The 144,179-nt window shown below is 44.4% G+C and overlaps 1 protein-coding gene and 1 long non-coding RNA gene across 7 annotated transcripts; one reads left to right on the top strand and one right to left on the bottom strand.

Annotated features, from left to right (window-relative positions):
• Positions 1-55,560: 55,560 nt before the first annotated feature.
• LOC102402992 lies at positions 55,561-94,660 on the bottom strand. 5 transcript variants are annotated; one of them, XR_006545047.2, is made up of 6 exons: positions 93,737-94,660; positions 90,772-90,811; positions 61,170-61,273; positions 57,014-57,078; positions 56,273-56,379; positions 55,561-56,177 (listed from the first exon to the last, which is right to left on the bottom strand). It is a non-coding gene; the product is annotated as an uncharacterized LOC102402992 (long non-coding RNA). The 5 variants fall into 5 exon arrangements; XR_006545046.2 differs by having other exon boundaries at positions 55,561-56,379; XR_328945.4 differs by lacking the exons at positions 55,561-56,177; positions 56,273-56,379; positions 57,014-57,078 and adding an exon at positions 57,112-59,802.
• A 279-nt stretch (positions 94,661-94,939) lies between these two features.
• On the top strand, positions 94,940-100,287 carry MYC (MYC proto-oncogene, bHLH transcription factor). Of its 2 annotated transcripts, XM_006074649.4 has the most exons (3): positions 94,940-95,505; positions 97,221-97,986; positions 99,249-100,287. In XM_006074649.4, exons 2-3 carry the CDS (start codon positions 97,230-97,232, stop codon positions 99,809-99,811), a joined length of 1,320 nt encoding a protein of 439 aa, XP_006074711.1. In that variant the 5' UTR covers positions 94,940-95,505; positions 97,221-97,229; the 3' UTR covers positions 99,812-100,287.
• Positions 100,288-144,179: the final 43,892 nt, after the last annotated feature.

Below are 144,179 nucleotides of genomic sequence, written 5' to 3' on the forward strand. Positions count from 1 at the left end.
GCAAACAAACCTTAATCAAACAAGTCTCACATCTCTCTGCCTTTGACCGTGCCATTCCCTCTGCATGGACTGCAAAACCCATCTGATCAAAAGTCCACCTAAAGCCACCTCGTCTCCGAAGCTTTCCCTGACCCTATGTTGCAGACCAAGCTTACTCCCCTTCGCCCTCCTGCAGCACCTGCTTTGCACCCGCATTCAGGTGTGTATCACACTGTGCTGGCATCAATTACTGCTTTGCTACTTTTGCAACCAGGCTGTGAGCTCTTGGTGGATAGAAGGGCTCCACATGTTCCTCACTTTTGCATCATCTTGCACGTATTAGAGATAGTGGTTCAGTTGTGTCTGACTTTGCAACCCATGGACTGTAGCCTGACGAGCTCCTCTGTCCATGGAATTCTCCAGGCCAGAATACTGGAGTGGGTAGCCTTGCCCTTCTCCAGAGAATCTTCCCAACCCAGGGATCAAACACAGGTCTCCTGCATTGCAGGCAGATTCCTTACCGTCTGAGCCCATGGAAACCCTGGATGTATTAGAGAGCTTCCAATTATAATAGCCAGTGCAACTAAGTGGTGGAACAATAAAGACATTTCACAAAATAAGAAGCCTTGCAATAAGAGACAGCTTAATTCAAACTCTCAATGAACCCTTTAGGATCTTCTCCAAAGACCCTCTCTGTCTTCCCTGTCAGAAATAGATCTCCTTATCATTACAGGATGGTGGTCATAGCTTTGGCATCACACAAGAACACAGCAATGCCTGCAAGGGAAAATGTGGAGAAAGGGAAATACCACCCCCACACACCGATGTCTCTAAGACTGATAACTCTTTCTCAGTTATCCAAGCAAATTTCCCCTTATTTATAGGCCATAAATATGTTACATATCCATATCAAAACCAGTCTCTGGTCAGAACAAGACCACTCTGATGGCTGAAATAATTTTTTTCTCTCCTTCTGAAAGGTGAGTGAACAAGATTAGGGCTCTGCTAATAGGGAAGAAGGGATGGGAATGGATTAAGTTGACACACCAGTATGTGTCTGAAACACCCTTTATGACTTTTTACTATACAGATTCACTATTCTTTTAAATAACTCAGGTATGCTGGCTACAATGAAACTCTTGCTTATGGTGGCATTCATTTAGTCATGAAGTCGTGTCTGACTCTTTGCAACCCCATGGACTGCAGCCCACCAGGCTCCTCTGTCCATGGGATTTCCCAGGCAAGAATATTGGAGTGGGTTGCCATTTCCTTCTCCAGGGGATCTTCCTGACCCAGGGATGGAGCCTGCATCTACTGCACTGGCAGGAAGATTCTGAGCCATTAGGGAAGCCCATTTGCCTATGGTAGACCTAGGTAAGAACTGGCTGGTTTATTGGAGAAAGTTACCCAGTCCCTTCTAGCTAGCCTCCTGTATGCAGGCCCAACTCCATCTAGGTCCTATGGCTTGCTCTGGATTTGTGCTGTGAACTTATTTGTTTGTTAACAGAACTGTGTTGAGTTCCATCCTTGCTCATGAACAAGGTGTTGGGGACTCAGGAAATAAAGTCACAGACTTGTCCTCAAGTAGCTCTGTCTATTGCTCAGTCTCATTTGATTTTCCCTCCAAATTATGAGATAGGCAGTGGAGAAGGAAATGGCAACCCACACCAGTATTCTTAAGGGCAGGGAGTAATTGTGGCTGACAAGACGATGACTCGGAGAAGAGAATAACAGCAGTGTGTAGGGTTATAAGAATGGGCTCGGAAGCCAGATCAACCTGAATTTGAGTTCAGCTCTGCCAGTGATTAGCAGGGTGATCTTGGGGGTGTTAGATAAACTCTAATCCTCAGTCCTTTAATCTGTAAAATGGGAATAATGGTGTCTACCTCATCAGGTTCTGGCAAAGATTTAATGAGATAACTCTTAGATTCTTAGGACAATACTTGATATAGTCAAATCCACAGTGAATTGCACATATAATCACGCCAGAGTTTACTTTGCAAACTAAATCTCATGAGTGCTTCTGATTCTTACCCCTCCTCACACCATTCTGACCTTCTTTGGCAAGTCTGCATCTCCTGGCGTAAAAGAGGCCACTGGGTCCTCGGTGAAGTGAAGGAAGAAAAACAAAGGAAAAGATAACAAGCGACAGGTGTGACAAGCTGTTTCTTTGGGAGCTGCTTAATCATAGACAGGTCAACCCTAGTGACATATGCAAATGACATGCCCAGGACAAGTAAATATACCTTGGCCTCCTGGTATCCAAATCTGGCTTTGGAAGGAGAAAAAAATTCTTTCAGGATTCAAAAAAAAAAAAAAAAAATGAGGAAGTGAAGGCTTGCAAGGGGAAGGTTAGTATGGAAGCCTCCATATTCTCTGCTACCAGCCTAGGTTATGGGGAGGACAGGCCATTCTCACCCTCTCTACTCAAGGAGGAAAAGCAGCCTTGTTATCACAGTTCTAATTGTTAGGGGCCCCGGCTGTGTGCTTCTCCTTCCTCTTTGATGAGGGGGGCTGGTTTCAGCAACGTGAAGTCATGCACTTGCAAACCACATCAAGGTCATTAGCAATGGAGAGGTTGTCTCACCATATTCAGTGATGACCCATTGAATCTTTGGGGTAAGAAGCCATGTAAGAAGCATCTTAGGGAGCCCTGGGACTCAGAGAGAAAGAGCAGGAGGTTCAGAGGAGGGGCTCTGCTTCTCTTGAGAGTGTCTGCATGAGGTTCTGAGCATCAGGAGTCACTGAAGCCTCTGCAGAGCTATTTTTCTTTCTGTGCCCTGCTGCTATGTGTGTGCTCAGTCATGGCTGACCCTTTGAGACCCCATAGACTGTAGCCCACCAGGCTCTTCTGTCTAGGGGATTTTTCAGGCAAGAATACTTGAGTGGGTAGCCATTCCCTTCTTCGGGGGATCCTCCTGACCCAGGAATTGAACACTTGCCTCCTGTGTCTCCTACATTGCAGGTGGATTCTTTATTCACTGAGCCATCAAGGAAGACCCATATCCTGCTTCTGCTGCTGCTGCTGCTAAGTCACTTCAGTCATGTCCGACTCTGTGCAACCCCAGAGACAGCAGCCCGCCAGGCTCCCCTGCCCCTGGGATTCTCCAGGCAAGAACACTGGAGTGGGTTGCCATTTCCTTCTCTAATGCATGCAAGTGAAAAGTGAAAGTGAAGTCACTCAGTCGTGTCCGACCCTCAGCAACCCCATGGACCGCAGCTTTCCAGGCTCCCCCGTCCATGGGATTTTCCAGGCCTGCTTCTAATTCTGTCCAAATCCAGAAGACAAGTAATCTCTGCAACAGAGGCATTGCTTAAATGCTTACTGTGTGCAGAGCCCTGGGCTAAATCCTTAAAGTCTACTGTCTACCTGCAACCCCATGAGATGGCTGCTGCTATTGCTCCCATTTTCCAAATAAGGAATTGAGGTTTCAAGAGTTGAAATAATTTGCTCTAGAATGTATGTGTAGTGAGTATCAAAGCTATGATTCAAAGCCAGTCCATTTGACTCTTGCCTGGTGACTCAGACTGTAAAGAATCTGCCTGCAGTGTGGGACACCCGGGTTCAATCCCCGGGTCAGGAAGATCCCCTGGAGAAGGAAATGCAACCCACTCCAGTATTCTTGCCTGGAGAATCCCATGGACATAGGAGCCTGGGGGGTACAGTCCCTGGGGTTGCAAAGAGTTGGACGCGACTGAGCAACTAACACACATACTTGTTGCACTATAAGGACTTGTGTTGTGGAGCCAAGGAGAGCACCAGCTGTGAAACCTGAGAAACTGTAGGAAATGCATCTCTTTCCCTGGGACCAGATAAGTCCGCAATCTGAAGGTAGCCCATCAAGTCACATGGCTCATATGAAGAGACCCAAATCACCAGCAAGAGGAACAGATGGATGAGAAGCAGCATCCTCCCAAGTCGTCCTCATCCCTGCTCTATTTGCCATCTTCTGCAGTATCACCTCTGTCCCTCGCCAGCAGCTACAGTTGATACCATAGCCGCAATAGCATCCATCAAGATCACTTAGGCAGGCCCCACCAGGACTGACCCAGATCATAAGAAATACAGAATCTCAGGTTCTAGAAGAGGCAGGAGGGGTGGAATATAGGCAAACAAACACAGAGATGCTCAAAAGACAAAAGATAACCCTCTGGTTGCCATTCATCCCAATCTCTGTTCTTAACATGTGAACTTTCATCTGTATGAGATGTTCTTTTCACCTCCCCTTTATTACACTATACCTCTATCTCCCCCATTGGACTGAAAAAGTGTGTATTACAGGGAGTATGTTTTATTCATCTTCAGGTGCCTTGAACCCAACCCATTGTAGTACCTAGTGAGTGCTCTGAAACTACACAAATGAATACTATTGTTCAACAGAGTCCTGGAACTTCATATTTCTACAGCACTTTCCTGATGCAAAATGCATCTTTGTGCTTCTCAATAACTCTGCAAGTCAAGCAAGGCAGGTTGTATTCCGCTTTTTCAGAGGAGAAATCAAGCCTCCAAGATGTCAAGTGACTCGGCCAAGATCACCAGTCAGCAAGGTGTACAGCTGAAAACCAGGTCTTGTTAAACACACAGCAGGAGCATAATAAATACTTATTGGGGAGATAAGGAAGAGAAGAGGAAAAATCAACAGAAAGAGGAAACACAGGGGTGATTTGGATCCAACTCCAGTGCAATAGTCTGACCATCTGCCCATGATAATCTGGCAATATCCATGTTGAGAGACTGAATCAATGATTGTTTTTATAGCCGGAGATAAGTGGACACATTTTCACTTTGATGGATTATCAAACGGCAATTTTAGTAATGTCGTTAGACTGCAGTAGAGATAGAATGCAATTTAGATATGCATATCCTCTTTCTAATCATCATTTATCCATCAGCCTTGGAGGTCAAGTTGAGTTTAATCTTCCTCAATGGCCGTACTTTCGGTTTCCGTCTCCCCATAGTCACAGAACCTCCTGTAACTTCCATTCCAGCACATAATGGGAAAGGCATGTGTCCAGAGTCTAGGAAGGTAGAATGATTCTTTAAAAAAAAAAAAAAAGGACAAGGAAGGGTTGTTTGTAACACTGGTTTTCCTCAGATACCCAGCCTTGTCCACACCTCCATAGATCTACCCACTTGAATCTACCACTGTATATTTTAGGAAACTCCTAATGGTTCTGCAAAAGGAGATGGCTGTTTGCATGGAGGTTTTCAGCAGCCTTGACAAGCGTGATGTTGGGAATCTTTGGAATCATCTATTTTTTATGTGTAAATAAAGAGTGGGAGGAAAGGAGAGGCATCCATACAATTTTAATGAACAAGATTCTCATTGGTCATCAAAAGAAAACAAAAGACAGCTTAATGGGCACAAGGAAGCTATTTTTCTCGTAATTTTGCTGCTCAACTCTCCTGGGATGAGGAGTGGCTTCTAAACTAAAAAGAAAAAAGAATATATTTTTTTTCTGTCATTTCATTGTCTTTGATCTTGCATTTCCTAAGAAAGAGGCACTTAACCTCAAGTGTCAGATCAATGCCGGAAATGCATGCTTTATTTTAAGATCCTCTTCTAGTGCCTAGAGACTCTGTGAATTAGGCCAAATCTGTATCTTCACCTATGAGCTTAAACAAATTCAACAGTGGGTGGCATTCAAACAATCAGTATGCTTCAATCTATTGGCTGAATTCAGGCATATAGCTGGATTTTCCATCCACTCAATGAATTATTTTTCAGATAGTAACTATCTTTCAATAGGATGTATTTAACTAAATTTAACCAGTCAGAATGCTTTAAAACCAGTTCACATGTGAACACAAACCAAGTGGACTCTCTCTTCACCAAAATAGCAGATTCTCCACCGATTTCTCCTGAAGGGAGTGAAAGCCCCCTCCAGTTCCAGCAGTCTATCATGGATCTGTTTGAATTCCCTTTCCAAGTGAATGAAGTGTATTATGTTGCCAGAAGGATACTCCATCATCTATAATAAATATTCATCTGCATGTATCATGCACTTGAGCTGCATGACTGATGAACTCCAGCTCCGGAAATGAATGGGAAACTCACTAAGACAAATGTCACCTTTCAGTACTGTTCTTACAGATAAATTGCAGTTAGATTTAAACAAAGTCAGTAATTTCATGCTTTCCAACTGGTACCTGATTCAGTTCAGGCAGCCCCCAACGTGCTGTATAATGATGCTAACACCCAATTTGATCTGTTGGGTTCTGGCAAGCTCTCCAGGGAATGGCCAACAATTTCTTCTCAGTGGTCTTATTATTGAAATACAATTATGTTAAGTACCCCTGTCCATGTATTTGTGCAATTTGGCTAGTCTAAAATTTGGGCAGTTTTCATTTATGGCTGGAAGGCAATGGCACCCCACTCCTGTACTCTTGCCTGGAAAATCCCATGGATGGAGGAGCCTGGTGGGCTACAGTCCATGGCGTCGCTAAGAGTCAGACATGACTGAGCGACTTCACTTTCACTTTTCACTTTCATGCACTGGAGAAGGAAATGGCAACCCACTCCAGTATTCTTGCCTGGAGAATCCCAGGGACAAGGAAGCCGCCTGGTGGGCTGCCGAATGGGGTCGCACAGAGTCGGACATGACTGAAGCAACTTAGCAGCAGCAGCAGCAGCAAGAGTATACAGATGTACAGCTCTCTTGGAAAGAAATTTGGTCACCATGCCATAAAATTACATTCACCCTTTGACTCAGGAATCCCCCATGGGATTAAATCAAAGTATTTCTAATGGGGTCCACTTACCTCCCAGCCCTCTGGGTTCTTTTTATGGAAAGAAATTCTTACCCTAGAAGAATCAGCATCCTCTCCTTTCTCGTGCTCTTCTTCATGGAAGGAGAAGACTCAGTTGATGGGTGCATTTGGGAGGGCGGGTCCAATGAGACCCTTCTCACAAGTCACACTCCCTTTCTCCAGGCTGCCTTTCAGGAGGTTTGATTCATTCTATGCTGAGCAAGAATCTCGAGATGCGAAGTTCAACTCAGTGGGGAATGTCTTAGGAAATCCACATAGCTGATGTTTCTTCTTCTCTATTCTTCTAACTCTAGCATCTCTCTCTCCTTGTGTTGAATCTTATGAAAGGAAGAGAAAAGTTTCACATATTAGTCTTCATCAAACACCAACAAGCATTAAACTCAAAGACATTCACTGTGGAGTTGTTTATTAACTAACAATGGAAAAAATGTAGGAGCATGATCCACTCCATGTAATGCACAATGTTAGGCAGCCATTGCAAATAATGTAAATACAATGTTTACAATTTGCTTTAAAATAATAAAGCAAAAATTGGAAGGATGGATAAAACAATACTGGCAAAACATCAGTAATTGTTAAAGCCATGCGATGAAAATGTTAGTGCTATCCTACTCCCTTCTAAAAATAATCAGTATACAAATGAGACAAGCATCATACTCATTTAACTTCTATGAAAACTATTTGAATATCTATTTTTAAATGAATTTTGGTTCATTTTTTATATACAGTAATAAGTGGTGTTCTTTACCTGAAGAGAAAGTTTTATAACTTGTAGTAGGGCAGAATGGGCAAAGTTCACTGATGTGATTTAGTTCAAAACAGTGTGTACTGAACCATTTAGATGTGGAGAGTGCTATGGAGTGTACGTGCCAAGGTGTTCACTTTATTTACTGTTTCAAGGAAGTAGGAATTGATACCTTCACCTCCAGGCACCTCCCATCCTGCCCCCATTGAAATGTTTCAGGTGTAATTGTCCTTCTATAAGTTTGTAGAGAACCCTTAAAAATAATGTGTATCTCAATTTAAGTTAACAAATATAAAAGCAAAAGCTTACACGCAATTTAACAGTTGTGTTCCTTGTTATCTACCCAAGTTAGTTGACAATTTATTGCTCATAAAAGCTTGCTTGCAAATATTTATAAGCTGTATTCCAGCATGGAAGCAAACAAGATGTCCTTCAATAGATGAGTGGATAAATACACTGTGATACATTCAGACAGTGGACTATTATTCAGTGATAAAAATAACTGAGCTACCTACCTATGAAAAGACATAGATGAACCTTAAATATATATTGCTAAGTGAAAAAAGCCAATCTGAAAAGGCTATGTATCATTTTATTCCAACTATATGACATCCTGGAAAAGGCAAAACTGTGGAGAAGTGAAAAATCAGTGGTGTGGCCAGGGCCTCAGAGGGAGGGAGGAAGGGATGATTACAGGACCACACAGGATTTTTCAGGCAGTGAAATTATCCTGTTTAATACTGTAATAGTGGGTACGTGTCATCTGTTTGTCAAAACCTAAAATGTACAACACTAAGAGTGAACACTAATGTAGACTGTGAACTTCAGTTTATAATAACATACCAATATCCGTTCATCATCTGTAACAAATATACCATACAAAAGCAAGAAGTTAATAATACACTATGAGTGGAAGTAGGGAGAAATAAGGAACTCTCTACTTTCTGCTCATTTCCATAGACCTAAACATGTACTTGAAAACGGTTTAGTAATTTTTTTAAGTGATAATTCTACCATGATGGCTGTGGTATCAACTCTGCAACCAAACACAGAGAGGTGACATCAAGTAGTTAAGAGGATGATGGAGTCAACCAGCGTGACTGTCAGAGCATTGCTTCTCTGATACATCCCTTTCATGGCCAAGGCCAAAAGAAGTCCTCAGTGATAGCTGAGATTTTGCCTCCTTGGATTCTGCCACCTCCTCCAGTTCCTTGAACTCTGGGGAAAACGTACACATTTGGGAAGAAGTCACAGTGCAAAGCATTCGAAAGACGTAAAACCAGACAACTCAGATTCAACAATAACATCTAATCGATGATACCAATATTACCTAGTAAGAATAAGCAGCGACATCAAACTGCTTACATAGTACTGAATTCATAAAGGGAAACACAAGGACAGAAAATCTTGTGGGCATGAAAAAATGATGAGAGTGTGTTCTGAATTGAGTGTTACAATTAATATCTTATTCAGGACACCTGTGGTCCTAAAAAAATCATTATGTGTGCAATTTAATGGCAATTACAGTTAAAACTGCACTGGAAAATGTAACAGGGGAAAAAAAAGAAGACAGGAAGAAAAATTCAAAATGAGGGTTGTGTTGTCAAGATGCTGGGCTGAGTGTGATGGCAGCCTGTCAAGACCTGGTTTGATCCCTGGTTGGGAAGATCCCCTGGAGAAGGGAAAGGCTCCCCACTCCAGTATTCTGGCCTGGAGAATTCCAGGGACTGTATAGTTCATGGGGTCGTAGAGTTGGACACGACTGAGCGACCTTCATTTTCACTTTCATACAACTTGGACTATTTAAGTGTATTTTGGGGGGAAGTTGATCATCAGTCATTTGACTGTTAAACAATGATTCTATATAGGCACTATGCAGTCTTAAGAATTGAATCCTTTGTATGGCAAACATCTTCTATGTTTCAGGCTTAAATGTCCCATGAGGAAATTAAGCCCAGAAGTTTGCTGAAGTCCTGTTGTTTGTAGAACCGGTACTAAACTGTAAAGCTCAGTTCTTAATGCTTTTCTTGGGAAAACATTTTTATGGACTGCGCTAGTCCTCGTGGAAACTCTTGTCTACAGACCCCACTAGATCGTTAGTCATGTTCTTCTGATTCATTTCTATGTCATAGTTCTTAACATGGTCCCTGATATATAACAGTTGCCCAGTAAATGAACAAATGATTTCTATTAGTAATACCCCTGTTTTGTCTTTGAGTCGATTCCTCACCAAGAACTGCCAATTCTTTGACATCTGGAATGATCTCATCTTATATTTTTCAGCATCTTCCCAAAAAACAAATACAAGCCAAGTAAACTGTCAATGAATTGGTTGGTGCTTGAAGAGAACTTTTAAAGCTGACCAACTTACCAATTCATTTGGCCTCATTGTCAATCACTGCCCTTGAACATTTTAAACCCTACAGAGTTATAATAATGCTTCACACTACTATGCTCCAGACTGGGGCATTTTATGTACAATTTCTTAATCATCACAGTCCCATGCAGTAAGTATCACTCATGCCTCTATTTCCTAGTTGAGTAAAATGAGGCACAAAAGAGCTAAATCCAAAGTTCACAGGAGCTAAGGTGTAAAAAAGCAATTCAAACACAGACCCCAGGGTCCAAGTTCATAGACATCCCTTTAGTCATACCTGCTCCTTACAAGTAAGATCTTGGGAGACACCCTGATGCTAGGAAAGATTGAAGGCACAAGGAGAAGAGGGCAGCAGAAGATGCGATGGTTAGATGGAGTCACTGACTCAATGGACATGAATTTGAGCAAACAGTGGGAGATAGTGGAGGACAGAGGAGCCTGGTGTGCTAAGGTCCAAGAGGTCTTAAAGTGTCTAGCGATTGAATAACCACACCAAGATCTTCCCTCTTGTAGAATTTTCAGGACAGGAGTAAGAATTTTATCCACAAAAGATCCTGGTATGTTTCTGTGATTACCAGATAAATTTAACTGGCATTCTAGTATATTTCATCCTGGTTTCCATACAGCATGAAATCTGCCAACGTGCTGCCATACTATTTGACTTAACATTGACACGGAGAGATGAGAAGTCAGATCACAGAGGTAACAGTCTTGATTTCCAGACAGATGAAGTCTGGCAAACAATATATTTTTCCACTCAACACTGACGCCAACTCCAAAAATTTCTGAAGCTGGCAGGAAAATGGCAAAACAAAATGTAAACATTGTCAGTGCTTTTAATAAATGATAGTTCATAAAACCTGAAAAGATTATAGCTCAGAAACTTAACCTCCTGTGTTTCCTATTATTTAATAATTTATTGTATGGAATCCATTGACCTTTCAGTGGGCTTTTTTTTTTAGAGGAAGCTGGAGCGTTAATTATGGTTTAGCTACTTTATCGAGCAACATTAGCATACAAATAGGACATCAATAACCAATTACAATCTCCATCTTGGCAAAGTAGGTCTCTTCCAGAGCCTCTGTGACTGCTAAGTCAGCCACTTAAAGGTCTCAGAGCTTAATGATAGTGGTGTTCAGGGCGCTTCTCAATCGACCCCCAGGGACTGTCTCCAACCTGATGTCTATAACATCCTGTTCCTCCCTCTGGCCAAACAGGTCCACCTGCTACAACCAAACAGAGTCTGTGCTCACCAGCCAGTTCCTTATCTCATGCTAACCCAGTTCATGCCATCTCTAACCCTTTGATTTTTTTGGCTCCATGCACCTCCTCTCCCATTCTTCATTCATTCAACAGATGTTTATTGGATCTTGGCTAATACCAGTCACTGGGTGACTTTGGGGAAACACCAGAAATGAAGTAGACATGAGCCCTCTCCCCACCCCAGGGCTACAGGTTCAGTGAAATTTCTCTCTAAAGGACTAGGTAGTGAATATTGCAGCCTCTGCAAGGCCATACAGGGTCTACCCCAACTACTCAGCTACGCTGTTGCAGTGAGGAAGTGACCGCTGACAACGCATAAATGAATGACTGCAGCTGTGTTCCAGTGAATCTTTAATCACAGACAACAGGTAGGATGCTGGACTTGGCCTCGAGGACACAGGTTGCTAGCCTCTGCCTTAAAGCCTGGACTCTTGAGTCAGAGAGAGCTGGGTTAGAAGTCCAGCCACACTGCCCACCACTGTGTGACCTTCTACAAGCTGCTCTGTTTCTCTGCGTCTCAGTGTTCTCATCTGTGAAATGGGAATAATGAAACAATCCATCGCAAGGGCCTGGAACAATGTCTTTCACCTGTGTCTCTTAACCTGTTCATAACCAGTCTTCCGTCCCTGACTCTGTTTCTACCATGCTGATCTGCTTTCCCAGCCCAGGGCCATCCTGATGTGGTCCCCAATGCCCAGGATTCTCTCCTCCCTACTTAGCGCATGCTCAGCTCCCACCCACCAGAGTCCAATTCCCAGTTTCCTCTAAGGGGCCTGCTATGCCATCCCATCTAAAAGTCCCTCATGCACACAGGAAAATATGCCACCAGTCATCTGCTGTCTCTGCCCCTCATTTCTCTCTTTTGGAGCACTTAACACAACTTGTGTTTGCTTAATTCTTCATTTTATGTCCGCCCACTAAAGTGTCAGTACTTTGAGCACAGAGGCTTCACCACTGTGTCTCCAGCATCTAACCCAGGGAATACCATGAATCACCAATCAAATAAATATGTGTGTCACTAATAAATAAATCAATAAACATCAGTGGGTAAATGCATCTCGGTCAAGGAAGTGGCCTGGTGTTCTCCCTTTCCCACTGTGACATCAAGCATGGTAGACCACAACTCATGTTTCTTGAAAAACTCTATCTCCTTTAATATTGATTCTACCTTATTGCATGGCTATATTTTGATTTCTGGAATGATTAAATTACTGACTTGCAGCATTTAATTTGAGTGTGCCCTCAACATCCCATGCTGAGTTACCTCTAGTGTTCCTAGGGCTATCTACTTATTTATTTCTGGTGAGATTCAAGGACCAGAAGGATCAAGGCAAGAAAAGTGGAGAGCCCTAGGTTCTGCTACCAGCTCTCTCCAATTAGTTGCATGACCTTGGACAATTCAAGTTACCTCTCTGAGCTCTGCTTCTTCTACTCCAAAGGAAAACCATGGACAGTTTTAGCAACAACAGTCTAATACTCTGAAGCATCCTTGAGCTGTAGAGCCACTGGTGTGGGCAGATAAAAGTAAATAAGAAGAATATTTGAACACCCCTGCTTCATAGGAACAAACTGATTCAAAACACTTATGCCAATGCTATTCACTCTTGTAGAGTTCTCAGCCAGAATGGACTTTCCGAGGCCAAGCCAGTCTCTGAAATGATTAATTATTGTAACAGCAGAAAGGTAGTTGAAGAAGCGACAGATGGCCTGCGTGAAATCGTCTAGAATCACCTGCTATGAAATTAATTCCACGTCTTGGAGGCTTGGGGCTCAGAACACTGTGCAAAAAACTGTGACTGTTGATAAATCGTGTGTGTTTGCGTGTCAGCCTCTCTGCAAACACCTAAATAATATATGTTGCGTCATGTTTCTTTCCCCCATCTCGTTTTAATACATTATCACTTATAGAAAACTGTGGGGAACTGTGGAACATCAATCAAGCCATTAATTCCTGAGATTATGCTAATGAGATGCCTGGAGTGTTTGTTTCCGAGAATAGCTGCTCCCCTGGGGGAAGGATGCTCTCCGCGTTTCCCAGCTCAAGCCTTCCTGCTTCGATCAGGAGCCTGAACCGGCGCCGTGGTGTTCTTCTTAAAAGGGCACCCAGCACGTCGGCGCTGGCATGGGAAGGGTTTACCCAGCCAGACAACAAAAGCCAACAGCTTCCCTGGCAAACTGCAGATGAAATGGGAACATTGGAAACACGAAGGGGAGAAAGATGTGAGAAACCAGCTAATGAGCTTAGAAAACCTCTGCCAGTTTTGCTGGGGAGCAGAGTGGAGGAGGAAGACAGAAATGAAAGAAAGCCTCCCCAGAGAGATGCTCCGTCAGCTGGGATGGCAAGAGGGGACCACAACAGCCGTGAATTCTATCCATGCAGAAGTGAGAGGGATGAGACTGAAGCCAAAGGAGAAAATCTCAATTATATTGATAGTAACTGCCACTCACTAGGCACTGATTGGCCGCTATACCACAAGGCTGCACGTCTCTGCAAGTGCATCACCCCTGCTTCTATCAATAGGGATTGCAGGGTAATACAAGGTTGCCCAGCTGTGAGGAGCTATGCTGTTCCTCAAACTCAGGGATGCTGGAGTCCAGAGTTTATGCTCATTCTGTTTTGTGTATCATATACATATTACAGATGTGAGAGATGGACCATAGAAAAGGTTGAGCACTGAAGAATTGATGCTTTTGACTTGTGGTGCTGGAGAAGATTCTTGAAAGTCCCTTCGACAGCAAGGAGATCAAGGCAGTCAATCCGAAAGGGAATCTACCCTAAATATCCATTGGAAAGACTGGTGCTGAAGGTGAACCTCCAGTACTTCAGCCACCATGAAGAGCTGACTCATTGGAAAAGACCCTGATGCTGGGAAAGATTGAGGGCAAAAGGAGAAGTGGGCGACAGAGGGTGAGATGGGTGGATGGCATCACTGACTCAACGGACGTGAGTTTGAGCAAGCTCTGGGAGATAATGGAGGACAGAGGAGCCTCGTGTGCTGCAGTTCATGGAGTCACAAAGAGTTGGATATGGCTTAAAAACTGATCAAGAACAAGAGAAACAGAAAATGGATTTAATGATCAGCATCTTTAAAATGCTTCAAAAGGAAAATCACAGACTAGCTAAGAGTAGCAAAAGGGACCAATGTGGTGATGGGGCAGTTCTGTATCTTGACTGTGGTGGTGATAAATGAATGGAATCTACATATGTGATACAATTGCTCAGAACTGCAGACACACGTATACACTCAGGAAGGCAAGTAAAATGGGTGAAGTGCAAATAAACTGCAGATTGAACCAATGTCAACTTCCTGGCTTTAATATGGTATCTTAGCTGTGCAAAATGTTACCGTCGGGGGAAACTGGGTGTTGGGTATAGGAAATCTCATTTGTTACAGACTGAATGTTTGTATTCCTCAAAATTCATATGCTGAAACCTTCAGCCCCAATTCAATAGCACCTGGAGGTGAGACCACTGAGACTTGATTGTGTTTTGATTAGGTCAGGAGGGTGGGGCCCTTGTGATGTGATTGGTGTCTTTATTAAAAGAGGAAGACACACCAGAGCTTCCTCTCTCTTTCTTTCTCCCTCCCCACTTCGTTCTTTCTCTCCCTGCTCCCCACACCTCCCACTATGTGAAGACACAGTGAGAAGGCAGCCACCTATAAGCCAGGAACCAAATTTCTCAGCCCCTTGATCTTGGGCTTCCAGAACTGTGAGAAATAAATGTTAAGTTTTCCTTTGCTTCAGCCTCCACTTGTTCCTGTCCCCACTACTGCCTTTGCTTCCCTCTTCTTATCGGTATATAGATCAGCAGTAAGAATCACAAGAAATTTAATCTATAAACGCAAAGATGGGAAATTTGACTCCATAAAATATATTTTTTTACACAGACACCATAACCTATATGAAAAGATAATGCATACAGTAGAAGAAAAAGTTGCAATACATATAAACAGAACAAATAATCCAGAATGTATAATCATATATAGAAGACATGTGTATATCCAGAATATATGAGATACTCCTAGGTAATCAACAGGAAAATAATACACAACCCAATCAAAACTGAGCAAAGAATAAGAAAAGTCAATGGAAACACAATTGGTCAATAAACACAAATAAAGATGTTCACCCTGACTAACAATCTGTGAAATATGATATTTTTTATTCAACTATAGTTGATTTACAATATTATATCAATTTCAGGTGTACAATATAATGATTCAATATTTTTATAGATTATATTCCATCTAAAGTTATTACAAAACAAAGGCTGTATTTCCCTGTGCTATATAATATATCATTTTAACTTATTTATTTTATACAGAGATTATAACTCTTAATTCCCTACTCCTATCTCATGCCTCCCTCCATCCTTCCCTCCAGTGGTAATTTCCCTCTAGTTTTTTGGTTATTATGTCACTTCCCTGATAGCTCAGTTGGTAAAGAATCCGCCTGCATTGCAGGAGACCCCAGCTCGATCCCTGGGTTGGGAAGATCCCCTGGAGAAGGGAAAGACTACCCTACTCCAGTATTCTGGCCCAGAGAAATCCATGGACTGTATAGTCTATGGGGTCACAAAGAGTCAGACATGACTGAGCTGTTTTCACTTCACTTCACAGTCAATTAACATAGGGATATCAGACAGAAAAATGCCAGGGGCAAAAGCATCCCACAATTGTCAGGCTCAAACATATGCAATGTTTCATTTGACCTTGACTGTAACCATAACCAGTGAAGGTCATTGTTAGACCCACTGTACAGAAGGGGAAAAAGTAAGATAGCCAGAGGAATAGTCACATGACAAGATACAGACCCATGAAAGGGAAGAAGTGGAACATAAACTCAAGGCTACTGACTCCAAAACAAGAGTCATTTCTTAAGCCTTATTACAGCAACTTCGTTTCCAAAAGCACCTCTCCTTTCTGATCAATGTCTCTTCCACTTTTTATAATTCAAACAGTTGATTCACTAGTAAGTTTCAACTTTTCCCCGAACCCAAGCAATGACTTTTCTCCTTCTTGACAGCAGCGTTCAGCCTAGCCCCCTCTGGCAAGCAAGATGCTTCTTTCTCCAGATCAATAGCACAAACACACCAGTTAGGAGGCAGGTACTGTAGACTCCAGTCAGAGTTCTCTTATTAATCTGCTGGATGGCTCATTTCATTCCGCCTTAGTTTCATCAGGAATCATCTTCAAACGGGAACTCCAGCCCTTAACCATCTCATCGGGTTGTTGTGAAGACAAACTGAGATAACATATGCAAAGCATTTTGTAAACATTACAAGCACTATACAAATTTAGGCGTCATTATTACAAAAGCAATAAAAGGATTGATCTGATAAATGGTGAGCATGTTTTCGTGCCTGCGTAGTTTCCAAGAATGGCAGTAATTGCACTTGGCAGACAAATCCGCGGCAGTTAACCAAAGCTGAGAGTATTGGAGAAAGGCACAAGTTGGCCAAATCCAAATGATTTTAAAAGACTCTATAAAAATAAACACGTATTCCAATATAATTAATTCCAGTTCCGTCAATTCTGCCTGCTACTTGCAGCAATGTAGCTTGTTATGAAGCAATTATCCTTTGAATCCTTTTAATCCCTTCTGACCATTTTCAGCTTTAATTGTCTTGCTGGGTTTGAACATTGTTATAGTTCAAATACAGCCGATTAGCACAGGCCTGGCCATCTCGTGATGATTCTCGTGCAAAGAACACTTCTTGAAATCCCTGGTGGACTTCGCTCCAGATTTATCCGAGTAGCCAGAGTTTACACTCTCAGGTGCTATTTGGGGAGGAGGGGCCAGTACAGACTCGAGAAAGCACCAGGAGCAGCGGGCCATGTTCACTGGGGCTCAACAGAAGTGCACAAAATTCCTATCATGCCAGTGTCCCAGGGTATCTGGGCAGGATGCAGGCCCTTGTCACTGGAGATGTTTAAGCAGATGACAGGGGAAGGATCTGAGCATCTAGTTTGGGGTGTGGAGAAGCAGGGAGGTGCCCCTAATGATCACAAACATTTCTCCCTTCCCTTAGGGTCTATGATCCAATGTGATTTGGTGAGACAACAAATATAGTGGAGAAAAATGGTGGAGAGCTTAATAAGAGTCTCGGCGTCAGATCTGCCATCTACTAACTGAAAACGTAAGATTCGGAGCAAGAGGGTACATCTCTTCAAGGCTTGTTCCATTATGATAGGAACAGTTGGTATTTAACCTCTTCGTGCCTCAATTTCCTCATCTGGAAAGTGATAATAGTAGTATTCACGTCGTAAAGTGGACCTGAATATTGAATGAGTGAGAATATGTAATACATTTAGCACAGTATCTAGCTCCTAAGTGCCCAGTCCTGAAAGCATCTCATCGCCATCAATCTATTCTCTCTTTCAGTGGCATTATAATTGCTGGTCCTACTTCCTGCCCAGCCCCTGGCCCCCTGCCTCTGTCCTCCACATTGTGCTGGATGCTCTAAGTACAAGTCCAATCCTCTTCTTCAGTTGAATAAAGCCCTTCTGTGGTTCCCCAGCACCTTCAGGATAAAGCCCATGTTCCTGCTGCTGTGGCTCATTTGCTGAATAGTTGTCCGACTCTTCAAGAACCCATGGACTGCAGCATGCCGGGCTTCCCTGTCCTTTACTATTTCTGGGAATTTGCTCATGTCCATTGAGTCAGTGATGCCATCCATGTTCCTGAGCCCAGTGGATAATGCTCTTGAGTAATGCCCCTCTCTCATCATCATCATTCCTTCCCTCCTTCCTCCCACCTCCCTTGCAGTGTTTTTTCCCAACCACTCATTGCTCTCCAAGTCTCCAGTGCCTGCCACACAGTAAGTGCTTAATGCATGCTAGCTGTCTGGTTTTTAAGTCAATAATCTTGGCACATCATTGGGATACTTACAGAAGGAGTTTAAGTATTAGGAAAAGTATGAGTCTAAATCTCAGTTCTTCTGGGTGGCACTGGAAAAGTGTCTTAACCATTTTGAGCTTTCATTTCTTCATTAGGAAGAGATGGGAATGATAATTCCTTTGTCGTAGACTAATGATGAAGAATATGTGGGATAACCTGTGTGTCGGTTCTACTGTGATGCCTGGCACACAATGGGAGCCCTGGAACTGCTGGCTTCCCTCCTTCCATCCAAGTCTTCCCTGGAGCCAATAAGCAGAGCATCACCAGGAAAGACCTAAATACCCAGAGCAGCTTCACTTGGCAACAGACTTGGCTGTAGAAATACTCAGTGGTCAATGACCGATAACAGGCACTGATGCAGATGAGGAGCACGGACGGGGCTCCCGTTTGGGGGCAGTTTAGTTGCACTTGAAAGACCTCGAGCCAGACCTGAAGCAGGTTATAAGGGAGTGCTACTCACTGGCAGGCTCTCTGAGGGCATGAGTTTGGAAATCTAATCCTTCCCCAAATTGGGGAGAATTACGCAAGCTTGCCATTTCCCTCACTAAAAGGCCATCAGGAATGAGCGAATGGAGATTTCCCTGGTGGGCTAGTGGCTAAGACTCCTCACTCCCAATGCAGGGGGCCTGTGTTCAATCCCTGGTTGGGGAACTAGATTCTACATGCTGGCACAGCCAAATAAATAAACATAAACAAACATTTTAAAAAAGAATGAGGGAATGATGTCAGTGACTCCTTCAGGGACTTCCTGATGAATGAAGAAATTCAGACCACATTGACGAAGGGCATACTCTAAGACACCACCCTACATGCCACCCTAGCCAGCTATCTTATTCAAATCTGGAATAAAGAGCAAATTATAAAAAGACTAATGCTAATGCTAAGTTACTTCAGTCATATCCACTCTTTGCAACCCTGTAGCCCGCCAGGCTCCTCTTTCCATTCGATTTTCCAGGGAAGAACACTGGAGTGGGTTGCCACGCCCTCCTCCAGCAGATCTTCCAGTCTCATGGATCAAACCTGAGTCTCCTGCATTGGTGCTAACCACTAGCACCACCTGGGAAGGTGATTATGCTACTTTAAGGCACCACCCTACATGCCACCCTACACAGCTATATTATTATTCAAATCTGGAATAAATAACAAATTATAAAAAGACTACTTGCCTCATACCTTTGGGATCACTCCAGGTTGGTGGAATCCAAGGGTGCTATGTGTTCTAAATCCATCGTCAGCCACAAACCCACCCTTACCATTGGGTGCACCCACTGCCCCACCCTCTTCCAGATCCTTCCCTCCCACTGTATGTATGTTGGATAGACTCCTTTTCCCTTCAAGGCTGATTTTGACATAGATTTTAATTTTATTTCACCTGGTCATAAGTATTATATGGGAAAGCATGAAGCTTGACTTACTTGTCTATATCACAATACTCCTGGGGGCTTATGTGGTACCTGAACTCCCATACCCTTTCCTGGGAAAAGCCTGGGATTTGGGGAAATGGAAGAGAGAATGGGTGAGAGTGTTAAGAAGAAAGGAAGAAATGAAAAGGACAAAGCAGGGAGGGAAGAAAGGGGAGGAGGGAAGGAAAAAGGGGAGGAAGTTCATCGAATTTTGACTCTGAGGCAAAGAGTACCACATGCACGTAAGTCATTGGAAGCTCTTTGCAATGGAAATTCTAATATTATTTGACTTTCATAAACAATGGCATATATTAATTGAACTAAACTAATATACGGTTTTAAGTGTCCAGACATGACCGTGCACCCATATACAGATGCAGACACTGAGACAAAGATGCAGTAACTTTCCTAACACTCCACCACTGGGTGGAGAAGCAGGGAATCTAACCCAAGTCTTCTGAGATCAGGATTTTAGCTCTTCCCTCACCTAGAAGAGGGTATTTGTGTGACTTCTTATTTGATCCGCTGCCTTGCTCCCAGAAGGATTTAATGCCCCTTCTATAACTTTTTCTCAGTCTCAGAATCCCAGATTTTCCCATTGCATCATCCCTGCAAGGAAGAGCATATGATTGCACTCAAGGTCAGACCACTTGATCCCTGTGTAGAAGGAGCACCCCCTGCTGAGGTCAAGGTTGCCGCCCTCAGACACTGAGTGGGGCCTGTGTCAATGTGACCATGAACATCAGAGTCTGGGGCAGAATTTCCTGAGTCCCTTTCTGAGCTATTTCCTCCCTGATTCTCCACCTGGACTCACCCAGAAGGTTTCCTCTCTGGAAATTAAGACTAAAATTTGGAAGAAAAAAAGATAGAGATTATCAGGAAGATCCACTGGCATAGAAAATAACACCTGCTCCAGTATTCTTGCCTGAGAAATCTCAAGGACTGAAGACCCTGATGGATCACAGTCCAGGGAGTCAAAAAGAGTTGGACATGACTGAGCGACTAAAATAACAACAACAGCAATTCAAAAATCTACACTGGTATTTCTGAAACACAAATATCCATACAAATACCTGACATCTTGATAAAATATAGGTTCTCATCCAGCCAATCTGGGATAAAGCCTGAGATTTTGCATTTCTAATAAGGCTTCTAGAGCTTGGATACTGAGCTGTGAGCCAAAATTTGAAAAGCAAAAGTCTACACAACTCATGATTATTTCAATTCAAAGATGCCCAGTAGACTTCCGTTTCTGGCCAGGGACCAGATTTACCTTCCAAATGTAAGTTAAAAGAAAATAGGCAAAGCAATAATTTTCAAAATATTGGCTATCAGGCAGTGAAGGTCAGTGATTCCTGGGAGGTGCAAAATCAACAAGGTGAGCCCTTGTATTTGCCCCAGCTTATTGCCTGGAGAGAGCTTTCAGGTCCTAGTGCATGGAGGGACAAGCCAGGTGGAGCCTGGTGCCCCTCCAGAGTTGAAGAGATGGAGCCAAGAATCCAGAGAGAACAGGGTGGCTAGACTTTGTACGACTGAGGACCAGGGAGGAAAGATCTACACAGAATAAGAAACCCAAAGGACTGTACAGAATTCCCTGTGAATATTCAGCAAAATACAATTCAGCTCTTGTTTGAGGAGACTGCCCAAGTCCAGGGGAAGAACCACCTGCAAAGACTGGTGGGAACAACCCACAGCACACAGCACTCTTACAGAATCAGAAAAAGTGCCCATTGGCACCAGCCAGACTAGAAAACTCCGTAACTCATGGGACATTGCGTGGAATACTCAGAAAGGTTTTGCTTCACTAGGGGAACATTAGCCCTTCACTAAATACAGCTCTAGTCCCACCTAAAAACTCTTAAAAGCTAGACCTAAAAGAATCAAATTATTTCCAAGGAGCTTAACTGCACCCCAGGACCACACTCAAGAGTATTTATAGTAAAACAAAACTATCCAACACAGAACAAGGTAATACTACATTCACTATGTCTGGCATGCGATCAAATATTATCAAAAATTACCAGTCAGACAAAGAAGCAGGAAAATATGACCTCTACTGAGGAGAGAAAGCATTAAGTTGAAGCAGACCCCAGGGACTTCCCTGATGGTCCGCCTACCAATGCAGGGAAAATGGGTTCAATCCCTGGTCGGGGAGGATCCCGCATGCCATGGAACAACTAACCCAGCTGTGCACTGCAATTGCACAGAAGCCTGGCTGCCCCAGGGCCCATGCTCCACAGCAAGAGAAGCCACCACAATGAGAACCGCCCACAGTGCAATTAGAGAGCAGTTCCCCTTTACCACAACTAGAGAAAGTCTGCATGCAACAACAAAGACCCAGCACAGACAAAATGATTAGTAAATAAAGAGTTTTTAAAAAGCAGACCCCAAACTGACACAGATACTAGAATTAGCAAACAAGAATATGAAGGATTTCAGTAACTGCACTCCCCTTTATGTAAATTTTTAGAAAATGCAAACTAACACCAAGTAGAGCAGAGAGCAAAGAGAAGAGAGATTCCAAGGAGACAGAATATCTGGGGGAGTGATGGATATGTTCATTATCATAGCTGTGATGATGGTTTCATGGACGTATACATAAGTGAAAATGTAACAAACGTATAATCTAACTGGGCCGATGTATTGTGTATCAGTTATACCTCAATAGAGCTGATTGAAAAAGAAAAGATGCCTGACACACTGGAAATAGTGTCAGATGAGAAAAGAAACAAAAGCAAAGAGATACGTAAGATCGTGTAGGGGGAAACCTGAATCTTGGGTGCAGAATCCTGCTCCCCATACCCTTTAGCCTTTATTGCCAGAATCAGACTTTGATCTGCCAGAGTTCAGCAGAGACAAAGCAGACTGAGAAAATGCTGAGAACAGATCAATGTGCTGTAGCCTCAGGTAAAATCCAAAGTATCCGGGCAGAGCTGGTCTCCTCAGAGACGTGTATGACCAAAAAATTTGGATGACTTATTTAGAAGAAATACATACACACACCATACACACACACACACACACACACACACACACACACACACGAGCTTAAAACAGTGCCAGCAACCAGTGTGAGAAGATGAGAATACATTTAAAACCAACCAATCATTCTGTGCCTCTGATCCTACTGATATGACAGCCAGTGGCAGCTGGAAGATAGAAATGTGGGTTGAGAAACCAAAGAGGTCTCAGTGAGTCAAAGGGTTGGACCAGAAAAAAGACAGAAGAGGAGGCTGAGCAGGGTAACAGCAAGGGAAAGACCGAGCAGACCTGAGTTCATTTCACTGCCCAGAGGTGCTGCTGAAATGACCAATGGACGAGCATCAGAGGACTTCCCTGGTTGCCCAGTGGTCAAGGTTCTACCCTTCCGCTGCAGGTAGGGCAGGTTCAATCCCTGATTAGGGAACAAAGATTCCACATGCCTCCCAGCCAAATGAAACAGAAGAAGAAGAAGGGTATAATTTGCAAAGCATTTTCACATCCATGGTGTCATTTGATTTTCATCTTTTGCCATGCTTAGTCATGTCCAACTCTTTGTGACCCCATGGACTGTGGCCTACCAGGCTCCTCTGTCCATGGGGATTCTCCAGGCAAGAATACTGGAGTCGGTTGCCATGCCCTCCTCCAGGGGATATTCCCAACCAAGGGATCGAACCTAGGTCTCCCATATTGCAGGCAGATTCGTTGCCGTCTGAGACAGCAGGGAAATCCAAAAATACTGGAGTGGGTAGCTTATCCCTTCTCCAGGGGCTCTTCCTGACTCAGGAATTGAACTAGGGTCTCCTGCATTGCAGACGGATTCTTTACCAGCTGAGCTACCAGAAAACCCCTTGGTAAAATGGTAGAAAACAAAGAAGAACTAAAGAGCCTCTTGATGAAAGTGAAAGAGGAGAGTGAATAAGTTGGCTTAAAACTCAACATTCAGAAAACTAAGATCATGGCATCTGGTCCCATCACTTCATGGCAAATAGATGTGGAAACAGTGACAGACTTTACTTTTGGGGGCTCCAAAATCACTGCAGATGGTGACTGCAACCATGAAATTAAAAGACACTTGCTCCTTGGAAGAAAAGCTATGACCAACCTAGACAGCATATTAAAAAGCAGAGACATTACTTTGCCAACAAAGGTCCGTCTAGTCCAAGCTACAGTTTTTCCAGTAGCCATGTATGGATGTGAGAGTTGAACTATAAACAAATCTGAGTGCCAAATAATTGATGCTTTTGAACTGTGGTGTTGGAGAAGACTCTTGACAGTCCCTTGGACTGCAAGGAGATCCAACCAGTCCATCCGAAAGGAAATCAGTCCTGAATATTCATTGGAAGGACTTATGCTGAAGCCGAAACTCCAATACTTTGGCCACATGATGCGAAGAACTGACTCATTTGAAAAGACCCTGATGCTGGGCAAGATTGAAGCTGGGAGGAGAAGGGACATCAGAGGATGAGATTGTTGGATGGCATCACCGACTCAATGGACATGAGTTTGAGCAGGCTCTGGGAGTTGATGATGGACAGGGAAGCCTGGCATGCTATAGTCCATGGAGTCTCAAAGAGTTGGACATGACTGAGTGACTGAACTAAACTGAGAGGAAAAAAACACAGTCTTCTGGAAAAATGAAGCATGACCTTCATGTTAACATGCTTCATTTTTCTCAGAACTCTATGCTTTTTTCTCTACCATTTTACTAAGGTATATATTTCACAGGTAAGGAAAAAGAGGCACCGAAAGCTTTTGAGGTGTCTTAACCCAGGTCACTGGAAAAGGAAACAGCAACACACTCTAGGATTCTTGTTTGGGAAATCCCATGGACAGAGGAGCCTGGTGGGCTACAGTCCATGGGGTCACAAAGTGTCAGACGCGACTGAGCAACTGAACAACAGCAAGCCCAGTTCGGATGCCTAGTTAGCCACAGACCCAGGACTTGTGCCCCATTTTCCTGGGACAGCTCTTCCTTGCTTTCACTTATGTACAACCCTGTCTTCCTACCCACTGCCTTCACAGAAAGCTGAACTGCAGTTGTTTGCCACTTTACTAAGGTTGGTGAATACTGGAGCAATTGCCCAACTTAAAATAATCCCTATAACTATTTCCACCCCCTCCCATCCAAACAAAGGGTTCCCACCAACCATACTTGATGATATAATCCCTTGCCCCTGCCTTGGTGAATTGAACCGGCTATGTACTTCTGGCTCAAGCTGAGCTGATCAGATTCTCTGCCTTAATAATTTGGAGTTACACTGTGAGAACATCTTTCCTCCGTGTGGCCAGGGCTGTCACATGTCTACTTGGAAGCTTCGTCGTAGGTAATAATAATGTGGAAATCGTCACAGTGATGCTTGCCAAGTATTTCCAGCTCCCTGATTTTGGGGCAGGAGGCAGGATTGCGTTTTCTAGGCCCCTTGTGATTGGGTGGTTCCCTGTGCCTGGTGCTGCCGATGAGTCGTGAGTGGATTTGCCGCTTGTACTCCTGGGCAGGCTCATTTAATCACTGCTTCGGGACCTTCCAAATTTCTCTTTCCCTCTCCCTCAGAGGCCAGAAATATTTGGCTGCTTTTCCAGCCTGTGTTCCAAAGTGAGGAATTATGGGGTGGAGCTCCCAGCCAACTCACAGTGGATATGCAGTGTGAGCAAGTACAAAACCCTTCTACGGATAAATCACTAAAGTTTTGGAGCTGTTTGTTAATGCAGCATAACCTAGCCCATTGTGGTGGATAATTATAGAAATAAGAGTAACCCTCATAAACCAATAAGCTTTGGGGGTTGAAACTGCAGCATAACCTAGACCAAGGAATGGCAAAGTATAGCTTGCGGGTTGTAGTTTTAGAAATAAAGTTTATTGCAACCCAGCCATGCTGATTTATTTACATATTATCTATGACTTCCTTCTGGAGAAGGCAATGACCACCCACTCCAGTACTCGCCTGGAAAATCCCATGGACAGAGGAGCCTGGTAGGCTGCAGTCCATGGGGTTGCAAAGAGTCGGACACAACTGAGCGACTTCACTTTCACTTTTCCCTTTCATGCATTGGAGAAGGAAATGGCAACCTACTCCAGTGTTCTTGCCTGGAGAATCCCAGGGATGGTGGAACTTGGTGGGCTGCTGTCTATGGGGTCACACAGAGTGGGACACAACTGAAGTGACTTAGCAGCAGCAGCAGCATGGCTTCCTTCATGACATAACAAAAGAACAGAGGAATTGCAAAGTAGGCCTAATGGCATGGAAAGCCTAACAAATTTCCTACCTGGTTCTATCTAGAAAAAGTTGACTGACCTTTGACCTAGACCATCCTGATGACAACAATTTGCATGTGCTCAGTCACGTTCGACTCTTGGATCCCATGGACTGTAACCCGCCAGGCTCCTCTGTCTATGAAATTTCCCAGCCAAGAATACTGGAGAGGTTTGCCATTTCCTCTTCCAGGAGATCTTCCTGACCCAGGGATCAAATCTGTGTCTCCTGCATCTCCTGTGTTGGCGTGCGTGCTTAGTCACTCAGTCATGTCTGACTCTTCATGACCCCAAGGGCTGTAGTCTGCTAGACTCCTCTGTCCATGGGGATTGTCCAGGCAAGAGTACTGGAGTAGGTTGCCATGCTCTCCTCCAGGGGATCTTCCCAACTCTGAGATCGAACAGAGGTCTCCCACATTGCAGGCTGATTCTTTACAGTCTGAGCCACCAGGGAAGTCCCTACAACAACAATAGCAAATAGTTTATATGTGCTGTGACTATGACAGGTGCTCTTGTATGCATCTGACATGAATTAACTCATTCAATCCACACACTTACCCTGGCTTCCCTGCCCCCAGGCTTCCCTTCCTTGGCCTTCTAACATCCATTTATGGAAATCAAATCATGTGGCTTTAAATTCACTCAAGATCACCACCTTCTACCTGCTATTTAAAAAAAAAAGAAATCCTAACTCCTTCCGTTGCATACAAGAGCCTCCATAATCTGAGCCTCTTTTCTCTCTCCTGCTTCATTTTTACCACTCTTGTCATGAATTTTATCCTCAATACTTTATGTCCATTCTGTGGATTCTTCCCAGAGCATCTTTCCTTCCCCTCCTTCTTGGCATAATTAACTCCTCAAGTCTTGGATCAGATTCTACCTTCTACCTTAAAATCTTCCACACTGACCCCTCCAAGACTGGTCATGTGCCCACACTCCGGGCCCACATTGTTCTGTTTATCTTCATCTTGAACACTTAAAACATTCTTTTTAAAAAACTAGTTCTTTACCTAGCAACCACTTGGTGGACTGTGAGCCCCCTGAGGGCCAGCTGTGTCTTGTTCACATTTGTAACCTAGATCAGGCACAGGTTCTAGCTGGAAGTAAGTACCTACTGAAATAATATCCATTTTCTTAGAATCCATTTTGATATTTATTTCTATGATTATTGACTTGAGGAGGAGAGAGAGGCATTTCCTTTCCTAAGTTTAGAACCAATGGAGAAATAAGACATAGAAAACCCTGATGCAGATCAAACCATCTTCCAGATGGAGATGTGTTACCGATAAATCAAGTAGGAGATAAATTAAGCTTTGGAGCTATAGTGTTACAAGCCAGTGTGCCGCTTTAGTGCCCCGAGTTAGGCAGACTTACCACCCGTCCTGGCTGAGTTGGAAAGTTTGAGGTGTCCCTAGAGCAGGCAGAGTGTGCCCCAGTGAGCTTACAGAGTGGAGGACGGAGAAGGTGGGTGTCCTAGGTGGGCTGCCCCCAACAAGGCAGAAAGGTGCTAAGACAATGCTGCTCAGAACTTCTTCCAAACTGCCCTCTTTAGTGAGTGTGAGAGAGGTGTGTCCATGGAATTCCCTCGTCATGCAAACAGGAAGCCTGGGAAATGGGGATCCCCAGTGTTATTATTTGCATCTACAGAGAAATTTGCAAGTAATGCAGTGCTATGAAATACACGATCTCTTCTGCTCACAAACAGTATAAACTGGGGTGTGCCTGTAAGTGGATCCAACATAATTCTTCTTCCAACCATAGATGGGCTAGCTGAGGGGTGGCTCTGGCTCCTATGTGGCCTCCTGGCATGGATTTAGTAGACTTTTCCAAAGGTGGCGATGATGTCAGCTGGCATTCTAGCCTTCAGCATGACCAGGGGTAGATAGAGCAGGCAGGGGCCTTTGCAACCCTCCCTGTTCCCTGCTACCATGAGATCTGGACAAGATCTTCAAAGGCTGAGGAGCTGAGGGGTGGGATTTGGGAACACGAGAGAACCAAGATTAAATCATGGCACTACCTTTACTGGCAGTGTGTGCCTGGGCAATTGACATGCTCTCTCTGAGTCTGTTTTATTTTTAGCCAAACCATTTCACGGGCTACTATGATTGTTTCAGGCCAGAATAGTGGGAGTCAGAACTAGGACTGTGATAGAGAAGAGGGAAAAAGTTCAAAAAATACTTCAAAGTAAATTCCACAAGATTTTGGTGGTTATGGTGAAGGTGAGAGAAGAGAGAAGAGTCCAGACTTCAAATTGGGGGGATTGGACGGATGTGACTCTGTGCTTAATTAAGATCAGCAGACAAATTCAAACTGAGGTATAAAAAACGATTTGTTGTTGTTCAGTCAATAAGTTGTATCCAAGTCTTTGTGACCCCGTGGACTGCAGCACATCAGGCTCCTCTGTCCTCCACTGTCTCCCAGAGTTTGTGAAAATTCCTATCCATTGAGTCGGTGATGCTATTCAACCATCTTATCCTCTGTCGGCCCCTTCTATGAAGATTATTAATTCGGCTTGGAGCATGCAGAGTTTAAGGTGCCTGAGGACATCCAAGTAAAGGTGTCCAACAGACAGATGACCCTAAGGCTTAGGGAAAGAGGACTAGGCTGGATATGGGGGAAGGCGTCATCATCCCCATGTGGGATTTACAACAATAAGTTAAGTTTCGATAAAATATTTTAATACAGTCATCCCTCCCCCAGATCCCATTTTATTGTCTTCATAGCATTTTTTATCACTGATAGACTATATATTTTATTTGAGTGATATTATTTGTCATCCTCCACTATAGAATGGTTCAGACGGTAAAGTATCTGCCTGCAATGTGGGCAATCTGGGTTCTATCCCTGGCTCAGGAAGATCCCCTGGAGAAGGAAATTGCAACCCACTCCAGCACTCTTGCCTGGAAGATTCCATGGACAGAGGAGCCTTGTAGGCTACAGTCCATGGGGTCACAAAGAGTCAGACACGACTGAGAGACTTCACTTCACTTCACTATAGAATGCGACCTTCAATGGAGTGAAGATTTTTGCCCAAATTGTTCACTGCTACCTCCTAGTATCTGGAGAGTTACCTGGCACAGAGTAGATGCTCAAGACTTTGGGGTTTTTTAAGATTTTTTTTTTATGTGGACCATTTTTAAAGTCTTTATTGATATTGCTTCGGTTTTATGTTTTGGTTTTATGGCTCTGAGAAATGTGGGGTCTTAACTCCCTAACTAAGGACTGAACCCACACCCCCTGCATTGGAAGGCAAAGTCTTAACCACTGGACCATCAGGGAAGTCCCTCAAGACTTTGCTGAATGTATATATAAATGATCCTACCATGGAAGTTCACCACTGTGTTAGTTCAGGAATGTAACAATGTAGCTGCTGTAGTAATTCTCAAAGTCTCAGTGATCCTATTGACATTTCTGTCCATATGCTATTTTGGTTGCGGGGTGTATAGCTGTATCCCTAGCCTCTACATACTGGATGCCAGTAATACGTCCCGTCTCCCATTTGTGGCTCCAAAACGTCTCCAGACATTACCAAGTGACACAGTTTATTTTTCAGTCACACTTCAGTTCATTGTGTATGGTCCAGTAGACTCCAGGGTACCTATTTCAAGGACTAAGTCTCCTTCCATCCTGAGGCTCCACCATTCCCTAGGGCCTCACTCTTCCTTGTGGGATGCTCAACATTCAGCCAGAGAGGCGTAGAGGATTATGTGAAAGCTACGCCTAGAAGCAGCATCCGTCATACCACCCACACGCCCCACCTACCTGCAAAGAAGGCTGGGAAATGTGGTCTATCTCTGTCTGTAACGGAAAGCAAACAAACTTGACCAAAGAACACTTGTACGTTGTTAGTGGAAGTGTAAATATGTACAGTCACTATGGAGAACAATAAGGGGATTTCTCAGAAAATTAGCAATAAAGTTACAATATGATCTAGCCATTCCATTTCTGTGTATTCATCCAAAGAATGCAAAAACACTAATTCAAAAATTATAGATACACCCCTATGTTCATTGCAGCATTTTTTACAATAGCCACAACATGGAAACAACTTGTGTCCATCAATGGATGACTGGATGAAGATGTGTTATACACATATACATATATATACACACACAATGGAATACTACTCAGCCATAAAAAATGCAGTCTTGCCACTTGTGACAACATGGATGGGCCCTTGAAGATTTTATGCTAAGTGAAATAAGTCAGAAAAACACAAATGCCGTATAATTTTGGTCGTTTCACTCATGTGTGGAATATAAAAACAAATAAACAATAAATGAATCAAACAAAAATAAAAACACAGATGACAGAGACTTGAGTAGTGGTTACCAGAGGAGATGGGCGAGTGGACACAATGGGTAAAAGGCGTCAAAGGATGGTGACGGATGGAAACTAGTGTTTTGTGGTGGGCACACTGCAGTGTATACAGAAGTAGAAACAGAATGTTATTACACACGAAACTCATATAATGTTATAAACCAGTGTTAGCTCAATCAACTAGGAGAAGGCGATGGCACCCCACTCCAGTACTCCTGCCTGGAAAATCCCATGGATGGAGGAGCCTGGTAGGCTGCAATCCATGGGGTTGCTAAAAGTCAGACTCAACTGAGCAACTTCACTTTCACTTTTCACTTTCATGCATTGGAGAAGGAAACGGCAACCCACTCCAGTGTTCTTGCCTGGAGAATCCCAGGGACGGGGGAGCCTGGTGGGTTGCCGTCTATGGAGTCGCACAGAGTCGGACTCGACTGAAGCGACTTAGCAGCAGCAGCAGCAGCTCAATCAATTAATCTATCTACCTATCTACAGTCCATGGAATCACAAGAGTCAGACGTGACTTAGAGACTAAACCACCACCAACCGTCTATCTATCCAGCTTTGAAATACTTGTTGCTGAAGAACTCAGCAAACACAAATCAAAGGATTCCTGAAGCCAGCCACTGTGTAAGGCATGGAGACCTTTCTGTCTCTAGAAGTATTCATTCTCCCTAGGTCCACTGCAGGCTGTTTTTAAATTAAGGTGGATCATACACATACAAGACCTACCTCAAAGTTCATTATTGGATTACCGCCCTTGGCATCAAGGGACGAACCACACTGGTTAAAATGATCTGGTTTGCTCCACCTAAGAATCTCCAGGGTTTTATAGTTGACCTCCAGGTACTATCTGACTTATCTTTAGAACCCTAGTGCTTCCTTCCCTAAATCCCTTTACATTTAACAAGTAAAAAAATACATACTGGTACAACATGCCAGTACATAGTAGGGCCTCAATAGATATTTATTAAATAAATGAATGTTTATTATTTTCATGCCTAATTCTGACTTCTGAAGACAGTGCTAGGTGTATGTCCTACTTCAGTCCATAAAGACATATTGAACATCTCCATTTGCTTCCCTAACCACATGAATGCCATCAAGCAATTCCCTCTGAAGCTGTTTCCACTGCTAGGATGCTATGAAAAGGCTTGTTCGGCTCACTATGTGGTGGCTGCTGTGTCATTTTTAAGCAACATATATTCTGAATTTCAAAGGAAACGTGTTATATAAAAAGGAACATTGGGTCGTGAATTTCTTCCAACACTATCTTATTTACCTTTAAACTGGGCTTATGTGTTTAAACTTGTCTCTGGAGTCTTAGTCACTCAAAACACCAACACATACTTTGCAGAGAGAGTTTGCCACTCATAAGATCCACAGGCATTTGATGATTTTTTTCTTTTTTTTTTTTAACATGCACTTTCCTCTTCTGTCACTCTGAGCTTAGTTTAGTTGTACCTACACTCCCTTTTGAAATGCTATCTCCATGAATCTCATCCTGCTCATTCTTTCAAGCTGCTGTCTTTCAAGAAGCATCTCAAGGGAAATACACCCTGAACAGCCTCATCAGGCCTCAGCGATGTCTTCTGATTACATTTGATCAGTACGGACTCCATTTCTCTCTTCTGCTTTCCTCATCACAACAATTACAGTCTCTCCCAGATAGCATCAACACACCAGCCTCATAGGGCCGTAACGAGGAGTCCTTTCAGGAGATTAGACCAAGCATCTCTAGTTGGTCTGAATTTCATGACAAGAAGCAGAGGAGAGAAGAGGAGAGAGGGTAGGAGGCTGAAAGCACCCAGGACTCCTTTGAACACCAGCCTGGGGCATCACTAGGAACAGGACATGGTTGGCTAGAGAGCATGGGGTCCATCCCCAAAACACAATCTCTGTTATTGTCACTTGTAACCCATTTTGATGTATGTTCATTCCCACAAAACAACAGAAGCAGATGAAGTCTGAGGCTCAGAGGAACAGTAAGATAAGGGAAAGTCTAACTAGAAATGCAAAGGCAGACTTAGGGAGGCCAGTGGGAGCTGGTGAACACAAGTCATCAGGCCACAGAGAGCAGCAATATTACACAAGGCTCTGGAGTAGGGAGGGGGGGGACAAAGTGAACAAGGATACCCAAGGGAACTTTGTGGTTTTGTAAAGATTTTTTGATGTCGATCATTTTTTTTTAAGTCTTCACTGAATTTATTACAATATTGCTTTGTGTTTTAAGATTTGGTTATTTGACTGCAAGTCATGTGGGATTTTAGTTCCCAGACCGGGAATCAAACCAGCACCCCCTACATTGAAACGCAAAGTCTTAACCACTGGACCACCAGGGAAGTGTCCCCCTTCGCCCCTCCCCCCTTCCCCCCACTCCATGAGAACTTGTAAATCATGCAGAAATGTATATTGCTGGCCTGGGACACTTACGCAGTTTTAGCCTTCTCAAAGACAGTGCCCATATGTCACAGGCATGAACAAGGATTCATTTGCCAAACTGGGAGAGAGCAGGAGCTGCTTCATCTAGGCAGTTGGGAGGCAGGGTCTTAGGATGAACATCCTGATATGAGTGGTAGAGAGATGAAGGACTCTTACCCATCTGGATTACAGTACACTGAAGGGACATCGAGGGCTTCCTTTGGGCCTCCATGCAGTAATTGTGTTCAGACCTTGCAGCGACCAGCTGAGGTTGGTGTCTTTATCCCCACTTGATAGATAGGAAGACTGACACTCAGCCAGGTTAAGTAGTGGCTGGAAGACCACCTAGCTAGTGAGTGGTTGCCTGTTCTCTCTTGCCCTGTGTCCTCCTCGGCTGCCTGTGACGCATGATGCGTAAGAAAACATTTTGATATGTGTTTCTTCTTCTTCAGTCCCTAAGTCATGTCTGACTTTTTGTAACCTCATGGACTGCAGCACGCCAGGTTCCCCTGTCCTTTACTATCTCCCAGAGTTTGCTCAAACTCATGTCCATTGAGTCAGAGATTGCATCCAACCATCTCATCCTCTGTCATTCCCTTCTCCTCCTGCCCTCAATCTTTCCCAGCATCACTGATATTTATTTAATGCCTTACAGGTGGAAACACAAGGATCAGTATTCAGAACTCCAATGTCCAGAGGGGTCCACAGTGAAAACGGCTGCCTCCAAAAGTTGCCTATTTGCCCGCCCCTCACTGACAGGTCACAATACGGAATATGACCTCCGGAGGTGGAGCAGGTACCTTCATAAACCCACCTCACTCCCCTGTTCCATCCAGAATGATTTGGCTTCACCTGTGGTTCCTTGCTCCTCACCTCCCCCCCCACCCACCCACCATGCCAAGTCTCACGTATCTCTTCCTTCTCTCTTCTTAGCCCCTCCACTTTCAATCACTCTGCCTGGAGTCTCCCCACTCACTCCTACTCTGGGCAACCTCCACGTATCCTTCTGGACTCAACTCAGAAGCCCAAAAACTCACCATGGCTTCCAACGGCAGTGTCACGCCCCCTCTACCCCTCTACCCGTATGTTGGCATCTCTCTCTCCCCGCCACTGGGCAGTGACTGGGGAAGCTGGGACCGCATCTCACAGGTGTATGCCCTAGTGTCCAGCACAGAGCCGGCCTCGTCAAGACTGACATGCTGATTTTACACTGAATGCACAATTACAGACAGAACTCAGGCAGTCCGTGCTCGCTCTGATGTCTCTTCTCCTCTCTCAACTCCACAATTCTACACCCAGACGTATTGATAAAGATGATGCCAACAGCAAACTGCAGATCTCTTCTCCTCGTCTGCCACTCTTCCAGAAAAGTTCACCCTCTGCAAAGTCCAACTTGCAGAGTGGTAGAAACAGGGAGATTCACAGCCAGTTCCTAGCTTTGGAAGGATCTGATGGAGCCTGAGGAGACGGTTGGGCTCTTTTTTCTTCCTTAAATAGAATTTTTTTTGTCTGAGGCCAGAAGTCTCCAGCTGGGCCCTGGTTTAGTCAGGCATCTCCCAGATTTCCTCTTGTCCCAGGGCCCTTTTGAGATTTCACATGCAGTCTGCATATACAGTCCTGGAGAACTTCAGTCGAAATGAAGCAAGCTGGAGAGTCCTTCCAAGGTGGTGGTGGTTTAGTCTCTCAGTCATGTCCTACTCTTTGCAACCCCATAGACTGTAGCCTGCCAGGTTCCTCTGTCCATGGGATTTCCCAAGCAAGAATACTGGAGTGGGCTGCCATTTCCTTCTCCAGGGGGTCCTTCCTACCCAGGGATTGAATCCACATCTCCTGCATTTCAGGGGGATTCTTTACCAACTGAGCCACCAGGGAAGCCTGTTCTTCCAGTTGGCTTAGCCAAATGATTAGAAAGGTTGGTCTGGAAACACTTTGAACATTCTGACCTTTATGTTATTGGAACAAGCAAGAAGGATCCAGACTTCTAAACCTGGAGTACCAGAGAAGGACATTCCCAAAAATGGAACATGAGCTATAGGTTCAGTATTCTACCTGGGAACAGAGACACAAGGAAAACCACAAGTATATTCCACATTTGTAAAGTGAGATGAGAGGCTTGGGCTGGCGTTGGAAGGCAGAGAAGTAAGAAACTGTCCTTTCCCTGGAGGAATTCATAGTAATTTTAAAAGAGGAAAGTCAGAAGAATTACATAACTTAACATCCTAACTCCAGGCCCAATAGACTTTCTCCAGCTTACATACTTATCAGATGTTCATTCACCCAGGGCCTTCCACATTTTCCACACTGTGGACCACTTCATAAAGGGCAAAGACCATGAACCCCATCAACAGAGCTATAGGAGAAAAAATTACTAAGAGGGCTGGGATAAACTTACTTGCAATGTTAGTGAATGCTTTCTTCTTTCTGTTCATGTTACAGTTGAATTAATTGTTCACACTCAAAGCCAGTATGACAAGAGGCCAACCCAGAGATCACCAAAAAGACTACAGTTGGAAAGCATTCATTTCCATTTATCCTTCCAGACTCATGGAGATTTCACTTCTTCCAGGAAGCCTTCCTTGATTCTCTGCTTTATTCAACAGAATGAATTCCTCCTTACCCTTTGACCATGCTGCACCATCATTTCTCTTTGTTTATTTGTGTGTAAGTCCAGCCTTGAACCGTGAGCTAACTTCCCAAGGGCAGGACTGTCTGCCCTTACCACATCCCCAGGATTTATCACTCTGACTAATGGCATCCATGAGGCCTAGTAATGCTCTGTTGAATCAAACTGACATGTGTATAGGAGAGAAACCCAGTTTACAGGTTGTCAGGTCTTACATATGAACCATTTGAATGCCTTACCTTCTTCCTCAGCACAAGTCAAGGTGCCTTGGAAAATCCATTAACCTGGAAAACATAGGCCACTTAGAGGGATATGTTGCCTTGCTGAGCCACCAGCTGAAATGCCACCCAGCCTTCACCCCTTTGAAATCACCTACCTGCGTGAAATTAAATTTTCCACTTTGTTGCTGTTGTTTAGTTGCTAAATCGTGTCTGACTCTTTTGTGACCCATAGACTACAGCTCTCCAGGCTCCTCAGTCCATGGGATTTCCCAGGCAAGAATACTGGGATGGGTTGCCATTTCCCCCAATCCAGGGATCAAACTTGCATCTCCTACACTGGCAGGTGGATTCTTTACCACTGCACCACCAGGGAAGCCCAAACTCTTCACGAAGAGCATGGAAATGTCTGCTGAGTCATTCTTGGCCAAAATGTGGTTTCCAGTAACCTAAACTTCTGCCACAAAGAGATGATCCATCACATACGCAGGTTCCTAATTCTCTCATGGGGAGTGTAAGAGATTGGCTATTGACCAGAGAAATCATCCAATTAACCCTCCCGCTCAGACCTGATTCATGCCCCATGACACCTGCCAGCGGGTCCCCTGACCTGGTTCCCAGGGGAGGACAGGGCAGCCTAAAAGAGCGAGGCAGGGAGGCAGGGCGGGGGCACCACTTGCCAGCGGGGAGGGAGGCTTCCCTTGAAGAGGGACATAAACCCGGCTCCTGGCACACACAGAGCCTGTGTACCTGGGAGCCTGACACTCTGTGTTGAAAGAGTTCCTCCACCAACAGATTGCAGCCTGCAGATTACTCAGCAGCAGCGTGGGGGAGCCTGAGGGGAAGCAACAGCCTTCACAAGGAAACCAGCCCACGCCCAGGTTGCACCTTTTACCCGGGGAACTTGCCCAGGGCCAGTTCCTATGCCCGCTGCCAAGACAGCCAGGTTGGCCTGTATGCGGAGAGGCGGGGCTGGCTGGCAGAGCTTCTGCAGGTTGGTGATTTATGGCTCATCCCTTCTCCATTCTCCCTCCACCAACTTCTCCTACGTATTCCTAAGGTCTCCCCTACTGAGAGCCCGGGATGAACCAACAGAGACAAGAATGGAGGTCCCCACATGGAACTGCTCAATGTTATGTGGTGGCCTGGATGGGAGGGGAGAATGGGAGGAGAATGGACACGTGTCTTTTGTTGTTGTTCAGTCACCAAGTCGAGTCCGACTCTTCTTGACCTCGTGGACTGCAGCATTCCAGGCTTCCCTGTACCTCACCATCTCCCAGAGTTTGCCCAAGTTCACGTCCATTGAATTGGTGATGATACGTGTATAGGTATGACTGAATCCTTTTGCTGCCTACCTGAAACTATCGCAACACTGTTAATTGGCTCTGTTAACATTGTTAATACAAAATAAAAAGTTTCAAAACAGGAAAGTGAAAGTGAAAGTTGCTCAGGTGTATCCAACTCTGGGACCCCATGGACTATACAGTCCATGGAATTCTCTAGGCCAGAATGCTGGAGTGGGTAGCCTTTCCCTTCTCCAGGGGATCTTCTCAACCTAGGGATCGAACCCAGGTCTCCTGCATTGCAGGCGATTCTTTACCAGCTGGGCTATCAGGGAAGCCCTCAAAACAGGAAAGGTGGTCCCAAAGAATGTTTCCCCAGGGAAGATCACAGCAGATGCTTGCAGCAGCCTTGACTGCCCTTGCCCTCAACCCCCATCTTGCATCATCCACTCCATCTTCCTCAAAGCTCCAGAGTGAATTCTCTAGAAGGCTCATTAGAACCTCTGGCTCATCTTCAAGGACAGCTTCAAAAGCTCCTTGTTTGCTCTCATCAGAACTCATTAGCAAGACAGACACCGCCTCATCTGCCTTCAGTCTCCCCAGATTTGTCTCCAAGTTCAAAGGAAGCCCCGAGGAGCGAGAGGGAGCTGTGATCCCGGCGCTTCCATTAGTGGCACCCTATGTATGCATGTTTGGTCTTTCTCTAATCTCACGTAGAGGGCTGTGCCCACACAACTTCATGGTCCTCTCAGCTACCCCACAAAGCCCCTCAATACAGAGAATTTGGACCCCTAAAATGCCTCATCGCATTTTAGGCTCCAGTTAACAGTGACTCAGTCATGTCTGACTCTTTGTGACCCCGTAGACTATAATCCACCAGGCTGTTTTGTCCATGGGATTCTCCAGGCAAGAATACTGGAGTGTGTTGCCATTTCTTTCCCCAGGGGATCTTCCTAACCCAGGAATCGAACCTACATTTCCTGTGTCTTCTACACTGGCAGGCGAATTCTTTACCACTGAGCCATCAGGGAAGCCCTTCAGGCTCCAGAGTATAAACCAATTTACAGTTTCCCAAACATACCATGCTGATTTTTAGCCATCAAATAGCAGTGTTTCTGGAGCGAGGCACTGGCAATACCATCAGGAACCACAAGCAGACCTGGTGTTCTCAGATTCTCCAGAAGGGAAGATGATGCTGAACAAGCAGCTATACCTTTGCCCTACCCTCTGGCTGGGGTGCCCTTTCTCCTCTGCTTCCTGGCCAGGTCACAAACTCCCACTCCTTCTTCAAGAGAGTCTAGAGACTTCCCTGGTGGTCCAATGGCTAAGGTTCTGGGTTCCCAATGCAGGGTTCGATCCCTGGTCAGGGAACTATTAATAAATTCCCACAAGCTACAATGGAGAGTTCACACGGCACAACTAAAGATCCTGAATACTGCAACCAAGACTGAAGATCCTGCATGCTTGCAGACCAGTCGCAGGCAAATAAGGGCTTCCCGGGTGTCGCCAGTGGTAAAGAACCCACCTGCCAATGCAGGGGGTGTAAGACACATGGGTTTGATCCCTGGGTCAGTCCATGGGGTCAAAAAAGTCAGAAACCCTGGGTCAGTCTGTGGGCTCGAAAAAGTCAGACACACTTCACTGACTGAACACTCAGGCATGCACAGCCAAATGAATAAATATTAAAAAAGAAAGGAAGACTCAGCCTAAATGCCCTTCGGTGTAGGTCATTCTTAGCCTTCTGCCTTCAAGATTCTCATCCTATCTTGGTCCACTTTGCTGCGTGTCTCTCCCTGTTAAGAAGAATGCAACCTCCTTGGTGATAGAACCCACATGACCTCGTTTCTGCCTTCTCATGATACGTGCCCAAAAAATACTGGTGGGTTGACAGAGCACCATCTTGTAGCCCCCTGGATTATCTTCAAAATAAAACCCCGATCTGACCAGCTCACCCCTCCACCCCTCCTGCTAGTGTCCAAGGCCCCCTGGACCTCCTCAGCCACCACCTCCTGGTGTCTCTGCTTCCAGTCTTGATCCCTACAGATTCCCCATACAGAGGCCAGTTCAACCCCTTGCAGTATAAATCCCATCACATGGTTCCCAGTTCGAACTCCCCCACACTTAGTCTTACCCTGGTCGCCACCACCGTCCGCAAGACCCCACGTGAACAGGGCCCCGGGTTATTCAGGTACCTCCTCTCATGTTGCCCCCACTTCCTGTACCTTGTGGCAGCCACCCTGACCTGCTTCTGAAACCCCCCAAACCTGCCCCACCTCCCTGCCTTTGCCCTGCCATCTCCACTGCCCAGATACATTTCCTTTGACACCCTCACACCCTGCTATTTCCTTTCCCCAGTTCTCAGCAGGCTTCCCTGGCTTTGTATCTGAATCATCCCATCAGATGATGAGTGTCTCCATCATCCCACCACCCCGTCCCCTGCTTCACTGCTGTGTTTCTAGCACATCTCATCCTCATCACTAGCGCCAGCCTTGCTGCATGTGCTCATTGACTTGCTCTTGGCTGTTTCCCACACTCCATGCCCTTGGAGGCCTGAGGTTTGCCCCAGGTTATTCCTGCAGCAACACTCTGCTACATCCAATCACTGGACTCCCTCAGTTCCTCCCCCTGGGGGCAGACACTAGGGGATCTGAGGTGGGTGAGACCACCTTTTCCTTCTTCCCCGTTCTGAAGCCACGATCATGGAGCAGCAGAAAGGCTGGAGGAGGCCACCTGCAGCTTGCCGCTAGCCCTCTCTCACCCGGCAGGCCCACTCGGGAAGGGGGAGTGTAACCCAGATACCATCGGGCTTTCACAAAATCACACTCCTCAAACCATTTCCTGGCAGAATATGGGGCAACTTGAAAGGTAAGGACTACACAGATTCACCAGTGTCTACACAGCAGCCAGGGCCAGAATCTGGTCACCATCTTCCTCTGCTTGACAGCCCCAAAGAACCCCCACCTTTGCTTCTTTTCTGGGGCTTCCTGGAGCTGACAAGACTTTCCAGATATGGCTCCTGACTTTCCACGCCCAGCTGTCCGCACACTCAGCAACTCTCCCCAGTTCTGACATTCACCCCTCCATGCTGTTTACTCCAGTTCTCCTAAGAACTACGGTTCCCTGAGGTTCCAAGCTCTCTCAAGCCTCCACACCTCGGCTTAAGCTGGTCCCACTGCCTGGATCACCCTTTCCTCTGTCTTTAGTGAATATGACCCATTCATCTTTCAAGCCTCAGCCCAAAGACCACCTCTATGAAGTGTGCTGATACCTCCTCCGAGTGTGCCCCGACCAGGCACAAATGCTGTCCTGGGTGCCTTCCTGGAGCTCCAGGAGAGCAAGATCAAGCAAGCAAATACAGTGCAACCAAAGTAGGCTTCACTGGGACTTCCCTGGTGGTGGAGTGGTAATGCATCTGCCTCCCAATGCAGGTATATGGGTTCAATTCCTGGTCGGGGAACTGAGTTTCCACATGCCACCAGGCAACTAAGTCCATGCACCACAGCTAAAGAGCCCTGGCACCGCAGCAAAGACCCAGCACAACCAAAAAAACAAACAAACAAAAAAACCTTAGGCATCATTGGCAACTGCCCCACAGCTAAAGACTGAAATGCTGTGGGTTTTTTATAAGCAGATTCAATTTAGTTCAACAGGCATTTATTGTATAACTGCTTAAGCCAAACACATTCACAAATAACTACTGCATTATAACTGGTCCCTATACTTATTACCTGGATAACCAAAAATTGGCTGCTTTTAAAGTTCAAGACATTTTTTAAAAATATTCTTCAGCTTCTATCATCTTTAGCCATGTTGCTGGAGTCTCATTGTCAGAACCTTTTGATGGAAGGAAGGCTAACAGACTTTTCTGGAGTCAAAGCACAGATGAGCTAATTTACATACTGCTTGAATATAGTTAGTGTTGGATGCAGGGCTGTAACTTTAAGCTCATAAGAAGATGGAAAGAAATTAAGTGAGAATCCACCCAATGCTATGGTGGACACAGCCACTGACACTTTAAGAAAGTGTGGGTTTTCATAATTGAAGAAGACACATGTACCCCAATGTCCATTGCAGCACTGCTTACAATAGCTAGGTCATGGAAGCAACCTAGACATCCATCAACAGATGAATGGATAAGGAAGTTGTGGTACATATACACAATGGAATATTACTCAGCTATAAAAAGTAATGCATTTGAGTCAATTCTAACCAGGTGAATGAACCTAGAGCCTATTATACAGAGTTAAGTTCGTAAGAAAAAGACAAGTATCGTATATCAGTGCATATATATGGAATCTAGAAAGACGGTACTGATGATTCTAATGTGCGGCGGGAAAGGAAACACAGACATAAAAAACAAACTTTTGGACATGTTAGGGAAAGGAAAGGGTGGGATGATTTGCGAGAACAGTATTGAAACATACATATTACCATATGTAGAAGAGATTGCCAGTGGGAATTTGCCAAATGATGCAGGGATCCCAAAGCTGGTGTTCTGTGACCACCTAGAGGGGTGGGAGGGGCAGGAAGGTGGGAGAGGGATAAAAGAGGGAGGGAACATATGTATACCTACAGCCAATTTCATGCTGATGTATGCAAAAACCATCACAATATTTTAAAATAATTATCCTACAATTAAATTTTTTAAAAGGTGGGTTTTGACTGAGCTTACTGTGTACATTTGAGAGAGCATATGTTTATGGCTACCAACCTTCCAAGTAGAACCAAAACCCAAGGAGGGGAGTGACTTCCTTTGTGTTGTTCACTGTATCATCTCCAGTAACAAAAATAGTGCTGGACATGTGCTAGATGCTCAAGAGATATTTGTTAAACTGTTGAATTCATGATGACCCACTGGAAACCTGCTTAGGTCAAGTGAAAATCCTCATTTTCCTGCAGGAAATACCGCAGGCCCCTAGCTATTAGTATCAGAGCCCCGGTAAGGAACCTCTCACTTCATCATGAATAACCCAGTCCTTTTTCTTCTTATATGATGAGGGCCAGAGACGGGAAGCATAGTATCTAACATCACGCAGCTCCCCGGCAGCAGAGCTGAGAGGGGAGGGAACCAGTCAGGTTAGGCGTAATCTTCAGCGTACCACTTGTAAGCTTTCTGACTTCTAAATAACCAGTGCAAATTTCTTAACATTTCTGAGTGTTTTTTCATCTGTAAAAAGAAGATGGTATGGCTATTTCAACAAATTTAGGTGGTTATATAAAATAACAAGTAGAAAGAAGTTCGGCAGATAGTATTCAATAGGAGCTCATCAAATCTCAGGAAACACTAAGAGACGCTCAGAAAAGATAACCTGCTGACAATAATCACAGTCACATTTTGTTGAGACTGACAATGTCCCAGGCACGATGGTGGGAGATTTCACCTGCAGGAGTTCATTTAATCCTTACAACACCCACTGAGGTTGGTACTGATGCTGTTCCACTTGACAGCTGAAGAAACTGAGGCTCAGAGTGGTTTCCTAGCTCACCCAAGATCACAAACTTGACCTCCCATTGGTCTGACCCTGGACTCTGGGCTCCCAACCATGAGGCCACATTGCTTGAAGAGCATGACCAGTGTGTCCTTGGAGCTCGCTTTAACATCAAAGATTTGTGAAGTAGAGAGGATGCAGGACCAGGCTAAAGGCATTTCCCAAGTCTGAGAATCGCTAACCCTCTGAAATCTCTGTGGAGATCTTTCAGCTGCATTAACTATATATTCCTGGACCTCCCAGTTTGAAAATAGGGAATAAAATTTGCTATCATTTAAGCCCATCTTTCAGGCTTCCCAGGTGGCTCAGTGGTAAAGAATCCACCTGCCAATGCAGGAGACACAAGAGATGTGGGCTCGATCCCTGGGTCAGAAAGATCCCCTGGAGGAGGACGTGGCTACCCACTCCATTGTTCTTGCCTGGAAAATGCCATGAGCAGAAGAGCCTGGCAGGCTGCAGTCCATGGGGTCACAAAAGAGTCAGACACGACTTAGCAAATAAACAATTACCCTAGATGGGAAAATTTTCTTCAGAAAATAAAGTCTCTGTCTGATCTGTCTTTCCCTCTGTCTCTGTCTCTCTCACAGACACACCTATATGCTTATCTCTCCCTCACCTTACTGCACTAATCTCTGTAGCCCAGTAATTCTCAAAGTATAGTCCGTGGACCCATAGCAACAGCATCATCTGGGAATTCACTGGATGCATGGATTGTCAGACCTACAGAGTCAGGCGCTCTGGTCTCGCTGTTCCAACGAGCCCTCCAGAGGATCTACACACACTAGAGCCTGAGCACTGCCATGTTTGCCGAGGAAAATCAAACCTCTCCATCCTCCCCGCCCCTCTTCTCTGAACCGAGCTGGAGAGTAAATCACGGCTCTTCTTGGCCTTTAAATGTCAAGGATCCTGAGCTCGGAGAACAAGGACTCAAAAAGGCCAAACCAAAGCCCTGGTCTGGGAGGGCCAGGCCTCGGGCTCAGCCAGGGCCCACTCCAGAGTCACAGCTTCTCCAAAGGCGCCTTCCTCTCCCTGAGAAAGACAATAAAATCCGCAGTTGGAAGGACAGTGTACAAAAACGGACCTGGGAGGGAGGCAGCAGCTGGCTGCAGGGAGGGGAGGGGTGGCTGAGATGAAGGGCCCCCGGGGGCCTGGCGGCCTCGCAGAGTTACCCGTAAACCTCCCTTCCCTCAGCCACCAAGATGGCCTCATTCCGCGCCGCTCGCCCACTTCAGTCACATAAAGAGCGATAAAGGAAGACAAGGGCGGAATAACCTCTAAATAAAAGATGAGGTAATTTTGAAGGCACATTAGGGTTTTATGTGTATTATGGCTTGTGGTTTTTTATTCAAACCCGGGGAGGGCCGGCCACTCCACCCCGCGCAGGGCAGTCACCCTCATAAAGCACCACGGCTGGGCCCGCAAATGGCCCAGAGCTGGGCTATGCGGCTCCAATGGCTTGGGGAAGGATGGGGGGAAAGGCGGAGAAGGCGTAGAAGGCATTTTTCATCGCCTTAGCCTGAGTGTTATTGCAGCAGGCAATGCCGCTAGAATTAAAATGAAACCATTCTGGGCTCTGCCCCTCCTCTCGGGTTTGTCTCCCAAAAGGGAGAGTCCTAGGGAACCCTCCATAGTACAAGAGAGGCCAGTCCTGAAATGACTGGCTGGCTAACGGTGGCCTGGTGCAGCTTGCAAGTTCCAACAAAGGATAAAGAAAGGTACTACTTGACAATTCAGAGAGCATTGCATTTGTAGAATCAAAATGTTCAAATGCCCGGAGACCTGGAAGCGGACAAGAAACACCTTTTCCTCGGGGCCAAGAAGGTTCTGGGTAGGAAAGCTTGGGAGGGCAAGGTGGATGCCCTGATACAGGGTCTTTGTGCCTGCATGCATGCTAAGTCACTTCAGTTGTGTCTGACTCTTTTCAACCCCATGGACTGTAGCCTGCCAGGCTCCTCTGTCCATGGGATTCTCCAGGCAAGAACACTGGAGTGAGTTGCTATGCCCTCCTCCAGGGGATCTTCCTGACCCGGGGATCGAACTCATATATCTTATGTCTCCTGCATTGATAGGCACTCCACCAGTGCCACCTGGGAAGCCCACGGGGTTATTCACCATTTATTGTCAGGCTCCTCAATACAATTAGACTATAGCCAGAGGACAGTAGCCCTAAAACTAACCTCAGGCTTCTTTGGTCCCTGTTTAATCACATATGAAACGGACTGGGCCACAGACTCACAGCTTAATCATCATCCCCATGGGCCTCGTCAAGACCAAGGGTGTTCCCCGAGCACTTCTATGTGTCTGCCCAAAACTAAGGGCCTTACAGGCATATCTTCAGCATCCCATGGAGTAGAAACTTTATCCCCACTGTACAGATGTAGAAATCAAGGCTTACAGAGATGCAGTAAATCACCCAAGACACAGCAGAAGAACTAGAACTCAAATCAGGGCCTCCTTGACCCCTAATATATGCAGCAAATGATTTGAAGATACTAACTTAATAATATTAAGGATAGTTAACACTAGCAGAAGACTTACCAAGTGCCAAGTATGCTTCTAAATTCTATATGACCTCACTTAATTCTCATAACAGTAGGAATTGAGGCCCAGAGAGGCAGATTGAATAGTGGCATCCTCCCAACAAAAACACGGAGCATCCCGCCCATGAACCACAAGGGAATGTACACGAGAGTCACATGATGGTCATCACTTTTCACTTTATTAATGTGTTTACAGCACCTCCTATATACTGAGTGCCATGGGTAAGATGAGTAAGACCTGGTCCCTGCCTTCAGAGCAGCTTCTAATCTAGTGAAGGGGAAACAGAGACATGCCAACAGGGAATGAAAGGGGCAGTTTCTACTCCCGTCTTCTGTGAACCTGAGGTCTTCTGTTGACAGTGAGGTCTCCTACACCTGGCCTTCTAGAAGGCTTTGCTGGATTTGTTCCCATAGATACACGCAGATACAAGCAAGCTTAGAAAGTCCCCAATGTCAGCCAGCCTAATTCCCTGAGTCAGCAGCAGCAAAATACAGAGGCTTCCTGAATCTTTTCAAGGACAAGTCAGCCCAGTATTTTCCAAACCCAGGAGAGGGTATCCAGGTCTCCAGTCCCACCCTGAAGATGCAATAACTACTGCTTCAAGGTTGTCTTGGGCTTCCCTGGTGGCTCACATGCTAAAGAATCTGCCTGCAAATGCTGGAGACCTATGTTCAGTCCCTGTGTTGGGAAGATCCCCTGGAGGAGGCCATGACAACCCACTCCAGTATTCTTACCTGGAGAATCCGATGGACAGAGGAGTCTGGGGGGCTACAGTCTGTGCGGTCATAATGTCGGACACGACTGAGCAACTAACCCTTTCTGTTCCCTCAGGAGACATGAGTTCAATCCCTGATCAGGAAGATCCCACACGCAGTGGGGCAATTGAGCCCATGTGCCACACTATTGAGCCTGTGCTCTGGAGCCCAGGAGCCGCAGCTACTGAGCTCATGCCCCCTAGAGCCTGGGCTACAAAACAAGAGAAACCATGGCAAAGAGAAGCCCAAGCTCTGCAACAAAGACTGGCTCCTGCTCTCTGCAACTAGAGAAAAGCCCGCATAGCAATGAAGACCCAGCACAGCCAGCAGTAAATAAAAAAATAAAACCTAAAAAAAATCATCCTACTCCCTCATAGGGTGTGAGGAATAAATGAGTTAATGCATGGTAAGCTCTTAAATGAGGGCCTACCATCTGGAAAGCACTCCACAGGCATCGCTCATTGCTATTCCATTTACAAACATCTATTGAGGACCAGCTAGGATTGGGATGACTGCTGTGCACACGATCCATACAAAGCACAAGCCACACACGTTCCAGGGATGCAGCAGTTCTGGGATGAGGAATCTCAGGATCTTCGCAGGAGAGAGTCCCAGCATGAAGAGGCCAGCACTTTCTCAGTGAAGCTCAGTTGTCCACGAGCACCAGACTGCCTAGGGTCACATCTTGATTCCTACCTACCAGCTCCGAGATCTTGGATGAACTAGTTTTCTGTTTCTTCATCCATAAAGGGAGGGATAATGACAGGACTGTCTCCTGGGGTATGTTTCACAGAAATGATCCATGAACAGTATATAGTACAGGACACAGAGCAAATGTTCAAACATAGGAGCTATTATCATTATATTATTGTTATCTGACCCATCTTTTCCAAGCCACCTTAAATGGCACCTCTTACAGGCAGCCTTCCAAACCTTCTCCTGTTAAAAGTTTTAATTCCTTCTGTCAATCTCCACCCCTCTCTAAGAGAATGTAAGACTTTTTATTTGACTTAAATTTTTATCTTTCTACTTTATCCACCCCACAGGACTATGGACTTCTTTTTTTTTTAAGATAATTGTTTTTGATTTTCTAAGTTTTCTAAGTTTTCACTCATGCAACATAGTAAAGGCAGATTAATGATATCACATTTAAAAAAAATATATTCCCCCAACGTCTGGGCAGTAGTATATAAATATTTGCAGTGAAAAAATAGGCAAGGAAAAAGTCAATCTTCATTATTCAAGACAGTTCTTTCCAAAGCTTATCAGAATCCTGAAAATAAAATACTTCATTAGCTTTCGAGGCATCTGTAATTACACAGTGATTCAGGGGGATGGTTCAAGAAATCTAGGCATAAGGATGCTTTGTTCTACATCATTCCTGCTCTTAGGACTGTGGGCTTCTTGAGGGCAGAGACTTTGTTGATTTGTTACAATATACTCTGACCAGTTTTTGGCAAATGTTTTTCAATCACTAAGTCATATCTGACTCTTTGTGACCCATGATGGACTATAGCCCACCAGGTTCCTCTGTCCATGGGGTTCTACAGACAAGAATACTGGAATGGGTTGCCATTTCCTTCTCCAGGGGATCTTCCCACACCAGGGATCAAATCTGTGTCTCCTGCATTGGCAGGTGGAGTCTTTACCGCTGAGCCATCAGGGAAACCCTATCTCTCCTTCTAGACATAGCCTAATCACCTCTGTCATGGAATTATCTCTTCATTCATTTATTCAGCAAAACTTATTGGGTATCTGCTGCTTGCCAGAAGGGCTTCCCTTTTGGTTCAGTGGTAAAGAGTCTTCCTGCCAATGCAGGAGACATGGGTTCTATCCCTGGTCCGGGAAGATCCTCTGGACAGGGAAATGGCAACCCAGTCCACTATTCTTGCCTGGAGAATACCATGGACAGAGGGGCTTGGAGAGCTACAGTCCATGGGGTCGCAAAGAGTCAGATGCAACTTAGCGACTGAAAAACAACAGCAAAGAAGGAGAGGTAGAGTCATGGCAGGTCTGAACTGCGATAAGAATAAAGGTTTACAGACACGCAGGACATGTGGGGAAAGGCCCCAGGCAGATTTTTGTGTTTTACTTTGAACAGACATGTTGTGCCAGAAACTTGCCTAAGGTCTTTACCTGTATTAAGCCACTTCCCCCTCTCAGAAAACTGGTGAGCTGATTTCAGTTACCATCCTCGTTTTGCAGATGAGGAAACTGAGAAAGAAAGAATAATTTACCATCGCTACACAGCCAGCAGGAGACAGAGATTGGATTTGAACCCAAGCATTTGGGCTACGGGTACCATTCAGGTTGACCGTCATAAGACACAACAGCCTGTGAAATAAGCTGCTCAAGACCCCCCAGAGAGGGTGGCAGCCCCTCACTGCAACTCTAGCTCCCTCCTTCTCTGGCTCCTGGGGACCCAGCCCTTCCTGTTGCCACCTCCTCCTCCAGTGACAGAGTCAAGAGCCCTCATCAAAGGTCTCCCTGAAACAAGCCCCATCCAGGGCCAACCGCTCAGCAGGTATAGCCCTGCAGCAAATTTAGCAAACCCATCCAGAGTGGAAAAAGTGAGGAAAGAGCCAGCTTGGGGTTGCCAGACGAGTGAGTGTGGCGGGAACACCCTTTGTGCCGGCTGGGTTGAGCTCTGCACACCTGGTCGTTGGCAGCTCCGGCACTTGTCACTGTGACAGCTGGAATCCTGGGAACGCGGTCTCTGCTCAGTCCAGGGCTCCCAGGCAGCTCAGGGGTAAAGAATCTGCCTCCGATGCAGGAGATGCAAGAGACACAGGTTTGATCCCTGGGTCAGGAAGATCCCCTGGAGGAGGGCATGGCAACCCACTCCAGTGTCTTGCCAGGAGAATCCTCTGAGCTTGGTGGGCTACAGTCCATGGGGTCACAAAGAGCTGGACGTGACTTAGCGACTGAGCACACTCAGTCCAGACAGAAACTCCTATTCCTTATTTGGTATCTCTACTTAGCTGTTGCAGACCTGCCTCTGGGTATGGCAGAGGGATGGAGGGTGGAGCCAGGGCAAAGCCACCACACCTACCTGGGGAGCTCCTGGGTGAAGGGGCATTTCATTTCTTCCTCTGAGCCAGACCTTCCGGGTGGATGTCCCATTCAAGCACCTTCTCTCCATCTAGCCCCAAATCTGTGAGCTCCTCTCCAGCCTCTGCCTGCACCCTACTACTCACCCAGGGAGCCCAGGTTCTCATCAGAGGCTGTCCATTTCCTTGAACCTCAAGCCAATCAGCCAGCCAGGAAATGTGCAGTGAAGATTCCCACCAGCCAGGGCCTCTGCTAGACACTGAGGGCCAGCCCCCAACTTCTGGCCCAACAAGCATTAAACCAGGGTTCCCAAATAGTTAACAACTATGTGATGAGCGTTGCAAGACACCAGACACAAAGGGAGAGTGGAGGGGGAAAGGCATTTGAAAGTGGAGGGCCGGCAGGGAATCATTAGCCGAAAGCTTCTAAGTTCTGGGAGGGACTGGTTTCCATCATTTTAAAAGGTTTGCCTGGTGGTGTATGTGGACAAAACACCCCGTGTGACCCACGTGTTGTGGAAGGCAGAGGAGATAAGGCCTCTGCCTCCAGGAACATAGCCTTTGATTACTCATTAACCAATATGAAGATGGTCAATGAAAGCTATCAGGAGGTTCATGTCCGCTTATCTGGGGGAGTTAGTCAATACTCACCTAGTGCTTCCGGAAAGGAGCCAGGATGCTTCGGCTCCAGCAGCCCAACACTTGGGAACAGAGGTGTCCGGTGCATGATTGACCAATAACTGAATAAGTACATGATTCAGAAGAAAGTGAGGACAGACAAAGAATCTGAATCCAATTAGGGAAAAGGATGGCTCGTGGGTAGGATGACGACACATCCCAGTCGGCCAGGGACAGTCCCAGCACATACCTGTCATCCTAATGTCATTATGAATCACACCCTTTTCACTCTCAAAAGGGTCCCAGGTTACATGATTGAGTAGATGGTCACCCAGTTTAAAGTATGCTTTGCAAAGAAATGCAGCTTTGCTCTTTTTTGATAGTAACTGTGGGTGCAAATAAACATTACCTTCTACAGGTGAGCTGCAAAGACAGGTCGGCCAGTGGCGGCTTGTGCCGAGGGCCTGGGGTGTGCACCACAGTCTAATCTCCAGCAGGGAACTTTGAAAAACTCTAAGCAGGATAGAGACTTGGGTAAAAACAACCCACAAGAAGCAAATTCTAAATGGATGGACCCAAGAGTGAGGTCTATTAATGTATCATCAACAATGGGCATTATGTCTCACAAAAAGCAAATCGTTCACTTATTTATTTTTCTTGAGCTTCAAGTTTGTGATCTTTAAATATGAGTGACGCTATAGTTGCTGTCCCACCTCCTTGCAGAGCTGTTGTGACTATCCAGGGAGTTCATGCACATATTTTCTAAAGCTTGTAGTGCTAAACCAGCAAAAGGTGTTATTAGTTATCATTAGATATCATTATTAAGGCTGAACTATTCAATTACATCAGGGCTCCCCCCCATGGCTCAGCAGTGAAGACGCCACCCGCAGTATAGGAAACGTGGGTCCCATCCTGACATGGGTTTAATCCCTGGGTCAGGAAAAGCCCCTGGAAGAGGAGCAATCCCCTGGCAACCCACTCCAGTATTCTTGCCTGGAAAATCCCATGGACAGAGGAACCTGGTAGGCTACAGTACATGGGGTTGGACAGAGTCGTCCATAACTGAAGTGACTTAGTACACACACATTCAATTACACGGGGCCGTCGCTGATGGCTCAGTGGTGGAGTCCACCTTCAAGGCAGGAAATGTAGGTTGGATCCCTGGGTCGGGAAGATCTCCTGGAGAAGGACATGGCAATCCACTCCAGTATTTTTGCCTGGGGAATCCATGGACAGAAGAGCCTGATGGACCAAAGTCCGGGAGGTCACAGGAGTTGGACACAACTTAGTGACTAAACCACCAGCACCATATAAATACACACACACACACACACACTCATTTAATCCTCCCAACACACACACACACACACACACACAGGCACACACATATATATATAAGACAACACACTGAAGAAAGATTTCTATTTTATAGATAAGAAATATGATCCAGAGTTCTTATATCTGACATATCAGAGAAACTCTTAGCAGAACAATTTTCTCTACCACATTGCCCACAAGTTCTTAAAAACTATGAAGAGACACATACACTTGAGAGTGCATTAAAAAAAACTGTAAGAAATAATATTTTATGATGATGAGTCTTACTTTTCTGTCCTACTTTTGTTTCTTATCCATATGAGGGTGCAGGAGGGAGAAAGCAAAGGGATCTGGTTTTGTTTTCCTGCTTTCTCCTAAAACTGTGTTCTGACTCTGGCTTGAAAGTCCAGAGGCAGGATGGGAAGGTACCCACCCAGGCACCACCCTGGGCAAATCATTTCTCTTGTGTCTGATTTCTACACCTACAAAAGGTGGATAAATAATACTTATCCCACTAGGGGTAAGTATGTGGGGTAAGACAATGGCGCCCCACTCCAGTACTCTTGCCTGGAAAATCCCATGGATGGAGGAGCCTGGTAGGCTGCAGTCCATGGGGTCGCTAATAGTCAGATACGACTGAGTGACTTCACTTTCACTTTTCACTTTCAAGCATCGGAGAAGGAAATGGCAACCCATTCCAGAGTTCTTGCCTGGAAAATCCCAGGGACGGGGGAGCCTGGTGGGCTGCCGTCTATGGGGTTGCACAGAGTTGGACACGACTGAAGCGACTTAGCAATAGCAGCAACCCCACTAGGAGTATGGAGATTTAATTAATGCTTGCAAAGCACTTTGAGATTGGAGATGAAAGGATCTTTTTAAGAAACTGTTAGTGTCAGCATCTAGGAGCACTTGGTCTCCCGGGAAATATAATTGGGGTGAGGGACCACAGTGCAGGCATCTCTTGGGCTACACTCTTCTCCTTAAGAAGCTGTACTGGGCTTTTCACTGTTTCCTAAACCTGGTGTTCTTGCCACCAGTTCCTGTCCTCAGTCCCCTCCCTTCCCTGCACATATTGCAGCTCTCCAGGAACACTTCACTCCCATCTGCTCTGCTATCCCCCCTAAGCAGCCATTCATTCATTCATTCAACAAGGTTTCATTGAGTGCCTACTATGGCACTGGGAACCCTGTTAAAGAATACTGTCCCCATACAACAGAAGTGGAGACTGAGGCTCAGATAGGTTATACAATCCATCCAAAATCACACAGTGAGTTAGTGACTAAACCAGGATTGAAACTCACATTTCCCAGGCTCCAAATCCCATAGCATTTCTTTTACTTTATGCCACCTCCTACTACAAATTAAAGTACATGGTCCAACAGGGAAAGAATTCTGACTCACCTAATTATAATTTGCAAGCTCAGTACAAACCAGGTGGCTAAATATCACACATGGGCTGTCCTTGACATTCCTTTCATAATTATCTAGGTCCCTCCCCATCATGTCACCAAGGGAGTGACTTGAGGTTGGAGACAGAGGAAAGCAAAGTACTCATTCTAAGAAAACAAAAAAACAAAAAACTGCTCACTCTACATGCTCCATTTCACAATCCCCCTGGCCAATGCTGCTTCCAATCAGATTGACACTGCTGAGTTCCTCTCAAATGAAAACTCGAGAGACTTCATGCTCTCTCATTTTTGATGCCAGAAAGAAAATACAGGGGTGTAGGTAGTGATGTGGGCTTCGAACAGACCAATAAGAGATTCCTGCCTTGTCTCTCAGAGAAGGCAATGGCACCCCACTCCAGTACTCTTGCCTGGAAAATCCATGGACAGAGGAGCCTGGTGGGCTGCCATCTATGGGGTTGCACAGAGTCGGATCAGACTGAAGTGACTTAGCAGCAGCAGCCTTGTCTCTTACTGACTGCAAGATCTTGGGCAGATTAGTAAAATTCCTTGGGACTCAGTTTCCTCATCTGTCAAATGGGCACAATTATGGAGCTTAGCACCCTCCCATGGCCACACATCAAGTATCTCAAAAAGTCATATAAAGGAGCCAGGCCTTGAGTCTGACTATAGGCGTTGTCCTCAAAAATGCATGCAGGGCTTCCTGTCCAAAGTGTCCAACTACCTTGCACCGTACAACTTTGTTCTGACACTTCTGCCCTAAGAGTATTAGGCCACAGACAGCTTTGCCAAGGTGCTGCGGAATTCTGCATGTGGATTCATTCTGACTTCTCTTCCTCTCACTGGAGCTCAGTGGAGTTCAGGTGTTACCTATCATCTTTTAGAAAACCATTGAGACAGTTAATCATTGCACCAGTCACCTGGGACACAGGCTGTCCAGGAGGCAGAGGACAAAGTTTTGTGGCCAGCATGCAAGAGAAGCTAAGTTTTCCCCAGACTCATAAAGAGCTCTTGAACAAGAGGCTGCTAGTGAGGGGCATGTGGCCACTAAGAAGTTTGGGTTGGTCGCCTTTTGAAAATTAGATTGTACAATGAAAATTCAATTTCTGGCTTCTCTTGACAGGTTGGGAATATCTGGAAAATGTGGGTCTATATTCTGGCATGGCAGCATTCAGTGGGGGCTGAGGAACCTCGGCTGTCTACTTCTCCTGCTCCAACCTCAGGTAGAGCACACCACAATGGAAGCCGTCTGCCTCACTCGTGTGTATTTCTTGTTGTTGTTGTGTTTTTTTTTGGTTTTGCATTCTTCTTGTCATGCAAAGTCTTTTAAGCCTGGTATGCAATGCAATGTATGGGGCCGAGCCAGTGCTAAAGAACCTGCCTGCCAATGCAGGAGACATAAGAGATGTGGGTTCAATCCCTGGGTAAGAAAGATCCCCTGGAGGAGGACATGGCAACCCCCTCCAGTGTTCTTGCCTAGAGAATCCCACGGACAGATAAGACTAGCAGGCTACAGTCCATACGGTCACAAAGAGTCGGACACAACTGAAGTGACTTAGCACACACAGCACGTGCAATGAACACTTACAGAGCATCGGATTAGTTGCATTTCAGGCCCCTAGTAATCATCACACTGGGCCACAAGCCTCAGAAGTTCCCCGTCTTCTCCCCTCCACCCACCCAAGCAGCAAGACCAAAAGATGGCCAAGTGATAACCCTGCTATTTTGGTGCAGAGAAGCAAAATGCAGGAGGATGTGAGACTCTGGAATGCTGGGAGTTGAAACCTCCCCAACTGCATCCTGCACGGCCTCTACCCCAAGAGGGCACCCAGGACTCTGTGAGGCAATTCTGTAGACGGCGCACAGAAACCACCAGATCATGTTTATTTCTTGCCTAGGCTTGGCAGGCATTTGTTTTCTATGCCTAACTGAACAGTATCTGGGACTTAGAACATACTGTTGCTTCTGCCTGGAAGGCCCTTACCACCCTAACACTCTTTCTCAGCCACACTGACTCCTACTTAGGAGTCCTACTCACCCTTCAAGACAAACTCATTGATCACCTCCTCCAGGAAGCCTTTCCTGATGGCCACCTCCACTCTTCCCTGCCTGGGTTCCTGAGTGTTTCTGTTAACTACTGCTGCATAACTAATGCCTTGAAACAACAATAAACACTTAACTATCTCCCAGTTTTAACGGGTCAGGAATTTGGGAGCAGCTTGCCTAGATGATTCCGGATCAGAACCAGGCTGTAATCATCTGAAGGCTTGACTGGAACAAGGCTTGCTTTTCAGATGACTCATTCATGTTAGGCAAATTGGTACTGGCTGTTTATTGGAGAAGTCGATTCCTCACCATGTGAACTATCTATAGGACTATTTACGTGTCCTCATGACCATGACGTGGCAGCTGGTTTTTACTAGAGAGAGTGATTCCAAAAACAGGGCAAAAACCAGAGTTTTTTTCTGATCTTGCCTTGTAAGTCATGTGCCATCATTTCTACAATATCATGGGTTTTTTTTGTGTGGGGGTTGTACCATGTAGCATGCGGTATCTTAGTTCCCTGACCAGGGAGTGAACCTGTACTCACTGCAATGGAAGAGTAGAGTTTTAACCACTGGACCACCAGAGAAGTCCCTACAATATCATTTATGCCTCTCGGGTCAGCCTTTTCACAGGAGAGGGGACCAGCTACATAAGGGTATCAAATATGAGGACCTCTTGGGGTTGTCATGGAGACTAGGTACCACACTGAGATCCAATTGGCTTTCTACCTCTGTCCCGGCATTTTTCATGTAGTATTAAAGTGTATTATTGCCTTATAGAGCTCTCCCCCGAAAACTATGACTTATTAAAGGATTATCTATTTGAGCCTGATATTCCCTGTGCTGGTAAATAGTTACTATAAGCTTGCTGAGGAAAGAAGTCTTTGTCTCTCTTATTTCCTGATAAAGCTCTATCACCCATAACACTGTAGATGCTCAAAAAATTATCATTGATGTGAACAAATAGATGAACCAATTTACTGGTTACCCCCAAGTCTAGAGGTCAGAAAATCTGCCATGCTATTTTAAATCAGAGATGAAGAAAATTCAAGATTCTACTTCAGTTTCCAGAGAATGTTCTGGTGATGCTCAGAGCTGGATCAATGCATAAGCATTTGTTCAGGACACAAAATGAGGTCATGGATCAGAAACTTAGCTCTGTGTTCAGCATGCAGGGGGCATCTGCCCAGGCTAGGCTCCTTTCTGTCACCTGTCACCACCTGAACAGGGGTGACCCTCCACCCAGCTGCAGGAATCCCCATCAGGCCTACAGTGTGATGTTCAAGTGCACGAACTCACCGAGGATGACTGGGGATCAATCCCCGACTCCCCTCCTGATGATCTAAAGGAACTTCAGCAAATTATTGAGCCTCTCTGTACCTCGACTTTCTCATCTGTAAAATGGGAATTGAAACAGGTGCCTTCTCACACATTTGAGGCGAGGACTGAATGAGATCATGTGATCATGTGTTTTCTTTAGCACCGTGCCTGGCTCAATTAAAGGAAGCCTTTAATAAATGCCAAATATCATCTTTATTCAGCACTGACACAGCATGTGAAGGACTGTATTAAAAACATCAAAAAGATAGATTTAATAAACAAACAAGGTTTTTAATGGCCACATTAGTATGGATTAGAGGATTAAATCTATTCTAACTCCTGCTGACTGGTTAATATGCCAGCTGTGTGTGTGTGCTAAGTCACTTCAGTTGTGTCCAACTCTCTGTGACCCCAGAGACTGCAGCCCACCAGGCTCTTCTTGTCCATGAGATTCTCCAGGCAAGAAAATTGGAGTTGGTTGCCATTTCCTTCTCCAGGGGATCTTTGCGAACCAAGGATTGAACGCACGTCTCCTGCGTCTCCTATATTGGCAGGCAAACTCTTTACCACTAGCACCACCTGGGAAGCTCCAATATGCCAGCGAGGCATCCTCAAATATAAAATCACTTTATCTACCTTTCATTTAAAGGAGGGGGGGGGGGAATCAATGAATTTTTGTTTTCCTCTCTTATCCTTTGCTTACTTACATGCCAAAGAAGGTTATTGTGCAAAACACCATGGTGTGACCTCTGAATGATCACCAGCCCCTTTGTGTAGCCAATATCAGCACAGAAAGGTTCTGAAAGGATTTCTTTTGTCCAGATCTTTTTTACTGTCCCAGATCTGACCCTAAACATAAATATTGGCAGCCTGGTTGGCATATAAAGGCCCGGTTGACCCACTGACCCAGTTTACGGAGACAGCACCAAACAGAATCACTTTAGCCCTGGCTGCTGAGGAACCTCCTGGCCACACAAGCCTAAAGCTCCTCATCCATTCACTCTGATTAGTCCTGGAAAACCCACCATCCGAGGGCTCTGGACTCAGAGATGCTCGTAAGCTGTGCCAACTCTCAGTTCTGTCCAGGGCTGGCTTGAGTCCTGTTTGTTATGAACAAAGAGTAACAGAGGTGTTTCTGATGTTCCTAAGAGAAGCGGCTGATAGTACTGCTTCTAGATCCAATGAGAAAGCCCACCTGAGTCAGCGCCAAGGTCCATCTCTTCCTACTAACAGAGCAGATCTTCTGTCTGGAGCCAACATCCATCTTTCTTTCGGTTTCCCTTGTCTTCTGTGCTATTCCTGCTGAGTAGAACAGAAAAGCAAAGAATCTCACCCAACACAACTCATCCCCACAGGAACAGGAAGCTGAGATAACGGACAACATGGGCTGTGCTGCAAGGATCAGCCTAAAAATAGCATCTCAGTCCTACCACCTCAGCTCGTCTTCTGGAAGTTGACTGTCAGGTAATCATCCCAGCTTCTCTGTCTTGACACCTGTTGGAACTCAGAGTCCCAGTTGCACTGAAGGAATCACAGCCATTCTGACATCTGGCAACTTCCAGCTGACAAAGCGCTATCCCGTGTTGCTATGGGTCGATCCCATGACCACTCACTGAATTTTGTGTGTTGTCCCAGGGCACAGATGGACACCCTGAGAACTGGTGAGGCAAAGTAGCTCGCCCAAGGCCATGTGCTTAATAAACAGCAAATTCATGAGGTCAAACCATGTTTATCCATCCTGGACCTTGTAGTATGACAGAATGGTTACCTGTGTGGGCCCTAGAGCTGGCTTGCTGCTGCTGCTGCTGCTGCTAAGTCGCTTCAGTTATGTCCGACTCTGTGTGACCCCATAGACAGCAGCCCGGGAGGTCCATGGGATTCTCCAGGCAAGAACACTGGAGTGGGTTGCCATTGCCTTCTCTGAAAGCTGGCTTACCTGGGATCAAATTTGAGCTCTTCTCTCAAGCCTCCTCATCTGTATGTCTCTTCATTTGGTTCTTGCTGAGTTGTATATTTTATAATAAACCAGTAAATACAAAAGAAAAAGAAACATTTATTTAATACATGAATGGAGGAAAGAAGGGAGAGAGGACAAGAGGAACAAAGGAAGGAAAGAAAGAAAGAAAAGAAGGAGAACATCACTGCTCAGATAAGCAGTAACATTATAATAATAATAGTCATGTGTTGAGAATCAACATTTCAGAACCTTTACATCCATTTTTTATCTCATTTAATCTTCACAGTGATCCTGGAAGATAAGAATTAGAAACCCCATTTGACAGGTGAGGACCCCAGAGACTAGGTGACAAGCTAGTATCCTCTAGCTAGTCAGAGGCATTGCTTGGGTCCACACTTGGGTCTTCCTGACTTTCTCCAAAGACAGCTAGCAGCTACCCACTTGTATTGAACTGGGTGTTTGAAATCTGTGTATCTCTACCTGAAAGAGTTCATAAAAGTTGGTTAAACCCATTGAATATCTGAACAGCCTTCTTCCTAGTTGATTGTTAATTCCTTAAATATTTTCCCTACCTTAAAAGGATGACAGGTTCATTAAGCTGTGAGATAGTATCTGTTCATTAATGTGTGCTAAATTGCCATGCAATTTCTATTGAATTAAATTACATATTCAATGAGTAAGCAAATAATTCATCAAGACTAATGTGACTTCTGTGAATGCCAGAGCAAGATTTGGGCCATTTACTTATCAAATGCTGATTTCTTAAAAAAAAAAAAAAAACTCACAATGAAATAATAAATAATCAGCTTTAAAGTTTCATTTGGTATTCTGGTTCAATCAGGAACATATGCATAGTACCCGGGATCCTCATTGGCTTCCAAATAAGGTGGCACTCAGAAATATGAGCCCATTCATTTTCATTCAGCTGTGTGATTTACAGGCTAAGGCTGTACAGCTAACACACACACCCACATAACCAAGCATAGCAATTAGGCCACTTGATGGGAGCCATAGGCAAGGGCAGTGAAAAGTATTCAAGCCAATGTGGTATTTTATGGGATCTGCCTGACCTGAGCACCAGCAGATTGAGATGGAGAACAACAGGGTTGCCTTCCTGCTCTGGAGTTTTCCAAGTGTGGTCACAAGATCAACAGCAGCTGCATCAACTGGGAACTTAATAGAAACTCAAATCTCAGGTCCCACCCTAGACCTTCTGACTCAGAAACTCTGGGGGTGGGGTGATTCCTCCAGGTGACTCTGATACAGCAAATGTTTGAACCACCAGCCAACCTGTAAAAAAATACCAGAAGAGCATGGGGTTTCCCCTTATGTAGATCTAGGTTTGAATCCTGATGGCTACATACCAGTTGCATAGCCCTGGGCTGGCTATTTAACTTTTCTGAGCTTTGTTTTTATCATTTTTTTTAAAGGTTAAAATACGAATGTGACCTGCTTCCTAACCTTGCTGGTGGCTCCATGGAGATGACACGGGCAATAGGAACACAGGGAGCCTTGGCTTTCTCCTTGTGTGGAGATGTCTTGAAAGATTCAGCATCATTTCTCTCCCTGCAAAGCTCACCTCCTGGCTGCATAAAGAGAGCCGGGCTCATTTCCTGGATTGCCTTTCATTGTGTGGTTCCTGGGGAGAGCTGGCCAGTGAGAGACCCAATCCTGGAAAGCACAGGGGAGGAGGGACTGTTTGCTTCGGAGGAGGGAGTAGCAGCCAGGCTGTGAGATTCACAGCAGCTTCCCAGAGGGCTCCTGAGAACACCTGCTTTTCTGCTGGAGCCCAGGAGCTTCGGGTTGTCGCTTCCCAGACACACTTGGGAATGAGAGCTCATGAGAACCTTTTGGCTGCTTCAGGCTAAGACCAGCCATGGTAGTTTTCCTCCTCTAGCTGTTCCAACAGTCTTACTTGCCCCTAATTCCTTTTAGTAGAACCCTTTTCCCTAGAATCTACAGAGTAGCTCTTGTTCTCCCAACCAAACCCTGATTTATTCACAGCTCTTGGGTTGGCCGATAAGTTCGTTCGGATCTTTCCGTAAGATGGTATGGAAAAAAAAGAACAAATTTCTGGCCAATCCAACATTTCTCTCCCTGAGAAAAATCTTCCCATGATGAGTGGAAGGATTTCACTTCCTTCAGGATTGGGAGGCTCTCCTAATTACCTAAGGGGACCCCTCCCCACTCCCTCCAAAAGCATGCAGCCCCACCGCACACATGGAACGTTCTTCCAAGAATCCAGTATGTTCACTGGCATGTTACATTCATATTTATGGCCTTTTTTTTTTTTTTTGGTATTTAAAATAACTGCTTAAAGATTTTCTACACTTCTGAGTGTGATTTCACATTGTTGCAAGCCCCCTGCCCCCATGGAAACCAATCATCATTCTTTATGCAAATCAATGGGGAAATATGATTCAATTAACAGAAACTGGCTTAACAGTCATCAGCAAGGGCTTGTTTTTTTAATTTGACTTTTAATGTGTTTATAATGTCAGATAAGCCATTTTTCTCCCCTCTTCCAGAAAACGATTCTAAATATAAAAGGCAAAATAATAATGAAACCTCAAATAGGTGAAGCACTGACAGCACCTCAAAGCCCTGTGATCTTTTATCTCCGGTTGTCAGGTATTCTCAGCCTCACACAGAGGAAGCCATTGAGGCACAGAGCAGGCATGAGCATGACCTTAGGTCACACAGCTTGTGAGAGGAAGAACAATAACAGTACTTCAGTTCCCCGAACACCCCCAGCAAATCCCAGGTCCCTGTTGGATGGAAATAAGTCATTGATTAGATGCTACATAAATTATCAGTCCTTAGTAATAAATCCATGATTAGCAGAATTAGTCCAGAATTGCAGAAGTGGGGCTCGCTCTCTCTCTCTCCCCCTCTCTCTCTCTTTTTGGAATTTTACTCATGCAAATCTGAACACGGATTTGAGTTCTTTGGCTAAAAGATCTTTCCCAGAACATGGGCTGGTTTCCAGACTCCTGTTTTCTAGTGAATATGCCCACTGTTTTGGACTCCTTGGTTTTCCAAGGTCATGGCTACCCAATCTGGCTGTGGTAGGGACACCGATACACTAAATCAACGAAGTTCTGTAATGCAGAATGTTTTCCAAAATGAATTCATGGAGATGCTATCATTGAGAATATGGAGGAGGAAGGGATGTCCTAACCAAGGCATTGGTCACATTGATTTTCGAATTGGACACAGAAAATATATGGAGGTAAAAAAAATGGAAGTCAGGAGGGTTCAGGGTGGGGCACACATGTATACCTGTGGCGGATTCATTTTGATATTTGGCAAAACTAATACAATTATGTAAAGTTTAAAAATAAAATAAAAAAAGTATATTTTAAAATGAAGTCCTTAAACGAGATGCAAAAGATAATCAAAATAAGTGGCAAAAAAATCTGTAAGTAGCTTGTTTAAATCTCCGGTATAAAATTGAGTGTATAAAAAGGATCAGTACCACCATTTGAGCCACCAGGGAAGCCCAAGAATACTGGAGTGGGCAGCCTATCCCTTCTCCAGCAGATCAAACTGGGGTCTCCTGCATTGCAGGCAGATTCTTGACCAGCTGAGCTACCAGGGAAGCCGAAACGCCCAAGAATACTGGAGTGGGTAGCCTATCCCTTCCCCAGGGGATCTTCCCAACCCTGGGATCAGACCCAGGTCTCCCACACTGCAGGTGGATCCTTGACCAGCTGAGCTACCAGGGAAGCCCACCACCCAGAAAATGATGGCTTTTCTCTTCCAGGATGAGCTGGTCCCTCCAGGTCACTCAGGCCCTAAAATGACCCCACAGACAATCTCTCCCTGGTCCGTAGAAAGTGTAGAGACTGACAGAGGATCCCGGGAGATTTCTTTCAAGAGAGCCATTCCCCCACCCAATGGGAGGTTTGATTTGCTGTCTTAGCAATCCTTTGTTATAGGTTATACCATCCCACAGCTGAGGGCTCAAAATCACCATAATGGTTGGTGATCACTCATGGTTTTGTATGTGAGGATTTAAGTCAGCTCTGGTTTGGGATCTCCTGTGGTTGCAGTCAAACGTCACCCAGGGCTGCACCATCCGAAGTCTCTACTCTACTGGGGCCAAAGGATGCATGCACTCCAAGGTACTCACTCACACGGCTGGCAAGTTGGTGCTAACTTCTGGCCAGGTCTTTTCTGTAATGGCATCACCATAGGGCATCTTGAGTGTCCCGACAGCATGGTAGCTGGCTTCCCCTGGAGAAAGAAAACCAAGGGATCAAAGACCTGCCCTTGGATGCCACACCCATGGCTTCCACAGTGTTTTCTTGGTCATATAAGTCAGTCCTAGTTCTGCACCAGAGAGTGTGAAAAACAAGAAGCTGGTATCCTTGAGCACCATCTTGAAGGCAGCCAGCACTCAGCACACAGCGCATGACTTTTGCTGAGAAATCTAAAAGGGAAAAGGCTGATGAAGCATAGAGTCAGCAAGTGTGGGGTAGAGGATGTGGGTTTCCCATGGACCAGATGTGGACCTCTCTGTGAAAGAGCCCTGCTGAGGAGTCAGATTAGAAACGTGATGAAATATAACGGGGTTATATTCGTCAGGAGAGGCTTCATGCAGGGCTCTCAGAAGGGCCCCACACTTGGGTTTAATGCTCAGCTACTGTCATTTTGAGATTCTGAATACTTTTTTTAACAAACAGCCTGATGCTTTCATTTTGCACCAGGCCCCACAAATTATGTAGCTGGTCCTGGGTAGAGGCTAAGGAAGAAGATAACCATCCATGGACATAAAGATGCCATTGCTCTGGCCAGGAAGTATGGGTGAGCGATCCCCAGTAATGGCGTTCCCTGAAGAACCCATGAAAGCACCTCCAAAAGAGTCAGTCTTAAACTGTTGAGAAATCTGAAAAGGTATCTAATGGATAGATTTCTGTTTTAGCCCACTGATGTTATTCAGTCACTAAGTCATGTTCAACTCTTTGCAACCCCATGGACTGCAGCACGCCAGGCTCCCTTGTCCTTTGCTCTCTCCTGGAATTTGCCCAAATGCATGTCCATTGAGTTTTAGCCTGAGCACCTCCAAAAAGCATAGCTTAAGACAAGGGCTTGCAGGCAGGTAGTCCATTTGAGGAAATGACCACTAAATACAGGTTTGGGAGTTCAGAAGGAGTGCAGCGTGGAGAGGAGGAAATTATGGTCCATGGTTGTTTCACTGAGCTCACTTCTCTAGGCAACCAGGGCTCTGTCTCCCTAGGAACCGTCCCAGAGGTTTGTAGGGTGCCCCTTGGATCAACCTTCTAAGAAGTGGGAAAGGGGAGCACTAGCTCATCAGGAGCCACCCCTACTCATCAAGGGTTGCCCCACTGGGTTCTCATCCCTCATGCATACATTAGAAAGGCTGAGAGGATTCCTTCAGCATCATGGACAGTAACAGCAAAGAAACTCTGGGACTAGAAGCAAAGAATAAGCTTGTGTTTCCAAGTTGTTCCTACTTGCCACTGGTCCTTGAAGCAAAAGATGGAGTCAACTGTCAGGCTGAGCAGTTCACATGGCAGCTGATTGGTCTCCATGCAGCATCAGTAGAGTGAAAACCTTCCTATCCCTCCCTGAATTCCAAAGCTGGAAGGCTCAGAAGCCTTGACAGGAAGACAAGGACCAGCAAAGGATTGGAGAAGCCAATTCTCTACCCCTTCCCCAACTTCAGGCTTCCCTCTTGAGCTGGAGGAAAAGTAAAGTCTCAGGTCTCATCAACTTAGAATTATATTGGGTGACTCCTACACGGTTGGTGGAAATGTAAATTGGTGCAACCACTATGGAGAACAGTATAGAGGTTCCTTAGGAAACTAAAAAAAGAGCTAACATGTGACTACAATCTCAGTCCTGGGCATATACCCAGAGAAAACATGATCCAAAGGATACATTCGCCCCAACAATCATTGCAGCACTGTTTCCAATAACCAAAACATGGAAGCAACCTAAATGTCCATTGACATAGGAATGGATGCAGAAGATGTGGTGCATATACACAATGGAATATTACTCAACCATTAAAAAGAATGAAATAATGCCACTTGCAGCAATATGGATGGACCTCGAGAGGGTCATACTGAGTGAGGTAAGTCAGACAGAGAAGGAGAAATACTGTATGACATCCCTTACATGTGGAATCTAAAAAGAAATGATACAAATGAACTTACTTACAAAACAGAAAGAGACTCACAGACTTAGGAAAAAAAAAACCTTATGGTTGCCGGGGGATGAGAGAGTTAGGGAGTTTGGGGTGGTGAGGTACACACTGATATATTTTAAATGGATAACCAGACAAAGACCTGCTGTATAGCACAGGGAACTCTGCCCAGCGTCATGTAGCAGCCTGGATGGGAGGGGAGTTTGGGAGAGAATGGATACATGTGTATGTATGGCTGAGTCTCTTCACTGTCCACCTGAAACTATCACAACACCGTTAATCAGCTATATCCCAAAACAAAATAAAAGGCTCAAAAGAAAAAAAGTAAAAAGAAAAAAACAACAGCGACAGAAAAAAGTCATACTGGGTGAGACATTGTAATTCTGCCATCAAAATGCTGTTTGATGATAAAGTGAAGAGACACCAGGGCAATCCTGGGGCCTGAGTTTTCTCCTAGGACCAGGAGGATTAGTAGGCTCCCAGAGTGGACTTAAAAGAATGGAAGGCAGGCCGAGTAAAGCTCCTTTGTGATCACCCCAAAGAGACATGCTTGCTCAACCTAACAGAATATATTCAAAATATATTTGTACTGATGGTACTTGGGCAGAGCAAGAAAATGAAGTTAACGGGGGAAATGTGTTGTTATAGAAATCTCCTTTATACCACTGAGATGGGAACCAGAACCCGTGTCCCATTTACAGCTTCCTGTTTTTCCATAGGCTGTTATTCTGCCTAAAACCTCTCCTCCACCATCCTATTCACCTCCTTTCTAACATGTGTCAGCTCAAGGGTCTCTTTCTGATGGTGAGGGGGGAACGTGTATTGTTATTTTTGTTTTTGTTATATCATCTTTTTCTGCCTAGAGCAAAAATATCTCAGGAAATCTTAAAACAAGGACAGAAATGACATAAGTTGAAAGGTAATGAGAAGGAAAGATAGCAGCTTAAGAAAAGATAGGAAATTACAACAGAATCTAGAATGAACTCCTGTAGCTCTATGTACGCCTTCAGTTACTGACAGGTGCAGTGGGGTGAGCCAAAACTTTGGCTCAAATTTCATCAACAACTGATCTGTAAAGGGGCATCCAATCTCATCCCAATCAAGGCAAAGCTGAATCATTTTTCAGGGAAGAGATGTGTTCTTGATGCTGAGGCCAGTTGGTCAATTGCTCCCCCAGAGTTCTCCTAAAGAGGACGCACAATGTCCATGTGTTCAATACCATTCTCCGCAGCATCTTCTCGCCAATGATTTTTTATAAGGTCCCTCCACCTGTGACAAAAACATCACAAGCGGAAAAGAATCTCCAAGAGCCAGGTTGGTTGCCAACACCTTCAGGCCACACTAACACCCCTTCAGAGCACTTACCATTTCCTGTTGTAATCATTTCTACACCTATCTTTCTCTCTTTTAGTCTGTGAGTATCTTGAGCTTTAAAAACCATGTCTCGCATATCCCTCTGCCACCACTGGCAAGCATTTTGCTTCCTGTACATGCAAGGAACTCATACATATTTTCTGCTCAAATGGGAAAATTACAGATTAGCGCTGTTAGAGTATATGGGGCAACATTCAAGGCAAGAAACAAATAAATAGGTGTTGCTTAGTCTGGGGCTCTGGAGTAATTTGGCCTCTAAAATGTATGATACCAGGTGGGAAGGAATAGTCTGAGTAAGGGAATCCGAATACAAAATGCAGAAATCTTTTGGCCGCAAAATTTCTCAAAACTTGTGTCAATGTCCATGTTGGTTATTTATTTCTCCTGGCCATTTCCTCATAGGAATGAGTGGCAAAAATTCTTTTGAAACAAAAATATCCTTTTTGTTGGTCTTGAGGCAACAGAGAAGGAAAATCTGTCCCACAGTCTGCATCCCTCATCATGTTGAGTGAATCTGTCCCTCCAGCATTTAGGATTGTGTGCTGACCAATGGTATTTGATCTCCATTCCCTCAACAGACATTAAGTGAACCCTATTCTTCTTAGTACAGAAGATAAAATGATAATCAAGACAAAGCCTTTGTCCCCAAGAGACCCTTGTCTATTTGAATCTTTTTACTGATGAACAAGATTTCTTCAAATCCTAGTTTGGTCTTTGGTTTACAAAAAAAAAAAAAAAAATACAATTTACTGCACACCTAAGTCAAAACCCACACCAAGATCTATCACACAGTGATCTTGTGAAAAAGACATGGAGTGAAAACCACACGTGATATGGATCCTCAGAGGACTGTTAACCCTTGCTTTCTGGTTTCCTGCTCAGATCTTGTATTTTCCCACAGCTCTATGAGATACACTTTTAATGCCCCTCTTGGGTGATCATGTTCTGGAAGATTCCTGAAATACGGAATGAAAGAACTAAGGATGAGTTATAACAACTACCTTCTACTCAACTTTAATTGCAGAAAAAGCAAATCCCTTGCTCCCCTCACTCAGATGGGAGGGAATTCTCTTCCATGGTGTCACATTGTTACCTCCTTATACTCCTTATGAGTTCAAAGGTGATGTGCCATTTTCAGAGAGAAAGTTGGCCAATGTGCCCATCCCAACACAAATATGTATTATTAAATAAACACTAAACAGAACCCCAAACCAAATCTAAGTGTGCTAAAAAAAAAAAAATTGCTGGGTTGGTTTAAAATATTCTGAGAACCAAAGCAACTACTCTCTTCCAAAAGCAGTGGGGGAAAGATTGTTACACAAGGTCTCCTTGCTGGCCAGTGAATATCTGAACAACATATCTTATTATGAACATAATTTGAGAAGAGTGGCTCCTGTCTAAACCCCTATTTTTGTTCACTCAAAAAAGAAAAAAAAAATTCTTTCAGCCTTAAGTTTCTCTGTCTCAGTCTCTAGTCTGAGGACCATATCCGTTTGAAGACTTTGGCAATTTCTGTGGAGCCATGTTTAAATTGGGTGAGTGAAAAACTAACTCTCTTTAATAAAAGTGGCATTGTTTTGCAGTCAGGTAATTCCAAGTGGGCTCACTTTTTACTTTCCATGGGAATAGTCCTTGAGGAAGAAAGGACCTTTGTTGAGTTTTGTTTTGTTTTGAGAACAGTCAATTGGTTCTTTCTACCCTTCCTTCTGGGGCACCAATCTCTCCAAGAAAAACCACAAAGTTCAAGCAGAAGTAGTGAAAAAAGAAAGAATCTGTGCTGTATGTGAACCCAATTTGTCATTATCTGGGGTTGTTTTGTGTCATTATACCCACCCCCCCACCTTCCCCAGCCCATACCTGGCAGAGAGTCAGAGGACCCCCCTCACGCAAAACTCTGCTTTGTCCCTATTTCTGTACATAAGGATGTGTAGAGGTGAAACTTTGCTATAAATGTCCTCTTTCTCAAGTAATCCTGTTTTCTGAGTTTCTGCATAAATGACTTCTTACCTTCAAACTCACAGAAGTTCTTGTTTGGATTCAGATAAGTGGTTGAGATTTTTAATTGTTCTCAATTGGTCCATTTATCAGCACAACTGCTTTAGTTTCTTCAGGACAAATGATCAGGTCCTCCAGTCTTTATCAGCGTTTGCAGTGTGTTCTTCAGGTGTGGACTCAACTTTGCCCTCCACTTCCAGCAGCCATTTCCAATCCTTAACTAGGGTATAGATACTTTGAACACACACACACACACACACACACACACACACACACATTTGCTCTGGGTTATTTTGGAAAGTTTATTATCTACCACTGACATCAAACCAACCACAAAAGGCTCTGTTTTCTCAAAAAGGAAGCAATATTCTGTATCTGAGTATGAATTGGGAATGGAGAAAAACAAAAGAAATGAATAAAGCAGAGAGTGATAGGAAAAACTAGGCAGTCTCAATAGCTGAGAAAGAGAATAAAGTAGATGAAGTGCCTATAAGAGGTCAGGGGCTTCCCAAGTGGTGCTAATGGTAAAGAACTTGGCTGCTAATGCAGAAGCTTAAAAGACACAGTTTGATCCCTGGGTGGGGAGGATCCCCTGGATGAGAGAATGGCAACCCGCTCCAGTATTCCTGCCTGGAGAATCTCATGGACAGAGGACCCTGGAGGGCTACCGTCCATGGGGTTACAAACAGTCGGACACGACTGAAGCAACTTAGCATGCACATGCCCAGCTGCAGAAATTGAGGTTCAGAAAGATGAGTAGTGGAAGGGACTGTTAAAAGAGGAGGGGGACATGTGTGTACCTGTGACTGATTCATGTTGATATATGGCAGAAAAGAAATAAAGAAAGATGGTGCTAAGTTGTGTCTGACTCTTTCAATCCCATGAATTGGAGCCCGCCAGGCTCCTCTGTCCATGGGATTCTCCAGGCAAGAATACTGGAGTGGGTTGCCATTTCTCTCTCCAGGGGATCTTCCCGACCCAGGAATTGAACCCAGGTCTCCCACATTGCAGGCAGATGCTTTGCCGACTGAGCTATGTGGGAAGCATATATGGCAGAAGCCATCACAATATTGTAAAGTAACTATCCTCCAATTAAAAATAAAATTTTAAAAAAAGAGATGAGTAGCTTGCTGAATGTTATATAAGCAATAAGCAGTGGAACCTTGCGATAAGCCCAATCCTTTTCATTTTTTAAATAAAAAAATTATTTATTTATTTGGCAGCATCAGGTCTTAGTTGCATCATGCAGGATCTTTCACTGCAGTATGCAGACTCAGTAGTTGTGGTACTTGGGTTTAGTTGCTCCCTGGCATGTGGGATTTTAGTTCCCCAACCAGGGATCAAACCTGAGTCCCCTCCACTGCAACGTGGATTCTTAACCACTGGACCACCAGGGAAGACCCCAGTCATTCCTTTTTATTAGCCAAGAGAGCAATGGGACATAGTGGAAAGAACCTCAAGCTAGAAGTTCATGGATCTGCATTGTAATCCCAGCTCTGCTCCGATAAGCCATCCCTCCAATGTCCCTCTTTCACAGTTTAACAACCGAATGAATTGGACAAGACATTCTGTGGCTCCAAGAGCAATGCGAGAGATTCCACTGTAGACAGCACATACACAATAACTATTTACTGAATTAGTTTTTGACTGACTGATTACTGAGGTGCGTGGCAAGGTAACAACCTAATATCTGCAGCATGAGGACGTGGATATCAGAGAAGACCACAGTTACATACTTCACTTTAAATTATTTGATCAAAAATTATTTCTTTAAATGCTTGATCCCTGGTTGGGGAACTAAAATCCCACAAGCTGTGAAACAACTAAGCCCAAACACAGAAACTTCCCTCCTGGCAAGTTTCCTGAGAGTAGGGGTTTTGACTGGTTCATGGCTGTGGCCCAAAACTGAGAAGAGTATCTGGCACATAGATGGTGCTCAATAAAATGAACAAATGAGTGGATGAATACACTAAGACTTTACGGAGCAAACCAGGGAAGGTTTACAAAACAGGAGCATTTGACAAGAATCGAGAAAGATTCTTAAAATTTCAAAAGTGAAACAAAAAGTTTGTTTTAGCACTCACCATGTGTGAGCAATATTACAATGGATTGTTGACCAAAGGACTAAAGTTGGAAAACAGTCCAGGAAATAGATTGGAAGAGTCAGATTTAGAGAGCCATGAGTGGGACAATGCAGTAATATATAACAGCTACCTACTGCTGCTACAAACCAGACAAAAATATAGTGCCTTAGGAAAAAAAAGAGTAACTTTATGGTGGAGAAACCTGGAAAACACTCCTTTAACCAAGTGTCAAGGTTAACATCATCAGTGTTGTCAAGCGGATCTCATGATAAAAACAACTCACTTCTGCAGTATTTTAAAGAATCCATAGCCCCAGTCTAATCATGGGAAAAAAAAAATCAGACAAATCCAAATTGAGATACCATCTACAAAACTCCCAACTAGTACCCCCTCTAAATCTCAAGTCATGAAAACTAGGAAGACTGAGAAACTGTCACAGATTGGAGGCGACTAAGGAAATACATTAACACAACGAATTTTGGAGTCTTGTTTTGAACCCTAGAGTAGAAAAGGCTATTAGTGGAAAAACTTGCAAGATCTACATGATATCAACAGTTCTGTTCATAGTAATATGCCAAAGTTGGTGTCAGTTTTCACAAATGTACCACAATAATATATAAGATGGTAATATTAGGGGAAATTGAAGCTAGGTGACAGGCATATTACCTTTTCAACTCTTTCAAAAATTTGTAATTGTTCCAGAATAAAAAGGCTATTTCAAAAATGGAATGTGTTCAAACAACAACCATTCATTTAGGGCACAATTGCGTGGGTAGGCCGTTTAGGCTGGGTTCAGCTTAGTGGTTTTTCTAGTATTGGCTGGATTCAGTCATGCATACAGTCCACTATAGCTAAAGAAGGCAGCTCTGCCTCTAGGGCTTCTCTCTCTTTGGGCCAAGGCATCTTGGTTCTGTTCCATCTAATCTCCCATTCTCCAGCACCATAGCCTGAGTTTGTCTTCATGGCATCTTGGCAGGTGTCCACGACAGAATACACAAAACTTCTTGAGACCTAGAGTTGAAAGTGGCATGCCATCAACTCCACCTTGTTTTAATGGCTAAAGCAGGTAATAGGGCCAGCCTAGATCCATAGGAGAAGAAATAGACATTAGCTCTTGATTAGGAGCTGCCCCAGCATAGTGCAAATGCATTAATTCCTGTCATTTCTACAACCCGTCTTACATGTGGTGTCATTTCATCTCATGCTTCTTGATCCTTAAAGCACTTATCTATGGTCAAGAAAAGTTCAGTGAAACAGTTTCTTGTCATTTGTTTGCAGCTATTGGTAAATGGAGTCTCGGAGTGGGGAGGTCCAGCATTAGCAATTCTCATTAGGACTCCTGGCATAAGCAGAAGAACACAGACATTGCAGACATAAATCTGAATCCCAGCTCTTCCACCTATGACTCTGTCATCTTTGCCAAATTTTACCTCTCTGCAACTCAGTGTCCTCCTTTAAAATATGGGGATAAGAGTAACAATGGTAAAGTGTTGTGATAAGGATAAACTTTATATAACGCAGTGTCTGGCCCCACCTACATCCCTCTTTTCAGCATGGGCTTGACTGTAGGTGAGGAAAACATCAGATGCAGTTCTCATTGAAGAATTTTCAAGCACAGACACATCACAGCTCTGCCAGAAAGGGCAACTCAGAGCAGCTTCTGGTTCTGCCAGGTCTCTTGAAAAACCAGATCATCCTCTGTAGAGTTTGAATTGAACAATAGTTAACTAGATACTCACACCCATTTGAGAGGGGCTACCATTCTTGCTTTATGGAGAATGAGGAATGCAGAGCTTGTCACATTGCTATGAAGTGAGAGAAGGCTATGGAGGCTTAGAATCAGGCTGTTGGACCCCAAGCCCAAGCTGGCAACTACAGTTATTGTCTCCACCCCAGCTATGTGATTCTTCATCACCCAGCCGCCGCCTAACTACAGGCTCTGTTCCAAACATAGTAGAGTCCTTGATGAAGACTGGGGTGCCCCAGGGACAAACTCTGAGCAGCATTTGGTCACTTCAAGGTTCTACATTAAAAACTCCAAATACTCTTCACTTTCCCCAGTGGAACTATTACCAACATTGTTATTCCAACACCCCTTCCCCCCAAGAACTACATTTGTTTAGAAGCAAACACTAGGGACTAAGATAATGAGACTTTGAAATTACCAACATGATTCAACCCCAAAGCTCAAATGGAAGCATTTGCAGCTTCCCATCCACCCCCACTGATGTCAGTGTCTCTCTGTCACCACTGAGGAACCAGGAGAGGTGTAAAGATGCAAAACCCTACACTTGCAGAGCTGAGAAAGGAGCTAGTCCACTGCGTGGCTGGCCCAATGCTTTCATTGCACAGATGCAAAAAAGTAAGCCGAGGGAGACCAAGGGACTTGTCCACAAGGCTAACTGGAAACATGAGAAATCCAAAGTGTTTCTCTGCCCAGGATTGCCTGTGACAAGGACATTATGAGGCAATAAGACACAAAGTGTTATTTTGCAAAAGAGAGGCTGGGTGGGCAGATCAAGGGCTTGCAGAGGATCTGGGCAGAGCTGGGAATAAGACTGCTGATGCATTAAATAGATTCATCTGACTCAGTTCAGTTCAGTTCAGTTCAGTCTTTCAGTCGTGTTCGACTCTTTGCGACCCCATGAATCACACCACGCCAGGCCTCCCTGTCCATCACCAATTCCCAGAGTTCACTCAGACTCAATGTCCATCGAGTCAGTGATGCCATCCAGCCATCTCATCCTCTGTCGTCCCCTTCTCCTCCTGCCCCCAATCCCTCCCAGCATCAGAGTCTTTTCCAATGAGTCAACTCTTCGCATGAGGTGGCCAAAGTACTGGAATTTCAGCTTTAGCATCATTCTTTCCAAAGAACACCCAGGGCTGATCTCCTTCAGAATGGACTGGTTGGATCACCACAGTTCAAAAGCATCAATTCTTCGGTGCTCAGCTTTCTTCACAGTCCAACTCTCACATCCATACATGACCACTGGAAAAACCATAGCCTTGACTAGACGGACCTTTGTTGGCAAAGTAATATCTCTGCTTTTGAATATGCTATCTAGGTTGGTCATAACTTTCCTTCCAAGGAGTAAACGTCTTTTAATTTCATGGCTGCAGTCACCATCTGCAATGATTTTGGAGCCCCAAAAAATAAAGTCTGACACTGTTTCCACTGTTTCCCCATCTATTTCCCATGAAGTGATGGGACAGGATGCCATGATCTTCCTTTTCTGAATGTTGAGCTTTAAGCCAACTTTTTCATTCTCCTCTTTCACTTTCTTCAAGAGGCTTTTTAGTTCCTCTTCACTTTCTGCCATAAGGGTGGTGTCATTTGCATATCTGAGGTTATTGATATTTCTCCTGGCAATCTTGATTCCAGAAGAGTCTATACATGGACATCACCAGACAGTCAACACCAAAATCAGATTGATTATATTCTTTGCAGCCAAAGATGGAGAAGCTCTATACAGTCAGCAAAAACAAGACTGGGAGCTGACTGTGGCTCAGATCATGAACTCCTTATTGCCAAATTCAGACTTAAATTGAAGAAAGTATGACCTAAATCAAATCCCTTATGATTATACAGTGGGAGGGAGAAATAGATTTAAGGGACTAGATCTGATAGAGTGCCTAATGAACTATGGACAATGTCACAAACACATTGTACAGGAGGGATCAAGACCATCCCCATGGAAAAGAAATGCAAAAAAGCAAAATGGCTGTCTGGGGAAGCCTTACAAATAGCTGTGAAAAGAAGAGAAGTGAAAAGCAAAGGAGAAAAGGAAAGATATAAGCATATGAATGCAGAGTTCCAAAGAATAGCAAGAAGAGTGATTCCTCAGCAATCAATGCAAAGAAATAGAGGAAAACAACAGAATGGGAAAGACTAGAGATCTCTTCAAGAAAATTAGAGATACCAAGGGAATATTTCATGCAAAGATAGGCTCGATAAAGGACAGAAATGGAATGGACCTAATAGAAGCAGAAGATATTAAGAAGAGGTGGCAAGAATACACAGAAGAACTGTACAAAAAAGATCTTCATGACCCAGATAATCACAATGGTGTGGATCACTCACCTAGAGCCAGACATCCTAGAATGTGAAGTCAAGTAGGCCTTAGAAAGCATCACTACGAACAAAGCTAGTGGAGGTGATGGCATTCCATTTGAGCTATTTCAAATCCTGAAAGATGATGCTGTGAAAGTGCTGCACTCAATATGCCAGCAAATTTGGAAAACTCAGCAGTGGCCACAGGACTGGAAAAAGTCAGTTTTCATTCCAATCCCAAAGAAAGGCAATGCCAAACAATGTTCAAACTACCGCACAATTGCACTCATCTCACATTCTAGTAAAGTAATGCTCAAAATTCTCCAAGCCAGGCTTCAGCAATATGTGAACGATGAACTTCCACATGTTCAAGCTGGTTTTAGAAACGGCAGAGGAACCAGAGATCAAATTGCCAACATCCACTGGATCATCAAAAAAGCAAGAGTTTCAGAAAAACATCTATTTCTGCTTTATTGACTATGCCAAAGCCTTTGACTGTGTGGATCACAAGAAACTGTGGAAAATTCTGAAAGAGATGGGAATACCAGACCACCTGACCTGCCTCTTGAGAAACCTGTATGCAGGTCAGGAAGCAACAGTTAGAACTGGACATGGAACAGACTGGACTGGAAAAGGAGTACATCAAGGCTGTATATTGTCATCTGACTCCTGATCCATCAAATAGACAAGACCATGTCTTGTCTTGACTTCAACTTGTAACTTGTCTTTAGGTAAATCAGGACTTCTCTGAACCTTAGTTTTCTCATCTGTGAAACAGGGATAAATATGATCATACCACAGAGCCACTGAAGGAATTAAAATGAAAGAATAGGGACTTCCCTGGTGGTCCAGTGGTTAAATCTACCTGCCAATGCAGGGGACACGGGTTTGATCATTGGCCCTAGAAGATTCCTCATGCTGCAGGGCAACTAAACCTGTGTGCACAAATACTGAAGTCCTAGAGACCGTGCTTGGCAACAGGAGAAGCCACCACAGTGAGAAGCTGGGGCACTGCAACTAGAGAGTAGCCCCCACTTGCCACAGCTAGAGAAAGCTCATCCATAGCAACAAAGAGCCAGCACAGGCCTAAGTAAATAAATAAAAGAATGGCAGTTGTGCTCCCTGATACTTACTCAATGCAGCTGCAAACTTATGTGCACACGAAAGCCTGCACACAGATGTTTATAGCAGCTTTGTTCATAATCGTATAAACATGGAAGCAACCAAGATGTCATTATGTAGGTGGATGGATAAATAGAGTGTGGGACCTCCAGATAATGGGTATTATTCAGTACTAAAGAGAAATGGGCTAAGAATCCATGAAAAGATATGGCAGAAACTTAAATGTCTATTACTAAGTGGAGAAAACTAACCTGAAAGGGCTACATACTGTAGGACCCCAACTATGTGACATTCTGGATCAAACAAAACAATGAGGATAGCAAAAATATCAGAGTTGTGGGGTAAGGGGTTGGGAGGGGGAGGATGAATAGATGGAACACAGAGAATTTTTAGAGCTGTGAAAATATTCTGCATGAGACCACAATGATGGATATATGTCATTACACATCCATCCAAACCATAGAAAGTACAACACCAAGAGTGAGTCCCAAGGTAAAGTACAGACTTTGGGTTTGTATGCACCAGTGTGGTATGCATCAGTGTAGGTTAATCCTTGGTAGAGATGTACCATTCTGGGGAGTGCCGTTGATAATGAGGGAGGCCGTGTCTGAGTGGGGGCAGGGAGTATATGGAAAGTGCAGGCGTCTTCCTTACAATTAGGCAGGGAGCCTAAAACTGCTCTAAAAACTCTCTGTAATTAAAAAATAATAATAATAATAAAATGAAATAATGGTGCATTGAGCTCTTGATGCAGAATTTAACGTGGGACACATGCTACATGAGTGACAGCTGGTTATATGATCATTTTAGTTCCAAACCCCAAATTTTTACAAAGTATTACTGAGTAATGGAATATGACTCAGTCATAAAAGAATGAATGAATGCCATAAAAAGAATGAAATAATGCCATTTGCAGCAACATGGATGGACCTAGAGATTAGAAATGACCTAACATTTCTACTAAGTGAAGAAAGACAAATATCATATGATATCACTTTCATGGGGAGTTAAAAAAAAAAGGAGAGAGAGACAGCAATATAAATAAACTTATATATGAAACAGAAACAGATCCAAAGACATAGAAAACAAACTTATGGCTACCAAAGGGGGCAGGGGCGTGGAGGATAAATTAGGAGTTGGGAATTAACATATATGCACTATTATATATAATAGATAACCAACAAGGACGTATTGTATTGCACTGAGAACCATACTCAATATTTTGTAATTAAGCTAAAAGGGGGAAAAAAGCTGAAAAACACTAAATAGATACATGTAAAACTAAATCACTTTGCTTTGTATTTGAAACTAACACAACATTGCAAACCAATTATACTTCAACAAAAATAAAATTTTAAAATGTTTTGCCTTATCTGGAGTTTTAAAAAGGTTTTGATGGGCTCCCTGGTCTCCATTCAATTCTTTTCCTCTTTCTTTTTCCAGGGTAATTTAAAGTGTCAGTTTCAAGACACTGAACTTTTGTTTGAGCTCTGATGTAATATCCAGATGATTTATTCACAGAAGCTAATCTGCTCACTCAGGCACCTTGTTTTATGGTCCAAACTCTTTCCATCTCATTCAACTCAGCTCTAGTCAGTTCCCTAGGGACAATGTCTAAACACTGCTCTCTGAGACAGAGATCCCTACTTTGATCCTGAGCAGCAGAAAAGCACTAGATTTTGTTTTGTCTTGTCTTGTTTTGTTTTGTTGATCCTACACGGCCTAAAGGAACACAATTCACAATCCATGTTGAAAGGCCTTACGTCTGGGTGCGTCCTAGTCTGTGTTCCCAGTGGACCCTGGGTCCCCCTTTCTCCTGATCTATCTCTACACATTAGATAAGTTCTGCAGTCCTATCTCTCAAAAATTCTCACCAGTCAACACATTTCACAGCAAGAGGCTTTGTAGTGAAAACCTTTGACCTCAGAATTTTATCTTATCCCCTTCCTGGGTCATCCAAGACATTTCTACCAATCCCATAGAGTACAGGTGAGGCTAAGCAAATATTTGTTGAAAGAAAGAATGACTAAATATTAACAGCTAACATTTATTGAGTATTTATGATGTGCTAGGCAGTAGAAACACATTATATGCAGAATCTGATTTATTTCTTCTAAGAATACTATAAGGTAAGTACTGATACAATCCCCATTTTAAAGACAAGAGAACTGAGGCTCAGAAAATTTTAGTTCAGATTTACAGAGCAGGGACAGCAGGATTTGAACCCAGGGGCTTCTTTTCTCTAACCACTCATGGTTAGAACCACTCTCTGCCCACTTCATGGGTTATGAATATGAGAATACACAAGTAAATGGATAATTGATAGGAATGTCCCAATTCTTTCTTCAGACCTTGGCCCTCAAAAGCCTATGTGTGGGTCTGTTGATCTTCCCTGATATCCTATTTCAGTTCAGTTCAGTCGCTCAGTCATGTCCGACTCCTTGCGACCCCATGAATCGCAGCACACCAGGCTTCCCTGTCCATCACCAACTCCCGGAGTTCACTCAGACTCACGTCCATTGAGTCAGTGATGCCATCCAGCCATCTCATCCTCTGTCGTCCCCTTCTCCTCCTGCCCCCAATCCCTCCCAGCATCAGAGTTTTTTCAATGAATCAACTCTTCGCATGAGGTGGCCAAAGTACTGAAGTTTCAGCTTTAGCATCATTCCTTCCAAAGAAATCCCAGGGCTGATCTCCTTCAGAATGGACTGGTTGCATCTCCTTGCAGTCCAAGGGACTCTCAAGAGTCTTCTCCAACACCACAGTTCAAAAGCATCAATTCTTCGGCACTCAGCCTTCTTCACAGTCCAACTCTCACATCCATACATGACCACAGGAAAAACCATAGCCTTGACTAGACGGACCTTTGTTGGCAAAGTAATGTCTCTGCTTTTGAATATGCTATCTAGGTTGGTCATAACTTTCCTTCCAAGGAGTAAGCGTCTTTTAATTTCATGGCTGCAGTCACCATCTGCAATGATTTTGGAGCCCAGAAAAATAAAGTCTGACACTGTTTCCACTGTTTCCCCATCTATTTCCCATGAAGTGATGGGACAGGATGCCATGATCTTCCTTTTCTGAATGTTGAGTTTACGCCAATTTTTCACTCTCCTCTTTCACTTTCATCAAGAGGCTTTTTAGTTCCTCTTCACTTTCTGCCATAAGGGTGGTGTCATCTGCATATCTGAGGTTATTGATATTTCTTCTGGCAATCTTGATTCCAGCTTGTGCTTCTTTCAGCCCAGCGTTTCTCATGATGTACTCTGCATAGAAGTTAAATAAGCAGGGTGACAATATACAGCCTTGACGTACTCCTTTTCCTATTTGGAACAAGTCCGTTGTTCTATGTCCAGTTCTAACTGTTTTTCCTGACCTGCATACAGGTTTCTCAAGAGGCAGGTCAGGTGGTCTGGTATTCCCATCTCTTTCAGAATTTTCCACAGTTTGTTGTGATCCACACAGTCAAAGGGTTTGACATAGTCAATAAAGCAGAAATAGATATTTTTCTGGAACTCTCTTGCTTTTTTGATGATCCAGTGGATGTTGGCAATTTGGTCTCAGGTTCCTCTGCCTTTTCTAAAACCAGCTTGAACATATGGAAGTTCACATTTCACATATTGCTGAAGCCTGGCTTGGAGAATTTTGAACATTACTTTACTTATCCTATTTCAACTGATTTAATTGATATCTTTCAGGAAGCCAAGGTTGGCTCATCTGTTTTCAATGAAAATTCAGCCTTTTTTTTTTTGTCAGGAAATCTACCACAAAAGAATGGATACACATATAGGTATCGCTGAGACCCTTTGCTGTTCACCTGAAACTATTACAGTATTGTTAACTGGCTATAACCTAATACAAAATAAAAGAAGAAAAAAATTCAGAAGAAAAAAAAATAGACCACATTTTCCCAGTGACTTAATCATGACTTTTGCTCTCCAGTTTTTTTATAATGCATATTGTATTTATTTATCTGGCTGCATTGTTGCACCATGTGGGATCTTCATTGCTGTGTGCAGAGTCTTTAGTTACAGAATGCAAACACTTAGTTGCAGCCTATGGGATCTAGTTCCCTGACCAGGGATGGAACCCAGTCCCCTTGTACAGAGAGTCTTAGCCACTGGGTCCCCAGAGAAGTCTCTTTTGCTCTCCAATTTGAAAGTCTCCATTCTGCCCTCTTCACACTGCCTGAGTTTGAATCTCTGCTTCATTGCTTACTAACTGTTTGATCCTAGGCTGATGATTGAACCTCCTCATGCTGCAGTCACCTCTTCTGCAAGGTGGAAACAAGAATGATGATATGCCTCTGATGGGGTTGCTGTGAGGTCTAAGTGCTGAGTACATGTCAGTACTTGGAAGAAAGTCTAAAGATGGAGCTCTCCACCCTTTCAGTGTGTCTCTGGAATTACATTTATAACCTCATCTGGAGACAAGGGCCAAATACTCTTTGTGAATGAGGGAGTGGACCAAATGGGCCTCCTGCTTCCTCCTCCGACTCCCCAGCCTAGGTTCCCTGTTGAGATATCACAGAGAAATAAAATATTCCCCATGTGTGCATGCTAAGTTGCTTCAATTGTGTGCAACTCTGCAATTCTATGGACTGTAGCCAACCAGGCTTCTCCCTGTCCATGGGATTCTCCATGCAACAATCCTGGACTTGATTGCCATGTCCTTCTCTAAGGGATCTTCCTGACCCAGGGATCAAACCCACATCTCCTGTCTCCTGCATTGGCAAGTGGGTTCTCTACCACTAGTACCGCCTAGGAAGCCCCCAAATATTCCCCAGGTAAATCAAACTAAAACAAAACATTTGAAGACTCTTAACCTCCCCGAGTTCACTAAGGCTTCTCCAATCGCAGCATTTTCCATCTTAAGTGCCATCACACATGCCTCCAGCAGCTCTGATTGTCACCTGCAGTGTGTGGATTTTTTCCTTGCACTGTCCAATGTAGCCATTATTCACAGGGGAGCAGGCCTCTCTATTCTGATAAGGCGTAAAATATGAGCTACAGAGTAATAGTCCAGCCATATGTCCTTCTGCCTTATCTGCAAATCCCCTTGTCAGCTGTTTTATTGAGGCTGTTCAGGACACTTGATTCTCCTATCCTCACCAGAAAATGCCCTCATTCTGTCTTTCTTGGGCTCCTGCAGGAAAATGCACCAATAATGTAATATCTGCTTTTTTTTAATTGGCATATCAATTAAGACATGCTACCATTGTTTGTATAATTATTAGATTTGTCCCCACTGTTAATCAAAGAAATGCAGATTCAGGCAAAGCTTTTCTTAGAATGATAATACACCCAGTGCTGACCCTGTTATATATATTGAGGGCAGTCTAAATCACTGCAACATCTTCTCCGGGCTAGTACTTTAGCAATAGACATCAAGGGCCTTCAATGCCTCTGACTCAATAATTTCACTTCTGAGACTCTATGCTAAGGAAATAATCCTAAACACAGAAAAAAATCTTTGTGCCCCAAGATGTTCATGTCAGTGTTATTTACCATAGCAAAAGCAATGAAACCACATACACACTTAAAAAAAAAGGAAATGGTTATATGAGCTACTTTATAATGACCTCATAGAATACTTTGTAGCCATTTAAAATGATACTTTCAATTAAGTTGACAATTTTTGTAATATCACGTGAAATGGGGGAAAAGGCAGAATACAAATGTACATATATTGTTGTTTTTCAGTTGCTCAGTTGTGTCCAACTCTTTGTGACACCATGGACTGCAGCACACCAAGCTTCCCTGTCCTTCACCATCTCCCAGAGCTTGCTCAAACTCATGTCCATTGAGTCTGTGATGTCATCCAGCTATCTCATCTTCTGTCATCCCCTTCTCCTCCTGCCTTCAATCTTTCCCAGTATCAGGGTCTTTTCCAATGAGTCAGTTCTTCACATCAGGTAGCCAAAGTATTGGAGCTTCAGCTTCATCATCAGTCCTTCCAATGAATATTCAGGATTGATTTCCTTTAGGATTGACTGGTGTGATCTTTTGCTTAAAAGAAAGATGAGAAAATATAAAGACACTAATGAATGAATGCTGTCACAGTAATGGTTCAGAGTGCTGTGAGAGTGGATAAGTGTTCAGATTTAGACTGGAGGATCAGGGAAGCCTCTCAGAGAATCTAGAAGTTAGCCAGGGAAAAGGACTACTCAAAGAAGAGGAAACAGCACGTGCAGAGGTTCTGAGTCAGGAAAAACACAACAAATAGACGTTTTTGAGGCGCTGGCTACTGGGTGCTAACAACGTATCAAAGTCTTTGTTTTAGATTTGCTCTCCTGTCCAGAACCAGGAGCTAAAATTTCCTTGTATGTAATAAGGATTAATGTCATCTGCTGAAAGTGAAAATCACTCAGTCGTGTCTAACTCTTTGCGACCCTATGGACTGTATAGTCCATGGAATTCTCCAGGCCAGAATACTGGAGTGGGCAGCCTTTCCCTTCTCCAGGGGATCTTCCCAACCCAGGTCTCCCTCATTGCAGGAGGATTCTTTACCAGCTGAGCAATCAGGGAAGCCCATCTGCTGAAAAGACACTGGCAACTCAGTCTGAGCTTGGCATGTCATGGGGAAAGGAGCAGTAACAGCACTTGCCACCTGCAGTTGTCATGGGGCTGAGGATTCCTTCACTTAAGCCCTTAAAATAGGGCTGGCAAATGGCCAACAAGCACATGAAAAGATGCTCAATATTACTCGCCATCAGGGAAATGCAAATCAAAACCACAGTGAGACACCATTTCACACCAACTAACATGACTATAATAAAAAAAAAAAGACAGATAACAACAAGGGTTGGTGAGAATATGGAGAAATCAGAACCCTCATACACTGCTGGTGGGGGCACTGGGGGGAGGGGGACGGGGCAAGTTGTGTCCTACTCTTTGTGACCACATGGACTGTAGCCCACCAGGCTCCTCTGTCCATGGGATTTCCCAGGCAAGAATATTGGAGTGGGTTGCCATATCCTGACCCAGGGATTGGACCCTGGCCTCCTGCATTGCAGGCAGATTCTTTACTGACTGAACCATTGCAGCTCAGCACACTGCCAGTAGGAATAAAAAATGGTGCAGCCACTTGGGAAAACAATTTGCAATTTCCTCAAATGGTTAAACATAGAGTTACCATATAACCCAGCATTCCCACCCCCAAGAGAAATGAAAACCTACATCTACACAAAAATGTGCAGAGGAATGTTCATGGCAACATTACTCACAATAGGAAGAAGTGGAAACAACCCAAATGTCCATCAACAACCCAATGGATGAAGAGATAACAGAGATGTGATATATCCATACCATGGAATAGTATTCATTAATAAAAATAAATTAATTAAATAGAAATGTAATATCAATAAATGCCACGACATGAATCTTGAAAACATTATGCTAAATGAAAGAGGCTGTCACAGAGGACCACATGTAGTCTGATACGATGAACACGAAATGGCAAAAATATACAAACCCATGGAGATAGAAAGAGTACTTGATGCTCAAGACTGGAGTGTTGATGGGAAATGGAGAGTAATTGCCAACAGGTATAGGGTTGCTTTTGAGGGTGATAAAAATGTTCTAGAGTTGATTGTGGTGATAGCTGCATAACTCTGAATATAGGAAAAAAAACACTGAACCATGCACTTTTTTTTTTTTTTTTTTTTTTTTTTTTTTTTTTTGCTGCTATCTCACAGCTTGCAGGATCTTAGTTCCCTGACCAGGGACTGAACCTGCACTGTCGGCAGTGAATGGGCTTTAACCACTGGACCACCAGCGAATTCCTTGAACCATGCACTTTAAATAGATGAATTGTATGATATGTGATTTTTATCTCAATAAAGTTGTTATAAAAAATAGGGTCAGACCAATGGGCACCTAGTGGGTGCTTAATGTTGGCTAATATCATCACTATTCAATAAATATCTCTTTTCTCTGGATGAAACTTTTCCTTATAATGACAACTGTGAATCAACCAGGAAATTTTCTGAATCGGGGTCATAAATTCAAAGGCTTACAAAAAACATGCAGAAGACAGAAAAAGGTCATAAAGTGAAGGTGCCCAGTATAAAGGAGTGGTGGAGACTGAGTCAAAATGGAAAGCTGATTGCTTCTCACCTCCATCCACATGGGAATCTAGGCCCCAAATTACCAGAGCTGACTTTTCAAGGGAAGGCAGACTTTCAGATTTTTATGTGAACCCTATTGACTTCTAAGTACTGGCATGCATACCTGCGTGCTCAGTTATGTGCAACTCTTTATGACCCCATGGCCTGTAGCCCACAAGGCTGCTCTGTCCATGGGATTTCCCAAGCAAGAATTCTGGAGTGGGTTGCCATTTCCTCCTCCAGGAGATCTTCTCCACCCAGGGATCAAGCCCACATCTCCTTCAACTCCTGCATTGGCAGGTGGATTCTTTACCACTGAGCCACCTGGGAAGCCCAAGTATCGGCACCTACATTAAAATGTTATAAACACTGAGAAGGTCAAAACTTACACTTGAGCCAACATAGCAGCAGGAAAATTTCAGTCTTCAAGTTGCTTTGTTGTCTCTGCTCACAGTACGTTAGTATGATTCCCAAAATTGTCCCCTGTCCACTTCCCTCCTCCTAAACTCTGGTTTATTACTCACTTCCTCTGCCAAAACCTATCCAGGCTAAAGAGACAGAAGAATTCATACATAAATAGTTTCTAAACACTCTGGTAGATGCCAACGTTAGAGTACAGTAGCATAGAGAGGGATTGGGGGCACATAGCTTTTGATTCCTAATCCAATTAGAGAATCCTACAACAGAGTTTTTATTCAAAGACCAAATTTAATGTACAATCCTATCTCTCCAGTAGGGCTTCCCTGGTGGCTCAGATGGTAAAGAGTCTTCCTGCAATGCAGGAGACCAGGGTTTGATCCCTGGGTCGGGAAGATCCATCCCCTGGAGCAGGAAACCCACTCCAGTATTCTTGCCTGGAGAATCCCATGGACAGAGGAGCCTGGTGGGCTACAGTCCATGGGATCGCAGAGTCGGACACGACTGAGCTACTAACAATTGCGTCTCCAGTGAAGCCGGTTTTCATCAATTTCCAGCACAACATTCAGATATACTGGCCAAAACTCCAATATGTTCTTATTTAGTGTTTAATCCTTTAGAGCATTACAGTTAATTATTTCAGTTTTATGGCACACTGGAGGGCAACAAGCATCCAAGCAGGATGCCTTCTGCCTCTCCTCTCACCCAGTCAGCCCAGGGAGGTGTCAATATAATTATTTAAGGAGTTGAAAGGTAAAGGGCAAGGAAGAGGAAGGGAATTGAGCCCGCAATTATGCACTAATGCTTCGACAGAGAAGCAGATGGCACGCCTTGCATAAATTATTATTTATCCATGGAATTCCCCTCTGCCTATTACCAATTCCACCCTTTTAAAAAATTCTTTGTTGGGCCTGTGAAGTCCCCTGGCCAGTGTCCAATGTCAACTGCCTCCCCCACATCCCTCCCGGTAGAGACGCAGCGAGGGTGAGAATTCCAAGATGGCCACAGGTGGGCCGCAAGAGTTTCTGAGGGCATTGATGTTGAGGTCACAGGGAGGAGTCCACTTTAATTTGCAGGCTGGAGGCAAGGTGCAGTGACTGCCTGGATGTACAAGCAGAAAGTGACGAGCAGGGTTGCCCAGCCTCTGCTTCAGCCTCAATAATAAGACTACGTTCCCTGGTGGTCTAGTGGTTACAATTCAGTGCTTTCTCTGCTGTGACCCAGGTTCAATCCCTGGTCAGGAAAGGGAGATCCCCCAAGCCGTGCAGCATGGCAATAATAATAATAATAAGACCTACTACATATAGACACCTACCAAAATGCCAGCTCAGGCAACATAGCTTGGAAATTACTATGCATGCCCTCATAGAACCCTTGCATCAGCCCCCAAGGCAAGCAAGAGCACTTCATTGTGGAGAAAAAAAAAAAAAAAAAATGAAGAAACTGGAAGCTGTGAGATAAAAAATTCTGCTAATCCTAAAAACAAGACACCTTTTTTAAAGACTATATAGCTGCATTTTTCTTCTTCCTTTTTTTTTAGCTTGTACAGAGTTATAAAAATCATCTCTACCTTTTCAACTATATATTTTTTTAATTCTTATATTTTTCTGAAGAGAACAAGACTTTTAATCCATGTAATTAAACTCAAAAAAAAAAAAAAGAAAGAAAACAGTTCTTAATTCCAGAATACTAAAATGAAAACAAAATCCCCAAGACAGTAATGATACCCAAAACACCTATGGTTTTTTAAGACAGCTGGTATTCTCAGCTAACCTTCAGGACAACTCTGGGGGGGTTACGCTTGTTACGATTTCCTACAGATGGGGGCACTGAGGCTCTGTTCATTGAAGTCATTTCTCAAAGCCTGCAAACCCACAGTCAGCGTGATGTTTGAACCTGGACTTACAGGGATTCCCAGGACAGCCACAGTGTAGTCTCTCCTCTGTATACCACCACCGCCCTCACCCCCTCACCAACACAAAAATCTACTTCCCAAACATACTTATTAGCTGTCTCCCGACATTTTTCAGCAGAGAGAAAACTAAGCCTCTTGGAGGGCAAAGATTGTCCATTTCTCTGTGTCCACTGTCTTGACACTCATGTTCTTCTTGCCTCCTTGGCAATTATACACCAGGATATAATGGGTATATATAAAAGGGTGTACATATGTAAGGGTAGCCATGAGAAGCCAAGTGCTCAATTTGATCTCACTAGCATTTCCCAGAGAAAACTGGCCCTGGCCAGCAGCAGCAGAGACATGGCAAGCACTGGGCATCAGGGCTGACTGAGGCTTGTGGTGGAACAGATGAAGCCAAGACTGTGACATCAAAAGGATTTGGATGCTGAACGCCACCTCTACCACTCACTGTGTGAGTTTGAGCAAGTCCCTCCGAGGCGTTAATTTTCCCCATTCGTAAAATGGAATATTAATCTGACCTCATAGGATTACTGTGGAGACATAATGAGATAATGCAGTGACTTTCTAACATTTTTAATACATAGTTAGAGATGCAGATGGAGTCAGCAGTCATGAAATTAAAAGACATTTGATCCTTGTAAGGAAAGCTATGGCATACCTAGACAGCGTATTAAAAGGCAGAGACATCACTTTGCCGATAAACATCTATATAGTCAAATCTATGGTTTTTCCAGTAGTCATGTATGGATTTGAGAGTTGGACCATAAAGAAGGCTGAGTGCCAAAGAATTGATGCTTCCAAATTGTGGTGCTGGAAAGACTCTTCAGAGTCCCTTGGACTGCTAGAAGATCAAACCAGTCAATCCTAAAGGAAATCAACCCTGAATATTCATTAGAAGGACTGATGCTGAAGCTGAAGCTCCAATACTTTGCAACCTGATGTGAAGACCCAACTCACTAGAAAAGACCCTGGTGCTGGGAAATATTGAAGGCAAAAGGATAAGGGGGTGGCAGAAGATGAGATAGTTAGATAGTGTCACCAACTCAATGAACATAAATCTGAGTAAGCTCCAGGAGATAGTGAAGGACAGGGGAACCTGGCGCACTGGAGTCCATGGGGTCGCAGAGCATCAGACACGTTAGTGACTGAACAACAACAAAAGAGATGCAGTGCATTTCATATCATAACCAAGTTCGTACAGAGAGAAGGGGGAACTCATAAAACCATACTTGGTAATATTCTTTGATAGCTTGGATACTTTCTATGCTAGTCCACGTTTGTGAACTACCACACCACTACCAGTTAAGTTGACTTCATATCCAGTGAAGGATCTTAACTTTTCCCTGTGAAAAGCCAGACACAATAAGCTTCTCCCTGCCCAGCACCAATAACCATGTTCGCACACCTCCTTTCTTCTGCTGGATTCTGGTAAGAATTTCCTTTGGGTTTGATTATAGAATTGTGAGGAAAGGGACCTGCAGGGGGCGCTGTTTTAAGCGGTTGTGAATTCTGGTTTTGTTTTTATTTTACCCTTTTTGTTTGTTGGTCATTGAGTCCAGTTCTGCTTATCTGGATGGCTTCTGTCTTCATCCTCCTCCTCAACCATCTCCAGGCTTCAACTATCCTCAAGGAATGTGAACAAGACCCACCCATCGGTGGAACTGAAGCAAGGAGGAATTCTCAGATGGCTCTCTTTGGATTAAAACTGGGCTGGGCTGCATATGTCTTCCTCTTGGGAGCTCCCTCTGATAGCACTCATTCAATAAACATTTACAGGACTTCCCTGATGGTCCAGGGATTAAGACTCCATGCTCCCAAATGCAAGGGGCCCAGGTTCAATTACTGGCTGAGGAACTAGATCCCATATGCTTCAGCTAAGACCTGGTTCAGGCAAACAGAAAAATAAAAACAATAACTTGTACATGACTGTTCATAACAGCACTATGAGTAACAGCCAAAAAAATGCACCAGGCAGTGTGCTAGGCCCTGGAGACCACAGACTCTGCAAATGGCAACGCGGAGGCTTTCTTGGTGGGTGCCAATGTGAATATGACACAGTCCCTCCTAACCCCAGAAATTTCTGGGCCTGGAATCACAAAAATCCATAAATGCAGTAAACTGTTAGATTTCTTACCACAAAGGCATGGACAGTTAAGACTCTCAAGGGGAACTTCCTTGGTGGCTCAGTGATAAAGAATCTGCCTGCCAGTGCAGGAGACATGAGTTCGATCCCTGGTCCGGGAAGATCTCACATGCCAAGGAGCCCACACACCACAACTAGAGAGTGTCCCATGCAACTAGAGAAAAGCCTATGGCGCAACAAAGACCCAGCATAACCAAAAAATAAACAAATAAAATAAAAAGTCTTTCAGTGGAAGGGGAAATATTATCAGAAGAGGAACATTCTTTAGGTGGCTTATGAACATGTAAAAGCAGAGATCTCAGACAGGCAGACTGAGTGCTGAATCTATCCCACAAACAGGTTTCGCTTCTATATATAATCTTCCCTGGTGGCTCAGCTGGTAAAGAATCTGCTTGCAAGGCAGGAGACCCCAGTTCGATTCCTGTGTCGGGAGGAAGCCCTAGAGAAGGGCATGACAACCCACTCCAGTATTCTTGCCTGGAGAATCCCCATGGACAGAGGAGCTTGGCGAGCTACAGTCCATGGGGTTGCAAAGAGTCGGATGCGACTGAGCAACTAAGCATAGCACAGCATAATTTTTAAACTGAGTTGCCAGCATTTGATATTCCACCTTCCCTGAAATTCCACCTTCCCTGAAAAATTGGAAGTGTTGGCACCAATGGGCCCATATTGAAGGACAACAACCCACAGATGCCGAGTAGCAACTGCAGCTGCATATGGACAAATGTTCTCCCGTCTGTCGCAGCCCTCACCACTCCCTTCAGGCTTCTTCATCTACATTCCCTGTTGGGGCCCTGGAAGCATTCTAGTTTGCACCCCTTGATCTAAAACATGATGAAGGAAACGTGTATTCGAAGTTGGAAAGAGCTTTCAATCAGGGTGTCAGTCTATGCTCTAAAGGAATAGTTTTGTTCACCAGGGCAAGAAAATAGATGTAGATTTCAGCAGAAGCTTTGTTCAGCCAGGAATTCACTCTGGGGTTGGCAGGCCCACACTGATGATCAGTTACTAGACAGTATATGAATTCAGTCAAAGGAGGATAATTCTAACAGAATGTCTGGATTTGTGTTAATTAAGAACCATGCATAATTCGACCTTGCAGATCTTCCAGAATTTTGCTGTTTCTGGATGAAGGGATCTATGAAATAGCTTAGAGTTGGAATAGTCAGTCAGTCTTACAGCAGATGGAGACAGGCGAGGGGTGAGTTAGTCATCAAACATTATGTAATCTCTCTGGGAGAAGAGACACCCCCTCCAGTTCTCATCTGTCCAATGTCACACGTGTACTCATCCACCATTTTTCAGGCTTGATGAGGTGATAGAGGCGAGAAATGTCATGGAACTCTCTGGGAAGCACTATGACATACTAATACATTAAACTTAAAATAACTCAATCCATAATTTTCTGTGAAAATTCTAACAATTGCTAGCATTTACTGACCATAGGCCAAGCATTAGTGTGCATGTGTGTGTGTGTTCAATAGAGTCTGACTCTTTGTGACCCCATGGACTATAGCCTGCCAGGCTCCTCTGTCCATAGAAATTTCCAGGAAAAGATATTAGAGTGGGTTGCCATTTCCTACTCCAGTCCAAGTACCAGGTTCTGTATCAAATGCATTATCTCATTTAATCTTTATAATATCCTCAATAAGAAAGATGCTATCCTATGTACAATAGCCAAGACATGGAAGCAGCCTAGATATTCATTGACAGATGAATGGATAAATAAGTCATGGTACATATATACAATGGAATATTACTTAGCCATTAAAAGGAATGAATGTGAGTCAACTGTAGTGAGGTGGATGAACTGAGAGCTTGTTACAGACTGAAGTCAGAAAGAGAAAAACAAATACTGTATACTAATGCATATATATGGAATCTAAAAAAAAATAGCTGATGAACTTATTTACAGAGAAGAAATGGAGACACAGGCATAGAGAACTGACTTGTGGACACAGCAGGGTAAGGAGAGGTTAGAACAAATTGAGAAAGTAGCATTGACATACATACGTTATCATGTGTAATACAGATAACTATTGGGAAGTTGCTGCATGGCACAGGGAGGCCGGCCTGGCCCTCTGTGACATCTAGAGGGGTGGAATGGGGAGGAGGAGGCTTGAGAGGGAGGGGGTATATATACAATTATGACTAATTCTCATTGATGTACAGCAGAGACCACCACAATATTGCAAACCAATTATCCTCCAATTAAAAAGAGAGAGAGAGAGACTATGAGGACAGTAGTCCCGCTTTACAGATGAGAAAAGTAGTGAGATTCAGAGAAGTCATGGGATTTGCCGGATTTAGCAATGAATGAATCAGTGCACAAGGTTAAATGGAAGGGGACCCTCAGAACCATTTGCAATCCACTGCAAGCCAAGTCTAGGAGCGACCTGTAGTGGGTAGAGGATAAAGAAGAGTCAACGGTGGAAATGGAAGAAGCAGCTGGATATGTTAATGTCAGGAGAAGTAGTCACACTGGGATTCTCACTCTGACATATCAGGGCTGACACTGTTCTGTTGGGGGGCTGTCCTGGGCACTGTTGGACATTTAGCAGCATCCCTGACCTCTACCCAGTGTATGCTAGTAGGAACACTCCTTGGTAACAACCCCTGAACGTCTCTGCTGCTGCTGCTGCTGCTGCTGCTGCTGCTAAGTCACTTCAGTCGTGTCCAACTCTGTGCGACCCCATAGACGGCAGCCCACCAGGCTCCCCCGTCCCTGGGATTTTCCAGGCAAGAACACTGGAGTGGGTTGCCATTTCCTTCTCCATTGCATGAAAGTGAAAAGTGAAAGTGAAGTTGCCCAGTCGTGTTCGACTCTAGCGACCCCATGGAGGAGCCTGAACATCTCTAGGCATTTTCAAATGTCCCCTGAGGGCAAAATTACCTTCAGTCAAAAACCACTGATTACCAAAGAAGCAATCATCTTCTAAAGCCATCAGTTTCCCTGGCAGCAGCAAAGTTAAGAAAATGGGAAAGGGCCGAGGTGATCCAAGGGCACTAGGTACCTTCAAGAAATTCCCTTCTGTCACAAATCCATTTAAAAGTAGTCACAGAAGGAACAGAATTTAAAAATACGAGCAACCAAGGGTGAGCTATTCGCACAAAGTCCAAAAGCCTTGGTTTGGGATCTCCACAAGCCTGTCCAAGGAATAGTCTCCCATGCCCCTGGCTTCCAAATGAAGGTCAAAGATTGAAAAGTAGAAGTTTCTACCCAGTGAGTCTCCATTTCAGTCATCTCCCCACCTCCAACCCAGCTAGGGTCCATCCTAGAGACAGATGCTGCCCAAAAGGACCATGGCGAAGACAGGCCAAGTGAGCAAAAGTGTGGAAACTTCTGAGGTTGGCTTGGGTTTGGCACTTACGGAACAATAAACCAAGCCTTTGAAGAGGCTAAACAAAGGAACCATTTGTCTATTCTAGCAGCTACAAAGCGAGGCAAGATTACAGCGAAGGACTAAGGAGCAAAAGAAGAATGCCAAGCTGGAGAGGAGACCAGGGTTTACCGAGTCCAACTCAGACCCTCTGCCAGGATCTAAGGTCCATGGGTAAGACAGGCAACTGAACGTACTTAACGCGACAGAGAAAACATAGGCTCTAGAGCTTTATGTTAAAAACACTTGCTGATTTTTTTTTTTCTTTCTCAGCTTCTTTAATGTATGCAGTATGCTAGAAGCAAGAGTGGGGGGAGAGAAACAACATTCAAAAACATGCATTTTTAAAAAGGCACAAAGCTTTTCTTCACTGCTTTTTTTGATATCATTCCTATGAATTAATGATGCTGGATTTTATTTGCTTGTCTGTTGGAGAGCTTTCCTGTACTTCTCTCATTGGGAAAAAGGTTGGCATTAAAATGCTCGTCAGACTTTCCCTTCTTTTAACATTCCCTGGCTAGCTTGGTTTTAATCTAACAGTCCTTTCCAAATGATCTTTCTGCTGGAGCTATGTATGTATTTATCATTCTCCCCTGACCCTTTCCCTGACAGTCCTCAATGACTTGAAGGGTTTTTCTTTCTTTCTTTTTTAAAGTCAGTTACTTATTGATTTTGGCCACACAGCATGTGGGATCTTAGTTCCCCAAATCAGGCACTGAACCCAGGCCCCCTGCATTGGACACACAGAGTCCTAACCACTGGACTGCCAGGGAAGTCCCTAAAAGGGTTTTGAAATAGCATCCCAATCACCTTTGAGGGGCTTTCTGTCTCATCTCCAGGTTGCAGCTAGCTTTTTGATCAGCCACATCCAGTTTCTTTCCACTGCTCTTGTCTATCGAAGATCCATAGGAAAGTTTCTCAGGGTGGGCTGGAGGGGGAGAGATATTCAAAGAAGGGGAGGAGACTGGTGTTACCTTATACAAGTCACGCATTCTGAATCTCACCATCCTGTGCCTGCAAAGAAAGGAGAAAGTGTGGTCAAATTGCTCATTCTTTGTGTACTTCATTTTTCCTATAAAACTGACACATGATTGTCATTGTAAGAATATGCAGAGATCGAATCACTTCCAATTATACCATCCTGAAGGAAACAAAAACAAAAACATGTTTCGTGCAGTGACACAATGTTCTCTTCCATGAGGCAATCATTCTGGACCTGGAGTCCCTACCCTGTGGGTGAAAACACAGCTGCCGTTTGGGCGATCTGTCTCTTCTTAGAAACCCAGCAGCACCCCAGAAAGGAAGGAGACGCTCAGCTTGGGAGCGTCCTTAGACCAGCAAACCAGAAATGTTCATTTAATAGACACCTTGCACCGACTTCCAAAAGGAAGTAGAAAGACCGAGGCTGTCCCTTAAAAACTTTTCTTAAAAGACAAATATCATCAGCTATTTCCGGGTGATCAGGATCAGAAACTCTTTATGTTTTATTCTAAGTTCTGTTATTTTTCTATTTATAACCTTTATTTTACAGTAACATGCATCTCTTGGGTCATCTCGAAAGATATTATTAGTTTTAAATTCCCTTGCCATTTCTCAACCCAGCAAATGTCTCTTCTAGGTCAAATGGCTCTTTAAAATTACTAAAAGAAAGATAGAGAAGTCCCTTAAGACAAGCCTTGCTGAGACATGGCTTTCCATTTCTTCGGCTGTGAAATGGGATGGCCCCTACCTTATTTGGAAGCACAAAACTCCAGGCTGCTTCTTGAAAATAACACCACAGTTGATATTACTAGCCTGGGAGAGAAGGCTGAGTCCTGAACCCACCAACAGCATCTCTGTTTGGGGTTCACATCGCCTACACATGGCTGGCATGGTTTGGTAGTCAGACCTTAAGACAGGTATAACAGCCATCTTTAGCAACTTTCAGAAACTACCATCTGAGGTCAAACTAGACCTACTTTTATTGTTGTTGCTTGATTTATTGGTTTTGAATTTGTGTGTGTGTGTGTGTGTGTGTGTTTCTTGCCACAGTAGAGAGCAGTCATTCAGGCTCCATTCAGTCATTCAGATTCCTAGGAAAACAGCCCAAGAGACCTCTTCCAGGAAGGAGTTCCTGCTGTCACGTTTCCTGAGGATCTATCTAGGTGATCAGACACTGTCAAGCATCCTTCTGGTCACAGAGGCCTATCTGAAATATTCACACTCATTAAACATGCTATGTAAATTTCCTGCACATTTACTTCCACCTTTATCATTCAGTTGTTTTGATATGAAAGCTTTTTATTAAAATGATCCTTTACACTTTTTTCCCAGTGGAATCCCAAATGCCCCCCCCTTCATCGTTATGAAAACATCTGGCTCTTCACCAATTTTTTTTTTCATTTAAATAAAGTCGTAAGCAAAACTAACTCCTCACCTTTCCCTTTGCCTCCACTTCCCCAATAAATCTAAAGTCTTTCTCTAAAACTTGGTGGCTAGATGATTGGTTTCCACGGTGTGTGGTCTAATGCGTGTTTTGCTGCTTTAGAATTTTGCTGGAATTTTTTTCATGTGTATACTTGTTAATTATTTCACCGTTTCCCATAAATGGAATCAGCTTTCTATAGGGTGATGTTCGTTGTCTGTAAGTGCCTGCATGCTCAGTTGCTCAGTCATGTCCGACTCTGCGACCCCATGGATGATAACCTGCCAGGCTCCTCTGTCCATTGGATTTCTTCAGGCAAGAATACTAGAATGGGTTGCCATTGCTGCCTTCAGGGGATCTTCCCTACTCAGGGATCGAACCTGCGTCTCCTGCGTCTCCCGCATTGGCAAGCAGATTCTTCACCACTTAGCCACCTAGGAAGCCTGCCCGTGTAGCTATGGGTTAATTTTCACCACCGCTTATGCAGTTGGACAGCCGCCTCTGAACCACTTTTCTCTCCAGTGATTCCTCTTCTTTCCACCTCTCTGCAGTTGGCCTGAAGGAATCATAAAACGGCGGCTGGAAACTCATTTTAAGGAACCTCCCCTTCCTCAGCCCGGTGCTCCCGGACGCCCCTGCCCCCACCCGACCCGCCCGCCCTCAGCCGGCATCCGGACGCAGCGACCTAGGCTGCCAGTAGAGGGCACACTTACTTTAACTTTCGCAAACCTGGGGCGCGGGTGCAGCTCTGGGAGGGGGCAGGGAAAGACGCTTTGCAGCAAAACCCTGGCTAGGGATTGGCCACTTGCGCTTGCGGCAAAGACCTGGAGGCTGGAGGAATTTACAGTCCTTAAAACCGACTTGTGCCTTGTGCCTGATTTGGAGGAAGCTACTACTCTTAACAATCGAACGCCGAGCAGCAAACTCAACGGGTAATAATTTATCTCAAACACAAGCATGACATAGGCGAGCCCTCCCCGTCCCGAATTTTTTTCACTTTTGGAAGGAGGGGGAAGGGGCGTGGAAAAGTTTACTTATAACGCCCTTGGATGGGGGACCGGGGCTGGGATAGAGCCTCTGTATAATGCAGAATAGTAAATCCCGAGGGGATATGCATTATATGTTAAATATAGATTCATTGAGGGAGTGAACAAATCATGTGTCGTGTTGGGCAAAATTCTAGGTCGACGTGAACATGAAAGGTATATAGATGTACGTGGATTCTATTATACATACACACTTCACTATGGTATTCAGGAAAAAATTTAAGAGTCAGTGAACTAGGAAATCAATGCCTGAAATTCGGCCAATTTTTAATTGGCTCAAGACACTGCCAGCCCCCCTCCACCACAAGAAACGGAAGTAATACTTGGCTCCTCTCCTTAGATGAGAATCGATGCATTTTGTGTGTGTGTGTGTGTGTGTGTGTGTGTGTGTGTGTGATTTCGAGCCCAATGATAAAGAGAAAAGCAGACCCAGAAAGGAAGTCAACGTCCGGTTTGTCCGAGCAGGAAAGAGTTAACGGTTTTCCTTACCCGGGACTCTGCCGACTCCTCAGGCAGGATCCGCCGGCTCGCCCCCTTCCCTCTTCTGGGGAGTCTGGTCCCGCGGCTCGCGCCCCCTCCCCCGAGCTGTATCCTCCCGTCTAGCGCCTTTGATTTTTCCCCAAACCTGGGAGCCCAAGAGTGGTGCAAACCGGCGCCACGGGACGCAAAGAGGATTCGTCTCTTTTCTGAAACCTGGCTGCGGAATTGGGAACTCCGAGAGAGAGGCGCGGGGGTGTGATGGGGGTGTAGACGGACGGAGGTGGTCCCCCGCGGCGCGCACCCGCAGGCGCGCTCCTCCCTTACTCCAGCTTCGGAACCCGCAGAAAGATCTCAGGGATTAGCGCGTACGGCGGGGAGGAGGGGGGTGGAGAGGAACGCTGGCCCCCGCGGAGATACGTGTAGGTCTGCGCGGGCAGGGCCAGGAGTGGGGGGTCCTCTGAGACTTTGGCAGCAATCGGGGGATTCATTGTGGGTGGAAGGTGCCCAGTCGAGAAAGCTGCGCACACCCAGAATGCATAACACCCCCAACAAATGCAATGGGTGTTTATTCATAACGCGCTCTCCAAGTATACGTGGCAGCGCTTTGCTGAATTATTTTAGTAATTCCAGGCACCATTTTTCTTCCGTATACCTCTGATCATGTATCCCATCGACACTTAAAAACCTCCCCCGCACACACACACTCAGAGCGCGCGCCCATCAATACCCCTTCTTTCCTCCTCTCTTCGTAGGAGTTCTTTTCCAAAGGCTGCCCCTTCCCCGGCCTTGGGGAGGCGCCCGTCCACCCGGGACGTGCATGGCGCAGCCGTGGGTACACGGTGTATTCTCAGCGTCGAGGGATCAACGGTTCTGCCCCAGATGATTTAAGAACACAGGACAAGTATGCGGTTTGTCCAACACAGCGCTGCTCCAGAGGAACCAAGCAGCGCAGAGAGACGGTTTGAGCGGGAGCAAAAGAAAATGGTAGGGGCGCTCAGTTAATTCATGCGGCGCTCTGACCGTGTTTACATCCGAGAGCTCGGCGCACTGGAGTGCAAGGCTCAAAGAGCTGAATCTCCTCCCCTCCTGCCCTCCCTCCTCACCAGCGCCCCTCCCGGGTTCCCAAAGCAGAGGGCGGGGGAGACAGAAAAAAGATCCTCTCTGGTGAGTCCCCGCCCACCAGCCCTTTATAGGCGAGGGTCTCCGCTGCGGAGGACCCTCGGGCTGCGCATCTCGCGGCTACCGCTGCGGCTGCTTCGCCGCGGCCGCCTCCTGGCTCCACCACTGCCTGGAAGGGCAGGGCTACTCTGAGGCTTGGCGGGAAAAAGAACAGAGGGGAGGGGCCGTACCTTCTCGGTATAAAAGCCAGTTTTCTGGGCTTTATCTGACTCGCTGTAGTAATTCCAGCGAGAGGCAGAGGGAGCGTGCGGGCGGGCCCTCCAGGGTGGAAGAGCCGAGCCAGCCTAGCGAGCGGAGTCGCGCTCCGGGCGCCCGGGGAAGGGAGATCCGGAGTCAAAGGGGGGCTTCTGCGCCTTCAGCCCGGCCGGACCCCACCTCACCCACCCTGCTAGCGGTCCGCCACCCGCGCCGCATCCGCGAAACTTTGCCCACTGGAACTTACAACACCCGAGCGACACCAAGACTCCCCGGACGCAGAGAAGCTCTTCTGCCTTTTTGGGGAGACACTTTCCCCCGCCGCTGCCCACGACCCGCGCCTCTGAAAGGCGCTTCTCGCCGTTTTTTGGACGCTAGATTTCCTTCGGATAGTGGAAATACGGGTGAGCACCCGGACCTATTGGCCTTTTTCATTTATTTTTGCTACCGCCTTAACGCCGCGATGAGCAGAGTGTCTTTTCTCCCATTCCTGCGCTATTGACACTTTTCTCAGAGTAGTTGTGGCTGGTCGGGGTGGAATGGAGAGGAACCAGAACTGGGTCGGGGTACAGTGACTTGTCAAGATGGGAAGAGAGAGGAAGGCAGAGGGAAACCGGGGGTGCGTTTTCTGAAAGTAGCCTTTAGAGGTTTTTGCTCGCCTTAGATGGACGCTGACCCCGGCCGGGTGGACATTCATGCTTTATTGCATTAATTGCTTTTTTGCCTTTTGTCGGGTAGAAGAAGGGTATGCTTCGCGGTTGGCAGAAAACCCTTTACATCCTGAACTCCTTGGAGTAAGAATTACACATTGCATATGTGAGCGAAGAAAGCTCCGCAGCCGCTGACTTTTCCCTGTCTGGAAAAGGGCATTTAAATTTCGGCTTACTGCATTTCTGACAGCCGGAGACAGACACTGCGGCGCGTCCCGCCCGCCGATCCCCTCGGCGTCTCCAACGCTCCGGGCTCCTTTTAGAAGTTGGCCTTTGGCTTTTTTTTTTTTTAAAGGATAATAAACTTAAAGATTTTGGTCTACAGAGAGGTTAGGATTCGGTGTTGGGAAGGCGCGGGGACGGGGAAAAGGAAGCTGGGGCAAAGATGTGTCCGAGTCTCCTGGAATTATTGACTCGGGGTGGGGGGGAATGAGGGCAAAATCTCTGCACCCAGCCTTGGCTCCCCGGCCGCCTCCGGGGTCCCCGCGCGGGTGTCCCTGCGCCCCCTGAGATGCGGAGGACGGCCAGGAGCGGGGCTCCGGGCTTTTCGAGAACAGCTGCTACCCTCGGCGGGTCAGGGGGAAGACGCCAGGCTCCGGGCGCAGAATCGTAGCAGGGTCTCTGGCGCAGTTGCGTCGCCGTATTGAGTGTTGAAGGGAGACGTCTCTGTTATTATTTAACACTCTCCTTTTATTTATGAGGGTGGGGGCCGGGGGGGGGTGGTTGGAGAAGGGCTAAGGCTCGAAGCTGAGCTAGCAACCCCAGCCGGAGAGAGAAGGAAAGCCCGCAAAGGAAGGAAGAGGGGCGCGCTGGGGGTAGGGATGCGGGAGGCGGAGAAGGGAGGCTGGGAGGGGCGCCGGCGCCGGCAGGGGAAGCAGCGAGACGAGGGCGCGCGAGTGGGAACGGGCGCGGCGCTAGGGACCCGGGAGCGGGAGGGGGCTGAGCGCAACCGCTCCAGCCGCGGCGCCTCTCGCCGCCTCCTTCAGGTGGCGCAAAACTTTGCGCCTCGGCGTTTGGCAGATCCTATTCCCCGCCGCCGCCGCCACCGCCGCCGCCGCCTCCCCCGGCCTGTGACGGAGGCCAAACCTGATTTCGATTGCTCGGCGGTGGCGGGGCAGACTCCCGGGCTTCGCGCTCCAGGCTCCCCGTGGGGGAGCAGAAAAGCCCCGCGGCGCTGAGGAGCTGGTTCGCCAAGCGTGTGTCTGAGATAGTAGACGGTCACTAAGAGCGGGCTAAAAGGGTGCCTTTTTTGTCCGTTCCCCACCTCCCATCAGCCCCATTTGGGGATAGCGCTGGAAGGGGAGTGGTTCTGGATTGTGGCGCGCGGTGCGCGCTGCGTGGGGTTTTAGCACCATCCAAGACCCCTTTAACTCAAGACTTGGCCCGTCTTTGTGTGCCCCCTCCGGCAGGCTGCAGCGATGCCCCTCAACGTCAGCTTCGCCAACAAGAACTATGACCTCGACTACGATTCAGTGCAGCCTTATTTCTACTGCGACGAGGAGGAGAACTTCTACCACCAGCAGCAGCAGAGCGAACTGCAGCCGCCGGCGCCCAGCGAGGATATCTGGAAGAAATTCGAGCTGCTGCCCACCCCGCCCCTGTCCCCTAGCCGCCGCTCCGGGCTCTGCTCGCCGTCGTACGTCGCGGTCGCCTCCTTCTCGCCCAGGGGAGACGACGACGGCGGCGGCGGCAGCTTCTCCTCCGCGGACCAGTTGGAGATGGTGACCGAGCTGCTGGGAGGCGACATGGTGAACCAGAGCTTCATTTGCGACCCCGACGATGAGACCCTCATCAAAAACATCATCATCCAGGACTGTATGTGGAGCGGCTTCTCGGCCGCCGCCAAGCTAGTCTCGGAGAAGCTGGCCTCTTACCAGGCTGCGCGCAAAGACGGCGGCAGCCCGAGCCCCGCCCGCGGGCACGGCGGCTGCTCCACCTCCAGCTTGTACCTGCAGGACCTGAGCGCCGCCGCCTCCGAATGCATCGACCCCTCGGTGGTCTTCCCCTACCCGCTCCACGACAGCAGCTCGCCCAAGCCCTGCGCCTCCCCGGACTCCACCGCCTTTTCTCCGTCCTCTGACTCTCTGCTCTCCTCTGCTGAGTCCTCCCCGCGGGCCAGTCCCGAGCCCCTGGCGCTCCATGAGGAGACCCCACCCACGACCAGTAGCGACTCTGGTAAGCTGGGACCTTCCAGGCGCGTCAGAGGGGTCGGCTGGCTGTCTTTCCTATTCTCATTGGCTGCCAACTCAAGGGGCCACATTTCAGTTGCCCCCACTCCCCGCCCCCCGCCCCCTGCCTTTTTCCCCTTATATTTGGAAAAGAAATGGAAGGTCTGGAAGAATCTGGGAGCTCACCATCCCTGAAACACCGAGCCTTAGTGTTCTTCCCACTCCTTCCCCTAAGATAGCCCTAGTGGCCAGTCCTCTCCTTTCCCTTCCCTCCCCTTAGGAATTTCTTTTGGGTTTTTAAATCTTCTAGCTTATCTAGCAACTCAATCCGCTCCCTCTTACCCCTCTTAAGCATTTTAATTGCCCTGGAAGGGGGCGGGGCGAGTCGTCGTTGTGGAATTAAGAGAGGATTGATCTCTCCGAGAGTGAATGAATTACCTCCCTCCTCCCTTCTGAGTTGTTGGGATTTAATGGACTACAGATCAACAAAAATGAAGAGGGGCAGTGTACAGAGACCGGGTAGCCTCCCTCCTGAGCGCCGGGAGCTAGTGAAAGTGCCTTAAAAGTGTATGGACTGAGTTGGGATCTTTGCACCTCTTTTGAACACTTAAAAGCCAGACCTTTCCAAAATTGGACTTCGTTTTTTCCTTCCCCCACCTTCTAGGACTTTTGGCAAAGCTGCGAGACTTTTTTTTTTTCTTTTTGCACTTCCAGTAAGATAGGGGGTTGCTAAAGTTATACCAAAGATTCGCAGTTATCATTTGCAACACCTGAAAGGTTCTTGGTAAAGATAAAGTCCCTTGCAAATAGGAGGTGCTTGGGAATGTGCTTTGTCTGGGTGTGTCCAGGGCCTCATTAAGTCTTAGGTAAGAATTGGCATCAATGCTGTATCCTGGTAAATTGTAATTTTCTTGTCTGTGCCATAAACCCAGCTGTCATTTTCCTCCCTGAGACTCTGTCTTCTTGAGAAGAAAAGCAGAGATGATTGGCTACCTGTCTGGGAATAACTTTGTGCCAGGGTCCTTTTTATTTTTTTAGCCACACCCAATGGCATGTGGGATGCTTAGTTCCCCAACCAGGGATCAAAACTTGCCCCCTGTGTTGGAAGCATGGAGTCTTAACCACTGGACTGGCAGGGACGTCCTCCGGGTCCTCTCTTACCTAATAATCCCTTGTATTGGCATAGCATTAATTTCATCTGGTCATTGATTGCTTTAAGGAAACCGTTGTTAACTGGGTGATTTTTTTTTCTTTCTTTCTTTCTTAAAGAGGAAGAACAAGAGGATGAGGAAGAAATTGATGTTGTTTCTGTGGAAAAGAGGCAGCCCCCTGCCAAAAGGTCAGAATCGGGGTCACCCTCTGCAGGCAGCCACAGCAAACCTCCTCACAGCCCGTTAGTCCTAAAGAGATGCCACGTGTCTACCCATCAGCACAATTACGCAGCGCCCCCCTCCACTAGGAAGGACTATCCCGCCGCCAAGAGGGCTAAGTTGGACAGTGGCAGGGTCCTGAAACAGATAAGCAACAACCGCAAATGTGCCAGCCCGAGGTCTTCGGACACGGAGGAGAATGACAAGAGGCGGACACACAACGTTTTGGAGCGCCAGAGGAGAAACGAGCTGAAACGCAGCTTTTTTGCTCTTCGTGACCAGATCCCAGAGTTGGAGAACAATGAAAAAGCCCCCAAGGTAGTTATCCTTAAAAAAGCCACAGCGTACATCCTGTCGGTCCAAGCAGAGGAGCACAAGCTCCTGTCAGAAAAAGACGTGTTGCGGAAGAGGCGAGAACAGTTGAAACTCAAACTTGAACAGATACGGAACTCTTGCGCCTAAATTGACCTATTGGAGGGAGGAACTGGACTCCCTAAGGAAATTCTCATTTGTTACTAAGGGAAAGTGAGGGAAAAGGTTCCTCTGTCAACTCCTTACATAGGAACATCTTTCATATGCATGAACAACCTCACAACCTTGGCTGGATCTTTAAGACTGAAAGATTTAGCCATACTATAAACTGCCTCAAATAGAACTTTGGGCATAAAAGAACTTTTTTTTTATGCTTACGATTTTTTTTTTTTCCTTTAACAGATTTGTATTTAAGAATTGTTTTAAAAAACTCCTGAATTTCACCCAATTTTCCTTTGTAAATATAGCCATTAAATGTAAATAACTTTAATAAAATTTATAGTAGGTATTCCTACTATAATATAGGTATAATTTTTTTATTTAAGTACATTTTCCTTTTTAAAGTTGATTTTTTTCTATTGTTTTTAGAAAAAATAAAATACCATCAAATATATAATTGAGCCAAATCTTAAGTTGTGTTTTGTTTCTTTCTCTCCCCCCCCCCCATTCCCTTTTCATCAATTGCAAATTAACAGTATTTGGCCCTTAAGGGAAATGAGCTTACAAGGATGGGAAAAGAAGCCATTTAAGAAAGGGTGAGGGCTTTTCTTTGTTCTGATGGGTCTGGGGACTTAAGGTCTTTAAGTTCTCAGGGTTATAAGATGCTTCCTGGAGATCTGTGATAAGGGCCAGAGTTGATACTTAAAAGAATGAAAGGGCAATAGGCTAGCGAGAAGGTTAGAGGTAGGTAAAAGGGATGCTAGAAGTTAAAGATAACAGTTATGAATACAAAGGAAGGTAAGGACTGGGGATTTGGAAGAAGATGAAGGAAAAACTCAGTTTGGAGGTTCCATGCCATTCCCCAGCTCCATTGGAACCTGGGGTTCTGCCCATTGAAACAGCCAATGGCAAAAGAGTAGGAGCTGACTTTTGCTGCTAACCTGCAGTAGCGGGCACTCTGGGAGACAAGTTATTAACCCTATTTAACAAAAAGGGGAATATAGAAGCTCAGAGTGGTTATAGAACTTCTCCACAGCTACACAGCAAAAGGCTGATCCAAGTCCCGTGTTTATTGAAAAGCACTCCACACTTGGCTATCATGCTTGAGTTCTTTCTGTGTTGGCAGTACTGAGATCAAGGATGCTTTGGGGTTGGGGCCTGATGGGCTGACACAAGAAATAACCATATTTAGGTTTCAGGCATTTTTCTAAGCATTTTCCTTCTCGTAACTCCCCCCAGCAGCCGTATGAAGAAGGTACTGTTGACTTCTCCATGATAAGGAAACTCATCCATGTGCCTAAGTTGCACGGATAATGAAGAACAGAAGCAGGATCCCAAGGCAGGCTTAACCTGTGCTAACCCACCTCTCAAACAAGCCAGTCGCATTAAACTGGCCGGTCTCAAGGACCTGAGGTTTCAGCACTTAGGCCTGATGGAACCTCAGTTCTTCTTTTCTCCTTTTATTTTGTATTTGTTTGTATTTTGTTGTTCCTTGCTTAGTTTTTCCTTTCACAAAAAGAAATTCACGGCTCATTCACTCTTCTTGTTGTTCAGTCACTAAGTCCTGTCTGCCTCTTTGCGACTCTATAAACTGCAGCAGGCCAGGCTTCCCTGTCCTTCTCCATCTCCCGGAGTTTGCTCAAAGTCATGTTCATTGAGCCAGTGATGCCATCCATTCACTCCTACCTTAGTCATTTGTTAAATGAGACTCACCAGTTGCTCCTGTAAAGCAGCCAGTATGGAAATGCTACTGTCCAGATCATAAAACATACTTGGTCTTCATCATGTGAGTCATTATTATTTTGGAAATGACAAACTCCCCTTCCTTTCAACCCCTTTCACACAAGGACATGCATGATACATGCTCATCACTAGAACATGAAAAGCATTTTTGAATGTAGATTTTGGACTTCCCTGGGGGCTCAGAACGGTAAAGAATCTGCAATGAGAGAGATCCGAGTTTGATCCCTGAGTTGGGAGGATCCCCTGGAGGAGGGAATGGCAACCCACTCCAATATTCTTGCCTGGAGAATTCCACGGACAGAGGAGCCTGGCAAGCCCCAATTAGTGACTAACATATGTACACACACGTTATTAATTATGAACCTTTGAAAACCCCACAGTCCAAACCAGAAACTAGAACATTGACGACATAGGTGAACGGAAGATACTATCACTGTTACAATTATCTCATTGTCTCAGTCTCAGAGTAGATCTTCAGATCCCTGTACTTACTTGGGAATTTTAATCTACCATGACCTGTAAATCGATAAATAATTACTGTCTTTGGCTTTGACCGCTAAAATAATTTGTTCAAGTCCTTAATGTCTTTTTTCTTGAGGCTTTATTCTGGATCCTAAGTCCTACCCTAATAGCTTCAAGCTGTCACACCCTACATCCTAAATTCAAAGGAAGATACTATCCACAGAGGTGGAGTAGTTCAAAGTATTAGAGAAGCAGAGGCAAACTTACAGCATTCACTCTCTGCCCCTTTGTGGCTGGAGTACAGCCCTGGAGTGAATCACTGGGGAACATGGAAGGTGTTAGTTTGAATCACTGAGTCTGGACAAGCCTGTGGAATAGGAGAGAGTGTTTCTCACTAGAAAAACAACTCCCCGTTCCAAATGATCAGGAAACAACTTTCGGGATGCAGACCTTGGCTGTGGAGAAGAAAAGGAACCATTCCAAATACATATCGGGCTCCCCCCACCTCCTTAGGCTTGTGAAGCCAGGGAACATTCTGAAAACAGACTAGATGCCAACTTCTTTCCAGAAAATCAGGCTGACCCTGACCCTCAACAAATTGGTCCTCCTAGCCAATCCAGAGCATCCCCAGGGTTTATGCTGTTGTGTAATCTTATTTTGTAGGTAACAATGATCAAGAACTGGAGAAGGACGGATGGAGCTTATGATTCGGTCAGGAATATACAAGAAGGAATAAGTTAATATTAACTATACCTTTAACCCAGGATGCTGTCCAGGAATTAATGCCTTCCCCAGGGGATTCCTGGAGTGGTTTTGCTTAGGGATGGAATGTATAAAGAGGAAGAAAGTGTTATTTTATGCTGCCATTTGGATAGAGATCCACATTATAAAAACAATCAATCAAACTTTTAAATGCACAGTTTTCACAATCTCAGCCTCAGAACTGGGTACTTACAGCTAGGATGTGTACATAGAGTTCTCTGCTGGTCTTTAAGACAAAGTTTGGGAAAGAGAACAAAATAATCATGTTAGGGTTGGTTTTTTTTTTTTTTTTTGGTGTGGCTTGGTTGCAATAGCCCATGAGAATTTGTTAGTGTACACGCTGAGGGCCTCTGAAACATTTCTTCCCAACAATGCATAAACTTTAGGTTAGAAGAGGCTGAAAGGAGTCCCCTGACACTATAAATGCATCTGTAGCTTTACAAAAGGATCCCCTTTTAAGATATAAACCTTTTGTTGTTGTCCTTCAGTTGCTCAGTCATGTCCAACTCTTTGTGACCCCACGGACTGCAGCACACCAGGCTCCCCTGTCCTTTACTATCTCCTGGAGCTTGCTCCAACTTATGTCCATTGAGTCGGTGATGCCATCCCACCATCTCATTCTCTGTTGCCCTCTTCTCCTTCTCCTCCTGCCTTCAATCTTTTCCGGCATCAGGGTCTTTTTCAATGAATCGTCTCTTCGCATCAGGTGGCCAAAGTATTGGAGCTTCAGATTCAGCATCAGTCCTTCCAGTGAATATATATTACATGCCGGTTTCAAAGAAGGAGGTAGACACAGCCAACAGAATGAGAACAGGTACCTGTTTGGAAAAGAAAAAAAGAAAAACTACAAAGACTCTACCACCCACCACAAAAGCTGTAGCAATAATGTTTCTCTAGTCTAGATCCTTCCAGGGTGAAACTAGACTAATTCTATTTATTTATTTTTATTTTCATCACTCTAGAGATTAATTCCAAATGCAAAAGAAATACCTAAGAATGCTCATTTTGCCAAACTGGTTTGAAGTGACTCAAAATGACTCTGAGTTGATTTCTCATTTTGTTTTAAATCTTGTTTCTTTCAATATTAGTCTACACTAAATTCTTTAGGAAGACACAGTGGAGGGAACATTAATGGTGTGTAGACCTTCTGAGGCTAAAGGAATGTGCTTTGTTTCTACACAATGCCTGGGAGCCGCTCAACAGCAATCCCCAACACTTTCTTCCTTTGTCACCCCATCAGCCCATCCAGGGATAAAACAGGCCAGTGCAGTCAGGGGTGTCTCCGGACTAGGGAATGGGAGAACTCAGGGAGAGAGGATTAACCTTCTTTACACACCTCCTATCTCCTTCTATCTCTTGGCCCCTCCCAGCAGCCCACCTAGAGAGTAATTTTTTAATCCGATGACACTGCAGTTTAGACAAGTTCTCCCAAAGTCATATAAGCAGCCAACAGTAAAAAGAAAACAACCCAACAGTAGTCAGTCTACTGTGAATTTTATATACAGTTTTCTTAGTTCACCACCCCCCAAGCAATGCGTAGAAGATAAATTCAATTGCTAATCCCTAATTTACATATAAAGAGATTGAAAACTTCTAGAGATTAAGTAATTTGCCTGCATTCACAGAGCTGGCAAAATGGTGAGAGCAAGATGAATTGTTGTTTGTCCATAAATATTTACTGAGCACCTACTAGGGGCCCACAGTGTGCTGGGGGTGTGAAGAGATGCTGAGATAAATGAGACAGATTAGGTCCTAGCCCTAAGTCACCTATGGACTAGTGGAGAACGAAGGAACCGAAGACAATTCGACTCTAAGTTATTTCACACTTTCAAAGTGTGCTATGTGGCAGGAAGGGGTTCAAGCTCTGGGAGCTGCTGAAGACCATCCCCAGGCCCCCAGGGTAAATGGAATCCGGGAAAGAACCCAGGAAATGCTGTAAGGGAAACAAAGGAGAAAACCCTTATTACTTAGGAGGGATAAGGCTCTAGGTGGAGGCCCTTCTATCAGAAGTATCAGAGACAGCAAGAGGGGAAGCAGGATGTACAGAGAATGGTTCCATGGGATTTAGCAACATGGAGGCATCTTCTTGACCACACCTCCTCCCCAGTGGGACAGCAGCCTCATCCACCCAAGATCCGTCCTTTTCTTCATTCCTTTCATTCAGTCCTTCACTTAAAACAGCAGCCTAATCATTCTTCCAGCATCCTCAGTTCAGTTCAGTTCACTCAGTTGAGTCTGACTCTTTGCGACCCCATGGACTGCAGCATGCCAGGCTTCCGAGTCCATCACCAACTCCCAGAGCTTGCTCAAACTCATGTCCATCAAGTCGGTGATGCCATCCAACCATCTTATCCTCTGTTGTCCCCTTCTCCTCCTGCCTTTCAATCTTTCCAGCATCCTGGCTTCCCATAATACCTTCTCCAAGAATTCTCCAAGTGTGATTCCTGGACCATCAATACTAACACAGCCTGTGAATTTGTGACAAATTCGAACACATTGTCCCCTGAATTGGAATTTCAGGAAATGGCTCCCAAGCTTGGGTTTTAATAAGCTGCTGCAGGGCTTGAAAAAGTTGAGAACCACTCACTGTTTTCTCCATCACTGCCACTCCCAGGATCTGTCTAAATCACAAATGTAATTATGCCCTTTCCTTGCCTTCCACATATGAAGTCCAAAGTCCTCCACATGCTGGCTTCCACTGACTCAAAGATCTCATCACTCTGGTTTTCCAATATCCTATGAGCTTTTTCAGATATTTTGTCCCCTCTGCTTAAAAACTTTTGACCCACATTCTATCTGTCCATCAACACAACACCCACAAGCCCGGCACGCTCTTATTCATCTTTCATGGCTTACCTCCTAATGCTCTAAGGCCATGAGACAAGGTTCCCTAGGAGACCAGGATTGTCTGCCCAAACACTCTCCACTCTTTATAAAATCTCTTGTCTTGCCTTGAGGAATGGAATCACATCAGTCCTGTTCAGCAGTGAATCTTCATCAGTGACAACATAAATGCCTGACACTGAACAATGACTCAACAATTCCTTGGTGAATGGCTGAATGTGGTGCCGTTTTCCTGGTGGTGTGGGCTTTGACAGTGAGTAGAAAGCCAAGCACAAAGTACAAAATACCACAACTTTTTCAAGAAGCTAGCTCTGAAGATAAGGGAAGAGATGGATTTGCATTTGGTTGATTTTCCATCCTAAAGGAGATCTGTCCTGGGTATTCATTGGAAGGACTGATGTTGAAGCTGAAACTCCAATACTTTGGCCACCTGATGCGAAGAGCTGACTCATTTGAAAAGACCCTGATGCTGGGAAAGATTGAGGGCAGGAGGAGAAGGGGACGACAGAGGATGAGATGGTTGGATGATATCACCGACTCAATGGACATGGATTTGGGTGGACTCCAGAAGTTGGTGATGGACAGGGAAGCCTGGAGTGCTTCGGTTCATGGGGTCACAAAGAGTCAGACACGACTGAGTGACTGAACTGAACTGATTATCTCAATTTTATCTTTTTAAAGATAAGTAAAGTTGCTCAGTCATGTCCGACTCTTTGCTACCCCATGGACTGTATAGCCTACCAGGCTCCTCCATCCATGGGATTTTCCAGGCAAGGGTACTGGAGTAGTTTGCCATTTCCTTCTCCAGGGGATCTTCCCAACCCAGGGATCAAACCCAGGTCTCCTGCATTGTAGGCAGACACTTTACCGTCTGAGCCATCGAACTTTCTTATTAAAGATAAAGAGATCATTAGTTTGTAGGCTGATGGGATGAAGGGGAGAAGTGACGATACAGGAGAAAAGGGGTAATGTATCTAAATGTAAGTATCTTGAGGGCAGCTTCCATTTTTGTCTGCCTGGTGCCAAGCATGTTGCCTGGAACCCTAAAGGGGAAGATAAGGATTAGGTGGACTAGATGAGAGGGGCATGCTTTCTTGAACATAGTCACCCCTTCAGTGTGACTCTTCCCAGTTACGACCTCAAAGACCAGGCTAAGTCTCTTCTTCTAGGCTCACAGGACATGTTCATCCATATAGAAATAACCTGTTTAATTCTCTTTTTCCCTTGCTAGACTCTAAACTCCTTGTGGACACATACTATGACTTTTTCCATCACTGTACCCCATAGGGCAGACATAGTATCTAGCATATAAGATTGTGCTGATGAAATGAATGAGTATATTGACAAATGAATGAATAAATGAACCTATTTGTCATATACTTTCAGTTTCTACACCCTGGAGTTGCCCATCTTTTTTACCCCGTTCAATCCAATGCTCTGTGCTCAGTTCATGCCAAACCTCTTCCCTGCTGTAATGTCTACCTAATTCATTCCAAAGAGTAGAAGCCTCAGCAACAGCTTCTCTGAGTCTCAATCAGAATCTAGGTTGCAAGCAACAGAAACTCAACTTTAGCTTGTAGACATGGACAGTGGGGGGAATGTATATAATTAGTTTTTGTAACTGAAAAAGGCCAAGGCTGACTGAATCTAGGGGCTCAAACAGACAGTGGCCTCAGGATTCTTTCCATACTTCCATCTCAGTCAGGATCTGCCCTCCTGGGGCAAATGGGTGCCAGCAACTATAAGCTAACATAGGCTCATCAAAGAAAGCACATCCCTCTTTCCCTGATTGTTCTTCTGGGGTCACTTGCCCACCCTGAGGTTTGGATCCCAACCCTCCTCCTTGGCTACAGTTGGGGCCCTGAGTGTGACTGACAGCCTCCCGTCCAGCAAGGGAAATACAATTAATTCCTGAAGCACAAAGATGGACACACACAAAGAAGAGCCATTCCCAAGATTGAGTCACTGGGTAACAGTGATGCTAAGCGCCTCAGAATTGGTTGGAAGAGGCCAGATGTTTTAAAAGCCTGACTCAATCTCAAAATCACCTGAGGATCTTTTTATAAAAGGTCCGCCTCAGAGCTACTGAACCTCGTCCAGAGGGTGGAGACAGGAATCCCATTTTTTCTTTTTTTTTAAAGTTCCACAAGTGATGGGGATGAAGAAACGAGTTTGAGAACTAACAGTCATCATCAACAAAGGCATCTGGTGGCAGGAGTCCCACAGAGTTCAGTATCAGTCCGGTTGTGTCACCAGCTGGCCGGGGGATCCAGGGCAGAGGACATCACTACTCTGAGTCTGCCTTTCCCAATTTGAAGGGAGAAGAAAGTAAAGGGGAGGCTGGGGGTATGTGGGAACCATACCTCTCTGCCAGGACGGTTGAGAGAATTAAATGGGATTGTATATGGGAAATGGCCCAGCAGGGCTCAGTAAAGGAGCATTCCCTCTCCCACTTCACCCTCTCTCCCCCTCCATTTCTAACACATCAGCAAGTCCTTCAGATGCTCCCTCCTTACCTCCGCTCAGCTCTGATCCCACGTTTCACTGATGACAGCCACCCCATCTTTCTGCCCACCACCTTGTGCCTGTCTCCACAGTAGCGTCTCCCTGACTCTAACATGGTCTCCTCAAAGCAACAGGAGTGGTCTTGTTCAAAAGGTGATCGATCTGGGACTTCTCTGGTCATTGGGGTTAAAGAATTCGTCTTGCAACGCAAGGGAAGTGGGTTCCCTCCCTGGTCAGGGAGCTAAGATTTCACTTGCCACAGAGCAACCAAGCCAATGTGCCGCAGCTGCTGAGCTGGAGCGTCACAACTAGAGAGCCCATGTGCCATAAGGAAAGATCCCGAAACAAAGACCCAACACAGCGAAATTATTAATTTAAAGAAGACGACTGACCAGATCCCTCCCTGACAGACGAGAATTTAGGAGTCCTCCTTACTCTGGCTATAAAAATATAAATATCTTTGTACCTCTTCCTAACCTGCCCCAGCTTACCTGTCCAGCCTGCTGCCATATCACCCCTTACAACTTAATTGAGGCAATTTACATTTTTCTTTTTCTGAACTGCCAGGTACATTCCCTCCTCTGGATCTCAGTTCCTCGATCTGCCTGGTGCTCCTCACACACTTCCGTGTCTCATTTTGAATGTCACCTCTTCAGGGAAGCCCCTCAGATTGCTGCTTCCTCAGTTCTCTTTTCTACACCTTTGCAACTAATAAGAGCTAAGCACCATGACACCCTTCTCATTCCACAGGTCGTTTGCCTGTCTTATGGCTCAACATCCTCGTGAGATGAAAATACTTACTTCCTCATCACACACTTCAGGGTCCTGAGTTTCGAGTCATTGGGTGGCTTTCTCAGGGTCATAAAGCTAGGCAGTGTCAAAGGAGCGGTTCAGCCTAGGTCCCCTGATCCCGCATCACTAGGCTTCCCTACTTCCTGCTGTTTCCCATCTAAGAGACCCCCCTCAAATCGCCCAGGTGCTCCTCTGGCCTCCTCGATGGAGTTGGAGCTGCTTGCTGATGTGCCTTGATATCTCCAGTGCGAGGCACTGACTGGGCACATAGAAGGTACTCAGTTAATGTTGCAAAACAAATGCAACCAATGAGCTTCATGGCCAGAAAAAGGCAATAGGCTGATGCTTAAAGGAATTTGTTCTTGCCGTGCTCCTTGAGGGACACATGACATAGAGCTGGAGGTAATGTAATCTTAGCCTTGGCTTTCTAGAAGAACCCACCAGAGAAGACATAATCTTCCCAAGAGCCTTCTACTCATTTTTAGCTGATTTGGTTCAAGTCTTTCAAAATAAAGGCTTTGTTTCCTTGCCTTATCTGAATCCAGGATAATCTTCTAAACTAGGGACATCTGGAGAAGGCAAGGGCAACTCACTCCAGTACTCTCGCCTGGAAAATCTCATGGACGGGGAAGCCTGGAAGGCTGCAGTCCATGGGGTTGCTAAGAGTTGGACACGACTGAGCAACTTCACTTTCACTTTTCACTTTCATGCATTGGAGAAGGAAATGGCAACCCACTCCAGTGTTCTTGCCTGGAGAATCCCAGGGACAGGGAAGCCTGGTGGGCTGCCATCTATGGGGTCACACAGAGTTGGACACGACTGATGCAACTTAGCAGCAGGGACATCTTACCACTGGGATGGATCTTCCAAACTGGCTCAGTGCCAAGGCCATGCCAGGTCTGATCCCCACCCCCAGACCGCCCCTGTCAACAAATATTTATTGTATTACCACTACATACAAAGTAGGCACCAGTGTGGAAGAAAAAGCTTAAACAATCTAGTGAAGACACATGATATTAAATAAATATTTACGCAAGTAATTAAATAAATTCAAGAACCCAATGTAGTAAGGTGAGGAAGAACAGAGTGTTATGGGGGTGCCTGACAGCCTAGAAGTCCAGGGAAGGTATTCAGCTAAAACATGGAAGATGGGTATGAGTTAGTCAAGTCAAATATTTCCAAGACTCTGCTATGGAAGAGAGGAAGAACCTAGAGGAACCACAAAATTGGAAGGAACGGACAACACAAGAAAAAAAACATCCCTGGGTTGGGCTTAAGGTGTGGGCTCCAAGCTGGATCATCCAGGGGCCACGTGAAGGGGTTTGGACTTTGTCTAAGGACAGACTCTGCAGTGGGGAAGGTCACATCATTCCCACTACATTTCTCTGAATCCTTTGGTCATGCTGGCACCATCCCTGGGGCCTTGGGTTATGGTCAAGTTGAAAGTCATGATGCTGAGTATTGGGACATGAGATTTTCCAAACAGCTGTTGTGCGAACAAGTTGTATTCTATACCTTTGTCTGTAATGAGGATCAGTAAGCCCGGACCAGGTAATCATAAGTATGATATTCTTTCCAACTGGGACATAGCAATGAAAATACTAATAATAATAGCAACATTAACATAAATCAAGTGTTTTCTAAGGGGCTAGTACTGTGCAAAGCACTTCACATGCATTTTCTCCATAAATCCTCACAATAAGCACACAAATAAAGGACTGTGATTATATCCATTTTACAGATGAGAAGAAAGATGCAAAGAAAACTTAAGAGAATGGCACAAAGTCCTTTAACAAAATAGAAGAGACAGGATTCGGGCCCAGGCCTGCTCCATTTCCCTGTCTGACTTTCTTACCAGCCACATCATACAGCTGTCATCCTTTACAAAGACTTGCAGCCTCAAGCACCAAGATGATTTGTGCCAGTCTAACCACAAGGGCTTCCCAGGTGGCACAGTGGTAAAGAACCCGCCTGCCAGTGCAGGAGCTGCAGGAGATGTGGGCTCCATCCCTGGGTCAGCAAGATCCCCTGGAGTAGGCATCCCACTCCAGTATTCTTGCTTGGAGAATCCCATGGACAGAGGAGCTTGGTAGGCTACAGCCCGTGGGGTCGCAAAGAGTCAGAGGGGACTGAACACATGCACAACCATGTTTAAGGCCATTTCGGGTTCTTTGAAGTTTTGACAAAGTACCCCGTGTGATGCTGGAAGATCCTAGATGGAACGCTACAGGAGCATTCCGTGAGGCCTGGGAGCCAAGGCAGGCAACCCCACAGTGTGAAGAATCTGGAGTCCCAACCACCACCAGATGAATCCAGGCCAGACAGGCATCCTGGGGCCGTTATTTCCAGGAGGCTGCCATGCCCCTCTCCTCTTCTTAACAAACTAAGCTGTCGTTTCCCTCACCTCACAAATCTCCCTCGCAGGCACTGAGACTGCTGCCTTTTCCACAACAAATTTGGAAACTTATCATGGAATGCCTCCCTGGCTGGCCTGGGGGATTTCGCCAGCAGGGCACTCACTGTTAATGGGCTCATCAGAAAGGAAGTCAGTACTCTGAGCTGGGGGTGGACCGATTAAACATAATGAAATAGGAGATCAGAGCAGTAGAAGCGGCCAGGGGGTGTAGAAACATTCTGCATGGGAAGCCCCTAATATCTGGTGAACTGACCGTTTTTTGCAGATGAAAAAGTTGCAGGGGAAGGGCTGTGTCTAGAGTATTCAGACTTTCAGGGGCACCCTGGGAGAGTAACTCTCGAGTTTCCTACGCCCACTTTCAGGAGCCCTTGGGGTGCTGGGGATGCAGGCATCCTCTGTCCTCTTCGGGTAAAGTATCCCCGTCCCCTTTTGGAATGTCCTTTTACCCAGTATAGGTGGTCTGGGCAGGCTCAAGGGAGCCCTGGCCTCTTCCAGCCATGTAGATGCCCAGGGGAGACTAGGCAGATTTTTTTTTTTCCTCCCAGTACTTTGAGTCTTGACTGGAGTGAACCAAGAACAGGAGAGAGAGGTCTGAGTGCGTTCTTTCTGGTCACTCACTGTCCCCAGGGAGACCAAGTTGTCTGGCTCTGTAGGTGCTTGGCATTGCTTCCCAGGTCTCCATCAGTTCTGGGAACTCCCCAACATCCTTCTAGAAAATCATATTTAGGACTCAATGACTCAGTAGGAATTTCTATTTCTTATAGCTAACAAGCCCAGTATGACGTGAAGCTTGCTTCAAGTTTGCCCCCACAATAGGATACTGCCTTGTTCTGAGGGCTGCTGCTGCTGCTGCTGCTAGATCGCTTCAGTCGTGTCCGACTCTGTGCGACCCCACAGACGGCAGCCTACCAGGCTCCCCTGTCCCTGGGATTCTCCAGGCAAGAACACTGGAGTGGGTTGCCATTTCCTTCTCCAATGCATCAAAGTGGAAAGTGAAAGTGAAGTTGCTCAGTCGTGTCCGACTCTTAGGGACCCCATGGACTGCAGCCCACCAGGCTCCTCCATCCATGGGATTTTCCAGGCAAGAGTACTGGAGTGGGGTGCCATTGCCTTCTCTTGTTCTGGGGACAAGAAAACAATAATGTTCACACACACAAAAAAAGGCAAAGAGTGACAGAGGACTGAAAGCCATAGCAAGGTATAAGTACAATGAAATCCTGAGCCCTAATATCCTTTGAGTCGCATCTCGCTGGCTGCATATTTTGTTCTCTGGTTATCTACAATTAGGGATAGTTTGCACGGCCGTCCAGGCCAACAGATACAATGACAGCAGGCCGTCTGGATGCTGTAGTGTCTCCACTCCGACTGTCCAGGAGTTCTTCCTTCATGCAAACCCAAATAAACTCTGCACAGCCTAAACACAATCCTTTTTCTCATGTCCCATGTAAGAAATAATTGTTTTGTGACAGGTATTGCACCAAGGATTTTACATATATCATTTAATCATCTCAACAATTCTATGAATTACGCACTGTGATTAGCTCCATTGCATGAAAGAAAAAACTCCGAGATTGGGGAGAGGGATAATATATGAATTGCCAAGGTCACAAAGTGAATAGGTGGTAGACCTTAGATGTCAACTCAGTTTAGTCCAATTCTGGAGGCTTGGCTCTGAAGCCCGAAAGCTGAATTGTCTGAGAACTGACCAGAGACAGTTCATTCAAGTGGTTCTCAGTCAGGAAACCCCCTTGAGGTAGGAAACCTGAATACCAGAACTTTCTGGGAAATTGTTGTTTGAAAAGCATATGATATTATAATTTCATATTTGAAAAGTAGAAAATCAAAGCAATCCTATAGTTTTGCTTATTTTTTATTTTACTTAATTATTTATCTGGCTGATCCACATGGTAAATGGGATCTTAGTTCCCAGACCAGGGGTTGAACCCATGTTCCATGCAGTGGCGTGTTAAACCACTAGACTGCCAAGGAAGTCCTAGATATTTATTTATTTTGTTTTATTTATTTGGCTGCTCCAGGTCTCAGTTGCAGCATGCAGGAACTTCAGTTGAGTCATACAAACTCTCAGTTGCAGCATGAGGGATCGAACCTGGGCCCCTCGCATTGGGAGCACAGAGTTTCAACCACTGGACCACCAGAGAAGTCCCCTCCCCCACTTTTTTTCTGGCTTGACTGATGTTTAATATAAACCAGGGCACCACTGAGAGTGAAAGGGGCTGCTGTGAACAATCAGGTCTGGGTTCCCCCAGGAATACCTCGATTTGTGATCACCACTTCACAGGTGAGGAAACTGAGTCTCAGGTAAAGGATCTCACAGCAAAGAAGTGGCAGGGTCAGAGCTGAACCCTGAAAGAAGTAGAGGAGGCTCCCTACATTCCCCTGGATGACTTTTCTGAGAGCCTCTGCTAATGTTTTAAAATTCACTTATAGCAGAAAGGGGCTTCCCTGATAGCGCAGTTGGTAAAGAATCCATCTGCAATGCAGGAGACCCCAGTTTGATTCCTGGGTAAGGAAGATCCCCTGGAGAAGGGAATGGCTACCCACCCCAGTATTCTGGCCTGGAGAATTCCATGGACTGTATAGTCTATGGGGTCACAAAGAGTTGGACATGGCTGAGCAACTTTCACACACACACTTTCACTATAGCAGAAAGCCCTTCCTGATTCAATATAGTTGATTTTTTTTTAATAACTTACCTTGTCCTGCTCTTCATTAATTCTCTCTTGATTATGAGCTGTCTGTACTTTCCCCGGAAGTGCCGGGAGGGGGTGTGTCCAGGCGCGCTTGGTACTGTTCCATGGTAACTGAGACTGGGGCTCAGTTACCGCAGGGCTCGCAAGGTGCGGACGCAGTTCTGATTTGCTCGTGTTTCGGTTAATACAGTACCTTGCAAAGTGAGGGGTGTCAGCGTTCTGTTTTTCTCTTACAGCAGTATATCAGATTTTGGGGGCTGCCGTAGCAAATCACCCCAAACTGAGCGGCTGACAGAACAGAAATGTACTCTCACAGGCGTCAGCGAGGCCATGCTCTCTTTGTTTAGTCTCTCAGTCGTGTCAGACTCTTTGCGAGCCCATGGACTGTAGCCCACCAGGCTCCTCTGTCCATGGGATTCTCCAGGCCAGAATGTTGGAGTGGGTCACCATTTCCTTCTCCAGGGGGTCTTCCCAACCCAGGGATGGAACCTAAGTCTTCTGCATTGCAGGCAGCTTCTTTACTGCTGAGCACCAGGGAGGCCTCTGAAGGCTCCATGGGAGAACGTTTTCCGACCTCTGTAGCTTCTAGTGGATTCCAGCAATCCTTGCCATGCCTTGGGTCATAGTGGCATCACTCGTCTCTGCCTCTGTCATCACACGGCCTCTCCCCGTACCTGTGCTTATCTCTCCATCTCCCCTAGCCTTATTATAAGGACACCAGTCATTAGATGGGGGCCCACTCTAGTCCAGTATGAGCTCGTCTTAACTAATTACATATGCAGAGATGCTATTTTCCAAACATTCTGAGATTCCTGGTAGACATGAACTCTGGGGCCAGGGGAGAGGACAGACACAGTTTAGCCCAATGCTGGTGGGTCAGCCGTCCAGGGCTGGATTTGTGGCATTGATGAACTCCAGTCTCAGTGCCCAAAGTGGGGAGCACATCACAGGCCCTCCAGGAGCCTGGTGGGGCCCATTGATGAGGGTAGTACTTAGGGAGGGCAGCCAGGAGTTCAGTTCACTGGAGGCCAGCTTTCTCTCCACACCAACGCTCTGCAAAGCAAACCGCTCCCATGTCCCTTTCCTTCCTTTTTCGATGTGGCTTTCTCTTTCTGCCTCCTACCCTGCCTTGCCTCCTTCCTCCTCGTGGCTCCCCACGAGTGGCTGAACCCACAGCAGGATGTGTGTGTGTGCCTGTGTGTGTGTGTGTGTGTGTGTGTGCTAGCGGGAGGAGAACTCCCTCTGTTTGGTGCCTCTGTCCTCGGCACTTCGAGTTCCCTCATCCATCCAAGCATTTCTTTGCTCTGCGCTCTGAGGGGACAAAGCCATTCCTGCCCCTGCAGAAACTCCAGCTGAATTCTCAGCCCTTAGTCAGATGGCCTCTCTCAGCCACATACCCTTCTGAAATTTTTTTTCTCTAAAAGCCCCAAATGAAAAGTTCCCTCATGGGGAGTGCTGCCTGTGTCTTCCTCTTTCTCTGGTTTCTGGACACCAGTTCACTTTTTCTGATTAAAAATGAATAACATAACAACAAAAAAAAAGAATAACATGTTGTCACTCAATGAACTTTTAGCCTGTGCCAAACTGTGCCACATATATCACACTCATTAGGTCACGCACCCTGTTGTTTTGTTTTTGTTTTCCAATGTTGATTTTTTTCTTTATTATTTTTTTATAGAGATAAAGTTGATGTACAATTGCTTTTTATTTTTTTGTCCACACCTTGTGGTTAGCAGGATCTTAGTTCCCCAATCAGAGGTTGAACCTTGGACCTTAGAAATGAAAGTGAAGAGTCCTGATCACTGGACCACCAGAGAATTCCCTGATATATTGATACAATATTATATGTTTCAGATGTATAATACAGTATAGTGAGTCACAATTTTTAAAGGCGATAGTCCACTTGCAGTTTTTAGAAAATATTGGCTATATTCTCTGTATCATACAATATATCCTTGAAGCTTATTTATTTATTTTATTAAAGTATAGATAATATTTAATGTTACATTATATAAGTTTCAGGTGAACAATATAGTGATTCACAATTTTTAAAGGTTATGCTTCATTCATAGTCATTATAAAATATTTGTTGTATTCCTCGGGTCATACAGTAAGTCTTTGTAGCTGATTTTATACATAAGAGCACGTACCTCTTCTTCTCCCACCCCAAGCATCGTTTATTCTTGACATGATTGTCATCAGACAGATGAGATGAGGTCTTAAGCAACTGTGTAGTTCACTCCGGGCAAGGCAGTGAGCTCAAGGTAGAGTCAGAATTTGAACCTACATCCATCAGATTCCCCAGCACTTTCTCTTCCCCACCCTGGGGTTATGAAAGGAATTCTTGGAAATTGTCTTCCTTCACATTGCTTGCCAGTAAAGCTTCTGGAAAACATATGAGACGGTTGAGTGTGATCTGTTGCTTTCTTTAAAGGGTTGGACAGGCTCTTTCCATTTGCCATCTCCTCTGTAATCATTGTGGGGTGGGGTTGCTATAAAATGCTATTAAAAGGGAACCCTGCAGACAAAGTGACAGCCTGCAGATCTTTATCAAAGGATCTCTTAGAATCCGTTTTTCTCAGAGCAGCTACTTTGGGCTTCTGGCTGCAATAACTTAAGCCCTAAAATGCAAACTTCTCACACTTTCAAAAAGCTTGTTGGCAGGTTTCCACTGAACTTGATTCAGCATGTTCTGCCTGCTGGGGACAACCAGCCAGTGTCTCCTCAAATCAGAGTCAATTCAGCCTCACATACCCAACACCTCAACCCTGGCAAATTTCTTGCAGTTTCACAAGCAAATCAGTTTACTCCTGTTTGTTATACCTGTTGGTCCCTCTGCTGAACACCTCCCACTGAATACAACTTGCTGGGGAGTTTGCCCTTCAAGGCACCAGAGCAGCAAGGAAAGCATTTCCCCACCATACTGCAACTTAACCCTGGAATAGGAAATGGCAACACTCCAGTATCCTTGCTGGAAAACCCCATGGACAGAGGAGCCTGGTGGGTTATAGTGGGGTATAGTCCAGGATGTCGCAAAAAGTCGGACACGGATGAGCGTGAGTCGGGCACACACACAGTGCACCTTAAGGAATTCTCATCTGAACCCTAACGCAGCCCCCTGGTGGGTCGGTCTCAGGGTAGTAGCCGGGAGGGGATTTCAGACTCTAAGATAAAGTCTGGGAAGCATGCATCTTAACTAGTTCTCCAGGCTCTTGGGAAGATGTCCTAGGCTGAGCCTCCAGCTTCTCATAGTCGTTCAAAATTTTTGTCCTTACTTAAAAAAAAAAATTAATAGACACTCACACTGGGCTCTCTGTGCTCCAGGGACTGTGTGCATTTCACACGATCCATTCTCACAAAAGCCAGAATAACCTAGTGAGGAACACACCCCATTATCCTTATTTTTCAAATGGGGAATGATGATGTGTGTGTGCTCAGTCATATCCTACTTTTTATGACCCCATAGACTGTAGCCTGCCTGCCCTCTGTCCATGAGATTTCCCAGGCAAGAATATTGGTGGAAACTGAGGCATGAAAAGATTGAGAAACTGGTCTGAGTTTACCCGAGGAGTAAGTGGCAGAACTGGCTTATCTGTGGATTTCTTTCTTTAAGTCATCTCATGTTTTGAATTTAAGTAAGTTATTTGAATTTAATGTGAAATCCATGAAGGCCAAAATTTTCAGCAGTTTGTTCACTTCTGGACCCTCAGTAGCTAGAATAGCGACCAGGTACAGAGTAACCAACCCTGTATAATTTGTTCAACGAATGAGTAAATTCATAAAAACAAAAACATTTAGCATGAGATTGAGGTGTTGGATATATATTTTTTCTCATTCATACTCGAAGCACATTGACATATACAATTATTGCTACTTAAACAGTATGTACCATCTAAAGTGAAAGTGAAAGTGAAGTCCCTCAGTCGTGTCTGACTATTTGCCACTAGTCCATGGAATTCTCCAGGCCAGAATACTGGAGTGGGTAGCCTTTCCCTTCTCCAGGGGATCTTCCCAAGCCAGGGATCGAACCCATGTCTCCAGTATTGCAGGGGGATTCAACAAAGAGAGGAACCCCTCATTTGATCTGTTGCAATAACTAGGTGTGAACTCTGCTCTGGCTGACCCTTGGTGCCCCAGAGCCTGTCTTCTTTGAGCTTGTGGCCTTTCTCAGTCTGTAGAGTCCTTGTAGATAAAGATTGTGTCTTTCTTGTTGCTCCGCATTGTATCTTCAGAACCTGCTTAGTGCCTGGTAGATAGAAGACAATAAAAACTGCACAGGCTTCCCTGGTTGTCCAGTGGATAAGACTATATGCCCCCGGTCCAGGGGGACCAGGGTTCGATTCCTAATCAGAGAACTAGAACCCCATGCATGCTGCAACCAAGAGTCACGTGCCACAACTAAGAAGCCTGCAAGCCACAGTAAAGACCCTGAGAGCTACAACGAAGACCCAGTGCAGCCTAAATAAATAACTTTTTAAAAAAATAAATAAATTTTAAAACTGTGGGTTGAATGAATAAATAAAGGAGAAATTGTTAAATACGTTCTCACAAGAAAAGCATGACGTATCTTCCCAGTTACTTCCCTATTTTCACAGTCTCCTGGCTCTAATATTTCCATGTAAAATACTTTTGTGGGAGGCAGTCGGGTTGGAAAGGATGACCTAAAGTTGTCTGAGAAGAACATTTTACAGAAGCTGGAAGAATAATAATATAAAATTGTGGGATACTGGAGATTGTCAAGGAGAAGATTCTGTGTCCAGCCTCATCTGAAGCTCCACGAGGTACCTGAACTCCATTTTCCTGACTGTCAGATTCTGGGGTTGGTGCAGTGACCTCACCAGACCTCATGTGCTCCAGCTCATTACTCAGTATATTGGTTCTGCTTGGGACAAGATGCCAACCAGAGTATCATAAGCTAATGACAGGGAGCCAGGCAGGCAGGGAGTCAATGGTAATTGAACTTTCCTTGGTACACAGCAGCCAAGGCCAGAGCACAAAAGAAAGATAAAGGCAGAAGCTGCAAGGAGTTGAGTAGTGAGGAGGGCATGAAGACACAGGAGTTAAGAAAGCATTAAGGGTCCCATCTTTGTAGGGAATACCCAATTATAAATAATATCCTGATTGGATGGAGCAAAAACCAGGCCAATGGGAAACAAGAAAAAGAAGGCTGATGGACACACATCAGATCAGTAGAAAGATTAGATGATGTGTTAAATTCTTTCCAACCCTGAGATTCTTGATAGAATGACAAGTGCCTGCAATAGCTTGTACCCAAAAACTTGCCAATTCCTTTGCATCAACAAAGAGAGTCATCATCTTCTAATATATCAAAGAGCCTACACAGGGTCAGAGGAAGGGAAAGGAAAAGAGAGAGAACAAGCAAACTTAGAGAGTGTTTACAGTCACCAGGCCAGATGTGTTCATATGTGTTGTTGTTTAGTTTCTAAGTCATGTCCAACTCTCTTGCCACCCCATGGACTGTAGCCTGCCAGGCTCCTCTCTCCATGGGATTTTTCAGGTAAGAAAACTGGAGTGGGTGGCCATTTCCTCCTCCAGGGGATCTTCCCGACCTGGGATCAAACCCATGTCTCCTGTATCTCCAGCACTGGCAGGTGGATTCTTTACCATTGAGCCACCAGGGAAGCATTCATATGTATAAAAGAATATTAAACTATATCCCCCAGGGAGGTACATCATATTACAAGTTCCTTCTTGTACATGAGAAAGCTTATGTCGGTTGAGTTGTCTGCACAAGGTCACCCAATCAGTGGATGGTAGAACTGGGATTTGCCAGCAATCGCATTGTGGAAAGCAGCCTCTAAACGGCCCCCCGTTCCTCACCTCCTGGTATTCTCATCCTTGCCTAGTTCCTGTCCCCAGGTGAGGGCTGAACCTAGTGACTCGCCTATAACAGACATACTATGGTAGAGGTGATGGGATGTCACTTCTGAGGTTAGGTCATAAGGGACTGTGGCCCCATCTTATGTTCTTGGTTGTTCTTCTTTAGATGACTCACTCTGGGGAGAGCCAGCTGCCATACCATGAGCCTGCACGATGGAGGGGCTTACTTGGTAAGGAGCTAATATCTCCAGTCACCAAGAAGGACCTAAGGTCTTTCAAAAGCCACAAGAGCAACCATGGAAGGGAATTCATTCCCAGACCAGCCTTGAAGTGCCTGCAACTCTGACTAGTCCCTTGAGAGCAGCCTCAAGAGAAACCTTGAACAAAAGTCACCAACTAACTGAGCCTGGATTCCTGCCCCTGTGAAACTATGAGATGAATGTTTTCATTCATTGGTTTTGGGGGGTCATCTGTTACACAGTAGTAGATGACTAATACACCTATTAAAAAATAATTACTCCATAAGAATAGTCATTAATTCTGTTCAGCAAATAGTTCTTCCTCCTTCTGGGAAGATTACAGGATTACTTTTCCTATCCTTTGAGTTGAGTGTGGCCAAATGATCTGCTTTGACCAACAAATTGTGAGTGGAAGTGACACATGCCATCTCTGGACAAATTTTTTATGAAACAATACCTGCAAGTCACTACCTTGCTTTTTTCCTGTGAGGCAGTACTAGAAATATGGTGATAGGACCTCCCCATCTGGTCTCCTGCTGAGGATGACAGAGCAGAACCACCCAGTACCCCAGGAGTAAGTCCTGAGAGTAAGGAAAAGCCCTTGTTGTGGCAGACCTCTGAGATTTTGGAGTTATTTGTCACTGTGACATTACCTAGCCTACTTTGGCCACTTTATCACCTTGAGAATTATAACTTAACTCAACCTTCAGTTCATCAACAAACCGTATTATTGGTTTGCTTCCCTGAATTGTTAACAATATTTTCATCTAAGTCAAAATTTACCTGTGATCACATGCTATCACAAAGCAGGCATGTCAGTAAGGATGGATACAGTGACTATAGTCACCTGTATCTGAATCCATATGTAAAACCTCTTGTCTGTCTCAGGGCCAAGATAGCTCTTCTTTTTGGAGACAGAGATTACAATCGATTTTTCATGTGTTTATTTTAAACTCCGGAGGCATTAGGGAAAAAATGATGGATGCTATTTCCTGCTTCACCTTGGTTGCTGGGAAGCTCAGAGTCAAATCAGTGTCCAGCTGTAGCAAGCATGATACTTTAAGGCATTTGTTTTCAGTATTAACCTTGTGCTTGGCTTTATTTTTCTTATCATTGTTTTTCTTACCCTAATTTCTCTACTTAGTCCTTCCCTTGGTATAGTATATATCCATAAGGTATATCATATCCATTTTGAAACAAAGGAAAAAGTAAAAATAGAAAAAGCATCACTTGGGAACATCAGTGACAGAACAAGCTTATACACTGACGTTAGAAAAAAAAAAAAAACAGAGTTTCCATCCCAGTTTGACCACGTTAGTGGCTGTATGGACTTATAAGAATTATTGTGCCTGAGTTTCTTCTTTTTCAGAAAAGCCTGGGGTAGAGGAAATGCTAATAATATCTCCCTTGAAACTTTGTGTTGAGGATTATGTTGGGGAAAGTGCCTGGCCCTTAATAAGTGCTCTCACCAAATTTTAGTTCCTTCCTTCCTCGACTCAAAACCCCTTGAACAGCTATTTGCTCTTGGACTTGCTCAATCATGTTCCTGGGTGACCTGGTGAGCTCAGAAATACCCGTTGCTGAGGAAATGGATTTTAGCTGCATCAGGAGAAACTTAGGTCAGAAGGAAGTGGGGAGAAAGGGCTGGATTGAGAGGAAATCACGGCTGTACAGTGCTTGCTAAGGAATTTAACATATACGAGCTCACAGGATCACAGTGGGAAAGAGAGAGCAGAAATTCACGGCTGGGAGACACTGCAGTGTGTCCTAAGAACAGCTAAGGGGCTGCCTCTAAGGGGCTTCCTGAAAAAGAACCTCTTTAGTGTGGCCCTGCTGGAGAGGAGGAGATGGTTATACCAGTGAATATTTTAAAATTATTTCTGCTCCTAATCTCCCAATTTTGTCCCCCTCTCCCCTTCCCCTACTGCGTCATCCTACTGGATCCACATGTCCTTCCTCTTCATCTCTGTCTCATTCCTGCTCTGGAAATAGGTTCATCTATAACCTTTTTCCAGATTCCACATATATGTGTTAATATATAATATTTGTGTAATAGAAACTAGCACAATATTGTAAAGCAATTATGCTCCAATAAAAAGATAAAAAATTTTGTATGACAGAGTATAGAGCCCTATTGACACTTTGGGTTTGAATGATTCTCTGTTTCAGGGGTAGGGGGCTGTCCTGGGTATTGTAGAGTGCTTACAGGATCTCTGGCTTCTGCCCACTAGATGCCAGGATCCTCCCTCACCCCAAGTCATGACCATTAAAAATGCCCCTGAGTGAAGTTGCTCAGTCGTGTCCCACTCTTTGCGACCCCATGGACTGTAGCCTACCAGGCTCCTCCATCCATGGAATTTTCCGGGCAAGAGTACTGGAGTGGGTTGCCATTTCCTTCTCCAGGGGATCATCCCGACCCAGGGATTGAACCCAGGTCTCCTGCATTGCAGGTAGATGCTTTACCGTCTGAGCCACCAGGGAAGTTCCAAAAATGCCCCTAGAGATGACCAAACATCCCTTGGTTGGATGGAGGGTGGGGGAAGATAAAATCGCTCCCTTGCCTCCTCTGAGAGCCACCCATGTCAAGTAACAAAGTATCTAACATCGTTCAGCGTCTACTAAGCAAAGCATCTGGGGAGACAAGAATGCTTACAATGTGGTTTCAGTCCTCAGGCAACGTGGAACTCGCGCTGGGTTGGGGAGATGGACAAGCAGACATATAATCGCCATTAAGTCAGGCCAGCATATCAGCAGAGCAATAAACTGGGAATGCAGTACACACTAGGCTCAAAGTGACAGCGGCCACCTCTTTGGAGAGTGGAGAGTAAGCTTTTCTGAGAATGGAGTCTTGCCCTGGAACCATTGACCCCCTTCACCTAACTGGCCTCCTCCCACCTTTGCGATACTTTCAGTACTCCGTATGTTTCCTTCATAGCAATGACTATAATTTTTGTTTCTTTGTGATTTCGTTTGTTTACCTCCTTCCCCAGACTATAAATTCCATGAAAATAAGGATCTCCCATCTTGCCTACTCTCTGTATCCTGGCCCCTGGCACAAGGTAGAGCCCGAAACAGGGACTCGGCAATTATTTACAGAGGAAGAGCAGTAGAAAGGAAGAAATAAAGGAGGAAGGAAGGGAAGAAAAGAAAAAAGGAGAGAATAACTTGGGATTCCTTGGGGCACAGGAGGTGGGATAAGCATTCCAGGCAAGGAACAGTGTATGCAGAGGCAAGGAGAAATCAACAAGCTGGGCTGCATTATTTGTCAGGCTAAGGTTAGGGGTAGAGTCAGTGCAAAATGAAAGTGCAGGACCCCCTTTTCAAATGTCATTATGACTTTCACAGCAACAGTAACAGAGGCTCAGAACAAATGTGGACCCCTCGGCATGCAGGGCCCCATGTGACTGCCCAGCCCATCTGTCCACGGAGATACACATCCTGGGTCACCGTTGTCTGCGGGGTTTGTCTTTCGGTCCACACACTGGTCCCACGGGGTCGTCAACACGACCTCCAGCCACCACACCACACGTTAGGCCAGTCCCTTTCCCAGAAGAGAACAGAGCCCGGCTGAGTGTGTTCTTCCAAATTCGATGTTGATTTTGAGAAGCACTGCAGGACAGGGAGAGCTAGACACAGGTTCTGCAAAGTGCTGCTTGGCGGAAAGCTCGAGACACCCTCAGCACAAACCGAACAAAGCTGCAGTGTGTGGAGCTCTGGATCCGAGCCTGGGAGCTGCAGGAGGAAAGTGGACTGAGTTCCTACTTAACCAGGCTCATTCAGAGTCTAGTCAAGTCTTCTGGACTCTTAGCCTGGAGAACACGACAATTGGTTATCAGCCCACAGTGCGAGCTGTGGATAAACACCCTCTGATCTGGTCTTTGGTAAAACTAAAATTTGCAGGCTATCTGAAGGGATAACTTTAATTAGGATGTACACGTTGTGTTTTCCTTCCAGTTGTGGTTACCTAAGTCATTTGCTCAAATCCGTCTAAACTTAGGGCTGAGTGGTAATGGGGCCCGTGACTACTTTGTGTGTGGTGTGAGTGGGTGTTCATGAACACACACATGCCCTCTCTCAAGATTTGCACATACAGGAATATGAAAAGGAATGATGACTATACTTACCTTTTCTCTTGTAAGCCTGGAAAAAGCTGGTAATCCAAGAACTGTTAGAAATGAGCTTTTCTCAGGTCATATAAATTATAACCTGATTATTAAGATCTCCTTCTGGAATGGAGGCTTCCCTGGTAAAGAATCCGTCTACAATGCAGGAGACTCTGGTTCAATTCCTGGGTCAGAAAGATCCCCTGGGGAAAGGATAGGCTACCCTCTCCCGTATTCTTAGGCTTCCCTGGTGGCTCAGCTGGTCAAGAATCCACCTGCAAAATGGGAGACCTGGGTTCGATCCCTGGGTTGGGAAGATCCCCTAGAGAAGGGAACAGCTACTCACTCCAGTGTTCTGGCCTGGAGAATTCCATGGACTGTGCAGTCCATGGGGTTGCAAAGAATCGGACACAACTGAGCAACTTTCACTTTCACTTTCTGGAATGGAAAGGAGAAGGAGAGAAAAATCTCCTTTCCTGAGCATTTACCTGCCACATGTCAGGCTCTTTCATGAACATAATTTCAGGAACTTTCACAAGAACCCCTTTTACAGATGAGAAAACAAAAAATCAGGGTTTTGGTGTTACTCCCAGCTCAGCACCACTTTAAGGTTGTCACCCAGGACTTTAAAACTCATATTCTTGTCATGAAACCACATTATCTCTCAAAGGGGGTGAAAAGGTGATAGAAGAGAAGAGGAGAAGTAATTTCTTTTTCTTGAGGATTAAAAAAAAGCACACAACACAGTTCCATGACTTATGCGTTATTAGTCCAGACCCAATGCCCTACCTCACTGGTATTGAATGTCCTCTTTTGCTCTACTTGTTCAGGTCCAGAGAGGCAGTGGGCAATCAGTTAGGCTGCTTATAATCCATGGTCATGGAGAAATCCAAAAGAATAGTAATCTGGATAGTGAATGATTTCAGAAGACATTTTTCACTGCTCTTTGGCGTTGTAATTCTGGTCATTCCCAACATTTTCAGTAATCCCTGGATTCCACACTGTTCTCTCATTCTTGAGACTCTAATAGCTCTGTCTGCTCCTACTCTTTGACTTTCAAGTTACAAGAGAAAATGCCAGGTCCCTCCCTGCCCACTCTCAGAGGAGGGAGCAAGGACACAAGGGTCTGGCTTGAGGAAGGGGGGATCATTTGCTCTTCTTGTGGGTAACCTGAATCCTGCCCAGACTTCTGCTAGAACAGAGGGAGCAATGAGACCCCAAGTCCTAAATGTGGATTGGAGAACCAGCTCTGCCTTGTACCAACAGCGTGATCTAGGGGAAATCACTTACTTTCTCTAGTTCTCAATTTTCTGGTCCTTAAAATGAAGATATTAATATACAAGATCCACATATTGTGGTGATGGTGGTGGTGGTGGTTTAGTTGCTAAGTTGCGTCCGACTCTTTTTTTAATATAAATTTATTTATTTTAATTGGAGGCTAATTACTTTACAATATTGTATTGGTTTTGCCATACACTGACATGAATCTGCCATGGGTGTACATGTGTTCCCCATCCTGAACCCCCTCCCACCTCCCCTGTGTCTGACTCTTGCGACCCCATGGACTATAGTCTGCCAGTCACCCCTGTCCATGGGATTCCCCAGGCAAGAATACTGGAGTGGGTGGCTGTTTCCTTCTCCAACGTATTGTGGATGAAGGAATTTTAAATTGTATATATTTTGGCCCAACAATTCCACTTATAGAAATGTATACAAAGGAAATATTCTGGCAAGTACACAAAATGATACATGTACAGACATGTTTCTGGGACACGCTTTACAATATTGAAAGATTTTAAGCAGTCTGATGCCTGTCCATATGGAGTGTGTTAAGTAATTATGATATATCCATGTGTTGCAACACATGCGGGCATTTAAAATGATGTGGCAGTTCTCTGTTGGCTGAATTAAGATTTTACAGGTGATACTATTATATGTGCAAAGATTACTTCTGGGGTCATATAGGGTGGGAGAGTGAGAAGTACGAACTAGTGGGTGTAAGATAGGCTATAAATATTTATTGTACAACATGGGGAAGACAGTCAATATTTTGTAATAAGTGTAAATGGTGTGTAATCTTTAAAAACTGTATAAAAAATAATGAAAAAAAAAAACAAAAAAAAAAACCCTGGTAGACTATTCAAAAGCCTGAATATATTGGTTGATTCAAAGAGTAGAACTTGGGATTTGTAAGAGAACATTCTTTCACTGGCTATCTTTTGATATTTTTTGAAGTTTATACCTTGTGCATGATCTGCCTGACAACTGCTTAATTAAAGTATTTAAGAATTTTAATGTAGTTTGCCTGTATATGAAAACTCATAGAGACATGTGCATTACTGGTTGTCTTGCATTGTAGATCACATGGAATATTTTTCCCCTTAAGTATGCTTTTCTGGATTTTCCAAAATTCTCTGTGATAAGCAGTCATAATCTACAATAATGAAATAAAACAAAATAATGAAATACTTTCTGTTTTCGAAAAGCAAAAGCCACCTACTAGCTCTAAACCCTTTTACTTATAGAAAGCTTAAAGTAATTATATTATTATATTAGTTATATTGCTGTATAACGGATTACCCACAAACTTAGCAACTTAAAGCAATAATAAACACTCATGATCTACAAAAGTGTTTGTGGGACAAATTTTAGGGACTGCTTAGCTGAGCGTTTTGGGCTCAGGATATTTCTTTTAAAAAGAGAGAGCTCCTTTAGGAGCTCAGAGTTGTATTAATATTACTCTGTACTCCAAGGGTTAGGCGCACCACTGTCTCAGCAGCTGCTAAATAGTTGTTTGCAGATTTAAAGCAACATAAGGAATCCATAATCTGAAAGGCAAGTCTGCAAAAAAGTAAATGCGACTGATGGCAAAATGATCGTTTGACCTCATCAAATCTCATCTCCAGTGTTCTGCCTGCTCTCGTGTTCTCTGATCTTCCTTCCATCTTGCCTTCATCTATTGTTTATCTGCCCTTAATTCCCCATCTTCATCTCCTTGGTCTGATTCCTGGTCCAGTTACCCATTAGCTATTTGATTTTGTGCAAGTTTCTTAATGTCTCTAAGTCTCAATTCCCTGATCTGTAAAACACGGATAATACTTGCACAAAGAGTTATTTTTAAACTGGAATTGAAGAAAAGTACATAGAGTGCCAGGAACTTAGGGGAAGTTAAATACATATGATTTCCCTCTCACTTTTTATGTTGTCATGAACTAACTATGTGCACATTTCATTTTGGGTTGACTTGTGTCACTTAATATGATTTTGCAATCATTTTTATAAGTTGTCTCCTGATGTTCACAGTTATATTTTTTACTGTGTAAAATTTTATCAATCATTTCCAGTTATGAGACTTTTAAAGTCTTTCAAAATTTTTGTTGTTACCCATGAAACGTCCTCTTGGAATCTTTTTTTTTTTTCCCCATAGGATAACTGCCCAGCTTTGATATTTTCTGTCTATAAGGCAAGCTGAGTTTGAACTTATTAATGTATAAAATTTAAGTGTCATTTCCCCAAGTGGGATTTATGCCCCTCAACAGCAGGGGTTATATCTCATTTTCTTTAGTATTAGTGTTCTCCAGTTTGTGGGTCACCCACCCGGCAGGTATGAAATTTGGTTTTATCATGATTGTGACCCTCCTACCATCTTGCTGCAGCTTCTTCTTTGTCTTTGGACATAGAGTATCTTTACTTGGTGGATTCCAGTGTCTTCCCATCGATGGTTGTTCAACAGCTAGTTGTAATTTTGGTGCTCTTAGAGGAGGAGGTGAGCACATGTCCTTCTACTCCAGAAGCCGCCCCCTCCTTTTTTTTGTTTTTTGTCCTAATACACATATTGAGGAGGTCATGGCAACCCACTCCATTATTCTTGCCTGGAGAATCCCATGGACAGAGGAGCCTGGCGGGTTATAGCTCATAGGGTCGCAAAGAGTTGGATACGACTGAAGCGACTTTGCACATACGCAATATATAGATTTTATTGAAGTACAGATGACTTACAATGTTTCAGGTACACAGCAAGATGAGTCAGTTATACAAATATACATATATTATTTTTGAGATTATTTTCCATTGTAGGTTATTACAAGGTATTGACTATAGTTCCCTGTGTTATACAGTAAATCTTTGTTGCTTGTTGCATATCTATCTTTTTTTAAGTAGAAATCTAGCATTCCATTCATACAAAATCAAACAAGTAGAGTGAAAATGCCATAAACTTTTGAGTTAGGCAAAAGTTAAGAGGTTTTCTAAGATTTATATTATACATATTATTTATATATATGTATGTATATGAAAGCTTTTATACTACGCTTGATAAGGGTTTGAGAAGGAACATCTATATCTCATTTCCAAAGGGCAGTAACATGTGCTGTGTAGGGCCACAAGATTCAGAACTAGACAGAATCTGGAGTCTGGCTTTGCCACTCACCAAAAGTCAGTATTCCCTGTTGTAAAATAAAGATACCTACACATTGGTATTAGTACCCATTATGTTGCTGCATTACAAAACACCCAAAGTCAAATGCTTTAAAGCAGCCTCATTTACTTGGTTCCTGTATCTGCAATTGGCCAGCACCCAGCAGGGACATCTCATCTCTCCCCAATGCAGTGTGAGTTGAGGCAGCTTGAGGGATCTCCTTTCAAGATGGCCCATGACTGCCAAGGAGACTGGTGCCAGTCTATTAGCTGAGAACTCAATGGAGGCTGTGGTCTGGGGTTCTTTGTTCCCCTTCATAGGGATTTTATCATAGATCTCTTGTATTTTCTCTCAATATAGTGACTCATTTCCAAGAGTGAGTCTTCCAGGAGCTCAGGTCTTAAAAATCTGGCCTTTTTATGACTATACTCCAGAAGTCACATCATGTCACTTCCATTATAATCACAAGCTCATCTAGATTCAAACAGAGAGAATGCTGACCACACCTCCCGATGGAAGGGAAGCCAAATTGTACTATAAGAAGAGAGCTGATGGGATGGGATGGGATAGTTTGCTGAGGTTATTTTTGGGAAGTAAGTTCAGGGATTTAAAAATTAAATAAGGACTTTCCTGGTGGTCCAGTGACTAAGACTTTGCACTTCTAATGCAAGGGGTCCAGGCTGGTCCCTGGTCATGGAACTAGATCCTACATGCCGCAACTAAGGCCTGGTACAGCAAAATACATAATTTTTAAAATTAAGTGAATAATAAATGTTTAAATGCCTAGAAGAGTACCTGGTTCATAGCAGGCCCTCAACTCATGGTGGATAGTCGACATGTGAACAGGGAACCAAGGGTAGCAGAGGCTCAGGGTGGAGCTCCAATAGGCCTTCAGGGTTGAGTGATTTGTAGATTATCTATGTTGCCGTTACGAGGATCACCTTTCTTCACCTCACAAGAATAATGAAGAGCTTGTCTGTCCTGATGTTTTGCTTACTCAAATGTTTTCCTCATTTACACTTTCATAACTAGCTTTATTGGTCAGTCGTGAAAATCACTAGAAATAGGCAACACTCTGTGGCATTGTTTAGCCTCAGCCCATTTGTGTCGTGGTTGGGTCTTTCCAAACTGTCCTGTATGGCTTGGCCTTAAAATAGCTTGTCTACAATGTGTGAAAGAGGATGTTAGTGATAACACAGGATGTGGACCTGACCTGCTGTCACTCAGACGGGAGGTTTTGGCTTGGACTGTTCCTGAGTCACTTGGTCTCAGCAGCAGAGATGCCAGTTGTCAAGCACAACTAACTGTTTTGTCCAGTTGGGTTGAGTGGAGCTGGAAAGAACCATTGAAAGGGGCCTGGAGACAAGATGACATTTGCCCAAAGTCATAGAACAAGTTGATGTCAGAGTCACTGATGAGAGTAGGGTTTCTCAGGCTCAGTACTATTGATACTTCAAACTAGATGATTCTTTGTTATGAGGGGCTGTTATGTGATTTGTAGGATGTTTAGAAGCATCCTTGGCTTCCACCTATCAGATGCATTCTTCCCCCCTCATTTGTGACAATGAGAAATGCCTCTACACTTTACCGAATGTCTCCTGGGGACACTGCTGTCCCCAGTAATGAACTACTGGACTAGAATGCAGGTCTTCTGGTTACCTGTAAACCTAGCCAAGTAAAATGCCATTTCCATAGATGCCAAGTGGATTTACATAGACTAAATTCAGGGCTTTTGCACAAATCTTTGTGAACTAGTAAAACTTGCTGGGGAAAGAAGTTCCCCCTTCCTCCCCAAAAGGCAATATAGGACATTCTGTGAAATAATTGCCCTGATTGCTTCAAAATGTCAAGGTCATGAAAGAAATGAGGTGAAGATGACTATTAAAGATATAAAAAGACTCATTATCTTGTCCTTGGTTAGATCTGGTTAAAGACACACACAGTGCTATGAAAGATATTTGAGGAAAAATAGGGGAAGTTTGAATATTCAATTACTGTCTAATTTTTAGTTGGATGTGGTATTGTGATTAAGAGAATTCCCTTGTTTGGGGGAGATGCTTGCTGAAATATTTAGGAGTGAAATAAGTTATATCTGTAACACTGTGAAATGGATCAACCATTAAAAGTAGGGAAATATGTCAAAATGTTAATCATTGATGAATCAACATGATAGAGCTATACTACTCTTTTTTATTTTTCTGCATATTAGAAACTTTGTCTGACTTATAGTGTTGGGAAAATAAGTACATGCAAAGATAAAAGGAAAAGCCAAAAATGGAAAAGTTTATGAAAAAAAAAAATCCTCACATATAGGCACAAAGATATTCACTGCAGCATTATGGATAATATGAAAAAATCAGAAGCAACCTCCCTAAGCAATAAACTGTGACATTCTACATGATGTAGAATACCATGCAACAGTTACCAAGAGCAAGACACAAATCTGAATCTGCTCACAGAAGTAAAAATATTCTGCTCTTGTAACAACTGTCAGAGGTTTCCCTCCTCCTGGGACACCAGTTCTCATGACTCACTGACTCTCATTCTCAAGCTGGTCATCAGCACCAAAGGGCAGCCGCCACAATGATGCTGAGCACTACAGATGAGACCCTGCAGAGTGGAAATGCAGGTCTCGGTCCAATAACAACCCACCAGGCAAGAAATGAAACTTTTATTTTTCTAAAATATACTTTGCATTTTAAGCTTGCATTCCACTGAGATGGTAAGAGTTCCACTTTGAGCCATTTAGCATTCCCATTTTCTCTGGAAGAGGTTTGGGGTTGAACCACCTGAAGTGGCTAGTATTTTTACTATTACGAATGTCAGTTTTGTGCAGTACAACAGAAAGCACAGACCATCTTTATTTGATTGGAATTGGGGAAGGGACTGGGGAGAGGGAAGAATGAGGTTGATCTATTAATAGATGCCTACTATGGATGGCTTTTCAAGATATATTGCTGAGTGTTATATATATGTGTGTATATTTAGTGCAAATAGATAGGTTGCAGATCAGAGAGTAAAATAAGGGCATATATTTTCCTGAGTATTTGTGTGTATTTGTTTCTCTCCTTAATCTGACTACTTATTATCATCTCCCCCTGCATCTTCCCTGGTCCAAGCTAAGATGTTTGTGTTACTGCTTCCACCTTTGACTTCAGACAGCCATTCATGTAGCAGGCAGAGGTATCCTTTTAAAAGCTAAGTCATAGTCACTCCTCATAACAATGAGATATCACCTCACACCAGTCAAAATGTTCATCATGGAAAAAAAACTCACAAACAACAAATGCTGGAGAGGATGTGGAGAGAACCATCCCTACTGTTGGTGGGAATGTAAATTGGTATAGACACTGTGGAGAACAGGATGGTGGTTCCTTAAAAACTACAAATAGAGCTACTGTATGAGGCTGCAATCCCATTTCTGGGCATATATCCAGAAAAAAAACATGGTCCGAAAGGATACATGCATCCCAATGTTCATTGCAGCACTGTTTACAATAGCCAAGACATGGAAACAGACTAAATGTCCATCAACAGAGGAATGGATAAAAAGATGTGGTGTATATATATACAATGGAATATTACTTAGCCACTGAAAATTATAAAATAAGACCATTTGCAGCAACATGGCTGGACCTAGAGGTTGTCATACTGAGTGAAATGTCAGATAGAGAAAGAAAAGTATTGTATGATATGGCTTATATAAAGAACCTAAAATGAAATATACAAATGAACTTATTTACAAAAAGAAACAGACTCACAGACTTAGAGAATGAATCTGTGGTTACTAGGGAGGGGGTTGAGGAGGAGAAGGGATAGCTAAAGAGTATGGGATTGACATGTAAACACTGCTATATTTCATATGGATAACCAACAAGGACACAATGTATAACACAGAGAATGTAACAACCTAAAAAAAGAATTTGAAAAAGGCTACATGTATATGTATAACTGAATTACTTTGCTGTACACCTGAAACTATCGAAACATTGTTAATCAACTATAATTCATTATAAAGTAAAAAGTTAAAAAAAATATGTATCTGCTGAATGAATACAAAGAAAGAAAGAAGAGTCAATTTCTCATCTCTCTCCTTACAGTTTTTGACACTGCTGAGGCTCAATGCTAAATAAATCCAAATGCTCACAGGCTATTAAAGCTTTAAAGATCCCTAGTGATCATCCTGTATAGTTCTTCCATTTTATTGATGAGAATCTGAGACCCAGAGGTAGCAAGTGTCTAATCCAATAGCATTAATAGGAGCAGAATGTTCTCTTTCCTGGCCTTTTAACCACAACCACTCTCTTTGTTATATGTAATTTTCCCAGTAGCCAGGAAATTCCATGATGACAATTTAAAAGCAATCAGCTCCTTTGTGTTTGACCAATGACAGATGGGCACATGGTTCTGTTTGCCCTAGATAAACTGAGATGATCAAAGACAGCACAGCTGACAGGCCAGTCCAACCAGCCTACGATAGTTGGGGATGATGTCAATCCATTACAAGCGGTGATAAGCCAACACCATTAATCTGGGCCATTTATAAGGAAATGCTTCTGTTTAAGAGGACCTGTGCTTCTGGTTCTGGACAAAGAGTTGCTCAATCAGGACCTCACAGTAGGGCAAAAACTCACAAGATCTTCTACCTGGCTTGTATTACCTGGGATGTTGGAGGAAAGGAAACATCAGTTTCAGAGGTGGAACACCTGGCATAATGCCTGGCACTAAGTAGGCCCTCCAAAGATATTAGCTGAATCTAAGTTAAAAAAAAAAAGAAGCAAGTAAAATGTTCTAAAATGTTTTTGCCTCTTTCTTCAAAATCTAGTGTTTATAATTATGGACCCTAGATGCAGCTGAATAATCTTGAACAAACCCACTGAAGCTTTGAGTGCCTTGGTTTCCTCTTCTATAAAATGGGAATAATAATGTTAATACTCTTGACCTTATAGGTTGTTGGTGCTTCCCTGGTAGCTCAGTTGGTAAAGAATCCACCTGCAATGCAGGAGACCCTGGTTCGATCCTTAGATTAAGAAGATCTTTGGAGAAGGGATAGGCTACTCATTCCAGTATTCATGGGCTTCCCTGGTAGCTCAGATGGTAAAGAATCTGTCTGCAATGCAGGAGACCTGGGTTCAATCCCTGCGTTGGGAAGATCCCCCGGATGGCAACCCATTCCAATATTCTTGCCTAGAGAATCCCCATGAACAGAGGAGCCTGGCAGACTGCCCTGGGGTCGCAAAGTGTTGGATAGGACCAAGCGACTAAGCACAGAACAACACAGCATAGGTTGTTGTAAGACTTTAGTGTGATAACCCACAAAAATCAGAGGATAGTGTTCGGCACCTAGTAAGCTCTACATAAGTTTTGCTATAGCTTGTCCCTTGGCTCACCCATACATTTATTCAACCATGTATTAACATACATGAAGGGCCTGTTTTGGGTTCTAAGCTCTGTTCTGGGCACTGAGGAAACAAAAGTGCAAAAACATGAACCCTACACCTCTGCAGCCTGCAGCCCATGGCAGATATTATTCATTGAGAATCCACAGACCCCTGAAGCTGGGGGCACAGGTATATGACTCGGAGGTTGAGGACTCATAGTCTTCATTATTGCTCAAAGGGATGCATGACAACCTTCAAAATAGAATTTTAAAAACTGGTTAAGAATCTTCATTGTTTGTAAAAGAAAACAGAAAAACTTAATGCACAATCCTAATGCAATGTGGGAACTGCTATCCGCGTGACACAGAAAGGAACCCAGAGGACCAAAGCCTCCCTTCAGGTACCTGGTCTGGCTTCATGTAGGAGACCATCATTTTAAGCATATGATGGCATCTTGGTGCCTTTTTTGAGGAATGAAGAACCCGAGACACACGTGGGAAGGTAGGAGAAATGAGAGAGAGAATGTAAGAATTCTCAAACGTATGCTTGCTCTGGTTCCTGGAAAAAAAAACAAACACAACACAGTGAATAAGTCTTTTTGCAATCTGACTTTGTTAAGAGAGGGGCAAGTTGGAAAGGGCTTTCCTGATGGCTCAGATGGTAAAGAATCTACCTGCAATGCGGGAGACCCAGGTTCGATCCCCTAGAGAAGCGAATGGCTACCCAGCTCAGTACACTTGCCTGGAGAATTCCAGGGACAGAGGAGCCTAGCAGACTACAGTCCATGGGGTGGCAAAGTCAGACATTACTGAGAGACTAACTCTTTCACTTCACTTTCACCCTGCTCTTACACTCTGCTTTGAGAACAATTTGTCCCATGTATAAGCTCGTCCGTCAGTTCAGATCCAGGATCAAGTAGGCAACCCTGAACCAAGTTGAACACAGAACTGCACATCAACAAGAAAGTGAATTGTCAACCAGTGAAACTTGGGGTATATTTGTTGCTAAGCAAAAGCTGACTAGTATACTGACACATAATTTCTGCTCAATAACTAGTCTCTCTCCCTTTTTGCTTACCGAAAACAAAACAGAGAACTTGCGGTGAACTGCATAAGGATATTGAGGCTCTAACACGTGAGCTGTTTGAAGAAATATTGAAGAAATGGGGGTTTGCTGCAATTGATTGGAGTGTGTTCCAAGACTACCAGTTGTACAGCAAATCCATCTCCTCTTTTGGGGGGCACACAGTATGTCACTGAGTTCTGGTAAAAGGAATGTGGATGGATGTGATGGGAACCACTTGTGGTCTGGCCCAGGCTCACTCCTGCCTCAGGAAAACCAGAATGGTGACCCCCAGGACAACTTGGAAGTTGCATATTAAAGATGCAGAGTTATTATCAGCCTAGAGCCCCAGTGACTGCCTGGCAATGCTGCCTCTCCACCTGGCGGTCTGTTGTGGATTATTACTGTCAAGGTCTTCCCCAGTGGCTCAGTGGTAAGGAAACTGCCTGCCAATGCAGGAGATGCAGGTTTGATCCCTGGGTCTGGGAGATCCCCTGGAGAAGGGAATGGCAACCCACTACAATATTCTTGCCTGGGAAACCCCATGGACAGAGGAGCCTGGCAGGCTAAAGTCCATGCAGTCACAAAAGAGCTGTACACAACTTCATGACTAAACAGCAATTGCTGTCAAAGATAGACACAGGCAGATGTTAGTTAAAGCAGTGAAAACAGGTATTATTCAGTAACTGCTGACAGGAGGGGAAGAACTGAGCTCCATTCTGACTTGTACGCAGGTGACTGAGTATTTTAAAGGGAGAAGGAGGCAGTAGAGAAGTGAGTGGGGGCTCAGTAGAACCAGGAAAATGAAAAATTACAAAAATCAAGAAGTGGAAGGGGTGGTGGTCCATGTGAAACCCATCTGGATTTGCTAACTGGCGCTTATTGAAATTGGGGTCCTGCTCTCCCAGCAGAGGCTGGGAAACAGGGATGTATCTTCAGGTATTGTCTGAAACAAGCAGTCCATCCTTTGGCAGCCTTGAATTTTCTCGGACTGATATTTTCGCAGGGTTAGGGTCTTTCTAGTGGTGCCATGTTGAGCTTGTAGAAACTATGCTCATGTTTCTTTAAGCCTTTGCAGTCCAAGGTTAAGGTCTAGTAGAGAAGAGAGCTCAGTTCAGCCTGGCTAGAGTTTAGTCAAGGACAAAATCTTTGCTATTTTCTCTGCTGAGTTTGTTCCATTCATTTAAAGTGAAACCTAAGAGATACTGATGCACATAGGTACAGGTCAAGGGTTTAAGTACTGACAATTCTTAACGTTTGTTAAGAGTTTACTAGGTGCCAAATGCTGTACCACAACCTATTCCCACAAAGTCTCTTTTAGCCCCATCGTGTGAGTCTGTGAAACACATGTTATTATTCAATATATAGATATAAACACACATAATACACATACAGGTGGAATATCTGTGTGGTCAATGACATTTTTTATCATGTGTCTGGAGACTGGCAGAAGCAGACTGGAATCAGGTCATTTTGGCTCCAAATTCAGTATCATGACCACACAGCATTGATTTCTTATGTTCTACAAGTGTGGAAAGACATGTAGATGTCAGGTAACCCATTCTGACCTGAGACCCAAGTACAAAGACCTAGGATGTTGAAAGGAAAAGATTCTACTTCTTCAGGGACCCTTGAACCTGAAAGACCACTGAGTCTGGATATTGGATATAAGTGTAGAGAAGTTAAGAATGACAGAAAGGTAGCGACTGAAGAATCAGAACTGAACCAGTATCCATAGAAACATGGTGGGAAGGGACAACACTTGCCTACAATGGACTGGCTAAATGGAGGGCAGGAGGAGAAGGGGTTTGACAGAGGATGAGATGCTTGGAGGGCATCATTGACTCCATGGACATGAGTTTGAGCAAGCTCCAGGAGATAGTGAAGGACAAGGAAGCCTGGCGTGCTGCAGTCCATGGGGTGGCAAAGAGTCAAACACAACTGAGTGACTGAATAACAACAAAATGTTTAATTATGAATCAAGCCATAAGTGCCACATGAGAATATTCATCTAACTTCCTTTAACTATGTACATTGGAGTATCCCTAATTTCTCCCCAAACAGAAATGGTATCTACACATGCAGATGGTTTGGAGACTGTTCATTCATTTGACTTCCCTTGTGTGGATTGGAGTGGCCCTAATTCCTCCCAAAACAGAGAAATAATACTTCTGCATTCAAATGGGTTAAAACCCAGTGGACAGATAAAAGACAGAGGTACATCCAGTGAAACAGTACCCCAGAGACATATACAGCAGAGGAAAGGGGTGTTGAGAGACACTTAGCTATGATCCTGTGTTGGCCCGGAACATGCTCTGTGACTGTGGGCAGGTCAGTTTCAGTTCTCAGAGCTCAAGCACACACAGGAGATTGGGTTGGGAATTTTCCAAGGTCTCTTGAAGGCAGGCCAGTCTGGTCATTGGCAGTTGTTCATCTAGGCCAGGTTCCATGGGAGCACAGATCTGTGTTAGGTGTTCTTTCTCCCCTGGCAGGACAAGTAAGATAAAATGTGTGGTCTTTCTTGTATTTATTTATGTTGGCTGCACAGCGTGGCCTGAGGGATCTTAGTTCCCTGACCAGGGATTGAACCTGTGTCCTTTCCAATGAGAACATGGAGTCTTAACCACTGGAGCACCAGGAGGGTCCCTCCTTGTGTGTGCTGTTATATAGAGAGGCTGCAACTCATTCAGAATCACAAAATTGTACCCTGCAGAACAGCTAGAATTGATTGCCTCCTTGGGCCCTTTCACTATATGGATAAAGGAATAGAACAGAAGCACAGAGAGAAAAAGTCATTTATTTAAGTCATGCAGGTCTACACTAGCAAGCTTGTAATTTGGGCCCTGCTTTTTGATGTTGAGCATGGCATTTATTTCAAAACAGCCTACTGCACTGGTATTAGAGGAAGAACAGAAGGGAACGACCATTTGCTAAGCACTTACTATGTGTGAAACTCCACCCTAGGGTCTGAACACAGTCTACAAATACTGAGCTAGTTTTATCGAGTACTCGTTATGCATTAAACCCTGGGGACACAGAGATGAACAGACAAAGTCTCTCCTTGAAGCTCACATTCCTGTGATGGGGGGATGAAGAATTCCAAGAAACCATAAATAAATAAGAAAATATCAAATAGTGCTAGCAAAAGTATACCCAGATGTGATATCTAGAAAATAAAAGTGCTGTATACAGGCTAGGGAGCTATATTACACAAGGGAACAGACCCCACTTCCCAGAGTTTATCTTATCTCCACAAACATGCTGAAGAGTAGGTATTATGATTTTCATTGTTCTGATAAGGAACTGAGATGCACACTTGCTCCAAGTTAGGTAGATAGTTGGTCAAAGTTCACTGCAGGTCCCATTGCAAATTCTCTCTGGTCCAAAGACCATGCCTTGAGACTTCCCTGGTGGTCCAGTGGCTAGGACCCCACTCTCCCAAGGCAGGGGACCCGGGTTCAACCCCTGATTGGGGAACTAGACCCCACATGTATCAAGCAAGAATTCACATGCCGATTCCACCTGCTACAATGAAGACTGAAGATCCCTAGGGCTGCTACTAAGACCTGATGCAGTCAAATAAATAAAAATAAATAAATATCATGCCTTGCTTCACTGTATTTTGTACTGAGTTTTTTTTTTTAATGAAAATATGTACACCAATATATACATATTGGTACATATCATAGCTGATTGAGATTAGATGTTTGGTAAATGGTGGCTGATTTTTTTCCCTTGCAGTTCTTGTCTACTGGAATCATTTTCAATGTCTCAAACCCAATGTCTCTTTTAAAGATCTCACTCAATATGGAAGGCTCCTGACACTCTCTGTGGGTAGAGGCTACCACAAAGAAAAAGAAAAAAAGAAACAAAATTTCTCTGTGCTTGGAATTAACTAACTTGGAAGCTAGGGAATGGACCCTACAACTTAAGTAAGACTCAGGAGCATTGACTGTAACCTAGGATGCTAAATCACCCAGTCCAGGATGAAATTCAACAACAGATCTCCCCATTGTCCTGACCTTGCAGGTAAGATGGAAGACATGGCTTTTTCACAGACCTCTGAACTTCAGCATTCAGACTGTTTTGCAGGATTCTCTGTGACAATGTGCAATTTTATATTTCAAGTTACTAGCGGGGTTCCTATTCTCTCCTGCAAGGAAAAAGTTTCAGAATTCTATACCCTAAGAAAGCTCAATTTAAGACAGATTTAAAAGTTAAGAAGTTAAACAGAAAACTATTAAAGCAACCAGAAGGAAAAAAAAAAAAAAAATTTCAGGTCTTCTTACTTAAGATTCTCGCCAAACAACAGAAACCTCAACTGAAACGGGTGAGGCAGGCACCCTGTCCTTTTTTTTTTAAAAAAAAATATTCATTTGTTTTTATTATTTTAATTTTTGGCCATGGTGGGTCTTTGCTGCTGCAAGTGGCTGGTGGGGGCTACTCCAGTGGCCGTGTGAGGGCCTCTCATTGTGCTGGCTCCTCTTGTTTCGGAGCACAAACTCTGGGATATGTGGGTTTCAGCAGTTGCAGCTCCCGGGCTCCAGAGTGCAGCTTCATTAGCTGTTGGCACCTGGGCTCAGTTGCCCTGAGGTATGTGGGATCTTCCCGGACTGGGCATTGTACCAGTGTCCCTTGCGTTGCAAAGTGGATTCTTAACCCCTGGACCACCAGGGAAGCTCCACACCCTATTCTTAATCCCTTCCCACATGGCTCCTTTCACTGCAGAGCTTGGAAAAACCAAGTACTTGCTATTGTATCTTCACTTGCTACTAGCAAAGGCCATGTGACAGTTCCCGCCAATGAGACTGGATGTCTACCAACAGCTGCTGGGAAGACTTGCTTTTTTCTGGTAAAAGGGTCAGAGTTGGCTGATACTGCTTATTTCACTTTGTTCTTCTTTAACCACAAACGTGATGCCCAAGGCGGCTACAGCCACCTGATAGCTACAAATGAGCCACTGTACTGATACCAAGTGGGCTCCAGACTACTGGTTAGCGCGAAATGCAAATCCTTATTTGTTTAAACTCCTTTCTGTTCCCTGCAGCCAAAAGCACTCCTAAGGGTGACCATTGTCTTAAGAAACAAAGAAATGTATATATATATATATATATATATATTTTAATCTAAGAAGGGAAATGATACCTTCTTTCATCTCTTCCCTAGGCTTAAGTTTTCACAGTGATTCCCTAGTAGCTTTCTTTTACATGTTGTTGTCTAGAATTGGATCAGCCAGTCCATGCTTGAATTGATCACTACCCAGGGAGACAGAATGACATTCTAGATTTACACTGATTGTTGAGTGGAATAGACATTTATTTAGGCATCAGCCAAACATGCTCAAAAGTGGATAAATGTGATTACGGGTTAGGTAGGGACTTTCTGAACATAATAACAACAGGAACACAAGGCACATTCAAAGACTGGTAGATGTGAGCTTATCGAAATTAAAGAGCCTTCGTAAGTGACCCATTACAAACAAAAAGAAAAAGCAAATGAGAGACCAGGGAGAAATACTTGCAATTTATACGGCAAATGAAGTGTTAATACCTCATAAATCACTTATGAGCATTTACCCTAAGGAAATCATTAAGGACATATGCAAAGATTTAGTCACAAGGATGTTTGTAGCAGCACTGTGTTTAATAATGAAAATTTGCAAGTGAGATGAACTTCTAGCAATAAGGTACTAGTTAAGTAAAATATGATACAAACTCACAATGGAATGCTTTAGGACTATTAAAAAGTAATGTTGTAGAACTATATGTACAGCCATGGAAAGACCATTGCAATGTATTATTAAGTGACAAAAATAAAGTACAGATTATGTGTATCTGTGATTCTATTTTCCTGAGGAGAGAAGTAAGGGTGTCTGTGTGTACATAGTATCTAGGATATATACCCCAAAGCTAACAATAGCTGTTTCTGGTGGGTGATACATTTGTTGATTTGTGTTTATAATGAGATGCTTCTCTCTCTCTCTCTTATTAAAGAATAAAAGGGGATAAAAAGGAATTTAATTTGGGGAACAAATACCAAGAAGTATAAGAATACCCCCACAGAAAAATGGGCAGTGGGTCTGAAGCAAAATATGTTCATGAAAAAATTGCAATGAGCCAAAAAAACACATATGGGAGTTTTCATTTTTGGTAATAATCCAACATGCAAGGAAAATGAAACTGACATGCAATTTTTTCTTTTCCTCCCTTCCTTTTTTTCCTTTCTTTCCTGCCCTTTGAACTGGAGTGTTTCTCCCACAAGAAAAGAGAATGCCATGACTGGGATGGAATGAAACATGCAAGCTCACAGGTAAAAGTTTTCTATGAACAATTTGTCAACAGACAAGGTTTCAAAAATCTTCATTCACAGGGACCCCACAAGTCCATTTCACAACATGGAGTCTATGGAAGGGATTAGAGTTTCCCAGTAAGGCTCATGCCCAGAATTTCCATGCCAGTTTTCTACATCATAAAGAATGACTGATTGGAAATAGTCTAATTTGTTCAGTGAGAGAAAGGGCTAAATCTCTTATTCTGGATGCATATGCTACATTATTAAGCAAATGTTTGAAAGCATATTGAATTGCAGATGTTTCAGGATATGAAGATGAGCTAAAGCCAAGCAAGTTATAAAGAAGTGTATGTGATATACTAATTTCAAAGAAAAGACATAAAATTATATTCATATGCTCCTATTCAGTATACCTTTAAGAAAGATGGAAATAGTATGAGTCAAATGTCAATAATAGGTATCTCAGGGAGTGAGGTTATAAAGAATTCTGGTGTTCTTCACATTCTGTACTCTCAAATTTTGCATAAGAAACATTCCTCTGTACATTACTAACCAGAAAAAAGTCCAAAAAGACTATAAAGGTATCCAATGAGCCTTATGTGACAAGCCTTGTTGAAATTCATAAGCACTAATATCTTCTAGGTACCTATAAAATGCCAGGAACTGTGCTATATGTGAATAGTTTCAGTTCATTCTCACAACCGTTCTGTGATATAAGTACCTTTTGGGAACCGATTTTATAGATAAGGAAATCGAGGCACAAATAGCTGAAGAGATTTGCTCAAAGTCACTCAGCAAATGGATTCAAGCTTAGGTTTGCCTGATTTCAGAGCCCATATTCTGCTGTTTTTTTTTTTTTTTTAATATTTATTTATTTATTTGGCTGTTCAATGTCTTAGTTGCAGCAAATGGAATCTTCAACCTTTGTTGCAGCACGTGGGACCTAATTCCCTGACCAGGGATCAAACTCAGGCCCCCTGCATTGGGAGCACAGAGTCTTAGCCACTGAACCACCAGGAAGTCCCCAGAGTCCATATTCTGAACCAACTTAGAAAGACACTGCTTCTCTAGAAGGAAAGTAATAAGTACACATTTTTTTGGCTCCTTACCTTTCTTGATTAGCTATTATCTCATGACACAGGTCAAGAATCTTCTGGGCTTTGAGCTATTCAGTTGTGATATAAACAAGTCCTCTGTGAAAATTTAGTAAAGAGGAAGAGTTTTTTCTTTCTCCTAGAGTCACTTTTTTAAAATATTGAGATATAATTGATAGAGAATGTTTTCTAAGTTCAAGGTGCACAGCACGCTGATTTGTGACAACCTGTGATATGCTTACCCCCTAGTGCTGGCTAACACCTGTATCACATCACATTATTATCATCTCCTTTTCGTGGTTAGAACATTTAAGAGCTATCTCTTAGCAACTTTCAAACACACAATACAGTATTGTTAACTATAGTTACCATACTGTGCATAGATCTCCAGAACTAATTCATCTTTTAAATGCTGAGGTTTTTTTTTTTTTTTTTAATTTATTATTATTTTTTTAAATTTTATTTTTAAACTTTACATAATTGTATTAGTTTTGCCAAATATCAAAATGAATCCACCACAGGTATACATGTGTTTAAATGCTGAGTTTTTATCCCTTGACAAAACCTTCCTAATTCCCCCATCTCTCAGCCCCTAGTACCATTTGACCATCAGATTCTATAAGTTCATATTTTTAGATTCTATGAATGCAACAACAATTGCCTTTCTCTATCTGACTCACCTCACTTAGCATAATACCTCTAGGGTCCATGCATGTTGTTGCAAATAGCAGAGTTTCCTTCTTTCTCATGACTGAATAATATTCCAGTGGGTATATGGACACAAGTTGTTTCCATATTTTGGCTATTGTGAACAATGCTGCTACGAACATGAGAGTGTAGATATCTTTTCAACATCCTGTTTTTATTTCCTTTGGATGTATACTCAGAAGTGGGATTTTTGGATTATACAGAATTTCCATTTTTAATTTTTTTGGGAGGAAACTCTATACTATTTTTCATAATAGCCAAACTAATTTACATTTTCGATAACAGTGCGTTCAGTTGAATTTAGTTGCTCAGTCATGTCTAGTTCTTTGCAACCCCATGGACTGCAGTGTGCCAGGCTTCCCTGTCCATCACCGACTCCCGGAGCTTGCTTAATTAAGTCTTAGCATTACAGTGCATAAGGGTTCCGTTTTCTCCACATCCTTCCCAGCATTTGTTATCACTTTTTTTCCCTTATCTTTTTTATGATAGCCATTCTGACAGGTGTGAGGTGATAGCTCATTGTGATTTTGATTTGCATTTCCCTGATAAGAAGGGTTTTAAACTACTGACTTAAATGCAACTAGATCAGTTTTGATCAAAGTTCATAATATTCTCAAAAAGTAGCTGGACTTAGCATATCAGGCAATCCAGGAATCAATGTTGGAGAGACATAATCTTAAACTACAATAGCTCATTTAATTACATATAACCTGTGAAATAGTTATGTCCCTTTTTTTACTGATGAAAGTATTAATGCTAAGACTTAAGCATTAGAAAAGCATCAGACAAACTCCATATGAAGCATATTTCATATAATATTGTTGATGTTTAGGCAATAAGCTGTGTCTGACTCTTTTGTGACCCCTTGGACTGCAGCCCCATCAGTCTCATCTATCTGTGATGTTTCCCAGGCAAGAATACAATATCTGACAAATTATCAAAACTGGCAAATTCATGAATAACAAGGAAAGTCTAAGAATCAGACCAG

Source organism: Bubalus bubalis, chromosome 15 (assembly GCF_019923935.1).
Source record: "Bubalus bubalis isolate 160015118507 breed Murrah chromosome 15, NDDB_SH_1, whole genome shotgun sequence".
Taxonomy (NCBI): Eukaryota; Metazoa; Chordata; class Mammalia; order Artiodactyla; family Bovidae; genus Bubalus; species Bubalus bubalis.

What these genes read in the sequence shown, in the direction of transcription:
- MYC (XM_006074649.4), top strand. Translation starts at nt 97,230, where the DNA reads ATGCCCCTCAACGTCAGCTTCGCCAACAAGAACTATGACCTCGACTAC. An exon ending in CACGACCAGTAGCGACTCTG is followed by an intron (nt 97,987 to 99,248) that starts GTAAGCTGGGAC and finishes TCTTTCTTAAAG; the next exon opens with AGGAAGAACAAGAGGATGAG.